The sequence below is a fragment of the Onychomys torridus genome, chromosome 4 (genome assembly GCF_903995425.1).
Source record: "Onychomys torridus chromosome 4, mOncTor1.1, whole genome shotgun sequence".
Taxonomy (NCBI): domain Eukaryota; kingdom Metazoa; phylum Chordata; class Mammalia; order Rodentia; family Cricetidae; genus Onychomys; species Onychomys torridus.
This window is the reverse complement of record NC_050446.1, coordinates 50,830,537-50,974,715: the sequence shown is the minus strand read 5'-3', so window position 1 is coordinate 50,974,715 and position 144,179 is coordinate 50,830,537. Positions and strand designations below refer to the sequence as shown.

At 38.7% G+C, this 144,179-nt stretch overlaps 2 protein-coding genes across 3 annotated transcripts; both read left to right on the top strand.

Moving 5' to 3' along the window:
• The first annotated feature begins 36,872 nt into the window (after window positions 1-36,872).
• Window positions 36,873-39,793, top strand: Atp5mc3 (ATP synthase membrane subunit c locus 3). 2 transcript variants are annotated; one of them, XM_036184869.1, is made up of 5 exons: window positions 36,873-36,960; window positions 37,146-37,251; window positions 38,294-38,371; window positions 38,841-39,034; window positions 39,536-39,793. In XM_036184869.1, exons 2-5 carry the CDS (start codon window positions 37,213-37,215, stop codon window positions 39,648-39,650), a joined length of 426 nt encoding a protein of 141 aa, XP_036040762.1. In that variant the 5' UTR covers window positions 36,873-36,960; window positions 37,146-37,212; the 3' UTR covers window positions 39,651-39,793. The 2 variants fall into 2 exon arrangements, with proteins under 2 accessions (XP_036040762.1, XP_036040761.1); XM_036184868.1 differs by having other exon boundaries at window positions 36,882-36,970.
• A 12,901-nt stretch (window positions 39,794-52,694) lies between these two features.
• On the top strand, window positions 52,695-143,749 carry Atf2 (activating transcription factor 2). The gene is given in 16 exon segments (XM_036184773.1): window positions 52,695-52,847; window positions 67,554-67,649; window positions 73,173-73,192; window positions 79,833-79,908; window positions 90,734-90,803; window positions 104,943-105,039; window positions 108,018-108,136; window positions 108,283-108,411; window positions 111,975-112,153; window positions 112,743-112,857; window positions 115,515-115,601; window positions 129,546-129,695; window positions 131,785-131,991; window positions 136,830-136,935; window positions 142,344-142,549; window positions 142,551-143,749. Coding segments are annotated over 12 exon segments (1,467 nt in total). The 5' UTR covers window positions 52,695-52,847; window positions 67,554-67,649; window positions 73,173-73,192; window positions 79,833-79,908; window positions 90,734-90,755; the 3' UTR covers window positions 142,575-143,749.
• The last annotated feature ends 430 nt before the right edge of the window (window positions 143,750-144,179 follow it).

Genomic DNA, 144,179 nt, shown 5'->3' with positions numbered 1-144,179 from the left:
GGTTGCGTCTGCATCTGTGTATGTTTCTGGTCGCCTCCCCTCCCCCACTTGGCTCTTTCACTTCTGCTTGTTTACTTCACCCTTCTGGTTTGTTGCTTTTTTTACTTTATCTTATTTTTTCACTATTGTTTTAGGTGCCTATTTGCATTCTAATGAGAGAGAAATAAAGGGTATGGATTTGGGTGGCTAGGAAGTTGGGGGAGGGGAAACAATAATCAGCATATATTGTATGAAAAAAATCTATTTTCAATTAAAAAAATAAACCTGTGTACCCTGCAAGCTTATATTTTATGAATAAGAATGCAGGGCTGGGGTGTGGTTCACTGACAGGGCACTTGCCTAGCATGCTCAGGGCCCTAGATTTGATTCCCAGTGCTGGAAAACAAATAGTGAGATACCTCACCAACAATAAAAATTACTCCAAAATGATTATCTGAGATTCGGGAAGAAATGGCGAGGAAATGAAGTGGAAACAGTGTCTGAAGTTGCTCTCTGCTTGGGCGGTAAGGACAGCAGTGCCTGATGTCTGATGTTAGGAACAGAAAGGACAAGACCTAAGACATTTGACAACCTCATGTAAGTCAGAGCAGAGAGGTAGGAGCCAACCTGAGGAATTCTTGCTTCATTCAAACAGGGATTAAAATACTGTCACTTACAGTATTTTTTTTTTTTTTGCTCAGTGAAATATGTATAGTAAAAATTCTTTAATAACCAGTAGGAGCACATATATAAATTCCAAACCAACAGAAGGGAAAAAATGGTGGGCAAAAGGAAATACACTGAAATATACATATACTGATAAAAAATAATTAAATTGAGGGCCTAGCTATTAGTTATATGGCTATTTGAATTTTTTTGGAGACAGTTTCCCATGTATCCCAGGCTAGCTGAAGATAGGCTTGATCTTCTGACCTTCCTGCCTCCACTTCTCCTGTGAGTACCACCTTGTCTTATGTGGTGCTGGGGATCTAACCCAAGGTCTTGGGTGTGGCAGGCAAGCACTCTACTGCCTGAGTTAAATGTCCAGCTCTGGTCACTCAATATTTTTTATAAGAGTGTCAAGATGATTCCATGGGAAGGAACTGGTTTGTTTTTTTTTTTTAACAATGCTGAAACAACTGGATAACTACATGTCAAAAAAAGTTCCATTTCCTCTGATGTGCACAAAAATTAACTTTAAATAAAAGCTGAAGCTACAAATTTCCTAGAAGAAAATATAGAATTAAATCTTTGTGACTTTGGCTATATAAAAGCAAAAGTAACAATGAGAAATGTAGAGAAACTAAACATGATCATATAAAAAACTTAATGCTTCAAGAGTGATCATGAAAAAAGTGAATGTAGGGGCTGGAGAGAAAGTCAGTGGTTAGGAGCATGGGCTGCTCTTCCAGAGTCCTGGGTTCAATTCCCAGCACCTACATGGCAGCTCATAACTATATTTCTAGGGGATCTGACACTCTCACAAGGACATGAATGCAGACAAAACACCAATGCACATAAAATAAAATAAAATTTTAAAAAGTGAATGTAACCTACAAATGGGAAGGAAGATTTCTCAATCATATATCATAAGTGACATATCTAGACTCTGTAAAGTATTATACAACTCAATAAAATAACAGAAAACTCGGTTTCCTATAAACCTAAAACTGTTCATTTATTTTAAAAAGACAAAACAAATTTTAAAAAGAACCAATGTTTGAGTGGACACCTTTCCAAACAAGACATACATATGGCCAGTTAGCACTGAAAAGATGGTTAGTAGCATTACCCGTTAAAGACATGCAAACCCAAACCACAATGAGGAGCCAGGCATAGCTGAATGTGCCTATAATCCCAGTTTGGGTAAAGCTGAGGCTAGTACAGGAGGCTAGCCTGTATTATACTGGGAGGCCCTGTCTAAAAACAAGAGAGAGAGACAGAGAGAGAGAGACAGAGAGAGACAGAGAGAGAGACAGAGAGAGAGAGAGAGAGAGAGAGAGAGAGAGAGAGAGAGAGAGAGAGAGAGAGAAACAGAGAGAGAGAGAGACAGAGAGAGAGACAGAGAGAGACAGAGAGAGACAGAGAGAGACAGAGAGAGAGAGACACAGAGAGAGACAGAGAGAGACAGAGAGAGAGAACAAGAACACAGAATAAAATAGCCATATTCACTAGGACAGTTTTTAAGTATTTGTTGGAGAAACATAATTGGTGGAAACATAAAATGATGTATTCACTTTGGAGAAGTTGGACAGTTCCTCAAATGTAAACATTGGCTTGTTCTACATGATCCAGAAATTCTACTACAAGGTCTCTCCAAGCAGTTCAAACATGACTGTACAAATGTTCACAACAGTACACTCAGAATAGCTCAAACCAATAAAATTGTCCTTCCTGATATAAAATTTTAACTCATAACAAAAATGAAGTACTGATATATGGCACAAAGTAGAAGAATTTTGAAAACATTATGCTAAGCAAAAGAAACCAAGTAACAAAAGACTGGATGGATGTAGCTGGGCATGAGGGAGCAAGCGTCTTTAATTCCAGCACTCAGGAAACAGAGGCAAGCAAATCTCTGTGAGTTCAAGGCCAGCCTTATCTATATAGTAAGTTCCAGGCCAGCCATGACTACAATGTGGTGATATTGTGTCCCCCAACATATTGTGCACCCTAATAAACTTATCTGGGGTCAGAGAACAGAACAACCACTAGACAGACATAGAAGCCAGAAAATGGTGGCACACATACCTTTATTCCTAGCATTCTGGAGGCAGAAATCCATCTGGATCTCTGTGAATTCAAAACTACACTGGAAACAGCCAGGCATGGTGACACAGGCCTTTAATCCCAGGAAGTGATGGCAAGAAGCAGAAAGGTGTATAAGGCATGAGGACCAGGAACTATAAAGTCTGGTTTTAGGCTTTTAGGCTTTTTAAGCTTTTAAACTTTCAGCAGCAGTTCAGCTGAGATTCATTCAGATGAGGACACAGAGGCCTCCAGTTTGAGGAAACAAGATCAGCTGAGGAACTGGCAAAGTGAGGTTGGCTGTGGCTTGTTCTGTTTCTCTGATCTTCTAGCATTCACTCCAATACCTGGATCCAGGTTTTGTTTGTTTTTTTAATAAGACCTTTTAAGATTCATCTTACACATAGTTAGACCTGTTTCAAAATAAAATAAGGACTGATTAGTATATGATCCCATTTATATTCAATGTCAAAGACAGGCAGATCTATATAGAGACAGAAAATAGATTCCCCTAGAACTGTTGAAGTTAGGAAGGGATGAGACTACTCGTTGATAGGAATTTCCTGTAGGATTGTAAAAATATTTTATTTACGTTGATGGCAACACTGAACTCAGCTCTAGCCTTCCCTAGGCTCCTTGGCTGTTGTGATTGCAATTTTATGGCTGGGGGGTTATTAGTTGTGAAGGCAGTTGGTCACCTTGCACCCACAACCAGGAACAAAGAGCAATGAACATGTGCTGGCTTTCTTATTTTCCTTTCTGCCTTTCTCATTTTTAAACAGCCCATGACCTAGCCCAGGGAATGGTGCCACCCACAGTGGCCCAATCTTCCCTCTCCAATGAAGGGAATCAAGACAGTCTTCCATAACATACCCAGAGGTACACCTCTCAGGTGGTTCTAGATTCTGTCAAGTTGACAATTAACACAGACCTTGCTAGTTGTGAAGGAGGGTGTCCATCCCCCATGGCCTTCAAGCCATGCAGTTAGCTACCTAGCATGGTTAACGTAATGAAAGATCCTTACTTGTGCTCTCTTCCTAAGTGAATTGCATATCCAGCAAAGCTGCAGAAAATAAAGAAAACAAAAAAGAAGATGTTTCTGCTTGTCTGCGGTGCCTGCTGAGGCTCGTTTCCAGTGAGTGGAGATGCGTTGCTAGCTGGTTTACAGACTCTAGCCAACGCATCCTTACTAGGAACGGGGCTTGTCTTCCCAGATCTAGTTTGAAGCATCCCATAAGAATGTCTCCAGCTGGCCCTACTGTAGACTTGCCTTCATCCTTCAAGCCTATCACAGAGGCCCAAAGCAGAAAGGATTATGATCTATCAAGTTTTGGGCAGGTGGGGTAGGCCAGGCTGTTACCAGAAGTCAAACAGATAACAAAGGATTGAAGGAAGAAAAGGAGAAGGGAGAGAAGAAAGAGGAAAAAGAAAGAAAAAGAAACTATCAAGCTGGGATGTACAGTTCACCACAGTCCCACTTCAAATAACTTATTTATAAACCACAGTCAAGAACCTTACTCAGAAGCCAGGTGGTGGTGGTAGTGGTGGTGGCACACACTTTTAATCCCAGCACTCCAGGAGGCAGAGGCAGGCAGCGCTCTGAATTCAAGGCCAGCCTGGTCTACAGAGTGAGTTCCAGGACAGCCAGGACTACACAGAGAAACCCTGTCTCAGAAAAATAAAAAACAAAAACAAACAAACAAACAAAAAAAGAACCTTAAAAACATTGTATCTGGTCAATGGAGACATCCAGTTCATGGATCAACCTGCAGAAGGCCATCTTTACTTGAGTCTGGCTAGCCACCTATTGAAGGGCTCTTAACAGGCCCAAGCATTGCAGACAGGTTTTGCTGCCCTTTCCCTCTCTTCCTCACTGCCCCTTTCCCTAAAGCTAGCCCCAAGAATTATTCCCTTATTTAGCCACTGACCCATTCCTGAGACAAAACACTAAGGTCCAGCAATCAAAATTCATTATTTGGCTAACATGTCCAATCAGGATTTACCAGCTCACCCTAACACAGATGCCCCCTTTTTCTCCTTAAAAACTCACTCTTTGAAGAAAAAAAAGGAAACAAAAACAAAAACAAAAACACTTGCTTTCTGCTGCTGCTTGCTGTCTTGCTGTCTGCTTCTGCCCATCGAGAGGTAGCCCCCACCCCAACCCCCTGCTTGCCCCTCCAGGGTAGTAAATCTCCTTTGTGCTGAGAATCTGGTGTCTGGATGCATCCTGTACTGACTGGAAGGGAATGCCCCTCCCTTACACCTATTATGCAAGCCTTTGTCTAAAGATCTATTCTAGTTGGATATTACACGGTACAAAAAGGTTACATAATTGAATGATTTTGTCTAACTTTATGATGACATTTATGTGATTGCTTTTTGGCAATGACCAAGGCCAGAGTCCCTCTGACGAATTAATTTCCTTTAATACCACGCTTAATCATTTTCCTCAGAGGCTCGTGTACTTTAGATTTTACTAATATTAATTCCCCTCAATAAAAAAAACAATTTTTTTTCCTTTCTTAGCTTCACATCTATTGTGCTTCCTTAAAGTCAATTTTATCAACAGAACTTCCGAAATTGCCAACGTACAAGGATGAATGTCAGAATGCCAAGGGTTTTCAGCTGAATTCTGACAAGACAGAAAAGGTCAAAGCAGATTTCTTCAACATGTTTAAAATGTGGTCCTGATTATAAAGATTTTTACAAGGAGTATTTGGGTTATTTCTTAAAATGACTGTGGTAGTCCACTCTACTTGATGGATTAAATTTTGCTTGGGAATGTTCTCTCTAGCGCTCCCACCTCCTGCCTGGTTTCCAGTTAGCCCCTCCTCATGTTGGTTTAGGTCATCTCTTCAAGTCTTTCCATGCAGGACATTGCCCCTTCAGATATCTTCTCTGTACTTAGAGTTTGCCTCTAAGGTAGTACACAATGCAGTGTGCTGTACTTACCTGCTATCCCATGTACCTCTTCCTCTAAATGATAAAACCAAGTGCCTGGCAGCGAAGTCTGAACGTCAGCTGGACTTCCCCGCCGAACAGTGACTACTGACAGTCAGCGGTCAGTGTTCGCTAATGAACATGGTTTGAGGAACATCATTCAAAACAAATGTTTTACATTCAAAAAAAAGTTCCATGGTCAACGACAGCCCAAGAAATTGTACCAATAAATGGTTATAAAGGAGTTTGAGAAGGCATGCCACCTATCCAATGTAGAATCCTGGAGCAGAAAAATAAAAAATAAATAAGTAAAACCTCAATGGGACAATTTAATTGGGTCAACTAGGTCAAATAATAATATTGTACAAATGTTAATTTTTGGCTGCATCAGATGTTAACATTTAGGGATCTAGGAGAAGGACAGAAGAGAAAATTTTTATCTTCATAGTTTTTAATCAACCTAAACTTATTCCAACATGAAAGGCTATTTCCTTTTAAAGAGAATCTGTTGACTTAATATAAAAAGGAGAGAAGTGATGGAGAGAGGCCCAGAAGAAGGCAAGGAGGGATGAAAGCTAGAAGCTTGCTAGCTTTGCAGAGTTGAACTAGACTAATAGACTTGAGAACTTTTCTAAACATGGTATCTGAAGGGCCATGATGTAACCTCATTCTCAGCACCTAATGGGGAAGTGCGCTCACTGTCACAAGCTCAGGTAACCCTCTGTTGCTTATTCCTGAGATTGGTTCCATGTGCTTTCAAATTGTTTGATTCCGTTTAGCAAGTACTTGCAGAGTGCTTACTGTGTGCCCGGAACTAGGGTGAACACTAGATGGATGCAAAGGTGGGAGGATTTGATCCTTGTCCTGGGTGGGGAGCAGGGCTCGGTCCGAAGGGGAGGCTGAAAGAAAAGAAAACAAAAAGTGTCCACACAGTGAGAAGCATGAGCTGTAGACTCGAGATCCAAGTAAAGAAACAACATGGGCGTTGGGGATTTAGCTCAGTGGTAGAGCGCTTGCCTAGCAAGCACAACGCCCTAGGTTTAGTACTCAGATAAAAAGAAAAGAAAAGAAAAATGGGTGCTTTTCTCAGGCGACAGAAGTCTCACAAAAGGGGTGATGTGCAAGCTGCATTTGGAAGATCAGTAAAAAATTTTTAGGTAGGGAAGTTGGAAAGAAACTTCCAGGCATATCGAGTATAAGACTTCAGTCATGGGAAACAGTAGAGTTTATTCAGCAGAACTAAAAAGAGAAGTAGATGTAAGAAAAATAACCCTTTTTTTTTCAGTAGCTTTATTGGGATATAATTCACCCATCATAGAGTCGACCTACTTGAAGTCCGTCCTCCAGTGCTTTCTTGGATATTCACAGGGTTGTGCAAGCATCACTACTACCTAATTTCAAAACATGTTCCTGGGGCTGGAGAGATAGCTGAGAGGTCAAGAACACGTGATGCTCTTCTTTCTAGAGAACCCAGGTTCAGTTCCCAGAACCCACATGGCAGTTAACAATCATCTATAACTCCAGTTCCAGAGCATCTGATGCCCTCTTCTGGCCTCCATGCACACCAAGCATGCAAGTGGTGCACAGACATACATGCAGGCAAAATACCCACACATATAAAACAAAACAAATAAACCTTTTTTTTTTTAAAAAAAATGATTTTCTGAGACTGGATAAATGGCTCAGCAGTTAAGAGCATGTAGTATTCATCCAGAGGACCTATGTTCAATTCCTAGCACCCATGTAATCTGCTCATAACCATCTGTAACTCCAGCTCCAGTCATATTAAATTATGACCCACCCTAATCTAGTATGACCTTATTTTGACTTGATTATGTCTGCAAAATCCCTATTTCCAAATAAGTTCATTGTCATGAATACAGAGGACTTCAACATATACACTAGAGAGACACAAATGAACGTATAACAAGAAGTAATTTTTACTTTTCTATAGTAACATTTAGAACATTTTTTTAAATTTTGATGAAATATAACATATAGTTTCTGTTACCTATATTTTGGTTGCTGTTTTGTGTTTATAATTTAAATTAATTTTGAGCTGATACATAATATCCTGGTTTTTATTCTCAACCTGAAGCAACCCAGAATCACCTGCCTCAACTGGCCTTTGGAAGTATCCAGAAGAAATTGTCTTGATTGACGGGTGATGTGGGAGGGTCCAGCCCACTGTGGGCAGCACCATCCCTAGATAGGTGGGCCTGAGCTGTATTAGAAAGCTAACTAATGAAGACACCACAAGCTTGAGGCATAGAACATGGAGAAATCAAGCTGGTACCAGCCTAAGATCTTCATCCCTCTAGCTAACTGTAGTAGTGCTATAAATGGGTCTATGCATGATACCAGGGAAGAAAAATAATTATCAGTCTTACCCAGCTGACACCCCTGATAATAACTGGCCTAATAAGACATGCCCACTGGTAGGATAGTGGCACAAATGTTATAGGAGTAACCAACCACCTTCGTCTTGGAGTTAAGCCCATTCCAGGAAACAGAACTCATGCTTGACACCATTAATAGGGACAAGACCCTTCCTTTCCTGTATCTGTTAAATCATCTACAGATGATTGTAGTACCTAACACAGTATGAGTGCTATGTAAATATTTGTTACACTGTATTGTTTAGGGAAAGAAGGACAAAGTGTCTGTACATGTTCAACAGAGGTGAATTTGGAATTTCTAATGATTTTTCGTCCACAGTGAATCCTCTGTGTAGACTCTACAGATAAAGACAGATTAACAACTGTTCCAAGGGAATGCTTCTCTAACTTATAGTGGGATGGAAATAGTCTGTGAACTGTATGCTACCCCAACTGGCAAGTCCATGACAAAAGAACCTGGAGCACAGCACTCTTCAGTCCTTTCCTAAGCATGGAACTCCTGCACAATGGTCCCCGACTCTTCAGTACGTTGTCTCCCAAGCTCTTTGCTCATTTCCAAACCATGTGTTCAGCTTTGGGGTCATAGCTTATGAAAGAGATTGCGTAATACTGCTCGAATCCATAGGCTGATCTCCCAAATCCCATTTTAGTAGAACCACAAATCCAAACTTGAGATAAAAAGAAATGAAAAAAATTAAGATACATCATTTTTACTAATAAAAATCTAAATACTTAAGGTTTATTTTTAAATTAACTACAAGCCTTGCTCTTCACAAAAAAGTATTTATACATAGAAGTTGGGGAGATGGTCAGTGGAGACATCTGTGGAAATTCTAAAGGAAACTTCCAGCCACTTTCAAGGGATTCAGAGGCTAACAAAGAATCTTGTCTGATTCTCTCTATATCCTTTCCAAATTCATTTTTAAATATAATTTTTCTCAAGCAGCCAAGTGAGGGTACTTTTAAAAAATGATTTTAAGTTAAAATTTATTTTTTGGCTTTATGCAGGCATTCCAGCAAGGGTACTCTTTCTAGGATTTGGAGTGTATAGTGCGTTAGACCTCTAATCCTCCTTCTAATCCACCTAACCCAGTGTAAATCCACCCTTTGCTAAGGAAGCAGCCTATCTCCTGGCTTTTCCATTCTGACTCTTCCTGCATTGATGTCATTCCAGCACTGTCCGTCCACTTTTTAAAAATTGTTTCTCTTTCAAATCTTATAATTCAATCGTTTCCTTCTTTTAAACAGTGGGGTGTGTTTATTGTATGCTTTGCTTTTGTTTATTTATTTGAATATGTGCAAAGGGCCAAGCATGGTTGGAGCACACCTTTAATCTCAGCACTCAGAAGGCAGAAGCAAATGGATCTCTGTGAATATGAGCCCAGCCTGGTCTACGGAGTGAGTTCCAGAATAGCCTGTGAGAGAGTCTCAAGAAAAAGATTAAAATGCACAAAGAATTTTTAAGCCTAAAAAAAATGAATGCTTTGATGTCAAAATAGACCAAGGATCTCATTTGCCAATGTAGATGATGAGATAGATAAAATAATATGTACACTTTGATTTAGAATCAATGTAATTGATTTGTAATAGAATTGGAATTCTGTAGCAGAAATCTGCCCCTGTGTCTTAACTGTATTTTAAAAGTAAACTCAGCCGGGCAGTAGTGGTGCACGCCTTTAATCCCAGCACTCGGGAGGCAGAGCCAGGTGGATCTCTGTGAGTTCGAGGCCAGCCTGGTCTACAGAGCTAGTCCAGGACAAGCACCTAAACTATTATACAAAGAAACCCTGTCTTGAAAAAAGTAAACTCAGACTTCCAGGTTCCAGTCTAGAATGTAAGGGGCTTTGAGTATTGCACATCTGTGTTGAGTGATATTGCATTTTTTGGTAAGCAAATGAGAAGAAATTCCATATCATATGTTCTCAGTAAAATGTAAGTTAAAACAATGAGGTAACCATTACACACCCAGCCCAAATTCAGACCACAGCAAATGCCAAGTCCTAGTGAAGGCAACACTAGTGAGGTTATGGGCAACACAACTCTCACCCATTGCTGGCAGGGTTGTGGAAAGCCACCACCATTTAGAATGACAGTTTTACAAAACTAAACAACCCAGCAATTGTGTCCCTTGGTATTTACTCAAAGCAGTTAGAAAATCATGTCCACGCAAACCCCATGTCCATTATTGCTAAGGCTTGGAACAACCAAAAGTCATTTAAGAGATGAATGAATATATAAGCTGTAATGCATTCTGATACAACCAAATAACCAAATGGCAGGATGTTATTTACCACTAAAAAGAAATAAACTGTCAAGCCATGAAAAGATGTGGAGGAGGGTGGGTGGTGGTGGTACACGCCTTTAATCCCAGCACTCAGGAGGCAGAGGCAGGTGGATCTCTGTGAGTTTGAGGCTAGCCTAATCTACAGAACAAGTTCCAGGGCAGCCAAGGCTACACAGAGAAACTCTGTCTGGAGCAGGGGGAGGGGGTGGGCAAGGAAGACGAAATGTGTGCTACCAAATGAAAGCCACCCCAAAATCTACCTGCTACGACTCAGTCATGCAGCACTGTGGAAAAGACGTAGTTCTGGAGACAGTAGGCTCCTGGCTGCAGGAGATTAGAAAGGAGAACTGAATGGACAAAGCAAGAGAGGGCCTGTGAAACTATTCTGCATGAGATAGTCAGGGTGAAGATATGTTATTATATATTTGTCTAAACTCATAGGCTCATGACAGCAAACGTACAGAATGTAAACTATGGGCTTTGAATGGTAAGGATTTGTCAATGTAGAGCCATGACAAATGTACCATAGCAGTGGGGAACGCTCACAGCACCCACGGGGGTGAGGGCATGTATGAGAAAACTCTGCACCTTCTCTTGGTTCAGAGGAACTAGAGCCGACCTAAAATTTTAAATCTATTCAAAACATATAAACCAATTTTGCGTAAGAACTCAAACTAGAGAAGGTTTTCAAGTACTAATCATAAAAGAGCAGGGGAGAAAAATCTAGAAAAGAACCAGAGTCAAAACTTAAATTAAAAAAAAAAAAAACAAAAAAAACAAAACAAAACAAAACAAACAAAAAAACAAAGAGCTAACAGCATCTTCAAAGGAGCAATGTGGCCGCTCAAGCCTCAGCTTTCTGGCATTCCCTGTGTGCAGGCCTTTAGTGTGCCTTCCAGCTCACTGAAGAGGGAGCGCTTCTCCACAGGCCAAATTACGGCACTGAGGCAGTTTGGGGGAGAGATATAATCAACCATTTGTTGATTATTTATTCTTTAATCATGTCCTCAAGCACCTACAGATGTAAGGAGGCATGTGGCCTCAGACTGGAGCTGTTTGCAAACAGCAGGATTGCCTGGCCCAAGGAATGGCACTCGCTGTGTGATGAAAGCCGCGCCTTCCAAACCGTGTTTGGTTAGCACCTATGCCCCGCTGAAGCTGGCAGAGCACGTCCTCTGTGGGCATGCTGCCAGCCTAACAGATGGGCCTGAGTGTAACCCTGCCAGAGAATCAGTGTGTGCAATGAGTTCACCACTGCGGTTAGATTCGTTTCCAAGGATGTTGCATCCACGTAGGCTGCCTAGCAAACAAGGGCAACTTCCGTGTCTTCAAATGGCATTAATAAATATGTAAATCATTCTTCATGGTGGTGGTTCTTAGAATGTGGCTCCCTGGAACAGCAGCAGCAGCAGCAGCAGCAGCAGCAGCAGCAGCAGCAGCAGCAAGGAAATTAGTAGAAATGTGAATTCTCGGGCTCTACCCTAACTTAATTAACCAGAAACTCTGGAAGAGACCCAGCCATATGTGGTATATGGAACCCACCAGGTAACTCTGATGCGGCTGGAATGTGAGCCACTGCTCTAAACCACTAAGCTTCCCAGTGCACAAAATACTAATGTGTGCCTGGAAAAATGTCTCAGTAGTTAAGAACACTTGCTGCTCTTGCAGAGGACTGGAGTTTGGTTCCCAGTGCCCACATTATGCAGTTCACAACTGCTTATAACTCCAGTACCAAGGGAGCCAAAGCCTCCTTCTAGACTCCATGAGCACTCACATACATGTGCACACACACATACATAAAATACAGTTTTCTAAAGAAAAGAAAAGCAGTTACTTAATATTGCCAAATGTCCTGAAATACACAAGATGGCTTTCATCAAAGTGATGGTCACACCATAGTGAGAGCAAAGTCAACACCAGACCAGACTCTTAGACACCACTAGAATATAAGGAAAGTTCCCAGAACAGCTGCTTGGGAACAAGAACCAAGGGCAACACAGAGGATTACCTGAGCCCCAAAGTATAACAGAGGCCTTTGATGTGACTTATTAAGGAGCAACCTTGAGACAGTCACCTGTAGAACAAAGTGGAAAAACCAAGTGGGAAGAGCTGGCCCAAGAGTGGTTCTCCAAAGCCATCTCAGATTGGGCGGAGATAGTAGGGCTAAGGTTAGGACTATGAAAGCCATGTGCCCTAGGGAGATCTGACCTGGAGCTAAGCTGTTCTACTTTATTAAACACTGACACAGCCATCAGGCGATGGTTGTCACCCCATAGGACTCCTAGCAGGTGAGTTGATGGGTCCTACATTTAAAAAGAAAGAGATCTTTGCATTGCATCACAGAAATTGACAAGGTATGTAGAACAACATAAAACCCTAGTGGTCATCGCTACAGCACTGTTTCCCGGGTCTGCTTTCACTATGAATGCCCTGATCAAAACAGAGTGCCTAGAGCCTGGCTGTTACCTCTCTCTAATGATGGAAAGCTACATCTTTTCAGGTTACTGCTCACTATTGTATGTGTGTGTGTGTGTGTTGTTGTTGTTGTTGTTTGCACATGTGTGATCATATGTGTGTGCACAGGCATATGTGTGCATGTAGAGGCCAGAGGACAGCCTCAAATGTCATTCCTCGGGAGCTATCTACATTATTTTTGGAGATAGCTATCTGGAATCCTGCTTTGACCTAAACCAAACTTATCACCCCCTGGGCATCACCAACATGGCCACTGCTCAGAGAAACTAACAGCAGCATTCCCAGCTCATCTTAACTTGAATTTTGTGATTTGGTTCAGATCCTTTGGCCACCAGTTAGGTCATTAGGGATTGATCCCCTGGACTTTCGTGCCATAAAGCTTCAGTTTGCTGTCATATCTTTTGTCTTAGTTAGGGTTTCTATCGCTGTGGTAAAATAGCATGATCAAAAGCACTGTGAGGAGGAAAGGGCTTATTTCAACTTACAGCTTGTAAGTCCATTACCGAGGAAAGCCAGGGCAGGAACTCAGGGAAGGAACCTGCAGGCAGGAGCGAGAGCAGGAGCCATGGAGGTGTGCTGGAGGTCAGAGGATGGCTTCATAGAATCAGTTCTCTATATTCATCTTTTCATGGATTCTGGAGGGTGAACTTGGGTTGCCAGGTTTGCAGCAATTGTCTATCCACTGAGACCATCTCACTGGCCCTATTGTCACATCCTCATTCATACATCTGCTGCTGAAGGCCCAGGAGAACCACTGCCAAATTATAAGTCATCTGTGACATATTAAAGGCTTTTATATCACTCTCTTTGCAAATTACTTCACTCATAAGAAGAAAGATACTGGCCAGGTGGTGGTGGTGCATGCCTTTAATCCCAGCACTCAGGAGGCAGAGGCATGCAGATCTCTGAGTTCGAGGCCAGCCTGGTCTACAAATTGAGTTCCAGGACAGCAAGGACTAAACAGAGAAATCCTGTCTTGAAGAAAAAAAAAACCACCACCACTCCAAAAAAGAGAAAAGATATTCACTGTGTTTCCCCAAGTCATTTCTTTCTAAGACTTGGGGTGAAAACTGGGATCTCAGGGTAGTCAGTGAGTGGGGACCAGAGCAAAACCAGAAACAGACCCTCAGGAGTGAGAGCTGAATCTTCTGCAAAGTGCTCCATCAGAAACCCAGCCCAGCCTCTTCCAGAGCCCCTCTTCACCCGCCTTGTTGGCATCCCCCTAAAACTAGATTGCTCCTTCTCAGCTGCTCTCTTCTCACAGCTGTCTTAATTAGCATCTTACTTTCTTCAGAACGCGGCTTCCTCATAACCTGGCTTTGCTCCTGGCGTCTCGTCTACATACAGTCTGTTTATATGTCCTTCCGTATTAATCCTGCTACTACTCACCACGAATTCTATTTCCCAAATCAGATTCTCATGAATGAGCAGATCATTGGTCCAACTGGCTCCTCTTTGAACAGTCTTTTGAGTCTCATTGGTTGCACTCTGATCTACATGTTGGCTGCCCTTACTCCAGGTAGTCATATGAAAGGCAGATTTATATGGCACCAAACGTAGTTCTCATCCAATGCCTCTTCAGTCGGGGTAGTGTACAACCACATCTAGTACAATCTCATTCTACATGCCTTCTCACTTTGTGCTCTAAGAATGAGAGCCCTTCCTAGGCAGAGTCACAGAAACCACATCTGAGCTGGGAGCATCCTAGGTATCTGTTCATCCCGGCAGATTTCAACTGCTGGTGGCGCTGACCACCAAACACTGGCCAGCAGATGACAGCTGCAGCAATGGCACCAAGAAGCATCCCTTGCTCTGGTGACCAGCAGGCTACATGCAGCCTTAGTGGAGAACCAATCAGGTGAGAAGTCAATGCTGGAGCGACTTAGAACACCTAGCTTGGAGGCTGGGGCTATAGTACGGTCAGTACAGTGCTTCCCAGCTGAGCTCAATCACTCTCCCTTCATTCTCCTCATAAGGCCCTCAGTGCCATCCCTGGAACCATATACACTGTGTGTGGTGGTGTAAGCCTGTCTCCCAGCACTCACTCATCCAAGTTACATAGCTAGATTGAGGCCAACCTGGGCTACATAAAACCTTATCTCAAAAAAAATTGTTAATAACATTATATAACATATATAAGCCATATGATATAATATAAGGGCATATATATATATATATATATATATATATATATATATATATATATGTATGTATATTTAGCTTGATATTTCTTACTCTTGCTGGTAAATTATTATGTTCTTAATTTTGGCATAACATAAATTTTAAAAATATTGCACAAATATATCTTTTTTATCGGCAAATTATTTTTAGTCTTTGGTCTTAAATCCTAACATTATATATAGCACATTTGGCTATGTTTTAAGCAGCACATAATGGTTTATGTGTGGGTAGCAAACTGTAATACTCCCTGGACTTGAAGAGAAAGGAAGTTGTTCTTAGAGACATCAGATCTGGCTATCTGAGTCTTCTAGAACAGACTGAGCTTGTCAGCTGGCTGCATTCCAGTTCTGCAGGGCTGGATGCTTCTAGGCAAGAGAACAGACAGAAAAACTGCATTGTGGGTGCCCCCAAGTGGGTACTCTCCGAGGTGCACACTGCAGAATCTCTGGCCAATTCCACTAGCATGAATTCATATGTGTAAAGCGCTTTCTTATACAAGGAGAAAGCTGAACATGTATGTGGTTTTTAGCATACATCTCTCACTGCCATACAATAAAAACTGAACCAATATTTAATATAATATTCCAGGTTATCACAGATGATTTCTTTCCTAAAAAATATCTTAAAGGAAGGTTTTCAAGTTATGTCTTATGAAAGCATGGAATAGAATAATGAGAGACTTTAGTACCAGATAAAACCTGACTTTGAAAATAATTTACTATGTGAACTTGGGCAACCACTTAACTTCATTTTTAAAATAATATTAGGAGTGCCTGAAAATAAATTTACTTCATAAAATTATATGTGGTATAAGACAATATAATATAATAGGACAGAACCCAGTACATTATAAGCGCTTAAGAAATATCATTAGTATTTTTATTAATACTGTTATTAACAATATTGTTATACTTAACATACACTGTAATAAAATATATGAATTGAGATATACTTATATACTGATGTTATAGGAGCTCCTAGATACCTGTTTAATAAACTCCTTTATTATTTTAGTCATTTAAAGGCAATTTCTATTGTTTATAACGAAGAATTGAACAAATGATATGATTATAGTAGTGAAAAAGGGTGAAGTTGACTTATATTCTTCAAATGGTAGATAGCATGAGAGATAATAAAAAGGAGAAAAAAAGTCAGGCAGTGGTGGCACACACCTTTAATCCCAGCACTCAGGAGACAGAGGCAAGTGGATCTCTGTGAGTTTGAGGCCAGCCTGGGCTACAGAGTGAGTTCCAGGTCAGCTAGGGCTACACATGAAATCCTGTCTCAGAAAAAAAAAAAGAATAAGAAAAGGTGAAAAAATGTTACAAATTTTAATAGAATAAATAGACACCACAGCTAAACATAATTTTGTAGTACACCTTGCCTTAGAGGTGAATAATTCTATAAGGAATTTGGTTAAGATAACTGAAATATGGATTGTAGAGTGGATAAAAGTTTTTTATCAATGGAATATTTCTTGAATTTGACACAATACTCTGATTATATGATAGAATCTTCTGGTTCTTAAGAAACATATGCAGAAATATCAATAGGCACAATGCTTACTTTCATATGGATTCAAAAAATAGTAAAATAAGAGATTCTTCTTATAGTTACAAAAAAAGTCTGTACATGCCAGTAAGTGGCCAAGAGGCAGAAGCAGAATAATCACCACAAGTCTGAGACCAGCCTGATCTACATTGTGTGTGTGTGTGTGTGTGTGTGTGTGTGTGTGTGAGAGAGAGAGAGAGAGAGAGAGAGGGAGAGACAGAGAGAGAGAGAGAGAGAGAGAGAGGCAGAGACAGAGACAGAGAAACAGGGACAGAGACAGAAAGACAGAGACATGTTGTGGAATAATTTTTTGTACACTGTGAAGATGTGTCACTCAGATTGGTTTAATTAAAAGCTGAACAGCCAATAGCTAGGCAGGATTTTGAGGCAGAGAGGACACTGGGAAGAAGAAGGGTGGAGTCACAAGGAGACATGGAGGAAGCATGACATGTAGAAAATGAGGTAAAAAGCCGTGAGCCAAATGACAGCGAGTAAATTCATAGAAATGGGTTTGCTTTTTTTTTTTTTTAAGTTATAAGAGCTAGTTAGAAACAAGCTTAAGCTATGGGCTGAGCTTTCATAATTAATAAGAAGTCTCACTGGGTGGTGGAGTCACATGTCTTTAATCCTAGCACTCAGGAGGCAGAGGCAGGCAGGTCTCTGTGAGTTTGAGGCCAGCCTGGTCTACAAATCTAGTTCCAGGACAGCTAGGGCTGTTGTACAGAGAAACCCTGTCTTGAAAAACCAAAAGAAAAAAAAAGTCTCCATGTGGTTATTTGGAAGCTGGCAGAAGGGACAGAGAAAGACTCACTATATATGGTGTCCAATAGCCAGGCATATATTTCCACATAGGACCTAAGAAAGCTTTAAAAAAAAAAAAAAAGGTTCTAACTACATAAAACGGAGCAAAATGTGTCTTCCTAGGCCCACAGTCTCTCATGCAGGCCACAGTACAGAGACATATCTCCCAGCCACAGCTGAGATTGAGGCTTGAGCTGCCAGTTCACCATGAGCTCTGCTGCAAGGTGGTTTAAGATTTTGTCTTGAAAAAACAACAACAACAACAAAAAAAAGATTTTGCTCATGCAGACAGAAAAGTTTACAGATATGCAGTTAAGCAGGTTCAGACAGAAAAAACTCCAAACAGGTTACAAATGTGTTTAACAATGTACATAGGCTTAAGGGGTGAAAAAAGGACATAGACAGTCATAAAAAAATAAGTAAGTGAACAGTTTTAAAATAATAAAGTCTTTAAAGAAAGAGTAAAGTAATAACAAAGAAGAAGAAGAAGAAGAAGAAGAAGAAGAAGAAGAAGAAGAAGAAGAAAAAGAAGAAGAAGAAGCAGCAGCCATGCAGAGATGGAAGTACACAGGAAGTCTGGATCCTGTATGTTATTGTGTTGCCTTTAAATTTTTTGATTGCTGATGAACAAACAGCAGCTGCTGAGAGACACTGGGCTATGAAAAATGCTAAATTAAACCAAACTACATATTTTTAAAATGTCTTAACTTCAAAATGGAAGTCAAAATATACATTGCATTGGAGAAGAGGTTATGCTTTTGTTTCCACAGAAAACGAAAGGCAATGGATTCAGTCAAGGTTAAAGAGGATCAGGTTTGATCAGGGGAGACCTCTTGAAAATCCTGGCTATAGACATAAGGAAATAAACCTAGAAAAATTACAAGACAGGTGACATATATTTTACCTGCTCAAATATAAAACAAAAAAAAAACCCTTTTTGGTTGGCTTGTGTACAACACACAGTCAATACTTGTGTTAATGCGGATATGTATGCTACCTTTGAAAGTTTATGTGTTTTCATAGCAAGGGACACCAATGAAAACAGATGACCCAGGTGATCCAGCCTCTCAGAGCACCTCTGTTGCAGTTCCTCAGTGTTCTGCATCCAGAACAGCTTCAAGGCTGCTGGCTGAGATAGTACAGCCTCACAGACTACTCCAGCCAGAACTTTAGATAAGCCTTGCATTTTCCCATTACAAAGTCACTGGACAACAAATGACACAGCCAGCCCTCCCAGGACTTGACCATTGTCCAATCTTCTCATGTTTCTCTAAAGATGCCAGCACCCCCAAACAACAGGAAGCAATCTAGAGAACACAACACCCACATTCCAAGAGGTAGAATGGGTGGGTTTTGGTTATTTGGTGGGCTATGGATGTTTGTCAGCACTTAGGTGGGTTGGGTACAAATTGTTATTGGTCATGGTCAGAAAAAAACACTGAACAAAAGAGATTAGATTCAGGGATCTCTTTCTGAAGAGAAAAAAGGGATAGATAGTATAAAAATGATGAGATAAAAGGATGGATAGTTAAGTCTACTTTTGAACAACCACTGGTCTCAAATATTTTACGTTGGTATGGATTTTTGTATACTGATACAAATTTATGGTTATTTTGTTAGAATATACCATACATATATTTTTACTCTTGTTTGAGGTATTGTATCTATGCAGCTCCTCTAACAATGTAACATAAATTTCTAGTCTTTGAAAGTTATTATTACAAGCTATTTAGGATAATAAAGAAATACATGTTAGTAGTTAGTCATCTATAACAATCAAACTTATAGTCATGTTAGGTGTGTTTTCAAGGTCAATCAGAGACATTTTAAATCAATAGATGGTTTTCAAATACTTCAGAGACCTATAGAATATGGCATTTTAATTTTTTTAATAACATAAGGCTTTTCATGACAATGAGACACATCTGCTCCTGGGAGAATCAATCTACTTCAGAGAAGATGATGGGCATTGAAGAACCTCCACATGGAGTTTGCTTTCTTTGTGGAAAAAGTTAGCCACTGGGCAACAAACTGCCCTTCCCTCATCTCTTGATAGTATGCTGTCCAAATTGGACAAGCAGGACACAAAAGAAAGCAACTGATTAACTTTGCCAAAATAAGATGGGACAAGCCTTCAAAATTCCTACTTCACAGAAAAGTATGTCAGATATTCTAGGCCTGTAGGCTGAAGATGGGTGCCCCAACATTACAGATGAACCCTGGGATGACTGTCCAGGCAGCCAGCTGTTTCTGTCATTTCTATAGTTTTAGAATTTGTTTGTTCTGCACTTCATTTTTACTCAAGTAATATTATATCCTTCTCAGGGCTCTGATGAAAATTGAAGACTAGATAGTTATAGTTTTACAGTTTTTCTTGTTACTAAATTCAGAAAATAAACTTACATAAGAGATGTAAAGTTTATTTTTTTAAATATTTATTTATTTATTATGTATACAGTATTCTATTTGCATGTGTCCTTGCAGGCCAGAAGAGGGCACCAGATATCATTACAGGTGGTTGTGAGCTACCATGTGGTTGCTAGGAATTGAATTCAGGACCTCTGGAAGAACAGCCAGTGCTCTTAACTGCTGAGCCATCTCTCCAGCCTGAGATGTAAAGTTTATAAGGCTAAAAAACATAAAAGCCTAAGTTGTTTACCTAAAAAGATGCTCTAAGGTCTAAAACGATATGTTTAGGATGGTAATATAAGTTATAATAAAAAATAGTTTAGGTATAAAACTTTGAATTCATTAATATAGGATAGATAATGGAGTATTTTTTCCAATATACCAAATGCAGAGGGACTGGACATTGTGAATGTGACTCTTATTTGATTATTGTTCTTATTGTATGTAGTTTCATTTGTTAGAGTTAATTCCTTTCCTTTCTATTTAGATAATACCTGATAATTTTTCTTGTTGTATATAGTTTTGCTAAGGTAGACTGCTGGGGGATGTCTTTCTGTATGCTGTGAGTATATGTTGTTCCCATTGGTTAATAAATAAGGTACTTTGACCTATGGCAAGGCAGCTTAGAGGCAGGTGGGAAATTCAAGGAGAGAGACAGAAAAGAGAAAAGCAGAGTGGACAGACACCAGACTACCATCCTAGGAACAACACATAATGGGAGGCAGGTAAAGCCATGAAACACGTGGCGATAGATAGATTAATAATTATGGGTTGAATTAAACTATAAGAGCTAGCTAGCAAGAGGCCTGCTATAGGCCATTCAGTTGATAATTAATATTAAGCCTCTGAATGATTATTTTATAAGCAGCTAAGGGACCACAGGGCTGGGCAGGACTAGAGGAATGCAGGACCATGGGGGTAGGGCAGGACTGGAGAAACCTTCCAGCTACATTACACTTAAAACCTTTCCTTTTTATTTAGACAAAAAGGGGGAAATGTTGTGGAATCATCTTTTTGTATACTCTGAAGATGTGTCACTCAGATTGGTTTAATAAAAAGCTAAACAGCCAATAGCTAGGCAGGATTTGGGGGCAAAGAGCACACTGGGAAAAAGAGTGAAGTTGCAAGGAGATGTGGGGGAAGCATGACATGTAGAAGATGAGATGACAAGTCCTGAGCCACATGGCAGCAAGTAAATTCATAGAAATGGGTTAATTCAAGTTATAAGAGCTAGTTAGAAACAAGCTTAATCTATGGGCTGAGCTTTCATAATTAATAAGAAGTCTCCATGTGATTATTTGGGAGCTGGCAGATGGGACAGAGAAAGATTCATGACAGAGAGAGAGAGAGAGATTAAGATAGTTCCATTGAGTTTAATTGACATTGCTTATATGGGCACAGAGAAGTTACTTATTAGAGCATGGACAACTAATCAGTGGCTACATCACCTTTTCATGGGTGATTCTTCAGAAAAAGGAGGGACCTCATGAGGTTCTCCTCCATCCATGATGGAACGGTGGTAGCCGAAGTCTTGTGACGGTCTTATGTAGGTAACCAACACTGATGTAATTTCAAAAGTGCAATGGACATGCCATGTCCAGGAAACAATACTCATTTCTACTGTCCAGTTCTTACATTCTTACCACCACCTCTTCTATGATTGATATAAATGGAAGCAGCCACTAACCACATGTGCTACCACCATACACTAACTAAGCAGTACTGGCAGCTGACATAACAATTTAAGATTTGTCTCATATGATCAGAGAACAATACAGATGCTCAGTAAAGACAGATACAGATGGAAGAAACGTTTAAATAGGTTACAGTGTGTGTAAAAATATACATAGGCTTGGGAGAGGGGGTTAAAAGGGTACATACAGTCATAGATTTAAAAATTAGTTTAAAAATAATAAAGTCCTTAAAAGGGGAGTAAAAATTAAAAATATACATAATAAGCCACATAAAGACGGGAAATATACAGAGAGTCTGGATCCTGTATGTTATTGTGTTGTCTTTAAATTTTTAAATGCTAATGAAAAGGGAACAACAGCTGCTAAGAAACATTTGATTCTAAAAGCTGCTAGAGTAAACCAAGCTATATATTTTAAAAAGTATCTTGACTTCAAAATGGAAAACAAAAGGTACGTTGCTTTGAAGGAGAGGTTATGCTTTTATTTCCACAGAAAATGACAGGCTGTAGACTCATTCCAGGTTTATATGTATCAGGCTTGATTGGGAAGACTCCCTGAAAATCTTGGCTACAGACTTAAAAATGAACCTAGAAAAACTACAAAACACACTCAAACATAAAACAAAAAATCATCTTTGGCTAACTTGTGTACAACACACAGTCTATACTTGTATTAATACAGACATACATGCTACCTATAAAGCTTATATATTTTCAGAGCAAGGGGATCAGGCACCAAGAAAAAACGATGGCCCAGGTGATCCAGTATCCAGAATAGCTTCAAGGCTGCTGGATGAGATGGTCTAGTCTCATAAAATACTCCTGCCAAGACATAGTTATACTGTTTTTTTTGTTGTTGTTGTTTTTTTAAGGTTTCCCCCAAAGATGCCAATGCCCCAAGATAACAGGAAGCAGTCTAGAAAAAGTAACACCCACATTCCCAAAAGATAGGTTATGGATGTTTGTTATCATTTAAGAGGCATTGGATACCATTGTTAATGGTTAGGAAAAAAGCTGGACAGAGGAGATTAGATTCAGGGATCTCATTCTGAAAAGAAAAAGGGAGAATATAGAATGATAGGATAAAAGGGTAGATTATTGAATCTACTTTTAAACTAAAACAGCAACTACTAGTCTTAAATATTTTACATTGGTATGGATTTTTGTATATTGATACAAATTTAAGGTTATTTTTGTTATACTGTATATATGTTTCTACTCTTGTTTAAGATATTTTTGAATATTGATACTAATTTAAGGGGGTTTTGTTATACTGTATATATGTTTCTACTCCTGTTTAAGATATTTTGTATGTTGATACAAATTTAAGGTTATTTTTGTTAGAACATACTGTACCTACATTTCTATTCTTGTTTAAGGTATTGTACATATGCAGCTCATTTAACAATGTAATGTAAATTTCTAGTCCTTGAAAGTTATTATTATAAACTATTTAGGATAATAAAGAAATGCAGGTTAGTAGTTAGTCACATATTACAATCAAATCTGTAGTCATGTCAGGTATATTTTCAAGGTCAAACAGATATATTTTAGAGAGACAGGTGGTCTTCAAACAGTTCAGAAATCTATATAATATGGCATTTTAGATGTTTTAATAACATAAGGCTCTTCATGACAATGAGACACATCTGCTCCTGGAAAAACCAATCTACTTCAGAGAAGATGATGGGCATCAAAGAACTTCCATATGGAGTTTGTTTCCTTAAAGCAAAAGTTAACCATTTGGGCAAAGAAACTGGCCTTGCCTCAATTGCTGACAGTATATTGTCCAAACTAGACCAGCAGGATGCAAAAAAAGTAAAAATAAAAATAAAAAATAAACAACTGCCTAACTTTGCAAAGACAAGGTAGGACAGTCCTTCAAAGTTCAAAATTCCCTTGCCGGGTGACTCACACCTTTAATCCCAGCACTCGGGAGGCAGAGGCAGACAGATCTCGGTGAGTTCAAGGCCCACCTGAGCTACAAAGAAACCCTTTCCTGGGTTCCAGGAAAGGTGCAAAGCTACAGAGAAACCCTGTTTTAGGAAAAAAAAATTCAAAATTCCCTGCTTCTCAAAAATGTTTGTAAATTATTCTAGGCCTGTAGGCCAAAGTTGGATCCCCCAAAGTTACAGAAGAACTTTGGATGACTGTCCAGACAGCCTGCTGTTTCTGTCATCTTTTAATTTTGGAAGTTGCTTGCTCTGCACTTTCTGTTTACTCACGTAATATTTTATCCTTCTCAGGTCTTTGATGGGGTTGAAGACTAGATAGTTACAGTTATAGTTCTCCCTAATCATAATAGAAAGTAAATTAGGTACAAAACTCTGGACTCTTCAGAAGAGGGCAGCTGATAGAGTATTTTCTCTATTTTGCCAAATATAAATGGACTGGATATTATAACTGTAATTCTTATGTGATAACTGCTTTTGTTGTATATAATTTTAGTATGTTAAAGTTAAAACCGTCCTTTTTAATTAGACAAAAAGGAGGAAATTACATGGAATAAACCTTCTGGACACTGTGAAGACATGTTGCTCTCATCATTAATAAAAAGCTGATTGGGCAATAGGTAGGCAGGATTTTCAGGGCAGAGAGAATGCTGGGAAGAAAAAGGGTAGAGATGCCATGAGAACAGAGTGAGCAGGATGGAAAATACGTACATGAAGGAAATGAGCCTCAGGACAGCACATAGCTTAATAAAAATGGGCTAATTTAAGTTGTAAGAGTTAGTAACAAGTCTAAGCTATTGATCTAGTGCTGTGGATATCACTCTGTACAAATAAAATGCTGTTTGGCCAGTGGCTAGGCAGGAAGTATAGGCGGGACAAGAGAGAAGAGGATTCTGGGAAGTAGAAGGTTGGAGAGAGACACCTCCAGCTGCTGCCATGAGAAGCGACATGTAAAGACACTGGTAAGCCACAAGCCATGTGGCAAAGTATAGACTAACAGAAATGGGTTAATTTAAGATAGAAGAAGTAGATAACAAGAAGCCTGCCACGGCCATACAGTTTGTAAACAATGTAAGTTTCTATGTGCTTTCTTGGTTGGGTCTGAGCGACTGTGGGACTGGCGGGTAAGAGAGATTTGTCCTGACTGGGCCAGGCAGGAAAACTCTAACTACAAATGGCGCCCAACGTGTTGTCAAGAATTTCCACCTAAAACCTGAGAAAAAAAGATTCTAAGACGGAGCTAAAAACAGCTTCCTAATTGTCTCTTTCAAGTTAGTGGCAGCCTGCCGGTTTCAGCTACTATGGCGGGTTCCTGGCGTGTGTGTCTGACCTGCAGTGTGGCGGGAATGAAGAATCTACAAGAGGCACTTTACTCTGCTGCATGGTGGATTTAGCCTTTGCTAGTTAAAAAAAAAAAAAAAAGAAAGAAAGAAAAAAAAAGGGTTTCTGGGCTATGTGCTGCTTTGATAGAACTGCTTCTGATAGTTGATAGTACACATGGCTCCAGACCCAGAGCTGGCTGTAAACTGCACCACCGCCATGTTGGGAAGCTGAGGTGGGCTGAGCTGGCAGCCACAGTGGCATTTCAGTCTTACAAAGATGGATATTACACAGAGAATCTGGTTTGTCTTGTCATTGGGATTTTTAACTGCAGAAAAAGATTTCATCATAAAAGCGGTTGAGTTAAACAAATATGTTAATTTTAAAGGTACCTTGACTTCGAAATTTGGATATAAGGATATGTTGCTTTGGAAAGGAGTCTCTGCTTTTGTTTCCACAGAAAGCCAGAGGCTGTGGATTTGTTCCAGATTAAGATACATCAGGTTTGATCAGCCAAGACCACCTGAAAGGTCTCCAATGACACCATGGCCCAGATGATCCGACATCCAGAATGGTTTCAAGACAACTGGCTCAGAGGTTCACCCTAATGGACTACTCCATAATCCTAAAATTTTCTTTGTGTCCCCATAAGATACAGCGCCCCCCTCCAGCAGGAAGTAGTAAGAAAAACTACGCCCACATTCCCAAAATTATCAAGCTGGCTTTGGAGATGGAATTGGCTCACTCCTTCTCTAAACCCAGACATATTGCTAAAAGAAAACGTTAAGAGCTTCTTGTATCCCAAATCAGAAGAGCCCTCTGGTGTGGGACAGAGAAAAACCACTATTTTATTTTAATTGGGTTGATTATAAATGAGATCTCTTTCTAAAGAAGAAAAGGGGATGGGATATAGATATAATAGGATGAAAGGGTAGATTAAGGAACTTACTTCTAAAGAGCAACAACTTGTTTAAAATGTTTTACATTGGTGTAGATTTTAGTCTATTGATACAAACTTAAAGTTAATTTTGTTATACTGTGTGTATATTTCTAATCGTGTTTAAGGTATTATGTTTGTATAGCTCATTTTAAATTGAAATGGATAATTAAAAATAGATTAATAGTCATCTATGATATCATACTCATAGCCATGTTAGTTAAGTCTTCTAGATATACATAGACATATTTCAGATAGATAGGTAATCTTCAAATACTTCAAAGACCTACAGAATATGGCATTTAAAATACTTTTAAAATTTAGACTTTCTGGACAGTGAGACATGTCTGCTCCTGGCAGCACCGATTTACTTCAGAGAGGAGGATGGGCATTGAAGACACTTCATATGGAGTTTATCTTCACCTTGGCAAAAATAGCCATCTTGGCAAGAAACTGTTCTTGCCTGGACTGCTTGATTGACTGTACGCACAGGACCCATAGAAAGGTGCCCACTGAACTTTGCTTGACAAAATGGTCCTTCAGGTTCCTGCTTCACAGAGGAAACTGCCAGACGTTCTACAGGACACTGAGAGAAGTGACCAAGAGACTCTAGCCCTGTGGGCTGAGGACAAATGCCCCAACTTTACAAAGGAACATTAGGTGACTGTCCAGGCTGCCAGCTGTCTCTGTCTACCCTGCAAGACTCCTGAAAAATGCTTACATCCTTCTCCCGGTTCTCAGGTAATATTATATCCTTCTGAGGTCTTTGATGTGGTTGAAGACTAGATAGTTATAATTTCCTCAGTTATGATAAAAGATAAGTTAGATATAAAACCTTAGACTCACAAATACAAGATAGATAGGATATCTTCTTTAATATTGTAACTGTAATTCTTGCTTGACAATTGTTTTGTTATATGTAATTTTACTATGTAAAAGTTAAAACCTTCCTTAAAAAAAAAAAAAAGAAAAGGGGAAGTGCTGTGGATATCACTCTGTACAAATAAAATGCTGTTTGGCCAGTGGCTAGGCAGGAAGTATAGGCGGGACAAGAGAGAAGAGGATTCTGGGAAGTAGAAGGTTGGAGAGAGACACCTCCAGCTGCTGCCATGAGAAGCGACATGTAAAGACACTGGTAAGCCACAAGCCATGTGGCAAAGTATAGACTAACAGAAATGGGTTAATTTAAGATAGAAAAAGTAGATAACAAGAAGCCTGCCACAGCCATACAGTTTGTAAACAATGTAAGTTTCTGTGTGCTTTCTTGGTTGGGTCTGAGCGACTGTGGGACTGGCGGGTAAGAGAGATTTGTCCTGACTGGGCCAGGCAGGAAAACTCTAACTACAATCTAGCATTTATTAATTAAATTAAGTCTCCATGTGGCTATTTGGGGAGTGGCTGTAAGGACAAAAAAGTCTGCCAACAGATCTGATGTCCAATTAGAGAGCTATTATTACTGGCAAGATATGCCTATCACTACTGCAGCCTTAAGGTTATTTTACCATGCTGGTCATTGTTGTGGTTCACAGGTGCCATAGCTGGGTAGGACTGTTGGTTACTTCCCTTCTTTGTAAGCTTGCATGGTGCCTTCTGGTACCATGGAAGTTAGTCCTCAGGAAGGAGGCCTTCAAGTCACTTCTACTTCAGGGGCCTATTGGGCCCTGTGTCCAAAGCGCATGGTATCTTCAGCAGTAAGGACTTACCTTCCACCTCTGGAGGCACCCGAAGACAATGACAAAAGGCCATAATGTTTCAGGAGTCTCTTGGATGACCCTGACCAACAACTCAAGAGAGGCCATCTCAAGACAAATGTCACATGATCTCGATATTCTGAGGCTCCTGGCTCAAAATCTTTTTATGAGTATATAACCTAAAGCAATTGCAGAAACCTGGAAAGTAAAAGGAGACCATTGCTGGGATGGAGGTGGGCAACAGAGAAGGAAATAGTGGGGTACAAATGATCTGAATGGACAAACAAAGTTCTAATTAGGAAAGCAGAGAGGCAAATACAGAAGAAGAAAAGAGGAGGGTAAAATAACAATAAAAATGTCTGAAAAGCCATAAGGAATCCTACTATAACTATCTACCAAAACGTTAACGCAGGTAGGTCTTGTGTGACTACATGGATGGATGGATAGATGGATGGATGGATGGATGGATGGACGGACAGACTGACAGAATTTAAATGAATTTTTCCCATTTGGGCTGGTAATGTTACCACCAAGAGCCAGAGACAATCAACAGGAACCCCAACATCAGGCATGAGTTACATATAATTTTTAAAAGATCATTTTACATCTTTTTAAAAAAAGAAGTTGGTCAGATATCAAAGCATGTGCCAACAAGGCCGAGAGTCAGTCTTTTGGCAGGCTTAAGATCCAAATTAAATAAAAATGCTGAGGCAAGAGATCTCTAGAAGGAATTAGAAAATCTCAGGGGTAATGCTGTTTGTCTAGATAACCTGGCAAGAGCAAAGAGGGCCGTGAGGGCATCTGGTCTGATTTGAACCTTTCTCTGCGGTCACCCACACACACACCCGAGTCCTGGTGCTTTGGGTTTTTACCCTCTATCTTCATTTTGTGTTGGGATTGTATCCACACCAGGTAACTGAAGACACTGTGTTCTATGTGAATTTAACCCAAGCAAAGCAGACACAGTTACAAAGTATCTCTCAAAACTCATAAGCCTGGTCTCACTGCCCCCTTGGAGTTCATGTCATAACTTGTCTACATATCTAGGGCACTGTACAAATGTAAGGCCCATAACAAATGGCCTATCTCACATGACAGCGGGTAACTCAACACATGAACTCCAAATCAAGGCCCCACCCCTACCCCTTGATTTGTGCTTTCATATTAATGCACCATACATGGGATCAGACAAGAGCTTGATATCTTTTTTAGTTTCAAAATGCTGCTGTAACAAATTGTCCCACTAGGTGACTTACAACAGCACACATTTGCTAGCTAGGTCTTGGAGTTCAGAGGTCTGACAGGGATCTCAGCACACTAAACTCCATGTGTTGGGAGCACTATGCTTCTAAAGACTGTACAGGAAAATCTATGCTGAGCCCTTTCTAGATCCTGGAAACTACCCACAATTCTTGGCTAGTGGCCACTTCCTGATTTTCCTTGTAATGATTGGTGGAGTCTTCCTCATGCTGTGTCTCTCTAACTCTGCATCCATCCCCGCATTCCGACTCCCCTCTGCATTGCTTATAAAAACTCTTGTGATCTCACTGTGCTCATCCAGATACAAAAGCATTTCTTCATCTCAGTATCTGTAACTTATTCTCCTCTGTGAAGACCCTTTAATCATGTGAAGTAACACAGTCACAGGCTCTGAGGATTAGGACATAAATATATTATGGAGGAGGTAGAACTGAAGCGACATTCTACCTACCAAAAGGACCCTCCATGCCAGCTGTGGTGGCTCTTCCTGTAATCCCAGTGTAGGGGAGATGGGGTAAGGGAATTGGGGGTTCAAAGTCAACCTTGACTACACAGTGAGCTCTAGGCCAGCCTCAAGAAATGAGATTATGTCTTTACAAAAGACCTTCCAAAAATTGATCTAAAGAAGTTGCAGAGAAAAAAAAAAAAAAGCCAGGGGTGGTGGCACACACCTTTTAACCCAGCAGTCAGGAGGCAGAGGCAAGTGGATCTTTGTGAGTTTGAGACCAGCCTGGTCTACAGATCAAGTTCTAAGACAGCCAGTGAAAGGACCAAGCAGATGCCATAACAGGTATTCAGTCTTCTCTCAGAGATCAGGCCTCAAGTTCAGTTTCCTTAGACTGAGCAAGCAGTTTCTGGGAGGGCCAGGAACAAAGGACAATTAATCACTGATGTCTCTGTTAGCAGGGACAGAAAGATAGGACACATCAAGCCTGGGCCACTGTGCCAGCCCCCACAGTCAGTTCATGCTAGGCCAGCCAGCCTCTACAGCAGCTCACGGACAAAGCCTGGGACTTGTCCAGGCCTGTCCCAAAATGAATTAACTTAGCCCTGACAAACCCCCAATTAACCCTAGCCAATTAAAAGTTACTAATAAGATCACCACTTCCATAAACCAATTTTGAGTCTGTTCCTATATAGTCTGTAGACCCCAAGACCCTCCCCTTGCTTTATCCCTTATAAAAACGCTGCCCCACTGCTACTCCGGGTCTTTCCTGCTCTGCTGCTGCGTCAGATGGACACAGAGGCCTGAGATAACTCAAAATAAAAAGACTCTGCTTTTGCATCTGATTTGGTCTCTTGGTGGTCTTTGGGAGCCAGGACTCTGGGCATAACAGCCAGGACTGTTATACAGTGAAACCTTGTCTCAGGAGGGGAAAAAACAGACAATAAATCCCTTTATCTACCCTAAGGCTACATCCTTATACTCTTGATGTTGGCAATGGTGGTGGAGAAGGTGAAGAAAGGTAAGGAAAGCATGATGTGCTTCTGGGTGAATAAAATGGGAAAGGACTTAAGTAATTGAATTAGTCACTTAATTTAGGGGTTGGAGAGATGGCTCACCAATTAAGAGCTGCTCTTATAGAGGACCTGACTTCTGCTCCCACCACCACATAGCAGTTTACAATAATCTGTAACTCCAGGGGATATGGTGCCCTCTTCTGGCCTCCTCAAGCACCAGGCATATATGCAAGGAAAAACACTCATACATGTAAAATAAAAACAAATAAATCTTTTTGAAAAACATTTAAATTAAATTAAAATGAGTCTAAAACAGCAGTTCTCAACCTGTGGGTCTCAACCCCTTTGGGATTCGAATGAACCTTTCATAGGGGTCACCTAAGACCATCCTGCATGTCAGGTATTTACATTATGAGTCATTACAGTTATGAAGTAGCAACGAGAATAATTTTATGGTCGAGGGTCACCACAACATGAGGGACTGTATTAAAAGGTGGAAGCATTAGAAAGGTTGAGAACCACTGGTCTAAAATATAAACATTGTCTGATTTTTTTTTTAATGACTTGAAGAAATTTTGTTATTGGAATTGTTTGGGGAGCAGGGTAGAGGGAGTTGTTTTGGTTAAGTTTGGTTCTTTTTTCTTTTTCTTTTTGGAGACAGGGTCTCATTATGCTGCCTAGGATGTTTTCAAGATGATGAACTCAGTTGATGCTCCTCTCTCCAGCTCTCAACAGCTGGGACTATAGATGCACAACACCGTACACCGTTTGAAGTTTCACTGACCCTTTCAGGATGCACTCCCATTGGGATATGTCTGTGTTCCTTTGCTGATAGGAGTTCTGGTCGATGAAGTTAAAAAGACTCCCTTAAATGGTCAAGAAAGATGAGACAGAATCTGGCCAAAGAACAATGGGGAACAACCAATAGAATTTGTAATTGTGTAACATGTGGTCACCATGATCCCACACACAGACACATGAACACCAGCCATTCTCTTGAAATGACTGATTTGCTTTGTAAGGAAACAGGACAAAAAGTGTTTTTCCCATGCAAATTGGAATGTCCTCACCTTGAGGAAGATCCAGACCTTCTCAGATCAAAGTCTTTACTTATTTAAACACTCGGCTGGCTGTATTTATTAATTGTATTTATTAATTAAGTGTTCATCCGACCAGTTTTCTACTTCAAGCTTTTTTTTCAAAACATTTAAAATGTGCATCTTGTGGCAGAGTGCTCGCCTAGGCTTGATCTCCAGTACTGGTAAAAGTTAAAAATCTTCATCTTGCCTATTTCAAATCAAGGAGGCAATTTAGGCAAAGCTCCAATGTAGCATATAAATGAATCTTGATGATTCCACTTACAGATCCTATTTTGTAGAATATATTTCCTTAATGCTTTGTTTATGAAAAATATACTTTGAAATTATATATGCATCACTACTTTAAGCTAAGTTACCTGAGCTAAAGATGTGCCATAAGAAACAAAGGTAATTATCAAAGTGCTTAGATTAGAAAGTCTTAGAGAGAAGAGGTGGGCAGTGTAAAGTGTGATATTATCTAAATAATGGATAACATTATTTAAATTAGTAATGGGAAAAGGTGCCAAGAAAAGCATGGTTAGTGCAGTGTAACCATGTTTTTCCTTCATAGGGCAAAAATGATCCAGAAGTATATTCAAAATGAACATTAATCAACATAAAGCATTTGCACAACATGGAAGCCCCAGAATTTCTTAATTGATAGAGCAGCTTCATAATCACATAACCTTAGAGCTAATGTAACCCACAAATACCTGCCTGGGACTAGTGTTGAGGAAAAAATGATAGAAAGAGCTCTCGTGGGAACTGCCCAGTGGTTAAGATTGTATTCTTCAAGAGGAATGGAATTCAGTTTGTAATGCCCATAACAGGCAGCTCCAGGGTGTGGTGGTATTATGTTCCCCAAAATACTGTGCACCCTAATAAACTTATCTGGGGTCAGAGAACAGAACAGCCACTAGATACAGAGGCCAGAAAATGGTGGCACTCACGCCTTTAATCCTAGCATTCCAGAGGCAGAAATCCCTCTGGATCTCTGTGAGTTCAAGGCCACATTGGAAACAGCCAGGCATGGTAACAAGAGCCTTTAATCCTAGGAAGTGATGGCAGAAAGCAGAAAGGTATATAAGTTGTGGAAACCAGGTACTAGGGGCTGGTTAAGCTTTTAGGCTTTTGAGCAGCAGTTCAGCTAAAATGCATTTGGATGAGAACTCAGAGGCTTCCAGTTTAAGGAAACAGGATCAACAGAGGAATAAAAAAGAAAAAAAAAAGAAAAAAAAAAAACCTGTGGCTTGTTCTGTTTCTCTGATCATTCAGCGTTCATCCCAATACCTGGCTCTGGGTTTGTTTTTATTAATAAGAAAGTTTAAGATTCGTGCTACACCAAGAGATCCCATCTTTTAGCCTACTTGGTCACCCACACTCACATGAGCCACTTGACATGCACACACACACACACACACACACACACACACACAATTAAAAAACATTTTAAACTAAAAAAAAAAAAAGAACACTCTCAGATATTTTGAGTGTTATAAAAATTTTCATCTCATGGGGCTGGAGAGATTGCCCAGGGGTTAGAGCACTGCCTGCTCTTCCAGAGAGACCGGGTTCCATTCCTAACACCATATGGCAGCTCACAACTGTTTGTAACTCCAAGATTTGATGCCTTCACACAGACACTCATGCAGGCAAAGCACCAATGCAAATAAAATAAAAAATAAATTATTAAAAATTTTTCATCTCTTAAACATATGTTAAATATTCAAGTCTTCTAAAAAAAATAGATGTTTTGATTTCTTGAGGGAGAATGGGGACTGACAATAACAGGTGATTTTTCAAAACAAAACAAACTCACTGAAATTCATATAAAACCTCCCTGTATAGAAAATAATTCTAGCCAACACAGAGATAAGAAACCATATGTACAGACACATGATATTTTCAAACAGGGATAGCATATCCCTACATATATTAAGAGTTTGAATGTAAGTTGAAGAATTTTGAATAGGGTTACTGCCTAAAGTATATCCAAGTCCATCACCAAGACCTGAAATTTAGTATTCATTTAGTCATGTTAACCTTTTTTTATTAATGGAAGCACAATAAAGTATTATGTTATTGATCACTGTGACTTATTAAAATATCCCTAATATACTGGTTTTTACATTTTTAAGTAACCCATTTTTACTATAGCATATCAAATAATAGATAGATGGAAATAAAAGATTAACAGTTTCTGTATTCTTTCTCAACTTGATTGCTCAATACTCTACTGACTGCCCAAATTAACTGAATGAATGACTAGTAAGCCAAGCATCTTCTAAACTGTGGAGGCGGCAATAAGCACAACAAAATCTCCGTCCTTGGGGACAAATATTCTTTGAGAACCAAAAGAGTAAGCAATAAATAAAAGATGAAGAAAAGGGGGTGCTGGAGAGATGGCTCAGGTTTAGAGTACTTCCTGCTCTTCCAGAAGACCAGAATCTGGTTCCCAGCACATGTCAAGTGGCTCATATAATTCCAGCTCCAGGGGATCCAATACCTGCCTATGGCCTCTGTGGGCACCCTCACACACATGGCAGAAATTCACCCAAGCATACACATGGACATATTAATAAAAAAAAAAAAAAAAAAAAGGAGGCTGGAGGGATGGCTCAGTGGTTAAGTAAGTGCATTTGTTGTTCTTGCAAAGGACCCAAGTTTGGTTCCCAGAACCTACATTATGGCTCACTATCATCTGTAACTCAAATTCCAGGGGATCTGATATCCTTCTCTGACCTCCTTTGCTACCAGGCATACACCACACACATATATCTAGGCAAAACATTTATACATATAAAAGAAAAGTAAGTATTTTAAAAATAAATAAAAATAATTTTTTTCAAAGATGAAAAGACAGCCAGGCAATAGTGGCACAGACCTTTAATCTCAGCACTCAGGAGGCAGAGGCAGGCAGATCTCTGAAATCAAGACCATCCTGGTCTACAGAATGATTTCCAGGACAGCAGGGCTACATAGAGAGACCCTGTCTTGGGGGGGGGGGGGGGCACATAAGTAAGGGATCCAGGAAGTCCTAAGAGGTAACATTTGAGCAAAGACCTGAATAAAGTGGGAAAAAGAGCTAAGCAGAAGAAAAGGTATTCCAAACATAAGAAACAACAACAAAAATTCAGAAGCCAGTATGATGCAACAAGCAAAGTGAACAAGGAGCCATCTTCTTATCTCTTTATTAGAACTCTGCATTTACCCTGTGTAGTTGATACAGTTAAATCCATTCATTCTACTTATTTTAGATTTCTAGGGATTTTCAAAGCATTAACTTTTGTAAGTGCTTTCCATGGTTCCAAATTCAAGAATGCAGAGCAGTATTCGAAAAGTCTTTTTTCTGGAGCTGGACATAGTGAGTTCCAAGATAGCCAGAGCTATGCAGAGAAACTGTCTCAACAACAAAGTTTGATTTCTGTTCTTGTTTCCTCCAACCTACTATTTCCTTCACAGATAACTATGAATCTCCTAGCAGTTCATGGTAATCCTTGGCTACACAGTAAGTTCAAGGCCAGGATACATGAGACCTTGTCAGGAAGGGAGGGAAGGAGGGAGGAAAAGAAAGAAGAGAGAGAGAATGAGAAGGGGAGGCAGACAGAGGAAGAAAGGGAGGGAGAGAGGAAAGCAGAAAAGAGGAGAGAAAGAGAGTGGGTGTGGTAAGAATGTGGAGAGACTGGAAACCTTGTAATTTACTGTAGAAATATAAAATGGTACAGCCACTGTGAAAAACAGTGTATCACTTTTAAGTACAATTATTATATGATTCAGCAGTATTTTGTGGTATTTGCCCAAAGGAATTCAAGGTGGAGACTCAAATGGGTAGTCATACATCTGTGATCACAGCAGCATTATTCACAATAGCCAAGAGGTAAAAGCTACCCAAATGTCCGCCACCAATGAATGGTAAACAAGTGTGATACATACATACATATATACATGGATATTATCTACCCTACAAAGGAAGACTATTCTTACATATGCCCCAACCTGGATGAACTGTAAAGACATCTGCTATGGGAAAGAAATCAGTTGTTAACCAGGTGCTGTGGTGCACACTTGTGATCCCAGCGCTCTCAAGGCTGAGGCAGGATACAAAGTTCTACGCCAGTATGAACTATATAACTAGATCCAGTCTCAAAAACACAAAACATGAACTTTAAAAAAAGAAGGGTATGCTGTGAGTCAAGCTGCTTGCTCACCTGTTTTTGTTGGGTTTTTGTTTGGTTGGTTGGTTTTGGTTTTGGTTTTATTTTTGGTTTTTCAAGACAGAGTTTCTCTGTGTAGCTTTGTGCCTTACCTGGATCTCGCTCTGTAGACCAGGCTGGCCTCGAACTCACAGAGATCCAGCTGGATCTGCCTCCCGAGTGCTGTGATTAAAGGCGTGTGCCACCACTGCCCGGCTTTTTTTTTTTTTTTTTTTTTAACTATTTTTGAGGGGCCTGCCACCCAGCTTCCAAATAAATTCACACACTAAGACTTATTATTATTTATGAATGCGCAGCCTTAACTTGGCTTAGTTTCTAGCCAGTTTTTCTTAATTCATCTCATCTACCTTTTGCCTCTGGGCTTTTCCCATTCTCTTACTTCTGTAAATGTTATTCTTATTTACTCTTACTTTTATTACTTAAATGTAATAAAAAATTAAAAGAAACAGCAGCTAGTTGCAAAAAAACAAATAGTGGATGACTTGTATGAAGGACCTAAAGTAGTCAAGTTCACAAAAACAGAAATAATAGTGATTGCCTGGGGCTGAAGAGAGGGCCACGGGAAACACCATGATTTATTAACCATCATTCAGACAGAGGAAATTATATTTTTATATTTAGGAATATATCATATACATACAAGAATTTGAAAAAGACAGAGTATGTAGGAGGGTTCAGGGGAAGGAAATGAGAGAGGAAAACTATGTAATTATAATCTCAAAAAATGTTTTTAAAAAATCTGTAACAGCCATTTATCTGAGACATTCATCTGACTTGTTCAAAGTTACCAAAAATAGGTGCTGAATAGATTTTTAAAAAATATTCAGACACTTTTTAGTCCAAAATTATGGTACATTATAATCTCTTAATTCTTCCAATTGTAAAGGTGGAAGAAAGCCAAGCGCAGTGGCAAATGCCTTTAATCCCAGCACTTGGAAGTCAGAGGCAGGAGATCTCTGGAGGAAGTTGGAGGCCAGCCTGGGCTACATAATTGCAAAGCACTTGAACGCTCATTTGGTTATCCCAGTACTTCCAATCAGGCCTTCTTTCTAAAGAAGGATTAACTGTCTTTAAACACCCTTTTCTGGTTCTTTTAAAGAACTAATCCCGCTGGACCTGGTGGCGCAGACCTGTGATCCCAGCCACTTGGAAGGCTGAAACAGGATCACAGGTTCAAGGCCTTCCTGGGCAACTCACCCTGTCTGTAATAAAAGCGAAAAAGAGGGTTGGCTTGTAGCTCAGAGGTCGAACCCCTGTCCGGCACGTTCAAAGTCCGCCATGGCGGAAAAAAAAATGAACAATTATCTTCACCGTTAGTGACACGGACAATGCCGGGGAGGGGGGGATCGTCTTCCGTGAGCTCTCTTTTCATTTCCCTGCCCGCCAGCCTGTGACCGACAGCGCCTGTCATTGTCCTCCGCTATTGGTTACCAATAAAGTTATTACAAAGTGACCTTGAGCGGCTTCCCCCGCCTTCTCCATCCGGGTGCTGCGGCGGGGATAAGAGCCGTACCGCGCCTGCGCGCCCAGCCCCACTGCTTCGACCTCTGCCGCCGCTGTCGCCGCCGCCGCCGCCGCCTCGGGAGGTAAGCGGAGGTAAGCGGAGGGCGCAGGGCCGGGGCGGAGCGGGCCGCTGGGCCCCATCCACCGGGCTTGCACCTCCCGGGCACGCGGCCACGCCGACGGCCTGCGCGGGGGCCCTCGGGGGCCCGGGGTGCGAAGGGCAGGCCCCTGGGGGACACTTGACCTTAAGCCTCTTTTCGCTCCGCAGAGAGGAAGCGGGAGAGGAGCCCAGGTCGCCTGTCACCCACATCCACGCCGCGCCGCCAGGAGGAAAGATGTTCGCCTGCGCCAAGCTCGCCCGCACCCCCGCTCTGGTGCGTAACCCAGGCCTCGGCCCCGCGGACACGCCGAGGGACCGGCTCTCCTTCACCCTTGCCCCGATGCCCTTCCTCTCCTCCCTCCCTGCCTCCCAACCCCGGGGCCCGCAGACCGGCCCCCGCCATGCGTCCCGTCCCCCCTCCCCGAGGCCGGTCGGGCCCGCTCGGCCTAGGTCACTGCCTCCTTCCTCCTGGAGCGCGCCCCTCCCCCACCTCGGGGTCCCTGGGGAGTTGGGGTCGACGCGGAGGTCGGGGTACTACTGGGAGTCGGGAGGGTGCCGCTGAGGCCTAGTGGCCTCTGCAGCGCTTCCCATGCGTGTCTGTCTGTCTGTAGGTCAAACTGGCCGCTGCAGAGGGAGGGACTTTGCTTCTTCCCTGTGTGGGCGGAGAAGGGCGGTGGTGGAGTCCCAGACGCTTTCTTCTTAGGGACTTTAAGTGAAAGTCTGTATCTAAAGGATTTGCCCTAGGGAACCAGGTCCTGGGTTCTGCAGGGATGTTCCGTGACCTTAAGTGTCTGTGGACACTCAAGGGCAGAGAAGCTAGAATGCAAGATGTCCTTAGAGTGAGAGCATTTCACCGATTGTTAAGCTGCCGTCGAACTGCTTAAAGTGTGTAGTAAATTTCTGATTAATGGGCATTTAGGAACACTTTGGAAATACTGGGGGCTCAATCAACTGCTGGACTATTTTAAATGACAGCATTCATAGTGGCACTCCAAATGTTGTTGTTGGCCCACATAAACTTATTTGACTTACTGCGTTACACTTACTGAAACTTCCACAGCACCACCTGGTCACTTTGTAGCTAATTGTTCTTAGGGTTTTAGTTCACAAATAGATTAGGTAGTAGGTTTTACAGTTCATGCCGGGGGATTGGCTTTGTGTATTCAAAAGGTCCAAACAGCCAAGATAATAATTGTGCAGATAAATAAAAATCTCTGCCCGTTTTCCCTTCTGCTTTTTCCTTTAGAATTTATGGTTGCAAAAAAACTCATCTGTGCTCTTTATACTTGAATTTTTCCCTTTCCTTCCATTAATAGATCCGAGCTGGATCCAGAGTTGCATATAGACCCATTTCTGCATCAGTGTTATCTCGACCCGAGACTAGGACTGGAGAGGTAAGTACTGATAATAGAAATTTACAAGTTTGTTAGAGTGAAGGGTGAATATAATGAATGAATGGCTCCAGGGATAGTCCCTTTCCACTTCTATCAAACAATATGTAGAATGTGAGCCACTGAGAGGAATTCTGGTGGCCAGGACAGCCTCCTGAATTAGCAAATAAATATTTTAGTCTGTATTTATATTTAAGATTAAAATAGTCATGACTACCAAAAAGAGCCTGCTCTGTTAAAAAATATACTCACATATTCTGTTTTATAATTGTTAACAACCCTAGAAGGTATAGATTGTTAGTTATCTTATACAAGGTAAGTATTATTTCAAGTTCTTGGTTTTCTTTTTCATTGTGCCATGCAATTATTCATTCATACCAAGCTACAATATAAAGACGTTACCATTTGGCAGTACAGTAGTTAAAGTAGATGTGATTACTGAATTGACCTTTGCCTTATTTCCTGTTCCCAGGGCTCTACGGTATTTAATGGGGCCCAGAATGGTATGTGTCAGCTGATCCGAAGGGAGTTTCAGACCAGTGTAATCAGCAGAGATATTGACACTGCTGCCAAATTCATTGGTGCTGGTGCTGCAACAGTAGGAGTTGCTGGTTCTGGTGCTGGGATTGGAACAGTCTTTGGCAGCCTTATCATTGGTTATGCCAGGTAATCACTTCTGCCCAGAGTAAGTTAAAGAAACCATGGGAAACTGTAATTGGAAATAGGGAAGTAGTGAAAGGCTAGTAACGCCTTTCAAGTGTCTGTCGTGTGTCTTGCGTTATATTTTGTGAGCACTGTGCAATAGTCACTTAAAGAGATGAGAAGGTTGGGGCACAAGCCTGTAACCCCAACCAGCCAAGAGAGGCAAAAGGATCACAGGTTTGAGGCCAGCCTCAAGAATCCAGGACCCTCAAAATAGGTGTAAACTAAGCATTTATATTTGCATGCAAAGATGGCTCCCTAACTTTATGCCTCATGATCGGGGGTGGGTTAAAAAAAAAAAAAGAATTTGAGAGACAGAAGCAAAGTAGTGGAGGGTGATGGCACTTCCATGGAACTTTGTAGTTTTCAAAGACCCTCATGCTGGTTATCTGATTCGTTACCATTTACCCAATGCCGATGTCAGTCTTGAGAGTAACGTCACCTGTGCTGTGTTGTCTCTTCCAGAAACCCTTCACTGAAGCAGCAGCTGTTCTCGTACGCCATCCTGGGGTTTGCCTTGTCTGAAGCTATGGGTCTCTTTTGTTTGATGGTTGCTTTCTTGATCTTGTTTGCCATGTAACAGAAATTACTGCCTGAAATGTTGGCATTCATAGTAATTACGGATGTAATTCTGTGCATCTGAGTGTGACTCCAAAAACAGTGCTGGTGTCATGGAAATGTACGTTATTTCCAGAGTCATTTCATTAAAGATGAAAACTTTAATGTTTGCTGTGATTTATCTCATTTTGGGTCATCATAAAGACGATACATTGAGGCAGATGGTTGTCCAGGTCAGAGGAAGGTAAAGCAGTTACCCTGGTTTTGAAAAAGCACTGCATATGATATTTATGGGAATTCTCGTATGCAGTGTTCTACAGAATGTAATTTATGGGTCTTTTGTTTCTTAATGTAAAGGAGAAATATTTTAGTTCTTTGAGTGCCTTTGAAATATGAGTAATACCGCATCTAAATAGTTTTGTGGGTTTTTTTGTTTGGGGGGGGGTTTCTTTTTTTTTTTTGTGGAGCTGAGGATCAAACCCAGGGCCTTACGCTTGCGAGGCAAGCATTCTACCACTGAGCTATATCCCCAACCCGAGTTTTGTGTTTTTAAAGGTAACCATGAATTAGAAGACACAGAAACAGAATCACCTTCCAGGTGGGTGTGGCCACCCATCCATTGCTGGATCTAAAAAGAAATCATGTCAGCTTGGAAGTGGTTACTGGGAAGGAATGTGACTTGTTTTTTTGTTTTTTTTTTTTTCCAACACCCCACATTGAGCAGTTCTGTGTCTATAATACATAAATACATGTCTTCTGAGAACGGACCCAATCATACTGGCAGCTAGTTTCTTATTTAAACAAGCTTTTTTGAAAAGTAGTCCCAAAGTCGCTGAAACATTCCTGCTGCATTATTGCAGAATTCTTAGAATGATGGTTGAGCAAGGTCTGCCCTAGTACTGCATGTTGCTTCTTGCTCAGACTTTTCCTAGTGAGAGGAAGAAGCAGATAAACTACCGTCAGATTGACATCCAAGTTTCTGGGTTGGGTAGAAGATAGTGGAATTTGAGAGGGTGAAAGGGGCAAACCAGAGTGGTTTGTAATGAAACCCACTAATTTGTATGTTAACTAAACAAAAACATTTTTTAAATAAATTTTAGGATTTTTTTGTTTGTTTTTGTTTTTTCAAGACAGGGTTTCTCTGTGTAGCTTTGCATCTTTCCTGGATCTCGCTCGGTAGCCCAGGCTGGCCTCGAACTCACAAAGATCCACCTGCCTCTGCCTCCCGAGTGCTGGGATTAAAGGCGTGCACCACCACTGCCTGGCTAGGATTTTTTTTAAATGTACAGAATTAGGACAAATGGACTCTTCATTTTAGTGCCCTCTGCCTAGGTTGGTTTCAGTTGAGAAAAAGAATTCCTGAAGCATAGTGGGAAGCTTTCCCTCAGCATCATGGAGGTGCTTGTTTAAATTAACCAGTAATCTCTGGCCCTGAGACCTAGCAGTCTGCACTAGGAAATCAGTTTCTTGGGTGGCTTTGTACATACTGTTGGAGAACCACTACTGAGACATTGCCTTGCTTATAAGAACAAACAAGTCCCAAAGAGCAGGAGTGGGACTGCTTTTAGTTCATTATTCATCGGGCCTATCACATTCAACACTTTTGGAAAACCATTTTTCCGATCACTAACGGGTGAAGGCAGCACTGGAGGTGACACCAGCAACCCTGGCGGGGGGAGCTGAGGCAGGATTGCCACGCGGCCAACATTGAAAAGAATGCTAAGTGAGCCAGGTGGCCATGGTCTCCATTAATCCCAGCACTCCGGGAGGCAGAGGCAGGCGAATCTCCCAAGTTTGAGGCCAGCCTGGGCTATAGAGCCAGTTACAGGACAGCCAGGGCTACACACACAAATCCTGTCTTGAAAAGCACCCCCCCAAAAAGAAAAATGCTAAATGAAGTAAGCCAGACACAGAAGACCACAGGTATATGATTCTGTTTTTATAAAGTAGGTAAGTTTGTAGAGACTGAGCTAATTAGAAGTTACTGGGAACTCGGGACAAGGGAAGGTGGGTGACTGCCTAATGGTTGTAGAGTTTCATTTTGGGTGAATGAAATGTTCTGGCACCATATGATTGAACAAGATTATAAATTACTAAGTCATCAAGTTGTACACTTTTTAATGGTTGACATGGTAAATTGACATTTATTTTATAATTAAGTTCCTTTACGATGTAACAAAATAGTAAAGTAACAAAATTTAAATCATAGGGAAATACTTAGAAGAATTAATCTGTTCCAAGTTCAATTTAAATAAAGTCAAGTCTTGGGCAACACTTATCCATGGTGGATGGTCAAAGAAGTGTGGAAACATTGACGCTGGAAGAAGAGTTGCCTCTGCTGGGGGATCTCAAGAATAAGAGATCCCTGCACAGTGAGTGCACAGTTGCAGTTGACTGAGCAAAAGGAGTTACGTCTTTACAAATGGACTAGATGGGAAAATACTACATCAAGTACTGAAGAAGTATTTATTGTGTACTATTTTACTGGTTTTTGAGACAAAGTCTCACTAGGTAACCAAAGCTCCTGCCTCAGCTTTCCAGGTGCTATGGTTACAGGTGTGTGCCACCACTGCAGGTAACCCTTTCGGGGTACTAGAGGTTCAACATTACATGCCAGGCAAGCATCTGAAAAAGCTACATTGTTAACTTTTGTAACAAGTACCACCTCTCTTAGTTTATGAGTTTTGAAATAAATACTGAAGGGAAATACTTTTTAATAACTTAATTTCAGAATGGAGGCTAATAGAGGTGTTACTTTAATACCAACCAAACATGAAATGAAGCATTTTCTTTGTTGAGAACACTAGGTTTATTTTGAAATTCCCAACAGGCAAGAGCACCCCAGAGCACTAGAATACCAGTTCAACTCAGAATGTTGTTTCTTGGTGTGTTGCAGACTTTTAATCTTGCTTTTTATGTGGTATTGTGTAATGTAATGTCTATTTCTTTTTATGTGGTATTGTGTAATGTAATGTCTATGTCTGTAATAGAGATATTTGGGGAGAAGAGTGAGTTCCAGAACTGGGAACCAAACCTGCGCCTTGTGCGTGTTAGGCAGGCACTCCGCTGAGTTGCACCATTGCCTTGAAATACAGTATTTTTAATGTTTTGTTGATTAACTCAATATTAGTTTGAGTATGAAATTAACTTTGAACTAATAGGAAACTTGTGTAACAGTAAACTCTAGATATGTATTTGATTAAAATTAAAACAGGTGACTCTCATGTAAGTGGCATAAGAGGTGAGACGTTTAGAAGGAATAGGAATCATTTTCTAATGGAGAGATCACTTGAAAAACACTGCTTGTCTATATCTGATGCTAAACCTTGAATACTATGAGAACAGTCCAGAAGAACAAAGTCTGTCTCCTAGTGAACAGCATAAGGGGGACAAAACTGCCAAACACTGATGAAAGAAAAAAGTTTCCTGGAAACTGTAAGCTAGAGCTAAAAGGTAGGCTGGGACCAAATTATGTAAACTGGCAGGCATGTGAGTTTTTATCATGTGATCACAAACAGCCATTCAAAATCTGGAGCTGTGTTTTAGTGTTGTTAAAAGGAGACCAGTGTGGAACAGCTTGAAGTCAGCACCAGTGATTACTAGTAGATCTCCTAGAGATAAATAGGATGTTGTGTGACAAGACTTTTCCCGGAGATGCACACACATCTACACCCCAGAGTGGGAGCCCGCTGCAGACCAAGGTATGGAGACCACCAAAACTCCAATTTGGTAAATCACTATGAGTTTTATTGGGACTACTTAGCGTTATATGACTTAGAGGAGCAGCAACGACTCACAAGACAGCCGCATCACCAAAGCCCACCCCAGCACCTGTGACAGCTCACGCTGCTGGGAACCTGGTGCACACTGCAGAGTTTTGAGTTGTTCACCTCCCTGTTTAAGGAGCTTCCCTGCAGGATGGATGTTTCAGTCTCCAGGGAAACTTAAGACAACAGAGGGCTTACTTAGTCTAGGATGGTGGTCATGATAATTTTAAAGAATCTTCAAATGACTCACGAGATGGCTTCGTGGTTGAGAGCATTTATTACAACAGTGAACTGTTGTAGAGGACCAGGGTTCTATTCCCAGCCCCTATGTGAACCCATGGGGGTTCACAACCATCTATAGCTCCAGTTCCAGGGCCATTTGAAGATCTCTTCTGACGTCTGTAGACACAAGGGACACACCAGTGCACATCCACACATAGGCAAAAAATTTATACATCTAAGGTCTTTTTTCTTTTTTTTAATTCTTAAAAATCTCCAAAATAGCACTAGGACTTGGCCTAGGTCTCTGGAGCCAGTCAGGGAAGGTGAGGATGTCCATTCTCCATCTGCTGAGTGCTACTCCTTATGAGAGAGCCTTCACATGTACACTGCCATCACATAGAACAAGCTACAAATAAAAACCAATTTCCCAAATTATATAGCTGTTGTTTAGTAGTACCGGGATCTGAACTCATACCTTCCTTGATTTCAGAGCCCATGCTTTAATTTGCAATGTGACTCTTTTAGGAATGCTAAGAAGAAACTGATTTGGAGAAATAATTTTGATTTTTGTATAATTTTAAATATAAGATAGAATCTAACAAGTGAACTTGGTCTTGTACAGAGAAGAATGATTTATAGTGTGCCTAAAAGCTGTGAATAAAAGTTCAGAGCAGAGCACAGGGTCTGAGTAATGGCTCAGTTAAGAATGCATTTCTCTTGCAGAGGACCCAAGTTCAATTCCCAATACCTGCAAGAGGCTGCACGCAACCTCCTCTAACCCCACCTTCAGAGGATCCAATGTCTTCTGGTCGTGATAGGTACTGGGCTCACATGTACAAACTCATACATACACACAATTTTTTTCTTTTTAGGACAGGGTCTCTTTTTATATAGGTCCTGGCAGGCCTGGAGTTCACTATGTAGACCAGGCCAGCCATGAACTCACAGAGAATCAGCTGCCTTCACCTCCTACGTGCTGGGTTTAAAGGCATGCCACTACTACACCTGGTATACTTTTTTTAAATGTGCAGGGCAGCAGAACCTACCCCAGGTAGGTAAGAAATTTGTAGCAAACCTAATTACCTTAGTTTTGTGAATTGCAACAGTGTTGGAATTTTCCTAGTTTTGTGAATTGCAACAGTGTTGGGAGTGGTGTTAACGGATATGAACAAGACAAAAACTCAAAGGAGAAGTAGACAGAAAATGAGCACACACATTATTTAACAAAAGGACCTGGCAGGGCAGTGGTGGTGCATGCCTTTAATCTCAGTGCTCAGGAGGCAGAGGCAGGTGGATCTCTGAGTTCAAGGCCACCTGGTCTATAAAGTGAGTTCCAGGACAGCCAGAGCTACATAGAGAAACCCTGTCTCAGAAAACAAACAAACGAAAGTCAGAATGACCTCTAAACGAACAGGTGAAGAGAATGAGAGGACAAACTGCAATAGCTCAAAAGCCCATGGCCTCAGCAAGACTGAACCATTTTAGCAAGAGCTACAAGCTAGCTGAGGAATTTAAAAGTTTCAAATCTTTTTTTTTTCTTTTTTAAGATTTCTTTATTTATTATGTATATAGCAGGCCAGAAGAGGGCGCCAGATCTCATTACAGATGGTTGTGAGCCACCATGTGGTTGCTGGGTATTGAACTCGGGACCTCTGGAAGAACAGCCAGTGCTCTTAACCTTTGAGCCATCTCTCCAACCCCCAAGTTCCAAATCTTAAGAGTTGACATAGATGTGATGAATGATCAACATTTGTGATTACAGGCTATGCAGATAGTTGAGTGGATAAAAGGCTTGCTGTGTGAGCATGAGGACCTGTCCTAGTCCACTGTCTACTGCTGTGATAAAAAAACCAGGACCAAAAGCAACCTTAGAGGAAAGGGTTTATTTCAGCTTACAATTGTGGTCCATCATAAATATACTGGGTATTTTAATCACACTTTAGGGTAGAGCCAGTGCCCAAGCCAACACAAAAATAACTCAGTGGTGTTTTCGCACACTGCCTCATACTACTTTTGGGGGCATTTTCAACTTTATTCATCTTTGACTTGTGTATTTAGGTTTCCACTTTTGTGTTTTTGTGTGGGCTTTTGGTGTGTGTTTGTTTCTTGTTTTGTTTGTTTGTTAAAGAAAGGGTATGTAGTTGAGTGGATGGGGATGTAGGCAGAATCCAGGGCTTCTGGCAGGAACCTGGATACAGGAACTGAAGCAGAGGCAGTGGGAGAATGATGCTTACTGGCTTGCTCTTCACAGCTTGTCCAGCTTGTTTTTTGATATAACCCAGGCCCACCTGCCCAGGACTGATATAACCACAGTGAGACATACCCTCCCACATCAGTCTAGCATCAAGAAAATGCCCTATAGACATGCTGTCAGGCCAATCTGAGGGAGGCAATGCCTTAACTAACATTCTGTCTTCCTAGATGAGTAGCATGTATAAAGTTGACACAAACACATAAACACACAAAAAAACCAAACCAAACCAAAAAAATTTAAAAATTAACTAAACAAACAACAAACAAAAAAAAAAACCTAATCAGCACAGGACCGGAATTCAGACCTCAAGCATCCACAGAAAAAGCCTGGCATGGTCAACAGAGGAAGTGGGGACATGGACGCAGGAAGACGCCCAGGGCTTCCTGGTCACCCAGTTAGCTATAACAGTGAACTCCCAAGTTCACTGAGAGATCCTGTCTCAAAAAAGAATAAGATGGAGAATGATAGAGAAAAACACCCAACACCAACCTCTGAACAAACACACACACACACACACACACACACACACACACACACACACACATTCTGGTGAGTGCACACACAGGTGCATAGACTAGGCATACATCACACACAGACACACATGAAAAAAGTACCTCCAAAATCTGTAGTCAAGTTGTTGAGTGGTTAAATTAGGTTATAAATACATGTCATTGAAGTTAATTTTAAGGAATGATCGTAAATATACAGAAAATAACACTTGAGAAGGAACTCATGCTTTTGCTGAGTTTTACATGTTAAATATGATTTGGTTTAGGTCTTAGTTTGATAGAGAAAACAATGTTGTTATGCTATTAGTATTTACAAAGCCTTTAAAATGTAATTTCTATATAAGAAATTATAAATGACATTGAATCTCTGACATAATGAGCACATCAGCTTAGTAATATATTATTATTCTACTGATTATACTGTGGTCTTAAGACCAACCACATGGCCCTCTGCCTAATCAAACATGGTGGTTGGATTCATGTTTGCCAACAGCAACATTATGCTCTGGCTTTCTTTGATGTAGAAATAGTTACAAAAGCCCTAACTTGCTATAGTATGGGATTTTTAAAATATATCATTTTCATGAACTTTTCAAGCGCCAACAGCATGAATCTATTTGTACTCTTGTCTCACTCAACCCTCCCCATGTCCCAGGGTTACCTGTGCATACCATGATAGCCCTTCTGCTGATGTGTTTTTCATAATCTACTGGACTTTGCTAGCTAAGGTGTGATGCAGGAATGAGGAGCATCAACATCCCTATAACCAGAGGCTTTTCTCTGTCCCACCCTGCCCCACAGCCGCTTGTAATGATCATGCAGAGGCTTAATATTACTTATAAGTGCTTGGCTGATGGTTCAGGCTTATTACCAGCTAGTTCTTACATTTCAATGAACCCATTTCTATTAATCTAAGTATTGCCATGTGGCTGTGGTGTGACCACACATGGCATGTGTGACATACTGGCATGTTGTTCCTTGGGTGGCTGGCATCTCCCAGATCCCGCCCTTCTTCTCCTGTATCTCTGCTTGGATTTCCTGCCTGGCTCCATCCTGCCTTGCCATAGGACAAAGCAGCTTTATTTATCTACCAATGAGAGCAACGCATATTCACAGTGTACAGAAAGACATCCCACAGCACATCCCCCAAATGCTTGCTAGAAATGCCAGTTTTCAAACCTCACTCCAGATCAGCTGAATCAGAATTGCATTTAAACAAGGAACACAGAGGAGTTTTAGACATGCTCAACTTCAAGTAGCCCTACACTGCGGTATTGCAGTTCATCCCATGCCATGACTCAGACCATAGCTTTCAACACTGTTAGCTCATTACTGAAGATTTTTTCTCCATGCATTGAAATTATTCCTAACTCAGTTGATGCTCAGAGTGTGGTCTGATCTGATGACATCTGGGGCTCAAAAGCCTTTCAGAAGTTCCAATCCATGAGGTATATCCCTTTCACCTACCCTGTGAGACCAAGTTTTCATTATATACTTCAAAATATGTCACAACTGACATCATAAAAGCAGATGTAAGAATCCAACTGACTCTTATTAAGCATGGCATAATAACTTTCAAACATGAAAATGTGCCAGGTGTGGTGACCCATGGGCAGGCAGAACTCTATGAGTTCCAGGCCAGTTTGGTCTACTACAGAGTTCTAGGCCAGCCTTGAATATATAGTGAAACCATCTCAAACAGGACAGAGAAGTTGGGGGTGGGATTTAATTCCATTTTTGTTTCTGGAAAATATAGGGCTTTTCAGAACTGTTATTTATGGTGTGTATTATTAGATGTTCAAAGACCCCAAACCAGAAACCCAGAGAACCACTGACTTAATGTCAGTGAGAAAGAGATTCTACTGTTTCACTTTCAACTTTATGGACATTCCATTTCCATCTCACTCAGAACTCTGGAGAGGTTGGCTGGAGAACCTTACAGGCTGGACAACTCATTTTTGTAAATGTTGTAACTCTGTCTTTCCACGTCACAGTCTTTCAACTATCAATCTGTTTATACTCCCTAACATTTGGCCCTACTGCCTGGCAGGAATTTATATAATTTTTTTCCAAACGAGTGTCATAAGTGATGTATCTCTTCTAGGATACTTAGTAACTTAAGATTTTCTTTTCTCTCTCCAGAGGGTTTCAATATTGAAAAGAAGAATTGGCCTAAGATCAAGAGGGACCCATAACCTAAAGGCTCTTGGTTATTCTTCCTGTTAGCATGAGGTAGCATTCTGCTGATGTTGGCAGAGACTCCCAAGGGAACCTATGGGTCCTTGGCAACAGCTGATTTTTAATGGTAGCATTTAGTCAGCACTTTCCAGCCATGGTGATTCCATTTCTTACATTTAAGTCCCAAGAATTGCTTCCTCCAACAGCTACACAAGATTGGCTGGGTCTCTTGGCTTCTGGACAACTCAATATGATTCCCTCAAGTCTTGTATTTAGCAGAGAATTGGCAGATTTTCCCATCTCTCAAGAGATACCTAAAGATCTGCTACTCTCAAGCTTTCTGAAATTGTATAAAAATAGCATTTGTAACATTGTATGTTTTCACATCTCTCCTCTATTTGCACCAGAAAGGATAATAACTCCATAACTCCATTTAAGTTACTGGGGAAAAGAATCTTACTTAAAATGGGCCTGGTGGTGCATGCCTTTAATCCCAGCACTTGGGAGGCAGAGGCAGGAAGATCTCTTAAGTTTGCGGCTAGCCTGGTATACATAGTGAGTTCCAGAACAGCCAGTACTATTTTTTGACCTTGTCTCAAAAACATAAAGCAAAACAACAGAACTTATTTAGCATACCTCCACACCAGAGTCTTATTAAGGAAGTTTCAGCCAGGAGCAGTGTCTGGAATGTTCATGCTTGACAAGTGAAGACATAGAGCATTTGGTTGACAGTTGACCTAACAGGTTGAGTCCAGAGTAAGAAGGCCCCTGGGACAAACAGTGTATTAGTCAAAGGATCTAGATGGTTCAGTATGGACAGAGACACCTCCCTCAGTTTCTGGCATAAGAAACCCATGGCTTTGGTATTTCATGGGCCTTAGATTAACAGACAGACTTGTCGGGGAACCAAACATGAAGGGTAAGTAATGGAATTGTTTCCTCAAACAGCTACACAAGGTTGGCTGAGTCTCTTAGTTGGTGGACAACTCATTATTCTTCTTCAGTATTTAAACTTCCCAGAGACAAAATATCTAAGTTACTAAGTATCTCAGGGGAGATACATTATGTCATTCAGAACAAAATAAACATTCTTGCCAGGAAGCAGGGCCAGATTTTAGAGAGAAAAAACTATGCTGGAAATAGTTCCATATGCTTTTATTGGTAACTACAATACAATGGCAATCCCTCCATCTAGCAAGTCAGATTGGAGAAAAGAGGAAACACTGGTTATCAGGGATGGAAACGAAGCCCTGAAAATCCATTTTCCCCTGAGCTCATCTCATAAGCCAACTGGTACAATTTGAAGATGAAGCATAACCTTTAATTTCCCCACGCTGTCACACAGCACTAGTTACCGTTCTTTTGAGACACCAAGGATTTGGTTTCACTTAGACAACTGTGTTCTTAAAATGTTCTGAATAGAAACTGCCATGGTGAGGGCAGGTGCCAAGAGGTAATAATAATATAAAAAAAAAAAACATTTCAGCAACATGCAGGAACCCCCTGGGCTGCTAGAGGATGGGAAAGAGAACCTGCTATGATATGGAAGAGACTGGAATATCTGAGGCATGCTGTCTTTTTGCCATTGGACATCGGCCTAGCAGTCACGCTCCACTTTCTCTACACCTTTTCCACGTGACCCCACTGGCAAAGTCCACGCACATCCACTCCATGAGGATGTATGCTGATACCATGAAAATATGGAAACTTTTTCCAGGGGCTTGAATAGTTGTGTAAGACAGACACAAGAGCCCCTAGAGTACTGGGGCCTGGGTTCGATCCTCAGCTCAAAAAAAAAAAAAAAATTAGCTAACATTGAAATTTCAAATCAAAACAAAAACCACATTCCTTGCTTATATAAAATAATCTGAAAAAATTTTCTTTAAAATAACATGTTCCTCTAGTACAGTGTATAGATAATTAACTACTTGAAAGCAGAGAATTTAATACCAAAACTACTGACACTTGAAATTATCAATCTGGAGACAAGAATTTAAATTTTTTAGTATACATGGTGGAAAAGCAATTTAAAAACTCAATTCTAATTGACTTAAGTACTTTTGAAATGCTTTAACATTTTAAGGTTTTCTTCCTCCTTCACATTAGACATTTTTATCAGATTGAGGAAAACACCATTTTAGTGAAAGTTTCCCAGGTCTAGCTAGCAATTTATGATCTGGCAGTCCTACATTTTTGTCTATCATCATTTCAACCAGTAATCTGAGCAAGTGAGCTTTCACTGATACAATTAGTGTTAAAGTGCACTAACATTACTGCAGTGTCACTAACATTTCAGCTTAAGAACCAGTGCTGTCAATAATTTGATTTCTTTCAGGTCTCTTGAGTAATTAAAATAGTTTTAAAGGAAGATTGAGTTGGCTCACATACATGTATACAGGCCAGGAACCTATTAAAAGGTCCAGTAACATTACAATTTCACTTTCATGCTGGGCATCATCATTCGGCTGCAGGTTCACTAACCCTCAAACACTATTCCAACAAACTTATAATTTTAGTTCTACTTGGTGTGGAGAAGCTGCGTATATTTTATATAAATACTTAAGTTGTATTCATAAATCTAGATTGAAATAAGCATTTAATAAATGGAAAAATGTGACATCAAAAAAGCTTGCTTTTAAAATAATTAATGCAAAACTTCTCAGGACTCTTAATCACATTTTTCAATTTATGCACATTTGCTGGACAACCACCATCCCTAAAACTAGCATCCAGATCTTCAGTTTGTACAGAGAATAATAAAACATTAGGAATAAGTATTTTTGCACCTTACTTTATTTTTAGGTGTGTACCTGAACAAGCTCTAGAGATGTTAAAGTCTGTCTCTTTCGTCCTCGTTAAACTATTCAAATAATCTTTCTTCATGCCTTCAGTTTGAAGGACTTATTACTTTACGTGTATGAGTGTTTGCTTGCATAAACCCATGTGCACCACATGTTCACCTAGGCCGGTAGAGGTTGTCAGATCGTGGTGTTTGTGAGCAGCCACGTGGATGCTGGGAAACTGAACCTGGGTCCTCTGCCTGAGTAGCAAGAGCTCCTAAACCATCGTACCATCTCTCCAGGTTTTTACCACTCGTTTTTTTAGAAGCTACTTCCAAACATTAACAGGCATTTCTTTGGCAAAAGAAAGGTATTGTGGGAAGAGTGCCACTTCTATGTTCTGCTCCCACTGGTGTCTTCCAGTCCTCTTTATACGTTAGTATCAATTTCATGAGCTTCAAAATATTGAAGCGATCCTACTGAAATTAATATTTTTTTACCTGTAACCAAGTAAAGAAAATGTAATGAAAGAGAATACACCATAATTTCCAAGGGCATTTCTCCAGGGAAAAGATCGTTGCATTGTTTTAAAGTATGGTGACATGGTAGTATTTCCTTTTGATTATTCCTTTGAACATATTCACATGTAATATACAATGTACTTGATGCGGGGTAGGGGCCAAGAATCAGCTCCAGTTCTAGCTTAGTAAAATCTGAACAAAGACCTATCTGAGAAAAGGCTTCTTTTTTCTACGCCGGGCTGACTTATTTTGCTCCTGACTGTCAAACCTCGACTCTCCCAAACCTCAAGCGCAGTTCCCCAGCTCCAGCTTCCGGGTAACCGGTGGGTGGTCCAGGAGCCAATCTCCCTTCGTGTTCCCACATCCCTAGCGAGGCCGGAAACGGACACGTCGGAGACGTCCAGGGATCTGGGCTGGGCTCCCTTAGCCTCTCCTTAGACCTCACCTTTCTTCTCTCTCACCGCCCACGCCCTCCCCGCTTCCTCCACCGGCACCTGCGCGCGCGCCCCAGATCGCGTGCCCGCCTCCCGCTGGCTGCCAATCACAGCGTTCCGCAGTTCCCTGGTTACCGAAACAACGGTCCTTGGGCTTTGGTCACGCCCCTTGGAACCGCTTCCCGCCTTTCGTGCTGTTTGTCCAATCAATAGCGTCCGAGTGTGCTTTGGTTCCCGCCTCCTCGTCCCCGCCCTCCCGAAGGCCCGCCCTTTTTCTTAAGTACGACGGCGTCACCTGACCTGCTCCCTTGATAGAAAGCAGGAAGGGGCGTGTGCGCGAAGGGGCGGGGCGCGAGAAGAAAGCGGCGGGGATGCCGGGAGCGGGGCGGGGAGAAGGCTTGTCAGTCGGGTCTCGCGAGAGAGGACGGAAGCCTGTGGGAGCCCGTGGCCTTTAAAGTGCGATTCAGCCCTTTCCTCCGGGGCTAGTTTGTAAACACGGCTGGGCTCCGGGCTCCCTGGTGCTTGAAAGGACCATGAATTAGAGACCTGGAAAGGTGAGTAGTGGTGGAAAGGGCCGCAGGCTTGCAGGCAGTTAGGGATGCAGAGGAAGAAGGCGCTAACATGGCGACGTCGCTGCCTCTAGTCCCCACCCCCCGCCTCCCACCCCCCTGGCGCCCCTGCTGTGGACCCCAGCCCTCCGGACCGCTGTGGCCGCGCCGCCGCCTCTGGCCTGGTGGACCGACCGGACCGTTAGGTAACGCGGCTGCAGCGTCGGCCCCTCCCTCGCGCGCTTTCCCAAGCCTGAGCGAAAAGGAATAACGGCGCCTCTCAGACCCCTCCCTCCGATTTACCATCCTCTCGTGCGGTCACTGGAGAGGTCCCCGGGGCGCTCTTCGGATCCGCCCAGCTGACGGGGAGACCCCCGCCTCAAGCCCTTGATCGGGCCGCAAGAGGGCCCACGCTGGGCTCCCCACCCAGGACTCGGGCAATCGAGGACCGCTGCGTTTGGGATGGTGCGGTGGAGAAGGATGGGAAAGGGTGGCTAAAAAAACCCAGCGGGGTCCCTGGCTTCGGTGGAACGTGGTGGAGCCAATGGTATGGAGAACCTGGAAGCTGGAGGTCTCGGCCTTTTCTGTCCTTTCTGACACCCTCACTCCCGCCCGCCACCCCCCACTTTTTCCAGGTGGGGCGGGGCTGAGGTGTGGGTGCACTGATAATGCTATTCCCCCCCCCATATATATATATATACACACATACACACATATATATGTATGTATACATATGTGTATATATCTATTTTTCACCTCGATGGGTGTTGTGCAGAGCTTCTGTAGGGAAATAATCTGTTCCTTTTATCGGTACCCTAGGGACAAGGGAGAGAGAATAGTGTGTTGTGGGGGTTTTATGTATGTTTGTGTGTGCGTGTCTGTCAGTCTATCTGCCTGTGCCTGACTCTATTTGTGTTTCTACATAGTGCTGGTTCATTGAGCCAGACCTAGGAGGAGCTGGGGACTGTTTTTATACGTCTATGTATTATACAATTGTCTGTTCTTAATGGGGAATCTTAAAACTGAGGAGGTCGAGTCAATATAATGGAGTAAAAGGGAATACTCATAATAGACCTTTAGGCCTGTTGACTGATACCTTGTGGAAGTCACAGTTTCTTAGGGATTATACATTATGGAAACGTTCACACCTCATGCATGTAATGCTACATTTGAAATCAGACCAAACACCGACTGTGCTCTGAGCCCTCTTTTTCCTATTTGAAGAAATTCGTAGACTCTGGAATTGCCATTGTCAGTAACAACCATTTCAGGAATACTCCTTCGGAACCAAATGGCCTTGGTCTGTTGCACCAAAATTGGAAAGTAAGACTTTATAAAAGCCTGTTTTAAAACAAGTAAGTCCAGATAATTTCCTGAAATAGAGACACAGTAGGAATCTTGTATTTATATTTGCTAAACCTACTTGAAGAATCCCCTGCAATAAACTTTTCCCAAACTTATAGGAATATTTTGTAGAGTATGGTAGAAATGTATCCTGTATAAGTCAAGAAAACAAATTCATGGATTCCCCCCCCCCCCAAACACACTTTTTTTTTTTTTTTTTTTAACTTTTCAAGACAGGGTTTCTCTGTGTGTTGTCTTGGTTGTCCTGGAACTCCCTCTGTAGACCAGGCTGGCCTGGAACTCACCTGCCTGCCTCTGGAGTGCTGGGATTAAAGGTGTGCGCTTCCACAGCCCAGCAAGTTTGTGGATCTTCAAGGCCATCAACAGTTGAGTTATAATTAAGTTGCTATATCTTAAAAATAATTTTAAAAAATCTTTTATGTGTGTATGCTGCTCTCCTAATCTGTTTTTCAGTCTCACTTTTAACTCACCATTAAGTTTTGAAAAACTCTTTAAAATGTAATATTGTGCTCATTTAGAACTTTGTCGGGGAGAAGAGATGGGGTGGTTAGCCCTTGGCTGTCCTGGAATTCACTTTGTAGACCAGAACTCTGAAGTCTTCCTGCCTCTGCCTCCTAAATGCTGGGATTAAATTTATGCTCTGCCACACCCGGCAGTTCTTTGCTATCTATAATTTCTGAGAGGTGCTTTCAGGGGCCTTGTCTTTTATTTTTGATATAAGGTACTAAAAACTTCCTTTGATTACCTAGAAATCCCTTTAACATTACTAGGCTCTTTAATTTGTAGCTGGAGCACTATATTATCAAATGTGTTACCTAGAAATTCCTACATTTATTTTTTATTTGGAAAAGCACTGTTAAACTAAGGTAGTGGTAGAACTGGTTATCATGTCATCTCTTTAACAAATAATTGGAGGGGTGCTTTGATGGGTATTTAAATTTTTAAAGCTGTATTGTTTTGAAATTAGATCATCCATTAAATATCTCATGAGTAACATTAAATCAAGACATCTAGGTTTTTTTTTTTCCCCACTTTTAAAATGTCTTGAAGACTTGAGTTCTAATTATTTATCTGTACTCTCCTAATCAATTATCTGGCTAAATCTGGTAAACAGCTCTATTATACATGCTGTTTCCACTCATTTGGGCTCTTTTTTCCTATATGATATGTGTGTCTGGGAACTGGTATTACTTTCTTTTGTTACTCTTGTTAAAATGCCCTTAGAAAGGTAATTAAGTCTTTCATAAAGTTTTACTTATTTTTATTTTGTGTTTTGCTTGCATGTATGTGTGTGCACCATTTGTGTGCAGTGCCCTTAGAGGACATCTGAAATCCTGCATCCCTGAAACTAGAGTTACAGATTGTTGGGAGCAATCATGTGGGTGCTGGGAACCTGTCCCAGGTCCTCTGCAAGAACAGCAGGTACTCCCAACTGCTGAGCCACCTCTCAGCCCTTGGTTTGCTTTTCTACCCTTGCTAGGAAAGCTCTTTGCTATTGAGCTGTACATCCCCAACCCCTCTGTATGTAATTTGTTTTTATTTTTACATTTATGTAGTGTGTGTGTCTGTCTGCCTGTCTGCCTTCCTGTCTGTGTGGGTGATGACATATGTATGGAGGTCAAAGGACAACTTTGAGGAGTAAGTGTTCTCTTTCTACCTGATGGGTTCTGAGGATGGAGACCTGATCATCTCATTAGCCCTATCTGTAACTCTAATGTTAAAGCAGTAGTGATCATCATCGCTATTTCTGTCTGTGGGGGAAAATCCTAGAAAAACACTTCCTTTGTTCTGTTTCTCAAAGATAAAATAAGGTATCATTTCATAGAAAATGGAGGAGTGTCATGAGACTTTAAGACCATGGTAATTGTAAATTTGTGTTTTATATTACATAACTGAAATACACAAGTTATAAATATTTGTGTGATGTCTTCTCATTGACTTTTGTTGACAAACCTAAAACTGGTATATTTTCAATTTAAGATAGATTCTAGGATGCTTACTTTGTTCTTTTTGTTAATCATTGTAAAGAGTTTTAAATTTTCATTTTATTTATTATTGGGTATATGTATAATGTGTTTATATTGGTGTGTACGTGCCATGACTTGAGTGTGGCAATCAGAACAACTTTATGGAGGCAGTTCTTTCTTTCCACATTAGATGAGTTATAGGTATTGAACTCAGGTTATCAGGTTTGTACAGCAAGTGCTTTGCTGGGTGAACCAACTCAGTCCCCCTAAAATAATTATTATTTCTATTTCTTCTCTTCCTCCTTCTGCTCCTTTTGGGGATGGGGCAAAAGGGTTGTGAATATGTTTTGGGGGTATAGGCGACTTACTGAAATCTGAAGCGCAATCCTAATTAGTCTTAACAATAAAAATCCATAGTCAGATATTGAGGGTGAAAGCTGAAAGATCAGAGAAGCAGAGATTTCTTTCCTCTATGAAATCTCAGACTGGATGGGACAGGATCCTGTCCCTGTGAATCCTCAGTCTGAATGGTAGTGGGGGCCCAGGTCTTGTCTCCATCTGCATTATATTTCTGTCTCCATCTCCCAAGTACTGGGATCAATGAGCCACTACAGCCTGGCTCTGTTTCTCTTTTAGACTGGTTCAATCTCATGTAGCATAGGGGCCCTTGAACTCCTTATCTTCCTGCTTACTCCTTCCAAGTACTGCCTGGCCTCTATGGTTAACTAGTTGCTAGCTCTACCCTCTGATCTCCAGGCAAGGTTTATTTGTCAGAACATAAATAATCATACAAAACAGGTCCATATCTTAACCAGTAATTCTCAACCGTTCCCCCATTCATATCCAAGAAATAAAAAAACTGGAGTATAGTAGTGAATGACTTGTTACTGTGAGATTCTTGACAAGGTTCTTAGAGAAACACAATAATTGTACTTGGCAAATGGACAGACAGACTTGACTTATTTTAGTGGTTCACCTGTACCATTTATTTATTTATTTTTTTTATTTTTTTTTATTTTTGGTGGAGCTGAGGATTGAACCCAGGGATTCGCGCTTGCTAGGCACTGAGCTAAATCCCCAACCCTTTTTTTTTTTTTTTTTTTTTGAGACAGTTTCTTAGTGTAACCCTGGTTGTCCTGGAACTCACTCTGTAGACCAGGCTGGCCTCAGACTCAGATCTGCCTGCCTCGGCCTCCTGAGTGCTGGGACTTAAGGCATGGGCCACCTTCAGTTTTTAAGTATGTTCTCTAAAATGTTTTCATTTTTGTAGTTGGTTCTAAACTTTTGCATTCCAGTTTTCTACCTTTACCCATTTAGTTTTATCTTTCCTAACATTGTAGTTTTCTATTACATAGATTTTCTGATGTTTGATGATTATGTGCAGTTAACATGTCACTTAAGCCACTTGTAAATTTCTTGATATTAAATGTCTGAATGGAAAAAAAATGCTTTTTATATTTTTTATTTATTTGAGATAGGATGTCACTCTGTATAGTCTAGGCTGACCTGGAACTCATGATGGCCTCAGACCCATGACAGTCCTCCTGCATCAGCCTCCTAAGTCCTGGGATTACAGGCATCAGCCACCTTGCCCAGCCAATTTATCTATCTATCTATTTATTCATTTTTTAAAGTTTTCTCAAGACAGGGTTTCTCTGTATAGTCCTGACTGTACTGTAATTGCTTTGTAGACCAGGCTTACCTTGAACTCAGAGATCTGCCTGCCTCTGCCTCTTGAGTGCTGGGATTAAAGGTGTACACCACCACCACCTAGCAGTCCATCTAATTTTTAATAAGTTTGTTTATTTAATTTTGAAGACAGGGTCTCACTGTGTAGCACTAACTGTCCTGGAACTTGCTGTTTAAACTGGGCTGGATTCTGACTCAGAGAGATCTGCTTGCCTCTGCCTCATGGGTGTTGCTGAAGGTGGCTATGCTCTGCTGCTTTTTTTTCCTTCCCTGATTTTAACATTGAATTAATGAGCATATTTTTCTGTTGTATAGTATAAACTTCGTAGTATTTGATACCTTTTTCTTCCTTTGAGTAGGTTCCGTAAGATAATAAACTCAGTGGAATTACTTAACAGAGGATATAAGTATTTCCCAGAAAAGAGTTAAGCAGGCTCACACTGGCATTTTAGTGTGAATGTACTAGCTTTACCATCATTTTGCTAACTTTGTGGTTATAATGGTTAAATATGATGTGGTTACATGATTGGGAGTTATTAATGGAAATAAGTTGTATTGTTTAGTAGTTTCAAAGTCATATAGTTGACCATAATTTTATAGATACTGAACAGTGACTTATGTACTGGAACAAGTATCTATTTACAAATATCTATTTAATATTTTCAGCCACTTCCTTGTTTGTTTCTTTTAAAGTTTACTGAAACTTATGACAGCCTAATAACATCAGTGCTTAGATTTTGTGCACTTTTCACATTGATTAGCTTTAATTTATGAGCTACTTTCTGAATTATGATTTCAAGGAATTACTTAATTTTCTTTCATATATTCTTCTGCACAGTGAATATAGTTTTAGAGTGGTTATTAGGACTCAAATTGTCATGAATCTACTTGTGAGCCATGATTTGCTTAGGCAGATTATTTATTTTCTGTAAGGAGAACAACACTTAGCCTTATAAGCATTTGAAGAGTAACAGCACTCTGTGTCAGGGACTTTCGAGTACTCAATGCATGGTAAAGTGATTACTGTTGAAGTTCATTCACAAATTCTCATCTACAGTCCTTTCAGGCATGCTTATGATATGACTTGCAGAAAATACAATAGGCATTTCTTTGGTAGCTTTGGCAACAAGTTTAGATTTTCCCTAGGAATTTATAATTTGTGGTAGAAATTGCCACCTTAGAATTTCCATCAGCCTATTTCAGAGAACTTCATTTTGGTGCATACGCACCCTTTTCTCTAAGTCAGACTCTCCTTTCATGTAGTGGTGTAGCATATACATATTTTGAGATTATAAAAGTTGATGGTAAAATTTTCACTAGTCCCACCATCAACATTCTAGTGAGACCTTTTGTATCATTTTCTGATGAAATTAAAATACCACAGGTATTTGCCAGGTGGTGGTGGCACGCCTTTAATCCCAGCACTCAGGCAGCAGAGGTAGATGGCTCTCTGAATTCTAGACCAGCCTGGTCTACCTAGTGAGTTCCAGGACAGCCAGAGCTACACAAAGAAACCCTGTCTTGAAAAAAACAAACAAACAAACAAACAAAAGACACAGTTCTAATTATTTGTTCTTTTGAAGTTTTTATCAAGAATTCAGCTAACATAGTTATACCATCTATTCTCAGTTACCATGTTGCAAGTTGCTGGTGTCTTTGTGCCATTTGTCAGGTATGTTTTAATGGTGAAATACAGATACTGGGCTGGGGATTTTCCTTTCACTTTTTTAAACTTCAACATACTTTGAGAAGAAGAGAGAGAAGTAAACTTACTGTTATTATAATAGGAATTATATGTAACCTGTATTTTTCCTCTTTGTAATGAAAAGTTATTAGTGAGTTCTTAATACTGATGATGATTGACTAAGTATAATTTTTAAAAATGTGTGTGATGTACCTGCACACCCATGAGGGTGTGTGCGTGTCTGTATGGTTGTACATTCACATGTGTGGCAGCCTGGCAAAATTTTGAGTGTTTGCCTGAATTAGTCTCTACCTTGTTTTCTAAAGTTTTCAGTTGTTGTTATTTGTATGTGCTTGTGCTTATGCTTGTGCATGTGCATGATGTGTATTTGTGGGCGTACATGGGTGTAGAGATTGAAGGACAGTTCTGTGGAATCAGTTCTCTCTCTCCACCTTTGCATGGGTTCCAAGGTTCACACTCAGGTTGTCATGCTTGGACAGCAAATACCTTTACCCATTTAGTTATCCACATTCGTTTTTGAAGTGGAGTCTCACTAAACCTGGAGCTCATGCATTCAGCAAGGCTAGCTGGCGAATGGATTCTAGAGATCCACCTGACTCCTCTATCCCAGCACTGTGGTTACAAATTCACATCTCTCTCCTTGGCCTAGCTTGTATGTGGGAACTAGGGATCAAACTCGGGTCCTCATGCTTGTGTATCAAGTACTATGCTGACAGCCATTTCTCTAGCTCATAAATAATTCTAATTTTCTTTTCTTTTTGGTGTGTTTGCACGTATGTGGTATATGTTTGTGTGCATGGGTACATATCAGGATACTTCCTTCAACCTTTCTCTACCTTATTTTTGATGCAAGGTCTCTTTCTGAACTTGAAGTTCACTCTTTTCACTAGAATGGTTGTTTATGAGCTCCCAGGATCCACTGTCTCTACCTCAGGTGCTAGGGTCATGATGAGTGCTGCCACTCCTGGCTTTTTCCATGAGTGTTGGGGATTTGAACTCAGGTCTGCATGCTTGCACAGCAAATACTTTCCCCACTGAGCTATCTTCCCAGCTTCCAAATCATAATTCTTGAATTGTGAATTTCTAGTTCTCGTACATAAAGGTCAAGGTTTAATCTCTGACACTGCATAAACCAGACATTGTAGCACAGGTATGTAATCTCAGTAGTGGGAAAGTAGAGGCAGGAAGAGCTAAAGTTTAAGGTCATTCTTGGCTATATACTAGCCTAGGTCATGAGATTCTATCTTGAAAAGCAAAAAGCAGCCTTAGCTGGTCTACAACTCACTAGAAAGAGCCTTTTCTCTGCCTCCCAAGTGCTAAGATTAAAGGTGTGTGTCACCACTCCTGGCCCCTAAACATTTTATGTTAAAAAACTAAAAGTTTAGTGAAAGGAAGGCAGCAAGTATATTTTATTCATATGTTTTGAGCAAAAGTAATATTGTAAACATTATATCATATAACTTACTCCGTTGCCAAATCTTTCAATCTACTACTTTGTATATTTGTCACTTTTCAGCATAGTACTTGATACACAAGCATCATATTTGGTCTGTGAGTTCTGAGAAACATCAGCTTGCCTACTTTACCTCGGCATCAGTGGTCTGGGAATAATTTAAAATAAAATGTAACTTTAAAAGTAAATTAATTTGCCAGGTGGTAGTGGTGTAAGCCTTTAATCTCAGCACTTGGGAGGCAGAGGCAGGGCTGGTCCAAAGAGTAAGTTCCAGGATAGCCAGAGCTACACAGAGAAACTCTGTCTTGAAAAACAAAAACAAACAAAGCCCAAAAGAGTAAACTATTTTGTTTTTTGATTTTTTTTCTTTTGAGATATGTAGCTCTGGCTAGCCTGGAATTCATTATGTAGGCCAGGCTGGCTTTGCTTTCCTAGAGATCTCCCTTTCTCTGCCTACTGATTGTTGGAATTAAAGGCATTGTGTCCAATATTACTTTTTTTTAAATCAAAGAATATTTTTGTATTATTTACATAACTCATTTATTGTGTGCTTTATGCATCTCATCATCTTAGAGATCAAAGCTTCAGCACGCTATTGATAATGATATTCCTGGAAAATGTGTTGTATGCTATGAGTAGAGAAAAAATTAAAAACTACTTCTTCCCTTGCTGAGGTTGGGAATACATTTCTAACTTTTGAAGAGTTTCATTTCCCTCCATTGATGAACTAAGCATTCTATAGTCAGTATACACAAGGATGATTTCAGATCCACAGACTAAAGATCAGTTTTAAGTCTCAGAAGATTTTGGCATTAAATGTGTAGTGTTCAGTTTCTAGACATAAACATAAAGTATGATTTAGTATTTAATGTTAAGTATTTAGTATTAGTATCCAGTATGATTTAGTATTAGCATTAGGAAAATGCATTTAAAGTCAAAGTAAAATGCAGTGTAAACTTAAGACTGGTTGAGTTCATGCTCTAGTCTGTATTTCACACATTATTTTCTTAATTCTTTTTGGTATCCATCAAGTACATGAGAAGGATTGTAGTGAAATCATAGTATATAAAAGAACTCAAAGATACTTTATGTTTTCAGACTCATGGATTTAGGTTTGTTATGAACATACTGCTGTTTCCATAGTTCTAAGATCATCTTGTACTTTGTAGTACTTGTGAAGTTATAAGGATATTGTGCCACAGAAAACTCCCTGCCTATATATGCTTCTGCTGTCTTTGAATGACCTTGTGTTAGAACACAAGTCCATGCTCCTGGTACCCTAACATTTTTGTTCACTATAAAGGTTTTCCATTACTGACTAACAAGTTACCATACACTTAGCATCTTAAGACAATAAAAATTATTTTTGTAGGTCAGGAAGTCTAGATTGGCTCATCTGGGTCCTCTGGGATCCCCCCACTGTAACTAAATCATAAAAATATAACAAGTCTATTTAATAATAAAAATGATACTTCAATATATGTATAGATTATGTAGTGTTTTAAAATAGGTTGAAAATTTCTTCTCTGTCATCTCTCATTTCTGTATGGTGAAACATTCAAAATCTAGCTTTTGTAGAGCAATAATACATAATTGTTATCTGTAAGAGCGTCTTGCTTCTCTCCACATGTAGCTTAGAACCCAGTGATCAGCCTTTCTTCACCTTCCTACTGTTTGCAGGCTGGTAATCACCATTGCATTTACTGTTTTTTCTCTGTGTGTGTATGTGAGAGGGGGGGGGGGAGAAAGAGTGTTAGTTTTGTAAAATTTGTATTTTGTTGTTTATACATGGATAATAGAATGTAGTGCTTATCTTTCTTTGTTGGCTTATTTCACTTAACATAAACTTAAGAATCTCTAATTCTATTCATGTTGTTACAAGTGACCAGATAGCATTGTATGCTTGGGGCCCTAAAGCCAAAACCAATGTGTTGACACTGTTATGTGCAGTTTGGAGTCTCTGGGGAAGAATCTACTTACAAAATCACTCAAGTTGTTGACTGTACAGTTGTAGAACAGCCCTCCTTCTTCCCTTGCTTCCCCTTGCCCAGGGCTGCTCTTAGCTTGAGGAGGCTGAAATGCTTCCCTTGTGGCCATCTCTGGCAGTGGCAGATCAGGTCCTCTATTTTTAACCAATCTGACTTCCTTTTCTGGCTAAATCTTATACTCCAGATGGGAAAAGGTCTCTGTTCTAGAGCTCACCAGGATGGATACAGGGTATTCTGGTTTTGGTATCTGTAATCTCTGTATACTTGCAGTGTTTCCTTTTCTTTTAATATTACCTAGTCACAAATTCCAGGGATTAGAGCATAGACTTTTTTTTAAATACATACATTGTTTCATTGTGAAAACTTGTCTGATTTATATTTTTTTAATTTTATGTGTGTTTTGCCTACATGCATGTTGGTGTGAGGGTGTTAAATCCCCTGGAGCTGGAGTTACAGGCAGTTGTGAGCTGCCATGTAGGTGCTGGAATTGAACTGGGGTCTTGAAGAGCAGCCAGTGCTTTTAACTGCTGAGCCATCTCTCCAGCTCCTTTGAGCATGGACATTTTTGTGGGACCATTCTATTTAGTGTAAAATTGACTCCTTAATATTTCTTATCATAATTTTAAATCACTGAAAAATATAGTTTCCGGGTTTTTTAGATATGGTCAGCACTCTTGAAAGTATCTAATAACATACTTAATACTATTACTGGTTTTAAAATCAAGCTAAGCTTAGTAGTTGAATTTTTCATTCTTCCTTTTTACTAAACTCTTGTTTCCTTTTCATTCCTTCGACATAGTTTTATTTGGATCCAGTATATCTTAGTGTTTAAGACTACTTTATTGATCATTTTCTCCTTTGTAATAACTATAAACCTAACTTCTCAATTTTCATATTTATTTCTTCTTTTCTTCATTCTCATGGAACTCCCTCCCAGGACAGCATACTTTCAGATAGTATTTAAAAAATGAAAGAAGTAGTCATTAAATGAAAATTGTTTTTATTATCAACTATAGAGCATGTGGAGAATTCAGAGCATTATTGAACACAGGACACGATAAAATTGATGAAACCAAGATACAATTGATAGAACCATGCTTTGAGTTTAGCAGAAATACAGTATAGGAAAAGAGGATTTAATTATACCTTTATTAATGGATGGTTTGTGATGGTCTTATTTAAAATTATCCATATTTTAAGCTGCAAAGCCAGAGCAGTGTGTCCAAATAAGATTTGGGATAAATGAGGAGTACAGGGGCATTTCTATTTTTGAAAGCATGAAAATGAGGACTTGGGGAAAAAGACAAGTTGAAGACTTAGAAACCAAGTATCATTTAGGAAGCTTTCATGTGACATCATTAATAAAGAACCCTTAAGGTTGTGACTTTGTAAATTTGTCCCACACCTGCTTACATACAGTCTTATTACATACCACCCAGGACTTCTCTGGGACATATTAGACTCTTGAGTTTGTGACCAAGAAAAGATTGGCTTCTCTTTAACACTGATGTCTATCCCCTGGGCTCTGTGTTGTTAGTGTTTGGCTCTCTATTAAGTGTTTACCGTTCGCAGTCCTGGTACCTTTGTGTGGAGACACTGCTTCTTGCCCACAGGTTAATTATGTCCAAATGTACAGAAAGTGGGTAGGATGATACTGGTGAAGGAGAGAGTCCTGACATCTGTGCCTTTGGAGGTTCAAGTGTTACTTTTAATGTTTACCAAGTCTAGATGATTATGGGTAAGTCAAGCTGGTAGGACAGGTATGGCTAGTTAGTTTAACCTTGTTGCCTTTTGATTGAAGGGATGATAATTGCCTTGCTGTGTTTCATGATGCTAGTTTCAGATCTTTCATGAACAACTGCTGAAATAAGAACATAAACATCTGTGTGCAGATAGGCAAACCTAAAGCCACACTTGTAAAAATAGACATTCTCTGAAAAAAAACAAAATAGTTTGCAGGAACTTATCTCTACCAGAAATATGTGAGCATTTTTTCATTGTCATCACACAGAGCAATATCCAAGGCCAATCTGCAGGTGGTGAGGAAGAAGGGATGATCATGCATACCAGAACGGCAATGTAAGAGCACAGAAAAAAAAAAGAACTGTACTTGGGGAGATTAAACTCATACAGGTCGTCCACAAAACTGCCCTTTGAGTTGCCCCATTTATAGCTGAGTTTTGCATTTGTGTTGCTAAATAATTTTCTTTGAGTCCTTTCTCCATAAGGAACAGTTTGGATTTAAAACAGATTTGGGGAGGGGGGCCTAGCTTTGAAATAAGACATTACCTGGTTTCTGATTTTCCACTTTAAGATATTAAACATATTAAGGAACCTTCATGAATACTAAAGGAAAGTGTTGCCCTTCTTTCTAGTAGTCTGCAATAGGAAAATCTCCCAAATTCTTACATGGCCTGATAATGGGGCTCATTCACAATGTACTGGTAAGGAGCTTCTGTTTCCTTTTGAACATCATGCTTTGGAAATCAATGTAGTTGGTTTCTTTCCTTAACATAGTTGATAGCTGAACCATCCACCAAATTCTTACCCATCTCACCTTGTTCAGTACTTACATAATAGATCTATGCAATCATTTGTAAGTTTTGTGTATTGCCTGTAAGAGCTTACTCTCAGCCCTGCTGTGGTGGTACACACCTTTAATCCCAGTATTTTGAGGCAGAGATAGGCAGAGCTCTGAATTTGAGGGCAGCCTAGTCTACATAGTGAGTTCCAGGACAGCCAGAGAGAGAGAGAATTTACTCTCCTGTATTATAATGATTTAGATTTTTCTTTGCTCTTACATTGCCATTCTAATATTCATGATTGTCCCTTCTTCTATTACCTACAGATTGGCCTTGCATGTTGAGAGAAACCTTTATGAATGTTGGCCATTCTCTGCCAGTGGCAAGACCTTTTTTTTAAAAGATGTATTATGCATCTTTATATATGTATACAGTGCTCTGTCTGCATGTATGCCTGCACACCAGAAGAGGATACCAGATGATTGTGAGCAACCATGTGGTTGCTGGGAATTGAACTCAGGTCCTCTGGAAGAACAACCACTGCTCTTAACTGCTGAGCAATCTCTCCAGCCCAGTGGCAAGACCTTTTTATGAGATACCTAGCCATCTCACATTTTAGAAAGAAATGAGTAGGATGGCAGCTAATTATCTAACAACATGCATACCCTTTTTCCTCATTGGTAGATATTTCAATTTTTTTTTTAAGATTTATTTGTTTATTATGTATACAGTATTCTGTTTGCATATATCCCTGCAGGCCAGAAGAGGGAGCCAGATCCATTACAGATGGTTGTGAGCCACCATATGGGTGCTGGGAATTAACTCAGGACCTCTGGAAGAACAACCAGTGTTCTTAACCTCTGAGCCACCTCTCCAGCCCAGATATTTAAATTTTTAATTAGGTAGATGATGGTTGGTCTCTTAAATATTAATGATGGACAGATCACTGATAATGGGGGCTCATTCCTGAGGTAATGGTACAGAAGCAAGCATCTATTTCCTTATGAACATCATGCTTTGGAAGTTAGTTCCCTTTCCTAACATAGTTGATAGCTAAACCATCCAACAACTTCTTGCCCATCTCACCTTATTCAGTACTTACATAACAGATCTGTGTAATCATTTGTAAGTTTTGTGGGTTGTCTATAAAAGCTGACTCTAAGCCAGGCAGCTTCCCTGACATTTTGGCCAATTGTGACTAAGTTCTGCTCCATAGAATGTGAGTAGAAATTTCCTCTGGGGTTTCTGACAAGTTTGCTTAACAGGAAGTCATTATTTACTTCTCTTTCCTTTGTGGTCTGCTCTGCAGCTGTGATGGCTAGAGCTTCAGCAGTTGTTAGAAACCTTGAAGGGAGAGGACTTATGAGGATATCAGGGCAGCAAATGGCCCTGAGCACTTTATGATCGTGGTTCTGATATGCCGTGTTTATGATAATTAAACTTCTTTTTTTTTTTTTTTTTTTTTTTTTTTGAGCTGAGGATCAAACCCAGGTCCTTGCACTTGCTAGGCAAGCGCTCTACCACTGAGCTAAATCCCCAACCCGATAATTAAACTTCTGAACAATGCCAGATTGCATTTAATTGATAAATCTTATTCTAGCATGCATGCCTGAAACATCAAGCTATTTCCATGTAAGATATACATAAACTAGGGCCCATAGATTTTTGTTGTATAGCAACAATGTAAGAAAAATACTAATTTTCACTCTGAACATCATGATGTTTGAATTCAGCTCTGACATTTCACCTATCACTTTACTTTCAGGTATATGCAGCTAAAAACCATCTATCTTTCTTTCACTATGGTTCTATTGCCTTACCACCATCCTTAAAATTGTTTTATATCTAGTAGTTAGAAATGTGTTGGCAATTGGAAGCCTGTATGGTGAACATCTTTCTGAAACATTTGATATTTTGGAAGAAACTTTATAATTTTATATAATAAGATAAATAGTAGGCAAGATTTAAATATAAAATGTATGTTAAACAGAGTAACAAGTGTATCTTCTCTCCTTTTCTCTAGAGATACTAGATGGCAACTTGGGAAGTGCTGCTTGCTTAGCAAAAGCTTAAGGATTCTTGTCAACAGAGTAAAGCTCATGGCCCACCAGCTACAAAGGTAAGGGAATTTGAGCTTCTCCCCCGTCGTGTGTGTGTGTGTGTGTGTGTGTGTGTGTGTGTGTGTGTGTGTGTGTACTTGTACATACATGCATATTCACATCATGAGTGCATGCACATGTCAGTGTCAAGTGTCTTCCCATTTGTTTCCACCCTAGATTTTGAGACAAGATCTTTCTCTGAACCTGGAACTCACTGATTCAGTTAGACTGACTGAATTGGCAAGCAAGCCCCAGGGTTCCTCCTATCTCCACCTTTTCAGTGCTAGCCTTTTTTCTTCTTTTTTTCTTACAAGTTCTAGAGATCTCTTCAGGTTTGTGCAGAAAGCACTTCACCAACTGTGCCATCCCCCTGCTCCAAAGTCAAGTTTTGAATGTAAAATTCTTCTTTTCATATTGTAATGGTTGGTCTCTTAAATATTATGAAAATAACAGCTGTATCTTTTCAGTCCTCAAACACTAGTATCCTATATTGATAATATTCAGTGTAAGGGGTCGGGGAGGAGATCTGGAGGGTTAGCAAATTTAGAAATGGCCTTTTGGAAATCTGGTATTATTAGCATATGAGAACACACTGAAGACTTACTTCTTTCTCAATCCGAAAGTTCTTAAACTTAGCTTTTTAGGAGAGTCAAAAAATTAAAGTCCTAATTCACCTAAAAAACTTTAATTGTAGTAACAGAAGTTAATCTATGAAGTGTTTTGTGGGTTACAGAATCATTTGAGGCAAAAAGTTTACCTGTTTTATGGCCGTGTAAATTTATATTGCTTGTGGAAGTTTATTGCCATGATTGTTGCCAGCCAACCCAGAAACATCAAGTTGAAGTTACATAGTTTGTCCCTCATACCTTTTTGAAAATGTACATGCCAACCACAAGGATGTTAGAGATACGAGGTATGGTGATTTTTGTGTGCAAACCATTTACTGTTTATATAGTTCCTAAAAATATTAAGATTAGCTGGGCAGTGGTGGCGCACGCCTTTAATCCCAGCACTGGGAAGGCAGAGCCAGGCGGATCTCTGTGAGTTCCAGGCCAGCCTGGGCTACCAAGTGAGTTCCAGGAAAGGTGCAAAGCTACACAGAGAAACCATGTCTCAAAAACACCAAAAAAAAAAAAATAAAAAAAATAAGATTAATCCACATGAGTCTATTAAATGGGTAACAGAATTTATTAAGGTATAAATTGAGGAAGTACACCCATGAATACAGAAGAGAGTAGACAGATGAAGTCGTCCTCTGATCTGACCAGGAGCAAATCCACCTCTCAGGCAGAAGCGGGGAGAAGAGGCATATGACCTTTCTTCCTTCCCTTATAAGAGGTCACATACAATTGCAGGAAGCACCACCTCCTTCAGGCCCTATAGCCCAAGATCATGGGCAGAGCAAATACCACTACATTTCCTCTTTTTGTCTAAATAAGAAGGTCCTAAACTTAATGCAAACTATATATAATAAGAATGGTTATCAAGTATTGTCCAGGAAAAAGAAAAGGTAATAACATAAATAAAAATGGAACTATAACCAACAAGAATAACATCAAACAAGAAAAACATGCTAAATGTCCAGAAATGTCCAGATCATAGGTAAATGCCAAATTACTGAGATTACTCCAATAGCTGACCTATCTTGAAGATTGTAACTCTAATAATATGTTTTAGCTAAGATAAGAGAAGATTGTAACTGTAACTATCTAGTCTTCAACTCCATCAAAGACCTGAGAAGGAACATAATAATACTTGAGAAAACAGAAAATGCTAGCAAGCAATTTTCTAAACTCTTGCAAGAATAGACAGAGACAGCTGGCAGCCTGGACAGTCACCTAATGTTTCTCAGCATCCTTGGGGCATCCAATTTGGCTACAAGCCTAGAATATCTGACAGACCATTTTCAGAAGCAGGAAATTTTGAAAGACCATCTTACCCTGTCGTGGCAGAGTTCATTAGTCGCCTTTCCTTGTGTCCTGTTCCTCTGGAAAGGACAGCATTCATACTTTCAGCAGTTGAAGCAAGGGCAGTTTTTTGCCCAGGAGGCCATTTTATGCCAAGAAGACGCCAAGAATGCCCAACATTCTCTCGGGATCAGATTGGTGCTGCCAGGAGCAATTGTGTCTCATATCAACAGAATTCTAAGTTATCAAAACATTTAAATGTCATAGTCTCTAGGTCTATGAAGTGTTTGAAGATTACCTGTCCATCTTTTTTATGTTTCTGTAAATCTGGACAACCTAACTAACAAAACTATAGAAATGACAAGCATGGGTGACTATAAATCTGTAAGTCTTTTCTACTTAAATAACCTAAGAACTAAGACCTCACTTAACAAGCTAAACAGTCTGTAAGCACATGTACCATGTAAAGACAATAACCTCAAAATTGTGATAGTACACAAAATATCTTAAACAGGTAGAAATGTATAGTGTAGTATGCCATATGACAACAATATCCTTAATATGTATCAATATACAAAGTATCCTAAACAGAGGTAGAACATACATATAGTATGATAAATATAATATTTCATTTATATCAATATACAAAAATCTTTCACACAGGAGTAGGAATATGTGTACAATACAACAAATACAGTTTTGTATTTGTATCAATATACAAATTACTTTAATTAGGAATATAAGAATAGTTTACATTTGTATCAAATATACAAGAATTCATATCAGTGCAAATTATCCAAGACTGATAGTTTGCTAAATCAGTTTACTAGTACATACAATAATCTATCTTAATATACTATACCTATCCATTCCCCTTTTCTTTACTAAAGGAGAATATTGAGTCTAAATTTTATTGTTCCACCCCCAACCCTATAAGCATACATCCATAACCCTGAGAAAAATGAAACCTTTGGGAGAGGAGCGTCATTTTCTTAGAACTGTTTCCTGCTGTTTAGGAGACAACCATATCTTTGTGGGGTCATATAAGAAAGCTTAGTTAGGTCTCAATGGGGCTATCTGCAGCCAGTCTCAGAGTAATGGATAAGATTGTCTGAGATTCTGGCTAGAAGTGTGGTATGACCATCTGATCTTAGAACTGTCCTTAAGAATTTTCAGTCCAAAGCTGATCATTACATCTTAGGTGTAATGTCATCATTCTGGACCGAGTAGAGTCATTGTTCTGGGGTCCCATCTTCCTTTTGGAGACTTCAGAGATTGTTATTGGGAAGACTTATTTTCACTGTGGAAGACTTGAACATTATTGATATCAAAATGGAAAGTTTGGATTTAAAGATGTAAAAAAGGATTCCAAGAAATCAAGAATAAGCATGGAGAGAAACAGAATCTTGATAACAGTGGTCCTTAGATTATTGGTTTTCTTCTATCTCACACCAGTTGGCTTTTCCGATACAAGACAGAATTTCTTAATTTTTTTCTTTTAATAACATGCTTGGGTTTAGAGAAGGAGAGAGCCACATTCCAACTGCAAAGCCAGCTTGATTTATAATTGAACCAGGACCACAACTATTCTAGAGTTAAGGAGATAGTGATGTTAGGCAGTGAGATTATTACCCTGTAGAGTATATTGGTACCAATAGGCCCTTCCTTTATGCGGTAGATGTCTAGGTGTCCAAGGCCTTATGATTTCTTGAAGATAGTTATTTCTGTTATCTTGTAAAGACAAAAAAGAGACCCTTGCCCCAACCCTTGTTTGTTGAGTTTTTCTTACAACTTGTAGAGTTGTCACATTGGTAGATGAGCTAGTACTTCTCCTCATCAAGGGGTTTTTCCTGTTCATAGTGAATTTTTATTAATTTTGTTGATATCCAAAGCTTTTCTTCTGCAGAAACAAAAACAAAACCCCTTCCCCAATGTAGGACATATCCTGACTTCTATTCTGAAGTCAACACATCTTTGAAATAAACCAGTTGGTTTAGCTCAGGAGTCTTTTCTGTTGTCCAATGTCTCTCTGCAGCTGTTGTTCCTTTCTCATTAGCATTGAGAAAATTCAAAGTTAATAAAGCATTATGTAATCTATTTCTAGGAGTCATTATTACCTGTTTCTGTTTATTTAGCATATTCTTTAAAGTTTGATTGGATCTTTCTATGATTGCTTGGCCTGTAGGATTGTGTAACATGCTTTATATTGTAATAAGCAAAATCTGTCTCATTTTATTTGAGTCACATGCTGGAGCATTGTCAGTTTTAATTTGTACAGGAATTCCCATGATGGCCATAACTTCAATAGGTGTATAATCACAGAGTCAGCCTTTTCAGAACTCATAGGAGTTGCCCATTGAAATCCTGAATAGGTGTCAATGGTATGGCATACATATTTTAATCTTCTAAATTCTCCAAAATGAAACACATCCATCTGCCAAATTTTATTTCTTTGTGTATCTTTAGGATTACTTCCTTTGGGTAATGGAGTTTGGTTATAGAAGGAATAAGTAGGACTTTTTTTTTTCCTTTTTCTTTTTTACAATTTCCTTGGCTTGTTGCCAAGTGCTGGAAAAGTCCTTTTTCAAACCTTTGCTATTCACATAGTATTTCTTATGAAATTCTGACGCTTCTAGCACATTACCTATTAGTAACTGATCAATCTCATCATTATCTTGTACTTGAGGACTTGGCAGACCCATATGGGATCTGATGTGTGTTACATTTATAGGATGTTCCCTATTTCTGATGATTTCCTGTAATTGTATAAATAATAAGGTTAGTTCTGTGTTGTGTATAAGTTCAGCAGTTTCAATATGTAAAATAACTCTCTCTGCATATTGAGAGTCAATAACTATATTGAGAGGTTCTGTGAAGTCCATTAGTAACATAATAATAGCATATAGTTCTGCCTTTTGTACAGAATTTGAACCACTTTACTTAAGTCTCCTGATTTATATCCTGCCTTTCCTGATTTATTTGCAAAAGTATAGAATGTGGAGGACTCCAGAGATTGGTTTTTGCCATACAATGTGAAGAAGGACCCATTCAGTTCTCTTTATGAATTCTATTCTCTTGCTTTTGGTTGTTAATCTCTCCCAAAAAGTTACTGAAGACTCTTGGCTAAAGAGGAAATTTCCTCATTAGTTAAAGGTATCACAGTTTCTGCTGGGTTCATTCCTGTCAACTGACGAAGTCTTAATTTTCCTTTAAGAATCAATTTAGAGATATTTTCTGCATGGGTGGTATCCATTCCATTCCAATACAATATCTTCTTCCTTCTGCATCAAATTCCCTGTGGGAGAGTGTCTGGAGGAAAGTATGACCAGAATACAGTTAAGTTCTGGATTCACACGATCCACATCTTGCGTCTTGTATTTTCTTTTCTACTAGAGCCAATTCCTTCTCAGCCTCAGCTGATAACTCTCTTGGACTGTTTAAGTCAAATTTACTAGTTCATCTTTAGGTATTCCAGTGATGGTCTGTAAGTTGGAAATGCTTTGTAACAATTTTTGAAAATTATTAAGAGTACACAATCTATCTCTCCTGAGTTGTACCTTTTGGGGTCTAATTTTTTTGTAGATCTATCTTATATCCTAAGTAATTAATAGAATCTTGTCTTTGTATTTTTTTCAGGAACAATTTGTAATTTCCAGGTGAGGCAAAACTTTATTTCTTCAAACATGTTTTTTAAGGTACCTAACTTTGGATCAGCTAACAAGATATCATCCATATAATGGGAGATTATAGATTGTGGAAATTTTGCACAAATTATTTCCAACGGTTTTTGCACAAGGTAGGGCTATTTAACATTTCCTACGGGGGACCTTCCATTGATATCTCTTGACCAGCTGGGAATTATTCTAACTAGTTACTGTGAAGGCAAATTTTTCTCTGTCCTTTTCTTGTAGTGGTATGGGGAAAAAGAAACAAGTCTTTTAAGTCAATAACTATAATAGGCCATTCTTTGAATAACAGAGAGGGCAAGGGTATCTCTTTCTATAAGGAGCCCATAGACTGAATTGCTTTATTTATGGCTCTTAAATCTGTCAGCATTCTCCATTTACCAGATTTCTTTTTAATAACAAATGCAGGAGAATTCCAAGAGCTGGTAGATTCTTCAGTGTGTTGAGCATTTAACTGCTCCTGAACCAGCTGTTCTAAAGCTCATAGTTTCTCTTGCATCATAGGCCATTGTCCAACCCAGACAGGTTTATCCATTAGCCATTTTAAAGGTAGGGCCGTTGGTACTTCTGAGAGTTCAGTAGCGGTTGTGCTCTGTTTATGTTCAGCCTGAAAGGTTGGTGGCTGTTTTTATAGTATCTTATCACATTATTCCCAGAAACATGAATTGGTCTATACTCCACTCCTGAGAGTGGAGGAATTTTAATCTAGTGTTTCATTGCTGTAACAGATCTCACCCCAAAGATTCACTGCTACATTTGCCACATACAGCTTCAGCCTTCTTCTTTGTCCTTCTGGCCCTATACATTCAACCCATCTCAAACTTTGTTTTACCTGAGATACAGCTCCAATCCCTAGAAAGTGGACACCTACCTCTTGAAGAGGCCAATTTGGATGCCATGATTTTAGTGTAATTATAGTCACATCTGCACCTGTGTACACTAATCCTTCAAGGACAATGTTATTAATTCACACTTTAAGCTTTGGTCTTTGTTCATTTATGGAAGTCTGACAAAATATTCCTTTTATGGTGTTCCTTGGAATTTTTTGATCCATCTATCAAAGTTGTTCTTTCATCCAGTGCAATATTGGTCTTTACATTAGGCACTGGATTATTCAGTTGTCCTGGGAAGGAATTTCCTCTACAGTGATTGGAAATGTTTGGAACACATTTGATTTGGAGGCCTCTGGCCCCCTGAGGCGTTTCCCACTGGTAAAGGGTTGCTTTGTATGTCTCTTGTTGATCTGCATTCTCTGGTCCAATGTTAGCCTTTGCCATACCTTCCACATAATCCAGAAGGTTGCCATCTCCTGTTTGGGTTATTTCTAGAAGAAGCATTGCTATATACAATTTCTTCTTATATGACCTGATGTACCACAGTCCAAAACATTTGTTACCTTGATAACCTCCTTCCACTTTTGGAAATCACCTCTCCTATCCAAGCCTCATTACCATAGTTAAGAAACTCAACACCATTTGTATGTTGAATCCATTCTTCTGAAGGTGCTGACCAGACCTTTAAAGGTGTAAGTATTCTTTTACATTCTGTATTAGCATTATTAAAAGCCAAAGATTGAGTTAATACTTCTCTTAATTGTGAGTCCGATATTGCCTTGTTTACAGCCATTGTCAGCCTTTGTAAAAAATCAGTAAACGGTTCTTTTGACTCTTAAAAAATCTTCAAATATAGCTCAGCTGGTTTCCCTGGTTCTGCAATTTTTCCCCAAGCATTTAAAGCTGCTGTATGGCGTAGGGGTAATGTATGCTCATCTATGGTAGTTTGTACATTTAAATCAGTGAAATGGCCCTCACCAAGAAATTGATCTTTGGAGATCTCAAAACTTCTGATTTTGCCTTGCTGTTCAAGGGCCTTAGCCTCTTCTCTAAACCAGCTTTTCCATTGTAACTGCTGGCCATATTCTAACACAGTTGAGATTAATTCATTCCAGTCATCTGGTATAATTCTATTTCTGTCTTTTTTTTTTTTTGAGCTGAGGATCAAAACCAGGGCCTTGTGCTTGCTAGGCAAGCGCTCTACCATTGAGCTGAATCCCCAACCCATTATTCTATTTCTATAAGACCATGTATTTAATGTCTGTTTTACATATGTTAAATGTATTCCATAGGTGACTACCACTTCCTTAATATCTTTTAAATCTCTCATATGAATAGGTTGCCAGATATATGCCATATATTCTTTAGGCTGTGTATAATCTGCTGGCTTCTCACAGATGGTGACAGGATAAACCATTTTATAAGAGCCACCTGGTGATATTATGACTTGTATGGCTCTGCCCTTCTGTTTATTAGCTCTTTTATTATCCTTACTGAAAGACTCCTCCAGAGCTTGAAATCAACTAAACTACTGCCTGTTGCAGTATTTGAACCTCCTCTGTTGTAAAGGATTCTAGAGATTTCATGGAATCATACAGTTTTTTATATTCACTAGAAACATATGATTCCACAGACTTTATTCTGTCAGTTAGCAATGATGATCTTTCCTCCTTAGAAATTATCTGAATGGCATTAAGATTGCTGTGAAGACTTGTTTTATTCATTAAGTATTCATATTTATAATCAATAGAATTAAATCTAGTTGTTCAGTTATTATTAACAGACTGGAGTTCTTGTGGTAAATAAGCCGATTCCAAAGAAAGAATCCTTCTATTTAAGTCCTGTATCAGTCCCATTAATGTCTCACTTTTGCTGTTATTATTAATCCAATTTTTCAATGATATGAGATGAGTCACTATGCTTATTGCTAGTATGGTGAACATTATATATGTCCTAGGAAGGTCATATATGTCCTGTAATATTTCATTCATAGTACAAACAGAAAGGTTTTTAAATCCCTGAGTAGTGAAATTGTCTGCCAATTTTTGAGAAATATTCAAAATTTGTAAAAAAAAATTTTTATTAATTTATTTATTAATCAGTTTAAAGTTTAAAATTATTAAGTAATTTACCTCAGATAAAATCCTTGAAAGATTGTCCTGTAGCCCAATGTCATGGGCGGAACAAATACCACTACATAAAGATGGAAGGAAAATAGCAATTTAATAAAGGCAGTCTGGTTTGTAAATTATCTCCAAACATTGTGAACTAATGATAGACATTGTCTGCTATATGATGATGCATAAATTGATATATGTGTTTTTTCTTGAATCTTGGGGTTCAGTTCAAATCAGAGAAATTGCATGAATGGACAGTTTCTCTGATTTTGACCCCCTAAATTCGGGAGAAACTAAAATGTACATTTATTTTAAAAGTAAAACAGCCAGGTAGTGGTGGTGCACACCTTTAATCTCGCACTCAGGAGGCAGAGGCAGATGGAGCTCTGTGAGTTCTGGAACCAGGGCTACACAGATAAACCCTGTCTGTAAAAACAAAACAAAACAAAAAAATAGTAACCATTTTAAAGCATGTATGAAGAAGAAAGAGATAACAGTAATTTTTTTACACACTTACTTGCATTTTGAGCTATTTGATGTACAAATTAATGATCTGATTAAAAGCATTCTCCATTAAATTTATTCCCTCAGGACAAGGGACTGTCTGAATCATTGTCCTCTAGAGCCTAGCATAGTTAGCACTTGTGGCCTATGAACTAGTGTTTACTGACTACATACTGAAGCAAATAAGATCTGAATTTCAGGATAGAGGGAGAGTAGATGAGGGAGATCATAGTGATTCATGTCAGCTGAAAAGGGATGAATGAGAGTGAGCCATGAGGTTGTTCTAGGATGAGGAAGGGAGCTATAAAGCTATAAAACTTGATGTGATTTTTGAATTACATATGTCCATTTATTGATAAGACAGAAATATGTACTGCTATGAACTATTAACAGCAGTTGTCTCTGAATGGTGATACTCTAGGTGTCTCCTGACCCTCTCCCCCCCGCCCTTTTTGTATGCACTAGTGGGAATAAATTTAAATTTTCTTACTAAGTTTAACAGGTGCAATTTAGTGTGTATTTTCAGAAGGAACATGTGATCTTCCGAATCCCAATTAAGACATGAACTTTAAGTGTTTGTTTGTTTTGCTGTTTTTGAATGATATAATATTGGTATATGCAGGATACCTAATTCTCAATTTTTTTTTTTAAATTCTCAAAGGAGTTTATGTTATTTAAGTTTCCACAATCTGGTAAGGTACTTTAATTTTAGCTTAGATTTATGGGTAGTTAGCTTTAATCAAGTCTTAGACGGTTGTCCAGGTTAACCTAGAACGTACTCTAAGCCCAAGTTGACTTCACACTCAAGACATTCTTCCTGCATAACCCACAGTACCCAGCTCTATAACCAGTTTCGACATCACTCAAATACGAATAAAGTGATGTTGGTCATGTTTTACAATAGACTAGCTTGGAAATTTATCAGTGGAAAAATTAATGAGTGCTTAATATGGAGTTATTACCCAGTATTTATAAAATCTGTTCATTAGAAATTATATTGTGGGGTTAGGGACTTAGCTCAGTGGTAGAGTGTTTGCCTAGCAAGCACAAGGCCCTGGGTTCAGTCCTCAGCTCTGGCAATCAATCAATCAATCAATAAATCAATAAATAAATAGATAAAATTTTAAAAAAAGAAAAAAATTATATTGCTATATATTTTCAGTAGCTATGAATTTATTTAAAATACTCCTAAGTTATTGCCAGTGTGGAGAATTAGAGTCTCTGTAATAAAAATGAGGGGTCCGGAGCCTGGGGCAAATCACTTTATCATCAGAGCCATCTCTACTACTTCTTGCTCTTGTTTTAAAGGGGAAAAAAAAAAAACCCAGTGACTTCCATCTGAGTGCTTATGATAAACAAATTATTGAGCTTATTTTTTATTTTGCTCTCAAAAGTATATCCCCTTTTAAAAGCATACAGTGATTGAGTTAAAGCTTAGGCTCTAAAAACAGTGTATTCATTCTTGGGTGTAGGATCTGTAGGACTAATGTCTTCTCACCTCACATAATAGCACTTGCTTAACATTAAAGGTCCTTCAACTTGGTTCTCTGCTACTTGCTGTGCTTAATCTCTGACCTACACCACATTTTTACTGGGAATTTTTTTTAGGAATGGGAAGGCCGTAGTTTAGATTCTTCATGATTTTTGAACTTCAAGTCATGCATTTCATAAGCCATTTATAAGCATCCTTGGCAGCTTCTGTTATATAAAGATATTTTCAAACTTGCTGTGAAAACATGATGAACTGTGATAAAAAGGTTTGAGATTTAGTTAGATCATCAGAGAGATAACACTTGGAGTCTCTTCGAGGAATCGTTAGCATTTCTGTCTAGATTCTTGAACTGTTTGTATTTATAGCTGTCTCCACTGGGTAGTACATAGTTGTGATAAGAGAATGGGTATTGTGTCATTGGCTAGGAAAGTGGCTGTGTAGGTAAGGCACTTGTTTTGGAGGAGAACAGTGACACTGGAGGTACCAAGGGTCAGCTCCTTAAGAAGGTTCTTTTAACTATCAATTTCTCTTTCTCTCTCTCTCTCTCTCTCTCTCTCTCTCTCTCTCTCTCTCTCTTTCTCTCTCTCTGTGTGTGTGTGTGTGTATAGTTAATATTTACATGTTTATGTTTCTGAGTGATGTTGCCTTCGGCAGCTAACTCACAGATAACTAGCTACCTTGCCCTGCTTACATTTTGTTGGTAGTTACAGAAGCATGATGGATTTTTTGGATTATCCTAGTATTCTCTTCATAGGCAGTATTGTACAGTGGGATGTGAGTAGAGAAATGATCTATTTGACCTGGGGTACAGAAGACAGTGTCTTCTTCCCACCTCCTAAACTAGGACAGCCTTTGCTCCAGGACTCACTGCTATAGCCACTTGTGCATTTCTGTGTGGGAATTAGCCACTTGTGCATTTCTGTGTGGGAATTAGCCACTTTTTCTGAGTAAGACATTGAACACACATAAGCAAAATTAAAAAATAAGGTGAAAGACAAGCAAAGTGTACCTCTGTTGACATTTGTGTATATCTGCATGCACATGTTACATACACATAACCAAGTACACAGTACACATACCATATACACAAGCACCAAAATAATTATAAAGAATTGGCAGATTTTTTTAAAGTGGTCCATTTACCTTGTTAGTTTCAATATGATTTCCATGTATATGTATATATTTAATTTGCTTATGTTTGAGCTAACATTAAGTAAGTTGCAAAGTTATGGAAGAGTGTGTGTGTGTGTGTGTGTGTGTGTGTGTGTGTGTGTGTGTAAGTTTTGTTTTGTAACAAGGTATCTCAGGCTGGCTATAATCCTTCTGCCTCAGCCTCCCAGTGGGGATATTAGACATTACCACCAAGCTGGTCTGGTTTTTCTTTTCAGACTTCAAATGTAAGGGAAAAAAAAGGCTGTTTTAATGGCTGCTGGCCACCTATGCCCTAAGGACTAAATTAAATACTTCTTTCTTTACCCTTTCATGGATCATGATAGATTAATACCTCTAATTAATGCATTTGTGTAAGTTTTTGTATTTCAGAAGTAATATATTGTTGCTGAAATAGTGTTGAGAGTGATCAAGGACTTTCGTGTTCAAGTTCAGTGTATTTCAAGAAGTGCCTCAGTGCTATTTGTAACAGTGTGAAACCATTTTGTTTTCAGTATCTTTGCCATGAAACAGAGGACATGATAAGCTGTTTAACTTAATGAAATCCAAGTTACATGTGAATTCTGCCAGGTAAGTACATGATACAGTAGTTAATATTTTGAGCCATGTTTCATATTATAAGTTATAAAACTTATTTTTCATAAGTTATAGCTACTAGATGCATATTTCAATGCTCTTTCCCTAGTTGCCTTTTTTTTTTTAACCCAGAGCTGAGGACCGAACCCAGGGCCTTGTGCTTGCTAGGCAAGCACTCTACCACTGAGCTAAATCCCCAACCTTCAATGCTCTTTCCCTAAATCTGAAGCATCTTATTAGTATGTTTTTCAGTTGGTACTCATTTCTGAATTATTGAGTTAAGAGCATTAAAATAGCTGTTGTAGTAGCACAGGTCTATAATCTCATTACAGAGACAGGACCCACCCCAAGATCAAGGCCTGTGCTACGGTAGTGACATTGTATCTCAAACAAAGTAAACCAATGAAAAAGATTATCCAAATGCATGTTTTATGGTTTTAATGTCCTCTAAAATGAGTTCTTGTTGATATGTTAGGAAAGTGTTGAAATATCAAATAACAGTTACAAAATGTCATATTCTCAAGTCCTCTTGGTTCAGTTTACCAGGTACTAGGATCATGAGGTCAACCAACCAGTGCCCTGCTTTTAAAAAGCAAGCTATAAGTTGTTTGCAGAAGGAAAGTAATCTTGACCCAGAAATATCTTTTTATAGTTTTTTAATCACGATCAAGATTGTTGGGTATCTATTAGATGTTCATTTAAGCTTAAAAAGTTCCCCCCTCTACTCTTCCTCTTTCCCCATGAATTTTACTTGTTGAAAAGACTGGATTAGTATCTTTTTATATATATATAATTTTTTATTAATATAAAAAATATACACATCAGCCATGGGTTCCCCTGTCCTCCCCCCTCCCGCCCCCGCCCCTACCTTTCCCCCATCCCCTCCCCTCCATTCCCATCTCCTCCAGGGCCAAGACTCCCCTGGGGATTCATTTAAACCTGGTGGATTCAGTACAGGCAGGTCCAGTCCCCTCCTTTCAGGCTGAGCAAAGTGTCCCTGTGTAAGCCCAAGGTTCCAAACAGCAAGCTCATGCACTAAGGACAGGTCCCGGTCCCACAGCCTGGGTGCCTCCCAAACAGTTCAAGCTATTCAACTGTCTCACTTATCCAGAGGGCCTGATCCAGCTGGGGGCTCCACAGCCTTTGGTTCATAATTCATGTGCTTCCATTCATTTGGCTATTTGTCCCTGTGCTTTTCCGATCTTGGTCTCAACAATTCACGCTCTTACAGTCCCTCCTCTTTCTGGACAATTGGACTCTTCCTCTTTCCCCATGAATTTTACTTGTTGAAAAGACTGGATTAGTATCTTAATAAATGTTAACATGTATTGGCTTGCTGGGTTGGGCTGATTGCTAGATAGAAATTGTTTCATATGTTCTGTGGGTTTTTTTGTTTGTTTGTTTTGTTTTGTGGTTTTTTTTTTTTTTTTTTTTTTTTTTTGGTACTTGGGATAAAGAAGTCTTACTAGATTCAGCTCTAACATCTCTTTATCCTCTGCAGTTATTTTATTTCAATTCTGTTGTTCAACCAATATGTGTTGTCAGCTTGATCTAAATGCTGTAAAGGTGACATCCACTTTCTCCTAATGTTGTGGTCGTGCTGTTGTTTTGGGGCAGGGTCTCACTATGTAGTTCTGGCTAGTTTTCTTTGAATTCTCTGTCTCTCTTAACTGATTTTTTTAAATAAATAATTCTTTGATGGTATGAAACCATCTCAGATTTAGAAGGTTTTTTTCTGGAACACACGTGTATGGATGAAGGTACCTATATATTTTTTGTCTTATTTCTTAGGTGTACTATTTTGGTTTTGCTTGATATGGAAGTATAAAAAGACCAAAATATACTTTGTAGAGTTTTGTTTTGTCAATCTTTTTCTTTCTGAATATTGCTTTTTGGGTTCTTTTAAAGAAACTTTTAGGGCTACAAAGTTGGATCCGCACTTAAAAGTACTTGTTCTTCTGAAGAATCCAGGTTTTGTTCCCAACACCCAGATGGCTGCTCACAGCTGTCTGTAACTCCAGGGGATCTGGTGCTCTCTTTCAATGTCTGCGTGCACCACACACACACCTTGCACATACATGTAGGCAAGACACTCACAAATGTAAAGTAAAAATAGAGAGAAACTTGCCTATATCAAAATCATGAAGATCATTATCATATTCAAACTCATCTCTTTGAGTTGATTTGTGTAATGTGAGATGGCAAAAGGTTGAATCCATGGGTTTTGGTTGTTTTTTTTTTTCTTGATTTAACATAGCATTAAAGAATCTCAAAGGATTTAGAAAAATGAAACCCATATAAAACATTTCCTAAATTTATTTGGATATAGATATTTTCTATAACTACTAATATCCTTGTAGAGTATGCTTTTGGAAACATTTAGCTAAAAGATTAATTACCCAGAGTTGTAAAGGATATAACCTAAGCTACTAGTTAGTCAAATACTATTGATAGAAAATTTGTAGAACCAAATTTGGATAAGGTAATTTCTTCTCCCACTGAAATTAGTCAAGATTGAAACCTTTGTACAAATCAGGTGCTTATGTGTGGGTCTATTTGTGGACTCAATTCTTTGCCATTGCTTTATATTTTACAATTTGACTGATAACTACTCTGTCTTAATTATTGCTGTATTATAGTAGATCTTGATATAATATCTGATTTTTCTAAATTCTGTAGCTTGATTATATGTCTTCAGGATTACCTTTGCCCTTTATAAATCTTAAAATCAGAGTTTTTCCTCTGTCCCTCTTTCCCTCCCTCTCTCCCTCCCTTCCTCTTTGTCTCCCCCCAACCTGCTGAGATTTTGGTTAGGACTGACCTTGATCTGAAAGAGATTACTTGGAGCAGAACTACCATTTCACAGGCTCTTACAGTGCATGAACATGGCATAGCTTCCATTTATCTAGACTGTCTTAAGTACTTGTGAAAAATATAGTTTGTTCTGGGGTTTGGGTTTTTTGTTTTCAGATGTGCAGTTTACTTTTTATTTTTATATATTCGACTTAGTATAACAATGGAATTGGGTAAATAGACAACAGGGACATAATGGAGTAAATGGATATAGCCAAAAATTTAAAGTAAAGAAGTAATTAACCTCTTAGGAAAATGTATTAAAGAAAACAAAAAAGCTAGCAATATTATTAATTTAAAAGGATATCACCATGCATCTAATGGATATGGAAAAAGGTGAGAGAATGTTATTAATAGTTAGATGGATGTATTTGAAAGCATAGATGGGAAATTTCTCGAAAATAAACCTAATATAAGTGTTTTAGATTGTATCTATTTAAAGATACTGAATTTATGAATTAAAACCTCCCCAGTAGAAATCCCCAGGCCCAGATAGCTTCACTGGTGAATTATTTCAAATATACACCTTTTTTCTAAATATTTATTATTTTATGTGTATAAGTGTTGTTTTATCTGCATGTATATATGTATGTGCATCACATGCATGCCTGATGTGCCTACAGAAGCCAGACAAGGGCATCAGATTCCCTTGGACTGCACTTATAGATGGTTTGAGCTGCCATGTGGGTGCTGGGAATTGAACCTGGGTCCTCTGGGAGAACAGCAGGTGCCAACTCTTCAGCTCTAATACAAGTTTTTATATAGATTATTTTAGAAAGTTAAAAAGAATTAACATGTCCCAATTCTAATTATAAAACCATCACAAAATAACACGTAATAAGATTATTTCTGATGAACAAAAATGCAAAACAAAATATTAGCAAATAAAATCGGGAGATTTATATCTCCAAAATAGGATTTCTCCAAACATTCTAGTTGGTTTATCAACTGAGGATCATTCAGTGTGATTGACCACATTAAAAAAATAAAAAATTGAAGGAGTGAACAGGAGGAATTGGAGGGGAAGAAGGGAGGGGGTGATGTAAATATAATATTTGCTTTGAATTCTCAAAAAAAAATAAAAATCAAATTAAAAATAAACATAATGGTCAGGTGTGGTGTCACATACCTTTAATCCCAATACTTGGGAGGTAGGCAGATTTCTTGAGTTCTAGGCCAGCCTGGTCTACATAGTGTCTCCCCTCCACACACACCTTCCCTGGCAATAAAAAAGGGAAGAAACAAGATCATATACTTAAACAAAATAATTTGTTAGCATTGGGTACTTAACTAGCTTTCCTAGTCTACATGAAACTTTGTTTCAAAAACAAAACAAATAAAACTTCCTAGAACAGTAGATACTGAGGGAAACTTTCTTATTCTAACAATGTGTATGTTAAAATTCTGCCAAATCTGCTTCTTTCTGAGAGTGAAATTGTTTTAAATTGATTGTATTGTCAATTCCTATAAAGTTGTTCAAGCACCTGTATGGGTCCTAAATGTTCTTTCTAGAGTCTGCAGTAAGAGCCATTGACATAATAATACTAATTTGTTAATTGTGGTTTTTTTTTTTTTTTGGCTTTCATTCTTTAAAAATGTACAGGTAGGAGTTTCTCCATAAGCTGCCTGAGTATAAATCATAACAAGCTGAACATAAGAAGTAAATAGGATGTGAGTTCGAGGCCAGCCTGGTTTCCAAAGTGAGTTCCAGGAAAGGCGCAAAGCTACACAGAGAAACCCTGTCTCGAAAAACCAAAAAAAAAAAGTAAATAGGAGAATCCAACCATCTTATTCTGTTGAGCCAGACATTAGATTTCTGAAAAACAAAACAAACTAAAATCACCTTTTTGCCTTATTGTAGCTCTTCAGTCCTGCTTTGTAAAAATTTTAAGAAGCTCTAAAAGGATGTGTTATACAGAAATGTTCTAAACCTAGTTGAAAAAAAAAACAAAAAATACTCACAGATTGAGTAGGCCAAGCAGTTGACATGGTGCAGTAAGCTGACTTGCCTCTGTTTCTTGATGACTAAACCTCCAGATGGGAGACTTGAATGGTTTCTTCTATCATGATGTTAGGATGCTGACCTAGAGTGACCTGAGCAGTAGCGTTTGAAGAACAAGCAAGCTCTAGATGACTAAGGCAGAGAGTGTAAGACGTGTAACCTAGCCTTTTGTCATTTCTATGACACTGTTAGATGAAGTAATTATAAACTCACCTAGAATCAAGGGAGGAAACACAAACTCTTGATATGAGGAGAGCTGCAAAGAATTTGCTGTCATATTTTATCAACTGTTACAAGAAGATGTTTGATGAACTAAAATCCTATTGTATAATTGAATCATTCACTTTGTAAACCCTAATTATAAAAATAGTACTTGTTTGGTCAGTCAACATTTTGTCTTGTAACCTCTTTATTACTAAGGAGAAAGTCTTTTCAGGACTAGGGGGAAATCATTTAATGACGGTTGCTATATGACCCTCACTTCATGCTCCCTTTGGGATTTATATATCATAAACAGGTTACGTATATGCTTTAGGATTTGTTTTGTGGGGCACTGTAGTAAAAGGTACAGATTGGGGAAAAATGAATATTGTTTGTTAAGACCCTTTTATGTACCAAATCCTTCTAAGAAAATATATTTATTCTTACTGTAAAGACACACACACACACACACACACACACACACACACACACATATTTGGAAAGGGTGAAACATACAAAATATTCTGTAGACTATCAATATTTGCCCTTTTTTTCAATTTTTGATCTGCCTTCAAGGTATTTTTTCTTTCTTTACCCCACCCCCACCCCCTTGAGACAGGATTTCTCTGTGTAGCTCTGGCTGTCCTGGAACTAGCTCTGTAGACCAGGCTGGCCTCAAGCTCAGAGATCCACCTGCCTCTGCTTCCTACGTGCTGGGATTAAATACCAGCACCAACACACCTGGCAAGATATTTTTTTTTCTTAGCTTAATTTTCTTGCATTTTGAATATAATATGCTGGGTCTTAATTTTTGCTGCTGCTTCTCTGAGTTTCTAGAGTCTGTGGTGTTGTATCTTGATTAAAAAAAAAAAAACAGCTATTATTAACTAAAACATGTCTTATTTGTTTGTTTATTTAGTTAATGAAACAAGTTCTCCAAGTTCTCACTCATAGTCTAGCCAGACCTAAACTTAGGTAGCCCAGGCAAGCCTTGAAGATAAGGCAAGGAGAACCCTGCCCTAGCCTTCCAGGTGCTAAGATTGCAGCTGGGAGCCACTGTGCCTGGCTTTTGCTACTTATTCCCCACAGTTCTTGCATGGTCTATTCTTGGTTGGGATTTTTCTCTAGATTTCAGTTCTGAATTATGTATTGGCCTGTCCTCAGTCAAGCTCACTGGTTCCTTCCTTAGTCCTGTCTAGTCTCTTGATAAGCCTACTAAGGACATTGTTTTAAATTTATACCTCAGTTGGTAGCCCTTTTCTCAGTAAGAACCATGTCTTCTTGCATGTTGTCTATTTTTCCACTGGAGTTTTTCTAATATTATCTATTGTTCTTAGCTTTGTTTTTCAGACCATGTTTCACTATGTAGCCCTGGCTGGCATTGAATCTCTGAGAGATCCTCCTGCCTTCTGCCCACCCCTCTGCCTAGCACTGAGGTTATGGTTACATGCCAACATACCAGGTTGATGTATACGGTGAACACTAGTCAGTAGGGGTGAAGCACACCACTTTCTTGTTAGACACCAGCTTGACTTCTCCATGTTTGATGACATGTGTAAATGTTGTCTACAGGAATAGGCTCTTACCATCAGGTTGTAGAGAGCAACCAATAGCTGTGTAAATAGCCTGTGATGTTGAGGGGTTTCCATGGGGCTCCTTTGGGCTATGACTAAACAAGATGTAACCCTTTCCTGGCAGTGGAAGTTTTACTTAGTGCCATACGATGTCTAGATGGGGCACTGTCTCCCCTGTTATTTGGTGACTCCATTTAGATTCCTTTCAGTGTGTATTTTAGGACACTTCTGCATTAATAGGTTTCCATATGGGTTTTCAAATGGCCTTTAGTATTAGCTGTACCTCCCCATATTTCCGACCCTTCTCTCCCACCCTCCCTACTTAGTCTTCCTATTTTACTTTCCCCTTTGTCTTTCATAACATTATATTCTATTTCCCCTTCCTTGGAAAGACCACCTCCCTTTACTAGGTACCTACCCTCTGTGGCTATTTAGATTGTAGCACACATTTTGAAAGCTTAAGTGCTAATATCAATATAGAATAGAAAACATACATGCAGTATTTATCTTTTGGGATTACTTCACTCAGGATGGTTTTTTCCTAGCTCCATTCATTTACTTGAAATTTTCATAATTTCTCTTTTCTTAACAGCTGATTAATATTCTGCTGTGTATTCTGTTACATTTTCATTATATATTCATCAGTTGATAGACATCTAGGCTGTTTCTAATTTCTGGCCATTATGAATAGAACTGTAAAGAATATGGATGAGCAAGTCCTCTGTAATAGGGTATATGTCCTAGAGTAATATAGCTAGATTTTGAGGTAGATTGATTCCTAGCTTCCTGAGGAACTACCACATTGATTTTCATAGTGACTGTCCAAGTTTGCATTTCCACCAGCAATGTAGGAGTGTTCCCCTTACCCCGCATCTTCATCAGCATGAGCTGTCATTTGTTTTATTGGTCCTAGCCATTTTGGCTAGGGTAAGATGAAATCTAAAAGAATGTTGAACATTTCTTTAAGTGTTTCTCAATCATTCATGTTTCATCTTCTGAGACCTCTGCTTAATTCTGTACCTCAGTTTTTACTTGGATTGTTTTTTTGGTGTTCATTTTTTCAGTTCTTTATATATTTTAGATACTTATTAACCCTGTATGAGATATATAATTGATAAAGATTTTTTCCCATTCTGTAGGCTGTTGCTTTGTTCAAATGAGGTGTCTTTTTCATCTTCATGAGGTCCTGTTTATTATTAATTGTTGGTCTTAGTGCCTGTGCTATTGATGTCCTATTCAGAAAGTCCTTTCCAATGCCAGTAAGTTCAAGCCTATTCTCAAGTTTTCTATCGGATTCAGGATACCTGGTCTTATGTGGAGGCCCTTGATCCATTTGGAGTCGAGTTTTATGCAGATAGCTATGGATCTATTTTCAGTCTTCTACACGCATCCATCCAGTTTGACCAGCACCATTTATTGAAGATAAATGTATTTTTGACTTTTTTTTTCTTTTGTCAAAAATCAGGTGTGTTCATAGGTGTGTGGATTTATGTCTGGGTCTTCAATTACATTAGTCAACCAGTCTGTTTTTATGTCAATAACATTCTGTTGTTGTTTTTTTAATTTTATTACAGTAGCTCTATAATACAACTTGAAGTCAGAGATTGTGATACTTCTAGCACTTTTATTATTCAGGATTAATGTAGTTATCCTGGGTCTTTTGTGTTTCCATAGGATTTGAAGATTTGGGGTTTTTTTTTCAGCTTCTGTGAAGAATTGTGTTGGAATTTTTATGGGGATTGTACTGAATCTGTACAATTTTGGTTGCTTTTGGTAGGAGGTTATTATCACAATATTAATCCTAGCAATCTATGGCATGAGAGATCTTGCCATCATCTAGTATCTTCAGTTTCTTTTAAGTTTTTATTATACAGGTCTTTCACTTACTTGGTTAGAGTTATCCCAAGATACTTTATTTTTTGAGGCTGTTTTTCAAGGTGCTGTTTCCCTGATTTCTTTCTCAGTCTGTCATTTGTATATAAGAAAGCTACTGATTTTTGTTTTTATTTTGTTTCTTGCTGTTTTGCTGAAAGTACTTTTCAGCTGTAAGTTTTCCTCGTGGGAGTTTTTAGAGTCTCTTATATATAAAATTATATAATCTGCAAAGAAAGGTAATTTGACTTCTTTTCCTATTTGTATCCCCTTGATCTCTCATTGCTCTAGCTTAGACTTAAGAGCCATATTGAATAGGTATGGAGAGAGTGGGCGTCCTTGTCTTGTTCCTGAGTTTATTGGATATATTTTATGTTTTCATCTGTTTAGATTGATAATGACTAAGAGTTTTCTGTCAGTTGCTTTTATTATGTTGAGGCATGTCCCTTGTATCTCTAGTCTCTCCAGGACTTTCATTATGAAGTGATATTGGAGTTTGTCAAAGGCCTTTTCTGCATTTAATGAGATGATCATGTGTTTTTTGTCTTTCAGTGTGTTTATATAGTGCATTATGTTTATCAGTGTACATATGTTGAAACATCCCTGCATCTCTGGGATGGAGCCAACTTGATCATGGTAGATAATATTTTTGATGTGTTCTTGGATTTGGTTTGCAAGTCCTTTTATTGAAAATTTTTGTATCCATATTCCTAATGGATATGGGTGTGTAGTTTTCTTTTTTTGTGATATATTTGTGTGGTTTTGGTATTATATGGGTGTGTAGTTTTCTTTTTTTGTGATATATTTGTATGGTTTTGGTATTAGTGTAACAGTGGCCTTACAAAAAGAATTAGGAAATGTTCTTTTAGGTTCTGTTTTGTGGAATAATTTGAGGAATGTTGACATCACTTCTTTGAAGATCTGGTAAAATTCTTTGTGAATCCATCTGGCCCTAGACTTTTTTTGTTTTATTTTTTGCTTGTTGGTTCGTTTTGGTTATTAGACTTTAGTTGTTGCTTCTATTTTACTAGGGGTAATGGATTTATTTAAATTGCTTTTTAAAATCATGGTTTAACTTTGGCAGGTCATAATATACATCAAGAAATTCATCTATTTCTTTTAGGCTTTCCAGATTGGTGGACTGCAAATTTTTTTTTTTTTAAGTATGTACTTAGGATTCTCTGAATTTCCTTGGTATCTGTTGTGATATCCCCTTTTCATTTGTAATTTTACTAACTTATATATTCCCTCTCTGTCTTTTAGTTAATTTGACTACAGATGGACTTTCAATGTATGCAAGTGTTATACCATTATATATTAAGGACTGGAGCATTTTCATTTTTTCTGTCTGCAAGAGGTCCTGGAAAATACCCTCACACCATGTTATCTTAGCTATTCTGGGAGAAGAGGTGCCTAGAGGTCAAAATGTAGTTTTTTATATCATGTTTCCCTTTGAGAGTTTGCCATAGTACTTTGCACACATGAAAAAGTAACATTAGGAAGGGAATTAAGAATTAATTGATGTTTTAGAAGGTCATCCAGACAAACCATATTTAGCCAATAAATAAAAAAATACTTGACAAGAATTTTAGTATAGAGATAAATATCTTGCTGCATGACTTCTGCAGTGTGATCCTTGGAAAGCTGCCTAGTGTGTGGAATTTGTTCTTTTTGAATGTCTTTTGCACTGTTGTGCAGAAAAGACCTGATGGCAGTGCTCTGACCCCTTTCTGTAGCATAGGTTCTGCATGTTGCATGTTTCTACTCTCACAGTAAAGGTAGAAAATTGTCAACCTGTTCTGGGGCCAGTGCAGCTAAGACTGAAGATTTAAGGGTACTCCAAAACCTGTGTAGCAAACCAGGGGGACCCCTGCACTTGCAAACAAAGCACCTCTCGTTTTTTATTATTAAAGCAAGCAAAGCATGAGGTGATGTTTACAGTTGCTTAAGCAAAAACAAGTACAGAGAGAATACACCTGGTGTCATGACCTATCTTTGGTCATGCCAGGACATTTCCTTCACTTCCATGCTTTCAAGTCCATTCACTTACCATAGTTTATGCAATTCTTTCTAGAAAGACACCCTGTGGGAAGAATATTCTGCACTCTGCCCCATACAAGTTCACAGTAAGTTAACAGCTTTCTTACCTGGGCTCCCACAGAAGACAGGGTTAAAAATGTTGCAGAAGTGTGTTATTTTGCATTCAAATAGAAAAGTTAGCAAGTTTGGTGAAAATCAGATCTTGAGATTTATATTTGAAATTCTTCTTTATTCAGAAACATCCCCAAAACACCTCACTCTCTGTGCTTTGTTACAGGTAATACAAGGACCTGTGGAATATGAGTGATGACAAACCCTTTCTATGCACTGCCCCTGGGTGTGGCCAGGTAATACATCCGTCATTTACATTGATCTTGTATGCTTCTTTTCATTCAATCATTTCTAGAATATATTGTTATTAAGGCTTTACTACAGTGATTTTATAAGGTTAGAATTAGGCTAAAAACAAAACAAAAACATTGAAAAATTCTTTCTTTAATAATCAATCCTAGTTCTAGAAGAGACAGTGTGGTACAGTAGAAGTAGTTTATCTTACAGTAAAGATCAGAACCATAGACAGAAACTCCAGACTTCAAGAATATTATTTGATTTATAGTCATTGAAAAATCATTGCTAAATTACCTAATTGGAAATTAAAAGTATATTGCTGTATTTAGAAATTGTTTCACTTATTTGAACTTTTATAAAACTAGCTGATACCTACCTCAGACAGTATTACTAATCTATTAATGTTCTGAAGTCTAACATCTTTAATTCAAAGCATGTGTGGAAGCATTTTGAGATGATATTTTAATTTTTAATAGGACATTAAATTATTAATTACTATTACCATTATCCTAATCTTTTAACTACAGACACTAAAGAAGAATCGATTTTTAATATGTAGTAAACTTAGAGTATTTACATAGAGTTAAGTCATAGACATTAAAGTAATTTATTGATTTTTATTTATTTTTAGTTGCTACTTTAAGTTGAAATGTAATAGACAAACAATAAACTTCATAGTTCACAGTTTGATGCTTTGGCTTTTTTTTTTTTAAATACAATTATTGATTTTGTTGATGTGTGCATGATGTGTGTGTTTGTGGACATTTGCTCTGGGCACATACATGCCACATATGGCATGTGGAAGTCAGAGAACAGCTTGTAGGTGTCATTTCCCTCCTTTCGTACCTGATGGGTTTGTGGGGATCAAACGCGGGTCCTCAGGTTGGAAGTAAACCCTTTTACTTGCTAAGGGGTACCTACCACCTTACGAGTGCTATGATTTGTCATATGGAAATATGTTCAGAGAACTGTTAACCACAGTCATGATAGTGAACAGACTCATTACCCCCAAATTTCCTTGTACCCATTTCTAAGTTCTCTCATTTTTTATCAACTACTGATCTGCCTTTTCTTGTTGCAAACTTGACTGTACTCTCCAGACTGTGTACAAGCAGATTCATGGAGTATGTAACATTCTTCTGGATTCTTTCATAACAAAATAGGAGTTTTCAGTTTTCTGTCTACTTTCTATAACTATTAACTAATACTGCAGATTAGGTACTTGGAAATTTATAAAGAAAATAGTTAGTCACATAACAGGAACGCTAAGATTTGGTTGTACACCCAGAAATTCATGTATTGGAAACTTAACCCCTGAAGTCGTTATGTTAACATACTTGGAGGTGGGACTTTTGTGAAGTGTTTAAGATCATACTACTTTAGACTTCCCAAGCTCTAGAGCAGTTAGCTAAATAAGCATCTTTTCTTTATTTGGATAATTTTATTCCAAAGTTTGTCTAGCAGTTGTCTTATTTCCAAATTTAGTTCCCAAAGATAAAATGAGTAAAATTTGCATACAAGTCTTTATGTGTACAAATGCTGTGGTTTCTGTTGGATTGCCAACCAGAAGTGTAATGGTGGAATCATGTAATAGAACCTTGCTTATCATTTTAGGAAATTACAGATTGCTTTCTAAAACATATGGGCCACTTTATGTTCCCATCAGTAATTCATTAGATGTCTAATTATGCCATATTCATTTGATGTTTTCATTCTTTTCAATTTGACTCATCTTCTTGTGCATAGATTAGTATCTCATTGTGTGTCTCATTTCTTTGATGACTATTGAAAAGATAGCCACTTTTCTTCGATCTATTTATCAGCCATTTGTATACCTTTATTGTTCTGTGAAGTTGTTTTACCAACTCTTTTATCTGTTTTCAAAAATTGAGTTGTCTGAGGGTTGGTAATATAGCTCAGTGGTAGACCATTTACCTAGCGTGAAGTTCATTTAGTCCCTAGTAAGAAAGAGGGGTGTAGTGCTGGATTCTATTTTTATAATTATGTGATTTTTATGTCTATGGATGCTTAGTCTGCATGTCTGCACCACGTTCATACCTGGTACTTGCAGAGGCAAGAAGAGAGTGTCAGATCACCCAGCAACTGGAGTTAGAGATGGTTAGTCGCCATGTGGATGCTAGGAGCAGAACCTGGATTGTTTGGAAGAGCAGCAAGTGTTATGAATCTCTGAGATATTTCTCTAGCCCCTTATTTTCCTTTTTATTTATCATTATTGTGGGAGGTACGTGTATTATATGCATGTGTGGAAGTCAGGACATAAAGACTTGGTTGTCTCTCCCTGTATGTGCTTTCTGGGGATGGAGTTCAGGTCACCAGGCTTGCACAGCAAATGCCTTTACACACTGAGCTCTCTATCTCCCCTGCCCAGATGCTATTCAAGTAGATTGGTGAAGTAATGTGTTAACAGTGAGGTGACAATTGGATCAGATTGGACAAGCGGACAAATGAAGAAAATATGGACGAAACTGCATGTTTCTATTATGGCTGAAGTGCATTGTAACCAATGAGGAGCTTGGCAAGAGATCAGGGAAATGGGGAAAATCTTACCTGTAGAGCTCTGAGGACATGAGATATGTGGGTTTACTCACAGCAGTGTGAAGCAAAAAATTAGAGGACAATAATGGTCAAGGTGGAAGATAGACTAGGTTGATAGAAACAGTGGACACAAGGAGAAAGAGACTTTTAATATCCAATTTAGAGCTAGCATTTACCTGCATTTTTATAAAGTTAAGTAAGAGTAAAAGGTATAATCTTAAAAATTCTTTGAAACTAAGAGTTTGATTTTAGTTTCCACTGACTAGATTTACACCCTGATAACTCAGACTTAGTTTTACTTTTTGGATTTGTTACCAATTTAAGTAAAGAAGAGAGCTGGGAATTAATTATTTTATGTATGTGTCTATGTGTAGGCACCTGTGTGTTCATAGTATACATGTGGAGGTCAGAGGACAGGGTGGAAGAGTCAATCTCTCCTTCTACCATGTGGGGCCACAGTATAGAACTCAAGCTGTCAGGCTTAGCAACAAAGACTTTTCCCTGGTAACTCAGAATGTTCAAGGTTTTACTCCATGGTCAGTTAACCAAGTTGATTGGGGCCTGTAACAAGGCAATATATCAGGGGAAGGCAGAAGCAAAGCTAACTACTCCCATCACAAGCCAACGACTGAAGAAGCACCCAGACCCATTCAAGGTCACAGCTGAAATGGCTACAGAACCTCTCCAAGGCCCACATATGACTCAGGTTCCACCACTCCCAATGCTCTCACTCTAGGAAGAAGAAGCCTTTGGATCTTTGAGGGACATTGGAGCTCTAAACCATAACAGCCAATACATTGCTTCTAAAAGCAGACTTTGGAAAGTAACCCATTTTGCCATGTTGTTCTAGAAGTCGTTCTTGGAAACTTGGCCTCAAATAAAGCCTAACCTTTTCTGCTTAAAATAGAATGGTTGCCATTATTTTGTGTGATTCCTTATAAATATACACTTTAAAAAAAAATGAAATGTATTACTTTAATTATGGGGGTGTGTGTGTTAGTGCAGTGCCCATGAAAGCCAAAAGAGTCCAGTGGATTCCCTGGAGCTGGAGTTACAGGCAGTCCAATCCATCCAGCATGCTAGAACCTGAACTCCGACCCTTCCTAAGGACATTAAGCACTTTTAAACACTAAGCCATCTCCACCCTCCACCTAGACTTTAGACAAGATCTTACTATATATAGCCTTGCCTGATCCTGGGACTCACTAAAATAGACTAGCTGGGCCTCAGAGTTACAGAGATCGACCTCTGCCTCCCAAGTGCTGGGATTAAAGGCTTAGGCCGCCACACCTAGCACTCATACATGCTTTTTTTGGGGGGGGGGGGTGTTCAAGACAGCGTTTCTCTGTAGCTTTGGAGCCCGTCCTGTCCTGGACTAGCTCTGTAGACCAGTCTGGCCTCTAACTCACAGAAATCCGCCTGCTTCTGCCTCCTGAGTGCTGGGATTACAGGCGTGCACCACCACCGCCCGGTATACATGCTTTATTATTATTATTATTATTATTATTATTATTATTATTATTATATTTGTGTTTTAATTTTATATATCAGCCATGGGTTCCCCTGTCCTCCCCCCTCTCACCCCTGCCCCCACCTTTCCCCCAGCCCCTCCCCTCCATTCCCATCTCCTCCAGGGCCAAGACTCCCCTGGGGATTCATTTAAACCTGGTGGATTCAGTACAGGCAGGTCCAGTCCCCTCCTTTCAGGCTGAGCAAAGTGTCCCTATGTAAGCCCAAGGTTCCAAACAGCCAGCTCATGCACTAAGGACAGGTCCCGGTCCCACTGCCTGGATGCCTCCCAAACAGTTCAAGCTCTTCAATGGTCTCACTTATCCAGAGGGCCTGATCCAGCTGGGGGCTCCACAAGATTTGGTTCATAATTCATGTGTTCCATTAGTTTGTCTATTTGTCCTTGTGCTTGTCCAATCTTGGTCTCAACAATTCACTCTTACAGTCCTTGCTCTTTCTTGACTCCTGGAGCTCCACCTGGGGCCTGGCCGAGGATCTCTGCATCCACTTCCATCAGTTATTGGATGAGAGTTCCAGCACGACCTTTAGGGTGTTTTGCCATCTGATCACCAGACTAGGTCAGATCAGGCTTTCTCTCCACCATTGCCAGTAGTCTACAGTGGGTGTATCATTGTGGATTTCTGGGGACCTCTCTAGCACTTTGCTTCTTCCTGTTCTCATGTGGTCATCATTTATCATGGTCTGTTATTCCTTGTTCTCCCTTTCTGTTCTTAATCCAGCTGGGATCTCCTGCTCTCCTAAGCTCTCTTTCCCTCGAACCTTGCCCTTCATTACCCCCACTCACGTCCAGGTTGTTCATGTAGATCTCATCCATTTCTCTGTCATTGGGCGATCCCTGTGTTTCTGTTAGGGTCCTGTTTTCTAGGTAGCCTCCCTAGAGTTGTGAGTAGCAGTCTAGTCTGTAGATATGAGGTAGATCACTGAATCTACTCTGAAAAAAAAGATGAAGAAATAATAGGATAAATGGGTAGATCACTGAATCTACTCTAAAAAGAAAAAGAAGATATAAAAATGACAAAAAGGTAGATTACTGAATCTGTATGAAAAGAAAAATACTTTTAAAAAGGAACTACTTGTTTTAAACAGGATAAGTAATGAAAATTTTTGTCTGAGTTTATCAAATGTTACTGGACTGGACATTGTTATATATAATGGAGTTTTTCACCTGAATCTGTCAAATGTTAATGGACTAGACATCATTAATGTAATCTTGACTGTGTATATTGTATATACTTATTGGATATGATTTTTCTTGTATTAGTTATAACCTTTTTTTTTAATTTTAGACAAAAACAGGGGAAATGTGGTGGGTATTGTGTTCCCTGAAATATTGTGTGTTCCCCGAAATAAACATATCTGGGGTCAGAGAACAGACAGCCACTAGAACAGAGCCAGAAATGGTGGCTAGAAAATGGGAAGAGTAAGCCATAACAGAAGTTGGGCGGTGGTGGTATACACTTTTAATCCCAGCACTTGGGAGGCAGAGCTAGCCAGATCTCTGAGTTCAAGGCCACTTTAGAAACAGCTAAGCATGGTGACCATGCCTTTAATCCCAGGGAGTGGGGGCAGAAAGAAAAAGGTATATAAGGCGTGAGGACCAGGAACTAAAGAGGAAAAAGCATTTAGTTAGTTAAGCATTTGGCTGGAGAAGTATTCGGTCTTTGGAGCAACACAGTTCAGCTGAGATTCATGTGGAGAAGGACTCAGAAGCTTCCAGCCTGAGGAAATAAGACCAGCTGAGGAACTGGTGAGGTGAGAAAACTGTGGCTTGTTCTGCTTCTCTGATCTTCCAGCAATCACCCCAATAACTGGCCTCGGGTTTGGTTTCATTAATAAGAACTTTTAAGATTCCTACTATACTAGTCATCTTTGTTTTACATCTAAATAAGTATATACAATATATACAATCAAGGGTTACATTAATGATGTCTAGTCCATTAACATTTGACAGATTCAGATGAAAAAATCCATTAATATATAACAATGTCCAGTCCTGTAATATTTGATAAACTCAGGCAAAAAAAATTTCAGTACTTATCCTATTTAAAACATGTAGTTCCTTTTTAAGAGTATTTTTTCTTTTCATAATAGATTCAGTAATCTACCTTTTTTCATTTTTACATCTTCTCCTTTTTCTTTTCACAGTAGATTCAGTGATCTACCCATTTATCCTATTATTTCTTCATCTTTTTTCTGAGTAGATTCATTGATCTACCTCATGTCTATATTCTTTTTTTTTCTTTTTTTTTTTTTTAAACAAAACCTCTGAATCTAATCTCCATGTTCAGCTCTTTTCCTGACCATTAACAATTAACAACTTGTAACCAACCATCATAAACAATGACAATATCCAAAACAATGACCAAAAACCTCCCATCCCACCTCTTGGGAAAGTGGGCATCATTTTCTTAAAGTTACTTCCATCTTTAGGGGATCCTGAAAAGAACATTTTTGGGTTAATTGTCAAGTCTTGTATCATTTGTCCAGCTGCTGCATAATGAGAAAGTGCAGGGCTTGTTTCAAGTCCTTTTTCAAGTAGTCTGTCAGGCTGGATCATCTCAACTAGCCATCTCAAAATTGTCCTAAGCAGTTTGTAGTCCAAAGTTGCTCTTTCCATGCTGTTAATCAGCTTAATGGCTTTACCATAGTCTATGTGGAATCACCGTTGCGGGATCCTGCCATCTTTTTGAAGATTTCAAAGTTGCTGTTAGGCATGGTCATGGTTCCCTGCAGACTTCTTTTCTCTCTCTCTCTCTCTGGTTTGAAGCAATTACAGTCTGATAAATGTCTGTCTCTCAGAACCATGAACTTTCTTCCCTAGAAGAGAAAATCTTAACAGCAATTTCTCCCCACCATTTGTCTTGCCAAACTTTTCCAAACTGACCTTTGCTTTCTTGTAACACCATGGTCCTGGCAATTCTCTGAACAAGCAGCGGTAAACCTTCGTCCCAGGTAGCAGCATCACCAACACGATGAGAAGAAGCTGGCAACTTGGAGCAGTAGTCGCTGCCTCCATGGTCCCACTGCCACCATTTGTGTCTGGGCTCTGGCCAAAGCTCCTTAGAAAACCTCCTAGGCCGCCGGCCTCAACTCGGGATCCTCCTGCCTCAGCCTTCTTCAGTAAATCCTACCAGCGTGCGCCACCACAACCGGCGGAATGTAGCTCGGGCCTGAACTGGGGCCCGCAAGGCCACAGGCAAGCTGCTTTTTCGTGAATTCGTACCACAAACGTTGGGCGCCAGATGTAGATGTAACTGTCTTGTTAAATAAGAAACACAGAGCCAATTGCAGAGTTAAAAGCCAAGAGGTCAGAGCAACAGCTGAGAGCTGAAAACCTTACCCTTCACTGCTGCTCTGTCTTTCCTTTCTAGAAGAGACCTACTTCTGTGTCCTGTCTTTTATAGAGACTTTTTGTTCTGCGTTCTCATTGGTTGTAAACCCAGCCACATGACCTCCTCGTCACTGCCTGTCTGTACAGACCTCCAGGTCTTCTATGGTTGGTATTGAGATTAAAGGCGTGTGTCACCATGCTGGCTGTATCCTTGAACACACAGAGATCCTGCCTAGCTCTGCCTCCCAAGTGCTGGGATTAAAGGCGTGCACCACCACTGCCCAGCTTCTGCTATGGCTTGCTCTGACCCCAAGGCATCTTTATTAATATACAAATAAAATCACATTTCAGTACAAATAAAATATCACTATAATTATCAGTTTGGCTTTCCTGCCTAACTTTATCCTGTTTAGCTATTGGCCAAGCAGTGTGTTTATTAAACCATCCACAGCAACATATATTCACACAGTGTAAAGGAATATTCCACAGCATTTCCCCCTTTTTGTCTAAGTAAAAAGGAAGGTTTTAACTTTAACATAGTAAGATTATATACAATAAAAACAAGTAAGAATTACAGTTATATTAAGTTTATTTGTATTTGGCAAAACTAATAGAATATTTTCTCTAATTTTCTCTATTTTCTTTGTGACTCTAAAGTTTTACATCTAATTTACCTTTTTATCATAATTAAGGAAAACTATAGTTATAACTATTTAGACTTCAATTCCATCAAAGACCTCAGAAGGGTGAAAAATATTACCTAATGACAGGAACATCATGCTGTCTGGACAGTCACCCAAAGTTCTTCTGTAATGTTGGGGCATCCAACTTTAGCCTACAGGCCTAGCATATCTGACAGACTTTGCTATAAAGCAGGGAATTTCGAAGGCTTGTCCTACCTTGTCTTGTAAAGCTTGGCAATCACCTTTCTTGCATCCTGCTGGTCCAGTTTGGACAGTATCTATCAACAATTGAGGCAAGGGCAGGCTTTTTTTTTTTTTTTTGCCATAAAGAAAACAAATTCCATATAGAGTTTGTTCGATATCCATCATCCTCTTTGGCATAATTGATGCTTCCAGGAACAGACATGTCTCACTGTCAAGAAAAGTCTTAAGTTTTTAAAACATTTTAAAGGCCATATTCTGTGGGTCTTTGAAGTGTTTAAAGATTGCCTTCTGAAATATATCTCTGTATTACTTTGAAATCCTAACTAACATGACTATAAGTTTGCTATTATAGATGACTATTAATCTGTATTTCTTAATTATATATTATATTTTTAAATGAGCTGCATAAACATAATAGCCTAAACAAGAATAGAAATCTACACACCATATAACAAAATTAACTTTAAATTTGTATCAATAAACCAAAATCCATACTAATGTAAAATATGTAAAATTAATAGTTGTTTTTTGGACTAAAGTAGATTTAGTAATCTTCCTTCTTATTTCATCATCTCTATGTTATCTCCCCCTTTTTTCCGTTAGAAAGAGATCTTTGAATTTAACTTCTTTGTTTAGCTTTTTTTCTGACCTTGACCAATCACAACTAACCTCTAAACAAGGACAAACATTAATAATTTAGTTTTGGAAATATGGGCATAGTTCTCTAGACTACTTCCTGTTGATTGGGGATGCTGGTAATCTTTGGGGGACCCTGAGAAAATTCAGGGTTATGGTCAAGTCCTGACTGGAGTATTTTGTGAGGCCAGATCATCTCAACCAACAGCCTTGAAACTGTTCTGGATCCAGAGTTCAGAGGAAACTGAAGCAGAGGCACTCTGCCCATTGGAGATTTTTTTGGGGGGTGGAGGGTTGTCTTCCTTGATAAAACCTGATTTTTCTGAAGTCTGTCATTTCCTGTAGAAATAAAAGCAGAACCTCTTTCCCAAGGTAACATATCTTTTGACTAAATTTTGAAGTCAGGATATTTTTAAAATACAGAGGTTGGTTTAATTTAGAAGCTTTCATAATCAATGTCTCTTAGCAGTTATCATGTGTTCATTAATAGTCACAAAGTTTAAAGACAGCACAATAACATACAGTGTCCAGACTCTGTATTTTCCATCCTTACATGGCTTATTGTATTTTTTATTATTGTTTCTTTTTTAAGGACTTTATTATTTTAAAAGTATATTTTTTTAATCTAAGACTGTATATATTCTTTTTCTTCTCTCTCCCTAGCCTATGCACATTTTTTAAGCATACTTTGACCTGTTTAGAGGCTTTTTGTGTGAATCTGTCCTTATTGTGCATCTGTAACCTTTTCTATCTGAATGAGAAAAAAACTGTTGTGTAACTTAGATCATGGTGTGCTGGTGCTGGCTCCTCCCTCAGTTCTCTCAGAGCCTGGTCTCATGGCAGAAGAGGTAAGTTTACTGCTAGCTCTGGGAGACATTTTTACCCCCTAAAAAGCCAGCACTGGGTAGTATGCCACCAGCTGCTCATAAACACCATATAACTGTTTGGTAACAGGGCCCCTTAAAAGAGCCTCCCATTTTTTGCTATTATCACCGAGCCATAAAGCCTTAAAGCCATCTCTTAAAGGAATCATACCTCTGCTCACTGTAAGCAAACAGGCCACCAGAGAAAAGGCAGCTACCAAGAAGCCATGCTTGACTCTGTTCATTTGTGTCTAAAATCCTTTTTTAAGCTTTGTGGGTTAGGTTTTATGTGGAAATTTCGGCCACACATTAGAACACCATATGTAAACAGATGTTTCCTGTCCTAACCAACTCAGAGGCTGAATATGATTTACAAATGCTTGGCTGATAGCCCTGTCTTGTTACTAGCTAACTCTTACATTTCATATATTAGCCCGTTTCTATTAATCTTTGCATTGCCATGTGGCTCGTGGCTTTACCTGTCCTCTAGCATGTCTTCCTGGGCTGCTCACTGGCATCCCCTCTGACTCTACTCTCCTTCCCATCATTCTCAGTTTGGCTTTCCCACCTAACTTCCTCCCCAGCCACTGGCCTGTCAGCTTTTTATTAACCAATGAGAGTGATACATATTCATAGTGTAGAAAAGGATTGTTCCATAGCATCAGTGGAGGTATATGTGTGTTAATCAGTAACTTCTTGCTATTGAATAGAGTTGCTCTTTTGGTTTTATCGGAGACAGGGTTTCTCTGTGTAGCTTTGGTGCCTTTCCTATATCTTGCTCTGTAGACGAGGCTGGCCTTGAACTCACAGAGAGCTGCCTGGCTCTGCCTCCTGAGTGCTGGGATTAAAGGAGTGCACCACCACTGCCTGGCTGAGTTCCTTTTCAACTAAGGAAAGAGTTAGCAAAGAACTGTTACCCTGATGACATCAAAACTTATTTCTACCTATTTAACAAAGTTAAATAGTAGTAATAATAATATAGCATGAAAATAACTATAAAACCACAGAATGGCCGACTCTTAGGAAGTTAATTCTGGTAAAAGATGGCTTAGCATATAAAAGCACATGTCACAGAAGCCTGGCAACCTTAGTTCAATCCCTGGAACCCCTATGTAAAGATAGAAAGGAGAGAACCAACAACACATAGTCCTCTGACCCCTGCATAGGTATTGTAGTCTGTGTAACACTTCACCCCACCCCAATAATAAAATCTGAAAAGACATGGCCAAGCCCTGGAAATTTCTCAGCTATTAGAACCTACATTAGGGGTTGGGGATTTAGCTCAGTGGTAGAGTGCTTGCCTAGCAAGCACAAGGCCCTGGGTTTGATCCTCAGCTCCATTAAAAAAAAAAGAAAAAAAGAAAAAGAAAGAAAGAACCTACATTAATTTACTATGGACTCTACACCAATCGCCCTTCTCCAATCTGGCCATTACCCTTTTTCTAACTTTCTAAGGTCCTATCCAAAAAACTTTTTTTTTTACTTCCTTCCAACCTTGTTCATTGAGATATTATGCTCAAGCACTTGTTTTTATTGAGAGAAATACTTGGGTTTTGTATATGTCTGTTGTATTGTGCATTGGAGTTGGACTTTGTCTAGAAGAAATTGTATTAATTCAATATGATAAAATTGCCAGTAATATTATTATCATTATTCTTCAAAGTTTGTTCTTAAAAAACTTTTTGTCTAAAAAATAAATCACATAAATTATAAATTTTATCTCATCATATAATAGTTACTATATTAAGTATTTATTGAAAAAGAACCCATTTCCTTCATATATAAACATTTTTTCTCATTTTAATCAGATTGATTTTTCACTCTGACTCTCTAAGTTTCTTGTTAAATACACATTCCTCAGATGATTTCCCAAGGTCAGATTCACCTGTATTAGATACCAATATGAGTGTTCCTTCACATTAAAAAATGTAGCTGTGTATGTATATAAAGAATACCTATAATCCCTTTGTAACTAATAGTTCATTTGATCTTTGGATCTTGTAGGAGGGTTTATGAATATATAACACTTATGTTTTTGTCCAGTCACTCCTTTTTAACTTAAGACAGTTTGCTTTCATTTTCTCATTACACAGCCGACAGTGTTATTCTGTAGTATATTTGGTTAGTTGGTTAGGGTTTTTTGTGGTTTTGGGTTATTATTGCTGCTGCTGAGCAACAGACCTAAGGCCTTGTACATAGCACTTTACCACTAGACTACACCTTCAGCTCCAATTGCTCCTTGATATTTGTGGCCAAACTAATCCAAGCAGAGGACATTAGTGAATAAAAACTCTAGGTTAAATTTCCTGAGTTTTTACCTCTTAATTTTGATAACTTCATGGTTTCTTAAATGTGCCACTTATACCAAGATGAGTTTACAAGTAAATGCTTTAATGATTCCCTTCTATAGAAAAATCACATGGAGAGGTTCTGTGGAACCTAAGATGAATCTTATATGCAGGTACTTTTAATGTGGAATGTAAAGCATAGCACTGAGAATTTTAATCCAAGGATAAAAAGCAACAAACAATGTCAATAAGCTCTGCAAAGTGTTCGTTGTCTTAAGAGCTTTGTTTCTGGTGTGCTTGTTAAAAGAACCACTACTAATTTCTCAGGATTTGGGGAGGGCTCTCAAAAGGATAAAGTAATAAGAAGATAGCCTGAGTGGGAAAGAGTTGGATTGCCCCTGTGTCCACTGGTGAATGGATAGTTAATGAATGAGTAAAGCAAAGGACAGAAGCAATGGACAATTCTTTCAATATGGAGATAAGACAGGTTCTGAAAAAGTAGTAATGATTTCATACAATAGTGGTTAATTTTCTATTGGCCTTTATAAGTAAAGTACAGTGATTTTCTTTAATGTAGCTTAGTAGTTTTTTCCCCTGATTTTAAGAATCAACTTATTTTAAGGAGTTCCTTTTTTCAGTTAGCAGAAGGGTAGACATGAAGATAAGTCTATATAGTGATTGGCCAAATAATGAAATAATAATACTGAAATAATTTTATTGCATAATAAATAATAGTAATAAAAAATAATGGAAGTTCAAAGCATAATGGGCTTTGGTGAAGGGCTTCTAACTTGAAGCTGGAGGGTAGGAGAGAGGACTCAGCAATTAAGAGTGAGAGTTATTCTTTCAGAGGCCCTGGAGTTTGATTCCCAGCACCCATATCAGGTGACTCATAATTTTGTGGACTCCAGTATCTTCTTGCTTTTACAGACATCTATAGACACATACATTGAACATAAATAAAAATAAAATAAGCCTTTTTAAAAAATTGAAGTTAGGGGTTTGTGTGCAGGACTTAGGATGCTAATAGGTACTAACTAGGTGCCAGATTTCTTAAGTTAGACTAAAATTTCAACATTCCCATTTGTAAAATGATAGAAAAGAGTGGGGCTTGGTTTAACTTTTGAACCAGGAAATGGGCAAAATAAATGACTGGTTCTTATTTTGGGAAACAGTAGTGCTTGATAAGGAGCTCTTGGAAAGGTTGATTTCCAGACACATAGGTGTTTAAACATGAATGTGCTGTGTCACTGTTGGCATGTGGTACTGACCCGGTAGAAGGTGAGGACAGCTTTAAACATGCATACATTTTAATATGAGCTATGATGTTAAAAATCACTTTTGTAGATTAAAACAATTTGAAGTAAATTGATGTATCGTTTTGTGGTTGCTGTTTCTTTGCTAAAGAACACAGGAATTCTTTAGAATATAAAGCCAAATTTTTTCCTTTTTTTTAAATTTTCTTTTTTCTTTTTCTTTTCTTTTAATTGAGACAGGATCTTACTATGTAACCCTGGCTGACCTGGAACTCTCTATGTAGACCCGGGCTAGCCTAAACTGACAAAGATCTTCCTCCCTAGTGCTGGGATTAAAGGTGTACACCACCATGCCTGGCCTCAGATTTATTTTTTAATTTGCACAAGAGTCACATTTAGAATATTCTCAGTTAAAAAGTGGTAAGTAACCTTATATCTAAGTAAAAACAGTATTTTTGTAAAGTCTTTGAACTGTGGATTTCGTATTTCTCTGACATAATAAAAGATGAGTAATGGTCCATTTTATTAATTTTTTTGCCTCAGGTTTTATTTTCAATCTTTCAAATGAGTCATATACTATCATTTCTTATTCTTCAATAGTGGGTTTCTCTGATTATTTGAATCTAGTATGTATGTCTTTGTGTGCTAACAGTAGATCAATTATCTTATAGTTTTTAAGCTGGTATTTCACTGTTAGTGGTGGTTGTACATGTTGTGGAAATTGATATCCTTTTCAGTTTTCTTTGATCAAATTGAAAATCTTAACTGTATTTTAAAACTTTTTGCCACAGCGTTTTACCAACGAGGATCATTTGGCTGTCCATAAACATAAACATGAGATGACACTGAAATTTGGTCCAGCACGTAATGACAGTGTCATTGTGGCTGGTTAGTATATGCTTTTATTAATGGCTTATATACTATTTCACCCAGAATGTGCACAATTTTTGTGTATTTCTGTAAATACTATAGTTGGTGATACTCCAATTACTTCATTTATACTAAATGTTGGCAACATGTATTTACCCATTACGTTTCCATATGTTCTTTTGATCATTCATTTCACTTTTATGTGTGCTTTTCAAATAACCACTTGAAGTCAGTTTTATGGAAGTTAGTTAGAACCCTTGGAATATTTGTGCCTTCTACAGAGTGGACATTTACCTGATAATTAACTCGTAGATATTTAGTGTTCTTTTAGCTGTCACACATCTGGTTTTTAAAACTTTCCAAGATAGTAAATGATCAAGCACTTCCTGTGGAGCAGAAATATTTAGCAAACTTGGACATTATAATTTTGTTTAAAAAATGTTTTAAGGGTTGGAGATTTAGCTCAGTGGTAGAGTGCTTGCTTAGCAAGTGCAAGGCCCTGGGTTCGGTCCTCAGCTCCAGGAAAAAAAAAAAAAAAGAAATGTTTTATTAATAATACTCTGAAGCTGGCATGTAGATCAGTAGTATAGTGCTCATGCACAAGGCACTGGTTTTAATCCTCAGCACTGAAAATTAAATAAAATACTCTTCATACAGGAGACCTAAGTTCAGTTAGTGTTTGTATGTGTGTATGTGTGTCAACCCTGTAACCATGTGGTATCACCCTGAGCAGATCATTATTTTTCATATGTGAAAAGAGAAACCCCAATTCATGCATTAGCTTATCATCACTCTATCCCATATTAGCTGTTTTTGATGTTTCATATGTATCCACATTTCTATGTTTTTGTATAATACATAATTTCAGTATATTTGTTTCTTTTCTAAATAAATATTGGGGTAAGTTCTGTGTCATTTTACATATAATGTAGCTCTTTTTTCTATCTTAACTACAGATATGTATATCATGACTGTAACTAAAATTCTTTGTTTTGTGAAGCTCAGCTTATCCTATCTGTAGTTCCAGCATTAACTTGAATACTGAATAGTATTACTATTTTAAATTATTACTTGCTCTAGAGATCAAAACACCATATGCAGTGCTTTGGGAAGATAAGATATTGAGCCAATATCAGATGGCTCCTCCTGTGTGTACCATAATTTTTTTAATAAATAAATGAGAGGAAGCAAAAAGTTAGTGATTTGTTAAAAAACAACTTATTGAGGAGAACTTTTGACATATCCTCAGGACTGTTAGTAAAAGGACACAGAACAGTGAAGTGTGCACTTCTTTGGAATATGTAAATAAGTAGGATCACAACAAAAATTAAAGGACAGTAGGTAAACAAAATTACAAATACCTAGAAAGTGTTTTCTTGGATAAAAAAAGTCCTTGTTTCCTTGAGATTTACTGTGTTAGACATTCTCTCTGTAAACTTTTATCTCAAGAATGTTTTCAATTTGATTTCTAGAAATTACTTTTCTGATTACATTTAGTACAGTATAAAAATAGAACATATACAGTCATAGCATTTTTACTAACCTTGAGATAAAGAGTTTAACATAAAGTATAGATAGAATGCATGATAATCAAGAGCCCTAAGCAATCTGCATGTTAACCAATTGTGCGTGTGATGGCGTTTCTCAAGTCTGACGGTGCCAGCAATGCCAATGAAAATGATTCCGGCTTGCGCATTCCCAGACTCCTGCCTCTCCGTCTTGGAGGTTGTCTCCATCCCAGTCAGCGTAGACAAACTCTTTAGGATTGGACAATAGTCACTTATATTTGACTGATCTGAACTAAAATAGACTTAAGCCGATACATACCTACAAAACCTTTATTAAAATATTATTTTGGAGGTCTTTGGGGCAAAAAAATAGGGTATAGGTTAAAGATTAAATAATGGGTAAGATTATGTTGTAAGGACCCCTACAATAATTCTGGTATTGTTTACACTAAGACAAGCCGGCCTTATGTGTAACATGTATGATAAGAGAATTATTTTTGTTAAAGACCTATACACAGTCCATGTTAGGGGTGAAGATAAAATTGTAATACTCCCTATAGGAACTCAGTAATTAGCAAATATCTGACCTTCAGCTAAACAGATTTTTATCTTAAACCAGTGCTGTACTAATTAGACTAGATTCCATGTATGATCTCTAAAATTGCTGCCCTAAAATGCATAAAATGTGAATCAATTTTTAATGTACTACCAACTCTAATGTAAACAAATATCCCTCAAAATTATGACTAAATTGGAAGACTTGTAAATTTTGTTTTTTATTCATTTGTTCTACAAACAGTACATTAATAATCAGTTTATATGTTAACATACATATCAATGAGTACATATTCAAGTATAGTTGAAATAGCTCAGGCTGTAAAAAAGTTGAGTTCACATTCTTATTAATTACACTAGAACATTTCTTTTGGCATGTGACTTTTCTATATATACCCTCTCATCAGTTTTTATAATATGCTTTACTGCATAGTAGTAATAAGGGTTTTGTTTTTTGGGGGGAACTTTAACTTTTTTTTTCTTTCAGTAATTTGATGTAAAATTGTATATCAAAGTTCGTAATACATTATGAACAGCTAATTCAACATGCCAAGATAAAACATGCATGTGCGCTCATTAACTTTCTCTAAATTGTATGCATTTAACAGTCATAATTTTTGATGGTGTAACTTTAAAAAATTCTTATCACTGGGTTAAATAATAGTAATTTCTCCAGACTATGCTTTATGTCACTCTACTCAGAGTAGTACATTAAGCATAAAAGAACTTTTATGGTTCATGAAGTTGGGAAAATACCTTGATATAAAATAAAGCTAAACCAGATTTTGTTTGTTTTAAAGAAAGACATCTCTTCAAAGAGAGAAATAGCATGTGACTGAGTCAATGCAACTAATTTGTTAATTTGCTAGCAACATTTTAGAATCTTAGCATGATCTTTTCTATTTGTGTACTCACTTTTGACATTTATTTCAGATCAGACACCAACACCAACAAGATTCCTAAAAAACTGTGAAGAAGTGGGTTTGTTTAATGAGTTGGCAAGTCCGTTTGAGAATGAATTCAAGAAGGCTTCAGAGGATGACATTAAAAAAGTATGTTGTTAACCATGATGTTAAAGAAAAATACTTCTAATGGAAAAGAAATGATGGTTTTCACTTCCTGGTTTCTCAATAAATTGAAACATTTTGATTGGCCACATTTTAACCTTTTACAAAATTGTCTTTATTGTTTGCATTAGATGCCTCTAGATTTGTCCCCTCTGGCAACTCCCATCATAAGAAGCAAAATTGAGGAACCTTCTGTTGTAGAAACAACTCACCAGGATAGCCCTTTACCTCACCCAGAGTCTACTACCAGTGATGAAAAGGTTAGAACTGTGGAAAAGACTACCTTTCATAAAATTTAATTTTTGTACATGCCTTTATTTATTGTTTATATTCGTGGGTGTGCATGGCATGTGGAGGTCAGAGGACAATTTGTAGGAATCAGTTTTCTTCTTACACTATGTAGGCCCCAGACTAAAATGCAGACTAGGGAGATGGTTCAGTGAGTAAAACTTGTTCCCTAGGCCTGAAAGCCTGAAGTTTGATCCCCAGAACCCACACAAGAACCAGATGTAGTAGCACTAGTACCTGTAATTCCTTTGTGCCCTTAGCGGGAGGTGGGAGGCAGAGATGGGAAAAATCTCCAGAAACATATAGGCCTGCTACCCAGCTTACACAGTGCCCAGGAACTGTCACTCATACCCAAAGGTTGTCCTTTGGCCTCTATGTGTGCATGCCTGCACCCCCACACAACTGTGTACACATCCCCATATATTCATATGTTTCAGACATACACACACACCAAAGAAGAAACCAAGCAACCACCAGTTTAAAAAGTATAAATGGAACACTAATATAGGGCCCTTACAGGGAGTAGAGCTTACAGATTGGAATTTACACTGCAAGACTTAAGGGAGGGAGTCTCAAGTGAATATGAAGGCCTAGGACATTACTTGATACCACTGTAAATTTGACAAACCTTGTATGTAGACTATGCTAAGTGTACCTTTTAATTCTTTAAGTAAGAAATTCACCTGGCTTACTGTAACTTATAAAGTTCCTCATTTTTTTAAAACTTTTTGACTAATAACATTTATCTTGAATCACAAACAGATGGTTTATTTAAATACTTTAATACTATAATACTATAATACTTTATTTAAATCCTTACTTTGTACTGCTACTCCCCTAGTATTGAATTGAACTCATACTGGGCGGGTACCCTGCCACTGAGCTGCATACCCAGCCCCAACCTCAGAAATCTTAAAACTAAGTACATATTCCCTTTTATTAGAGATTTCCCCAAATCATAACTTTTTTTTTTTTTTTTTTTTTTTTTTTTGGAGACAGGGTTTCTCTGTGTAGCTTTGCGCCTTTCCTGGAACCTGCTTTGGAGACCAGGCTAGCCTCGAACTCAGAGATCCACCTACCTCTGCCTCCCAAGTGCTGGGATTACAGGCGTGCGCCACCACCGCCTGGCCCCCAAATCGTAACTTTTAATGATATATTAATTATCCTCATCTTTCTAAACATATGGTCATTTCCACATTTATTACAGTTACTATAGATCCTGAGAACAGTTTTATTTCCCCGCAGAGCATTCCTTCCCCTTTACGTTTACTAATTTTCATTCATTGTGGCTACTTTATCATCTTCTAGGGGTGCTCCTTCTGCATTCCGTTCCTTTAGGTAGTACATAGTCAGGCTAAGTTGTGTAAAATCAGTACTGGACCTCCTTCTCTGTTTTAATTTTCTTTTAGGTAATCCCAAATTTATACCAGCCCAGGTATCCCTCCTGATTGTCAGACTTGTATCTAGCTCTGTGTTGGCATCTCCTTTGCTATGTCTAGGGAACATCTTATTATGTCTGAAACAAAAGCCCTTAATTCTTTCCTCAATTTTCTCTTCTGAGAACATTTTCTCCGGCCAGGCATGGTGGCATATTCTTGTAATTCCTGCACTAGCAAAGTAGTGTCAGTATTGCAAGTTCAAGGCTAGCCTGTACTACTAAACAAATTTTAACGATCCTACTCCCCTCCCTGTGCAAGACCACTCCTGCCATCCCACCCCCTAAAAAGAAAGAAAAGTCTGTATCTATCTACTTACTAAGCCAAACATTTAGGGGTCACCTTCAATTCTTTGTTTTCTAACTTGACCTTGAAAGCAAGAACAAATCTTAGGAGATTGATTTACAGAATCAGCTTTGACTCTTCCCCTGGTGTGTTCAGTGTCCTTGTCTCAGCTCTCAGCTATGTCACTGACACCCTGCTTCTCTCCCTCCCTACCTCCACTGCTGAGAGGGAATCCAGGCCAAGGGAGTTCTTCTCTAGACTGCTCAACAGTACTGATCCCTTTCTTTGTCTTGCAAAACACAGAGTCTCTTTCTGTTGCCCAAGCTGGTTTCATATTAATGGTCCTGCTTCAGCTTCCCAAGTTGCTGGGACTGCATGTAGGTAGGTGCATGGCACCATGCCAGGCTAAAACTTGTTTCTAACCTGCTTCTGTATCTAATCTGTTTTCCTTAGGTCTGCATGAGGGAACTTAAAAGTTCATTGAGTTGTTCTTTGCCTACCTTGAAGTCCTTAAAGATTTGCAATTTAAGAAAATTTATATTCGTTCCTCTGATTTCGATTGAAAGGCCTCTGAGTTTTGACTCATCTCTCCATCCATCCTCACTTCCTGCTATTCTCATCAAATAGCCCATGGATTTTCCACCTAAAATTGTTTCCTTCACCTTAGCATGTTCTCCTCTTGATTCTTTCAATATCAGATCAGATTTTTTTTTCCAAGTTTTTCTTCCCACACTATTACATTATCCAGCTCTACCTTATCCTCTGCTAAATCCTTCCATTTACCATATTATTGTTGAACATTTAACTTCTACTGTGTTGGGGAGTTTCCTTGACTGTTTTACTCATTTATTATCACTCTGCTTACAAGTTCTTGAGTTTTAAGTTTCAGATGTACTGAAAAGCTGTAGTTAAGAATGTTACCAATTTCTCCTTCCAAGTATCTTAATAAGACTTTAGGTAGCAGCATAAAGGCTGGTTCAAAAGAATACACTAGTTAAGGAGTGCTGGGTAAGGCCCTCATCTCTCTTTTGTAATCTGTAAAACTATGGGGAAATAATTTAAGAATCATCCTGGCTGATTCATACATTCTATTTTCCTTCAGTTTGGGAAGCTCTCAGCAATAGTTACTAATTGTGTATAATGTACAATGCCAGCATTACTTGGTCTTTTGATACTATCTGAAACTAGAAAACATTTTTAGTAATTTAAAAATGTCTTAAAAACTTGTTGTTGTTTTTCAAGACAGGATTTCCCTGTGTAACTCTGGCTGTCCTGGAACTCACTGTGTAGATCAGGCTGATCTCTAACTCAGAGTTAGGACTGCCTCTACCTCCCAAGTGCTGGGATTAAAGGTGTGTACTACCACTGCCTGGCATCTTAAAACATTTCTAAACACCAAATTTGTTTAAGTCATAATCCTACTTTGCTGGATCATTTTCTTGTTTATGCATTATAATAAGCAAATTGGATAGGGCAATCCCTTCTGGGTTTTGTTTTTTGATTTCTGACAGTGGATTGTGTTTGTATTTCTCACAGAATCATTGCTAAGTAGCCTAGCCTAATTTATTTTAAGCTGATAGGAAGACACTTTGAACCAAAAATGCAGGCTCATTTTTTAAATTTTGAGGATTGCATTTGAACTTTACAACTGTATCTGAGATATTTTAATTAGCTTTAGATATTAATTTCTTTGGAGAGTCATTAAGTATTATCTAGTGGTTGCTTTCAGAAATGTGTTACATTCTGTTCACTGAGGTACATAAATTAACTTGCATTTTTAAATACCACCCTTTATTTATCTTAAAATTAAATAGGAAGTACCATTGGCACAAACTGCACAGCCCACATCAGCTATCGTTCGTCCAGCATCATTACAGGTTCCTAATGTGCTGCTCACAAGTTCTGACTCAAGTGTAATTATTCAACAAGCAGTACCTTCACCAACCTCAAGTACTGTAATCACCCAGGCACCATCCTCTAACAGGCCAATTGTGTAAGTGCTTCCAGCCAGTTGCTGACTGTGTGTGAGTTGTTAGGGTCTTCTTACTATGATTTTTCCTAGGATATTTAATTTCTTGAGTTTGTGTGTGTGTGTGTGTGTGTGTGTGTGTGTGTGTGTGTGTGTGTGTACACACATGCGTGAATGAGTGATCTGTCTTGGTTTTTGGAAACTTTTAATATTTTTTTTAAATAATATCTAACATTGGAAAGTAAATATCTAAATTTTAGCTAAAAATAGACTAAGTTTAAGATGGTCTTATTTTTATGCTATTTGACACAAAACAAAAGCTGTTCAATTACAAGATGACATCTGTCTCAGTTCTTAAAGTAACTCCCAAGACTTTTTTGATGAGAATTTTTTTCATTTTGCAAATTGGAAATTGAGGATTTTCCCCAGGATTTTTTTTTACATTCCTACATGGATTATGCATTTAAGATGCAATTAAAAATAACTAAGTTTTGGAATTTGCCTTTTGGATGTTAGAAAACTTATTTTTAAGTAATAAGAGGAAAGAGACTGTTATTGTCCAGAGGTGGTTGGTATAGATCTTTACACCTTTCCCTTGTTTTGTTTTTCTTAGTCCTGTACCAGGCCCATTTCCTCTTCTATTACATCTTCCTAATGGACAAACCATGCCCGTTGCTATTCCTGCATCAATTACAAGTTCTAATGCGCATGTTCCAGCTGCAGTTCCAGTAAGTTGGAAAGTTAGACCATTTAAGTCTTTGTCTCGAAACTGGTCTTGGTAAAATAACCAGAAAATATAGTTGAACTGCCTGATTGGCTTACTATATAGAATTTATCAAAATGCTTATTAATGGGTAATATTTATTCATTGATACTTATACTGTCCTAGACAAACATAATTGGATTGAAAGCATTTTTCTGTACCCCACACACACGTTTTCTATATTTTTGGGGTACTGTTTCTTGATTCAGCTTTTTTCAGTTAGACTAGATTTATGGAATTAAAATATTTCCAATTTCTTATTTTAAGATATTCATGTTGGAATGCTGTCACATATCTGTGGTGTTTATAGTTCTTCAAAAAACACTCTTGTCCTTTATGATTACATGAAGTTTACAGAATTCCTTTGATGGCCCATGCATGTAAAGGTCTAAATATTTCTATCTAGCCTGGTTGCACATTATTAATCCCAACACTCAATAGCAGAGATGGGAGGGCCAGAACTTCAGAGCTAGCTTCAGCTAAGTAATAAATACCAGGCCAGCCTGGGGTACTTTGTTACGAAAAAATCCGAAAGAAGTTTTATGAGGGACACATTAAATATACAAATTTTAGAAAATGGAGAAAAGGTAATTAACTATTGAGTTGTCTAGTGAACATTCAAAAAGACATTGGTGGAGATGATGTGGTTAAGAGCTTGTACTGTTCTTGAAAAGGACCTAAGTTCAGTTCCCAGTATACACTTTGGGTGGCTCACAACTGTCTATAGCTCCAGCTCTAGAGGATCCCACGACTTTGGCCTCCATGGGCACCTGCACACAGTGCACATACCCACACACAGATAGATACACATACACATAAATGAAAAAAATTAAATCTTTATAAAGCACAGATTTGGAGTGATGAAAAATTAGAAATAGTATTTTTCTTATCCTCATACTTCACAAAATAGTTTTATTCATACTTTTCAAATTAGTCTTCAACATTTCACTTTTCATCCTGAAGAGCACTGTTAGACATCTAGCAAAGTTGTCCAGAACATATTATTTTCATTTTTCCTAAATTATTTATGATACAGCATGTTTTGAATCTCTCATAATAATTTCCTGTAAAGAATACTTCATGTCGTAATCACTCATATAATGTTATGTTTTTCTGGGGCCAGTGAGATGGCCCAGTGGATAGACTTTGCTACTGAGTTTGACAACCTGTGTTCCAATCCCCGGGTCCCACCTGGTGGAAGGAGAGAACCAACTCCAACAAACTGTCCTCTGACCTCCATATGTGTGCCATGGCATGCATGTGGGAACATATATACAAAATAAATAAATGTAAAAAACATTTTTAAGTTTTATTCTGTTATTTACATGGATATATAGTGTTGATTCATAAGTAATAATCCTTAACTATGTAGCTTTTTGAGGTTATTTTTAAAAGCCTACTTATAGCAGCATTCTAAAATTTACAGTTTAGATAAGCTCCTTAGCAATATTAGTGGCATACTAAGTATTAACTTTATTTTAAAACTCTTCCTTCCTTCTTCCCTCCCTCCCTCCGTCCCTCCCTCCCTCTCTTCCTTCCTTCCTTCCTTCCTAACTCTGTAGACCAAACTGGCCTTGAACTCACAGAGATGCACCTGCCTCTGCCACCTGAGTGCTGGGATTTTCTTTTAAGTGATCTAAATATCCAAATTAATATTGATTGAGATAATTCCAAAACATTTTGTCTTCTTAAATAGAACCTTGTTACTCAGAATGCATTATTTAAAAGACTTAGTGAAGACTCAGCTATAAGATTTGCTTTCTCTCTTTTTTAAAGATATTTTTGAAGCAAGAAATATTCTTGCATTGCATTTGAGATAAAATGGTTATCCTTTCAAATGTGCATATATTGAAAGCAACTTGCAATGAAAGAAGAGATCAACCCTATTCATGTAACAACTGCTAAAGTGAAAAGCAGAAATGGCAAAACTTGCTTTGTTTTTGTCAGGGGCCACTAGCGTCTTTGTTATTACACAGTATATTAATATGTCAAAGTGCATACATTTTAGAATAGTCATATGTTTATTAAATCAAAGTTCATTTTGAAATTATTTTTAATTCTTATTGTCACCCTTTTGATACCCTTTTAAATACAAAATTAGAATGTAAGAGATAATGTACAAATTTTTGCACCAGTCACTTTGAATATTATAAGTTTATAAGAAGGAACTGTTAAAACCAGGCCAACTGACAGGCCTGTGTCATTTAGGAGGCTGAAACAAAAATATGCAAGTTCAAAGCTAACCTGAACTACAGAGTGAGTTCAAAGTCATCCAAAATAACCTTATGAAATCCTGTCTCAAGAAACAAAAGTAAAATGATGGCTAGTGATACAGCTTTGTAATAGAGCACTTAGCTCACATGCACAAGGCCTTGGGCCCAATCCTTGCAGGGTAGGGTGGGAAACCCTGGAAATTAGTGTTTCAGAGAAATTGACAGATTGTGAAAGATAAGTCAGTTATATACAGTTCATCAGAGTTCAGTGCAAATATATAATCAGCTGCAGCTAAAGTTTTGAATTTTCTAAATTCAAAGGTACAAATTATAATTGTGTGCAGTAAAACAATGTACATATTGTTTGGTAAATACAGAGTCAAAGTTATTTTCATTATTTGTTAAACAGCTTGTTCGACCAGTCTCCATGGTGCCTAGTGTTCCAGGAATTCCAGGCCCTTCCTCCCCTCAGCCAGTCCAATCAGAGGCAAAAATGGTAAGCAAGGGGTTCTTGTTTGTTTATTGTTTTTGTCTTGAACATTTATTAAGGCTCTCAGCCTCTGCCTCCTTCTCCCTCGTCTGTCTCCATTAAGGCCAGCATTTTATAAAGTTGTGGGCTGTATTACATTATGGAAGAACTAGGAATTTTGGAAAAGGAAAGCTTCCATTAGTGTAGTGATTGACTAAGGATGCTTTAAATATAAAGGGTGAGCTGGGAACAAAATTCTAGTTTTTGTCACTTTTCACCTGGTTTGGGCTATGGCTTTTAAACTCCCCCTGGTGGAAGCTCTGAGTATTACAGCTAAAATTAAGTAGAAACTCTGAAAGCAGTGCTGAACATAACTTCTCCAAATAGTTTGCAGTTAGGAAACATTTCATGTGATTGAAAGGAATTCTTTTTCTTTTGTGATTTCAACATTAAAAGTTCACATTATTTAAAAAGATAAGCTATATATTAGGAATCCGGAGATAAGTTTTTATTTTAGTTCTCCATCCTTTGGGTCTTTTCCCTCATATAGGCTAGGCAAGCACTTTGCTACTGAGCTACATTTTAACACCCTATCTTTTGTTTTATTTTGCAACAGGGTCTCACTAAGTTTCCCAGACTAGCTTTGACCTCACTTTGTTCCTCTACAGGCGTAGAACTTGGGATCCTCTTGCCTCAGCTTCCCTAGTGCTAGGGTTAGGTTCTGTACTGCTAGGCCCAACTTGACTTTCATTATCTGAAATTCAATTTTCTTATCTGTAAAGTAGGAGGAGTAAGCTTTTATTCCTGGAGTTTTTTTTTTAAGATTTATTTATTTATTATCTATACAATGCTCTGCCTGTATGTATGTCTGCACACTAGAAGAGGGCACCAGATCTCACTCTAGATGGTTGTGAGCCACCATGTGGTTGCTGGGAGTTGAACTCAGGACCTCTGGAAGAACAGCCAGTGCTCTTAACCTCTGAGCCATCTCTCCAGCTCCTATTCCTGGAGTTTTTCTTAACTCAAATCCCATTAAACTGTCTTAACTTTGACAGAGGCTTTGAAGTTTCTCATATTTACCAAAATCAGTGTATTAGACTCTCTGTGGTCTATTAATGATACAGTGATAATTTTTCTTATTATCAAATAATACATCTTAGAAAATAATAGATAAGCACTGCTAGATTCTTTCTTTATTTGCTTCAATTCTTTGTTGGGCACTATGGCAATACAAATTTGCACATCTAAGAATACAACTTGTTATAAGGTTTAGTTTTGTTTTTGTTTTTTTTACTGCTGTATTCATTCAAATAATCAATCTGAAACTTGCACATGATAACTGTATAGAACTTGCATATCACTTGGATAAAGGATGATTGAGGTTCATAAATGATCTGGTTCCTAATTGTGGGGAGAGAAGGATGCAGATGCCAAGGGAGGCAAGCTTCCACATTGTTAACCCTGTGAGAACAAGAGTTGAATCTTCTTTATTTAATGACAGAAACCTTCACTAGGGAGTTCTGTTATATATTTTCTATTTAAATATGGTGTGTAAATGGCAAAATTGGGTTTAATTTGCCATATGTGCAGAGAATAAAGGCTGCGTAGAGTAGGAATGAGAGGAAGGGCCTATTGAGGTACATGTGCTTGGATGTGCTTTCACATAATCAGTATAACTTTTATCCTACAAAGGGGCTCAAGAGGAACAGACACTAAGGAAATTCATTTGACTGTAAGAACCATAATTTTAGCATCTCTTTGAAGTTAACAGTAAATCTTTGATTGAAAACCTAAAAATATAAGGGGGAGTCAAAATGACCCACTTAAATTTAACAATCCAATTAAATTTCTTACTAGAGTTTAGCTAATGTAAAGTAGCCATATTTTCATGATTGCTTTTTTTAGTTGGAGTAAATATGTTTTTTCTCAATTTTGATTTAAGTAAAAAACAAAATTACTTTTTAAATTTTGTGTTTGCTCACATGTAAGTGAATATGTGCATCCGTGCATGCATATGTGGAGGGCAAAGAGGACGTCTTGTGGCCCTTCACCTCACTTTTTTAGACAGGACCTCTCACTGAATCAGGAGTTCAGTGTTTGAGCTGGAGTGGCTAGCCAGCAAGCTCCTGGGATCCACCTGTCTCCACAACCCCCAGCACTGGAGTTCCAGGCACATGGAAGCACTTCACCCACTTAGCCATCTCCCTAGAGTCTTCTCCCACTACCCCTACTTTAATATTTATCTTGAGATTGTGGGTGTGTATTTATGGATATGTGCTCATAAATGCAGGTGCCCACAGGGGTCAGAGGCCCCAGATCTCCTGGAGCTGGAGTTACAGATGGTTGTGAGCCACTTGATATGGGTGCTGTTAATCAAATTTGGGTCTTTTGGGAATGCAGTACGTGTTTTTAACTGCTGAGCCACATCTACAGCCCGTTTTTATTTTTCAGTGGCAGAAATTTTTTATGTATGCAAGATATATAAAAATGAATAGGATAATATAATAATAGACTACCATGTACTGATCACTCAGCTTCATTTGTTAGTAATTAATATACTGTCATTTAGGTTTTACCTATATCTAACCTCCATTTAATAGTTTCATAGATTTTAATGTAAATTTTGTATATATTGAAATGAGTCACTTTTAATAGCAAAGTTCTGGAACATATGTACATTTCATGTAATATAAGCTGTTATTATCATATAGACCATTTATATATACCCAGAAAGTTTTTCTAATTGGTCATCTCTTGTGGTGATCTATTGTGTATCAAATAAAGTTTGCCTGAGGATCAGAGGACAGATCTAGCCACTAGATTAAACATAGAGGCCAGACAGTGCTGCCACACACTTCTAACTGTAGCACTCAGGAAGAGATTGATCTAGTCTAGGAGAGAAACAGAGCCAGGCAGTGGTGGCACACACTTTAATCCCAGCACTCGAGATCTCAAGCCTTTGCTACCAGTATTTGGGAAGCACATATGCCATTAATCCCAGCACTAGGAAGGAAGTGATATGGCTGGGCAGAGAAAGCTATAAAAGGCCTGAGAAGACAGGAACAAGAGCCCTTTTGGCTGAGGACTCAGAATCTTTCAGTCAGAGGATTTGTGGAAATAGGACCTCGCCTTCCATTTGGCCTGAGGATTTGGTAGCGGTGAGAAGTTTCTCTAGTGGCTTGTTCCTTTGTTTCTCTGATCTTTCAGCATTTACCCCAACATCTGGCTCTGGGTTTTTATTATAAGATCTATTAGATATCATGCAACAATCTCTGTTTTGTGGTTTGGCACCATAACTTCTAGTTAGTATATATAGACTCATACACTATTTTGTGTGCAGCTTAGCATATGTCTCTGAGATTTATTCATGTCGTTAAATATATCATAACCTACTTCATTTTATTGTAGAGTGGTATTTCATTATGTGAGTGTACCACAATTTTTTGGTCCCATTTTCTCAGTGATGGAAACAGTTTCCAGAGTGAGCTATTGTGAGTAAAGCCACCATGTACATTTTGTTGTTTTCTTGTCCTGTAATGTCTCTGCACTTAGATATAGAGACCGAATCCAGGGCCTCATAAATGCGCAGCGAGATCACTGCCGCTAATCTGCACTCGGTGCCACATTTTTAGTGTGTGTCTCTGTGGACATGATTGTTTGTATTTTCTTGAACAAATACCCTAGGCAGACACACCTTGAACCTTTTCTTTTTTCATGAAACCCAGGCAGACCTCAAACTTAGTAGGTAGTTAAGGATGACCTTGAATTCCTAACCCTTCTGCTTCTACCACCTAAGTGCTAGAATTACAGGTATGTGCTTTATATGGGGCCAGGAATCAAACCCAGAACTCTGTGCATGTAAGGCCAGCACTCTCCCAACTGAGCTACAGCCCATCTGTTTATAAAAAGTTTTTCTCTTAATCTACAGCTTGATTTCTCGAGACAAGTTCTCACCCTGTAACCTAGCATGGCCTAAAACTGAAGTTGACTCAAACTTGAAGCCGTCTTTCTACCTCAGCCTTCCAAATACTGGGATTACCTATCTTCCCCCTCCCTCCCTCCCTCCCTTCCTCCCACCCACCCTCCCTCCTTTCTCCTCCCCTCCCTCCTTTATCCATCCCTCCCTCCCTCCCTTTCTTTCTTCATTTTTGTTGTTTTTTGAGACAGGGTTTCTCTGTGTAACATTCCTGGCTGTCCCGGAACTTGCTCTGTAGACCAGGCTGGCCTTGAACTCACAGAGATCCACCTGGCTCTGCCTCCCAGGTGCTGGGATTAAAGGCGTGCGCCACCACCGCCCAGTTCACTTTTACTTTTCTTAAGGCTATATTTGTAGTCTTAATTTTTAAAATGTTCTTTTTCCTAATCTTTTAGCTTCTTACAGTAGAAGCCTATGTCATTTATTGAAAACCTTTTTACTTTCTATTGTAGGCATTTTATAGCTGTCAGTTTTCTTGTATTTACCAGTTTTGATATACTACATTTTCATCATGATGAATCTTCTAATTTTCCATATGATTTCTTTGGCAGGTGGGTTATTTAGAAATGCATTACATAATTTTCACATATTTGGGGACCTTTCCACTTACTTATTTCTTACTGATTTCTGTTTTAATCGTGTGAGAAGTTGCCATCTCTGGTGATCTTCAAGCATTTGATTTACAGCTATTACATTCCCTTACTATTTATTTAACAAATATTTCATGGGTACTAAGACATTGTCCAAGCAAGATGCACAATAGAGAGTTTTCTTGGATACATTTCTAATGATCATGAGATAGTCTAGAGTTTTATCATCTGGAATGGAATTATTGAATTATTTTCAACACCCAGAACATTAGGATTGTATCCTACAAATGAGATATTTGGGTTTTGTTGTTTTGTTATATTGATGCCATTCATGATGGCTTTTGTGCACAAACATTGTAATTCAGAGACAACTTTTAAAAACAATTTCCACTGAAACACAGTTTACATGTATTAAAATTACAGATTTGAAAACAGCATTCTATGTAGTAAACTTGTGACAGTTGAAAGGAATTAACCAATAGTTTTAGCATTCCATCTGAAGAAGGTTGCCATTGAGTTCCTATCCTTGCATACAGGACTGTCTTAATTATCAAATAAATGATTTCCTGCATCAGAGGTAGAACATCACAACTTGCTTTCCAGATGTATGAGTTCCCATTCACACCCCTAGATCTATGTAGTATTTCAAACAATTGTCACTCTACCTGTCTGTAGCTCCCACTTCAGTTTCCCTTTTACTATGCTTAGTTGGATTTTGCTTTGTTGTTTTGGTAGTGGTGATGGTTTGCAGTTATCTGAACACCACACTTTTTTTTTTCCCCCAGAGACGGCTTTCTCTGTGTAGCTTTGCGCCTTTCCTGGACCTCACTCTGTAGCCCAGGCTGGCGTTGACCTCACAGAAATTTGCCTGGCTCTGCCTCCCGAGTGCTGGGATTATTTATATTTTATGGGTAGAAGTGTTTTTTGCCTGCGTGTATGTTTATGCACCATATGTGTGCAGTGCCCAAAGAGGCCAGAAGAGGACATGGATCCTCTGTAATTGGAGTTACAGACCGTTGTGAGCCTCCATGTGGGTGCTGGGAACTGAATTCTGGTCCTCTAGAAGACCAGCCAGTGCTTTTAGCTGCTGAGCCATCTCTCCAGCCCCATGTCTGAACATTTTAAAGCATTCTGTTTGAGTTATCGATCTCTCAAGAACTTACTTTACTGCATTGGTTTTAATCTGTCCGTATCAGACAACAGGGGCTCTAACTCCCTAATTTCAGATACCCACTGCCTACACTTAGTATATGTTTGTGTCTACTACAGATACACCATTTTTATATTTTGTTTTTCTGCTGAAATGTGCAGCTCATGCTTTAAAAACATTTTTAAAAACTTTCAAGTCTTTGGGAAATGAAGAATGTAATACAGAAATAAATAGAAACTCATAATTTTTATCTGGCACTTTTTAACACTATAGAACAACTCCAGGCTTTGTGAATTTCTATAAAATTACACTAGATCTCATGAAATTTAGGCTTAAGGGATTTGTCATTAATCACATAAACCATAGACTTTACTTACTTTGGTTGCTTTGAGACAGGGTTTCTATGTATAGTCCTAGCTGTCCTAGAACTCACTCTGTAGACCAAGCTGGCCTTGAACTCATTAGAGCTCCACCTGCCTCTGCCTCCCAAGTGCTGGGATTGAAGGTGTTTACCACCACCACCCAGCTAGATATTTATTTTTTATATTACTCTTTTAATAATGCAACTTGTTTGAATGTTCAGGTGGAGCTCCAGGGGGTGTTGCACGAGCGAGAATTATTGAGACCAAGATTGGATAAAGCACAGGGACAAATAGCCAAACTAACTGTTGTGGAAACACATGAACTATGAACCAATAGCTGAGGAGCCCCCAACTGGATCAGGCCCTCTGGATAAGTGAGACAGTTGATTAGCTTGAACTGTTTGGGAGGCCCCCAGGCAGTGGGACCTGGACCTGTCCTAAGTGCATGAGCTGGCTGTTTGGAACCTGGGGCTTATGCGGGGACACTTCACTCAGCCTGGGAGGAGGGGACTGGACTTGAAGCTACCAGGTTGAGCTGAATCCCTAGGGGAGTCCTTGCCCTGGAGGAGATGAGAATGGGGGGTGAGCTGGGGGTAAGGCGGGGGTGGGAGGTGGGGGAGAGGACAGGGCAATCTGTGGCTGATACGTAAAATAAATTAAATTATAAAATTTTTAAGAAGTTGGGAAAAAAAAAGATGTGAATCACCTTTAAGTCCTGTTTCAGGTTTAATAAAGTGAGTTTCTCCAGTGTGGCTTCTTTAAGACCTGTGTGACAAACCAAGAAATATCTTTGCACACAGTGGGTAGCCAGTAGTTTTTCTGCAGGGGGTTTCTACTAAAAGCTGACAGAGGGCATCTTGGCAACTGTTCAGAAACCTACATTAACTTAGCTGGGCCCTGCATGGAACCTCATGTTCAGCAGAATTCTTCTGACCTGTCTCTGCATGCCGAGTTAATCAGCAAACACCTAATGAGCCCACACCAAAGAAACAGACCCTCTCCCAACCAACTTCATTTTCATATGTTCTCTAGGGGTGGAAAGACAAGACTTCATGAGGACTGATGATACTGCAAAGCCACAATAATGATAATTAACTTGCTGAATTTAGAAGATTATGCTGTTAATTAGTTGCAAAATAAAGATAAGTACTAGAGCAGCAGATGGTAGGATAACACCCAAGAGAAGGAGGGTTATCACTCTGATGAGCTGCTGCAGCACGTGTGAAATATGGATCTGACTTGTTCATAAATTGCTCCTAGAGCACATTAGCTTTTTCTTTGAACTATGATGGAGTAGTTTATTCCTACCAAGTTCTGACAGCTGTGATAAACATTTATTTTCAGGTGTTGCATAAACATAGAACATAAATAACAATTGTTTTAAGCAAACACCTCTGAAGAATGAGTGTATCAGATGGGTCAGCACAACAAACTATTCTTCCTTTAACTGGCATGATCTGTCTCTAAGAAAAATTCAGTATAGCAGTTGAAATTACCAATTTTTTAAAATTAACTCTAAATGCAAACATGTTTGTCTGCTTCTTAGAAAATATGTTTTATTCTTTCAAACAGTGGATGGATACCTTTTCCTTAAAATTAACACTATGCCCTGGCTTTATTGCACATGTGGGAGATCATAGACCCTTATTTAAAGTGTTCAGCCTTTATTTCTCTAGATACTCAGCTTTTATTTACTTAATATTAAACTTCTCTTTTGAGAGCAATAATGATCTTAGTATGGACTTAACAAATATATGACACTTAATTGATTGCAAATGTACTTAGAATACTTACTACTAGGCTAAAACTCTTATTTTTGCAAAGCTCTTGTTTAAAATCCTGAGTTGCCAGTCAACAGTCTCCTTTTTTTCTCTATTGTAATTCAGTCTGTGATTTTGAGAAGAAATTTCAGTCCCCAGGGAGTTTCTTCACTTGTAACATGGTGATTGATTTCTGTATCTCTGACAGTTCCAAAGGTCAGTTTATTTTTTGTTTGGTTTTGTTTGTTTGGTTTTTTTTTTTTTTTTTTTTTTTTTTGGTTTTTGGTTTTTCAAGACAGGGTTTCACTGTGTAGCCTTGGCTGTCCTGGAACTCGCTCTGTAGACCAGGCTGGCCTCAAACTCACAGAGATCCACCTGGCTCTGCCTTCTGAGTGCTGGGATTAAAGGCGTGTGCCACCACTGCCAGGCCCAAAGGTAAATTTGTGAAACAAATGTCCATTTATATTTAGATTTGCATTAATTGTTTTAGCAAAGATTATTTTAAAATATCGTAAAAATGAATATGAGTGAATTGTAGATATCTTTATATCTACAATTGTTTATAAGTTTACTGACTACTTTCATCACCTTGCTTAATCTGTTTTTTTAGCTTACATATACTTTTGTTGTAATTTTAAAAACTGGCAATTCAGAGCAATGTCAATTAACCCTTAAAATCTCTTTCTTAGAGTTTGTCCCCAATGGCACACTTCGTCAGACCCATTGTAATCAGTGTAACAGCATGGAGCAAACATTAGTGCTTCCTCACTGGATGGGTCCTGGGTACCCTAGGGCAGTCAAGGGAGGGTAATGAATGAACACTGATAGTGCTGCAAGGGTTGAGATGGTAGTAACTTGCCCTGCTAAAGATTATTCAAGAGAGTGATGTTTATGTGCTTCAGACTCCCCTATGTGTACTTACTGTAGTTCATGAATTCTGAGCTAAGCTCTTGACTGTAAAACGTTAAATGCTTTTTAATTCTAGGATGTTTTCTACCTAAGGACTTAAACACGTTTTGCCTTCACAAAATTGACTAAGCTCAACCTCTAAATACATTATACATTTTTTATCCAGAAATGAAGCCCCAGCACAGATTAGGTATTATTCTTTGTATTTTGACGTCTAACATTCTGATGATGAAAGGCATAAATCTGAGGGTTTGCCACCTCCCCAGACTCTCCTCCTGTTCTGTTTAGGTGACCTACAATGCTGTTTTCCAGCTTGTGTCTTTCTGCCGTCAGTTCTTGAAGAGTTTCCTAAATAATCCTGATTTTAGTCAGTTACTGATTTGATTAGTCACCTCATTTGTTATAATCCATCCATTCAGCATTATCTGTTATTAGTCTTAGTTTTGTGTATTTGTTACTAACATTGTTATTTTTTAAAGATTTATTTATTTATTATGTATACAGAAGAGGGCTGGGTGGGGGTGGTGCACACATGTAATCTCAGCACTCGGGAGGTAGAGGCAGGAGGATCTCTGTGAGTTTGAGGCCAGCCTGGTCTACAAAGCGAGATCCAGGACAGGCAACAAAACTACACAGAGGAAAACCCTGTCTCGAAAAACAAAAACAAAACAAAACAAAAACAGAAGAGGGCGCCAGATCTCATTACAGATGGTTGTGAGCCACCATGTGGTGCTGGGAATTGAACTCAGGACCTCTGGAAGAACAGTCAGTGCTCTTGAGAGTAACCTCTGAGCCATCTCCCCAGCCCAACAGTGTTATTTCTAATTGTTTAAAAGGAAGGAAGGGAGGGAGGGAGGGAGAGAGAAGAAAGGAAGAAAGGAAGGAAGGAAGGAAGGAAGGAAGGAAGGAAGGAAGGAAGGAAGGAAGGAAGGAGAGAAAGAAAGAAGAGGAAAAGAAACCAGTGAATACATCTGGATTCTGTGGTCTTGCACATCACTTATATATAGAATGTTGGGCCACAGCAATACTTCAGATGATCCCCAAGGACATTTGGAAAGTAAAAATTGTTTAAATTAAAGTCTTCCAATTTTTGCCCCTATGCTGAGAACCTACAGGCTTCTGTAGCTCTTTTGAAGAAATAAGGAAGCCTGCTGATGAGATAGCTCAGTGGATACAGGCACCTGATACTAAGCCTGACCACCTGAGTTTGATTCCAAGAACCTACCTGCTGGAGGGAGAGAACCAATGCCCACAAGTTGTCCTCTGGCCTCTGCCTGTGCTCCCGTGTGTGCACGTGCATACACACAGGACGTATATATTGGTTTAATGGAAAAGAAATAAGGAAACAATATTTGAGAAATCCCTTTATAGGTCAGATAGTTTTGCGTGTTATGTTTAATTTTCACTTCAGTTCCTACAAGCAAATTATCATTAATTTGCTAAATGAAGACACTAAGACTTGAAGATTGATGATGTGTTCAGTTGTAGTTTGAGAAAGTTAAGTCTACATTTGTGTCTTAGTTGTCTAAGGCTTAACGATAAGTGCTGACCAATGAAGTTGCTAGAACCTTGTAAACATTGTGCCTTTGTTATCATAAAATCAGCCAAAAAGAAAAAGAAACACCCCCATCTGGGTGACGTGGTTTAGCAGTTGGCAGTGTGAACTCTAGTTCCAATGGTTTTTATTTGAATAATTAAATCATGTAGTCTCTGATGATCTTTCCTGTTCTGTGTTTTTAGTAATACTAAGGACAGTATATACAACAGGGTATCCTGGAAAAGTATGTACTTTAGAATAAGATCTGTTCAGATGTAGTATTTGAACTAGTTTATTTGCTGTATGACCTTAAGTAAAATGATGGTTGGTTATCTAATTATAAAGTGGGACTAGTCTCCAGTTAAAAACACATTGGGAACTACTGGTCATAAAATAGTACAGATGAACCTCAGGTGTGTTTCACAGAGGCAAGAAGCAGATGTAAGTGGTTATGCACTGGGTGCAGCTTTTTGCTGTGATAGTTTTTATAACATAGCCCAGCATCAAAAAGCAGAGTAGCATTTCCTAGGGGCAGGGATGGAGGTGCTGTGGCAAGAGGCAACAGGGTATTGTGTTGGCAGAGCGAACTGTGGTGGTATTGTGTTCCCCAAAATATTGTGCACCCTAATAAATTTATCTGGGGTCAGAGAACAGAGAGCCATTAGATACAGAGCCAAAAAATGGTGGCTAGAAAATGGGTCAGAGCAAGCCATAGCAGAAGCTGGGCAGTGGTGTGCATGCCTTTAATCCCAGCACTTGGGAGGCAGAGCTAGGCGGGTCTCTATGTATTCAAGGATACAGCTAGCATGGCGACACACGCCTTTAATCCCAGGGAGTGATGGCAGAAAGAGAAAGACATATAAGGCGTGAAGACCAGAAACTAGTAGCATTTGGCTGGTTAAGCTTTTACGCTTTGAGCAGCACAGTTCAGCTGAGATTCATTTGAATGAGGACTCAGAAGCTTGCAGTCTGAGGAAACAAGACCAGCTGAGGAACTATCGAGGTGAGAAAGCTGTGGCTTGTTCTGCTTCTCTGATCTTCCAGTAACTAGCCTCAGGTTTGTTCTTATTATTAAGACCTGTTAAGATTCCTGCTACAGCGAACTGTTGCAGAATACATGCAATTTGAAACTCTCAAAACTGTAAAATACAATGAGTAAATAACTGCACATAACATACACCTCAGTGAAACTTAACTAATGACTTCATTTTAAAATCATATCCCTAATCTAAAAAGATTGACAGAAAGAGGAACTACCCACTAATCCATAGCTATAATCATGATCACAGGTGAATTCTGGTGACATTTTTATGTCTCGGTTTTTATGGAATATGGGTCCTCTATAATGAATAAATTGCTAAAGTTTGGATATTTGTAGAATTTTATGAATTGTTTTAGTTGGAATAAATGAAAGCAATTCTAGAATTACTTAGGAACCCTTGCAGAAGCTCTTCTTGAACACCTGTGCTTGGATACTCAGAGAAAGCAGATCGTAATGATTGGCAGTCATTACTGTTTAACATTCAACGTCCCATATTTACATCTAGCACGTCTGGAAAGCACTCAGTCAACTACAGCATCACACACACACACATACACAGATCTACACATGTATAGATAACTCTTTCCTCCAGATATACACCTAAGTCTCAAGAAAATGCAGAGGCTCAGTGGTAGAATAGTTGCAGAGTATCCACAAGGCCCTGAATTCAGTTTTTCCTTACTGGGAGGGAGGGAGGGTGGGATAAAAATATCTCTGACTCAGCTATTTGGGGCTTAAGCGTTACATCTCAGTTACTAAGAACAGTGTCAGCAATAATGGCTCCAGGTCTCTTAGGTCACTGAAGTCCCTTCATTAATCATGTTTCTATTAATCAGTTAACTATTTGCTAAAACAGGATACAGAAAAGTATACCAGATAATCTCTGCTCTAGAAGAGCTTGTCATCTTGTTAGTAGATAAAATAATTGAATGTAACTAATTATAGAATAAGCTTCATTCGAGTTTCATTCTGTGTGTGTGTGTGTGTGTGTGTGTGTGTGTGTGTGTGTGTCTGTGTGTCTGTCTCAAGTGCGTGGGCGTTTGTGAAACGGTCTTACTATGTAAGCCTAGCTGACCTGGAACTTGATGCATAAAACAGGCTGGCTTGAACTTGGGGATTTAACTGCCTGTCCCCAGTGCTAGGTTTAAAGGCACCAAGCCCAGCTGAAGTTGTATCTTTATAAAGAAATGCATCAGTTAAGTCTAAGGCAGCAGTCTAACACTGTTCATGAGGTCTGATTGAGTTCCTGGCAAAATATAAAGTAAAACAGATAGATCTTCAGGGCTGGGGAGATGGCTTAGTGGTTTTAAAAGCACCTTCTTCTCTTGCAGAGGACCTGGATTGTGTCCATCACCCACATGGTGGCTGTCACCTGTAACTCTGTTCCAGGGCATCCAGGCTCACAACACAGTGCCCCTACATACCTGCAGGCACTCACACATACACATAAAGTAAATCTTAAAGGGGGAAGGAGCGGTCTTCATACTAGGAGGGGAGGACCATAGATTTAAATTTTAAATTCTTCAGTATGACAGATCCTCATAGTGGCCTAAAAACTGCAACATCATATTACTGATATGGCTCATCAGGTAAAAGTATTTTCTTCTCTGGAATCCATGATAGAAGGAGAGAATCTGCTCCCAAAAGGTTGTCCTCTGTGTGTGACAGGTGTAAACACACACAGAAGTAAAATACATTTAAAATGCAACATCTGGCCATCATCTTAGTAAATACTAAAAACCTGAAAGCAGAGATCAAATAGACCTGTCGAGACAAGAAGAGAATTAAATCTTAGAATCTGGGCAAAGGGATGTGGGCATAGGATGGGGAAGGCAGCGGGAAACCTACAAATAATCAATTAACCTTTTTTTTTTTAAGCTGAGCAAGGCTGGATACAATATTTTCATTTTTAGGTCTTCTCGTAGTGAAGGACAAAGTGTAAGACCCTGTAGTTGTGCTAGACAAAGAGAGAAGCTTTGCAAAGCCCTAGTTTGTCATACTGGTGTTTAATACAACCAGTGAAGTGAAATAAATGAACACAATTTTTTAAAAAGCCAGATGTCTTTATATGCTCCTTGACGAACACTGTCTTTGTACTTTTTAGTTAAAGTGTATGTTGAGAGTTAGATTTGCATGTAACACAGGTGTTGGTAATTGGTCTTGTCTTTTTGGGGTGGGGGGGGGGCTGCCACCTGGATTCCATATAAATCACACACAGAGGTTTATTCTTAATTATAAATGCCCAGCCTTAGCTTGGCTTAGTTTCTAGCCAGCTTTCCTTAACCCATCTAGCTTTTACCTCTGGGCTTTTCCCGTTCTCTTACTTCCGTATCTTATTCCATGGCTTGCTGTGTGAGTAGCTGGGTGGCTGGCCCCTCCTGCCCTCCTCCTCCTGCTTCATCTTAACTCTCCAATCCCTCCTCCCAGATCTCTCCTTCTGTGTGTTCTCTCTGCCTGCCAGCCCCACCTATCCTTTCTCCTGCCTTGCTATTGGCCAGTTCTTTATTAGACCATCAGGTGTTTTACACAGGCACAGTAACACAGCTCCACAGAGTTAAACAAATGCAACATAAAAGTAACACACCTTAAAATAATATTCTACTACACACAGGAACCATTTTTTTAAAATAGTGTTTGCATTTCAGAGATTAAAAGCTGCTTTAACCCAGCAACACCCTCCAGTTACCAATGGTGATACTGTAAAAGGCCGTGGCAGTGGGTTGGGTAGAACTCAGTCTGAAGAATCTCGTCAGCAGTCCCTACAGCAGCCGGCCACATCCACGACAGAGACTCCGGTATGTGTGGTGGTGTGATTCACCACTCTGGTCATCCTTAAAAAGAAAAACAGTGCAGCTTATGTGACTTCTTTACATATTTATAGTCTCTCAGCATATGGATATAATATAAATATAACCATCTTAATTTGCTGTTAGTTTTGTGCTGATAGATTGAACCCAGCATTTCAAACATACTAAATAAATAAGCTCACTTCTAAGCCATATCTCACCAACCCTAAGTAAATTTTTAGTATTAGTTATTTGAACAAAAGGTTAAGTGGTTATTTTATATCTTAAGGGTATATAGAGTAAGAAATAGTTTGGTGATTTGCCTGCCCAGCCCATCTTGAGTTTATTATGTTCATAAATAACATTTTATTTGATCATGCTATTTTAAAATATGCTTAATAATAGGTAATTTTTTAAGTTTCTCCATTGGATCACACACTAGTAGTTCAAAGTTCTCTTTCCTCAGCATCATTTCCAAGAGTTTGTTTCCTGTCTCCCACACTGCTATATTTTGTGGCGCAGTTTGAGCTTTGTAAGACTATAAGGGTCCCTAACATTGGATGGTCCTATGTACTACATAGTGTGATTAATGACTGAAGATATATGTCCTGGGCTAATCAAAGATACCAAGCTGACCATTAATGAAAGTCAAGGCCCTGTGGCTTATCCTTACCTGGAAAATAAGTATTATAAAAACTATTTTAGGAAAACTGGCATATTTAATAAACTTTATTTTAAATAGAATTGAAAAAGTGAGTAGCTTTCAAAGGGTTGAGTGGATACAAAACCAGTCAAAAAGAACATTTTATAAAATAGTTTGTCAAAATACACACGAATTTTTTTTCTTTTATTGAAAATAGCTTTATATATATATAATATATGTTGATTTTCCCTCACATTTGGATCCACACCCTTTCTTTCTCTCATTAGAAAACAAACAGGCAGCTTGGCTGTGGTGTCGCACACCTTTAATCCCAGCACTTGGGTGGCAGAGCCAGGTGGATCTCTGTGAGTTCAAGGCCAGCCTGGTCTGCAGAGGGAGATCCAGAACAAGCACCAAAACTACAGAGAAACATTGTCTCAAAAAAAACTTAGAGAGAGAGAGGGGGGGGGGGAGAGGGAGGGAAGAGAAGAGAGAAAGAAAGAAAAGGAAGGAAGGAAGGAAGGAAGGAAGGAAGGAAGGAAAGAGGTGGTTTTAAAGACCAGCCTGATCTACAGAGCAAGTTCCAGGATAGAGCTACACAGAGAAACCTTATCTTGAAGAAACAAAAAAAAAGAGGAAGGAAGAAAACAGGCATCTAAGGAATAACAATAAGATAAATAAAAAACAAATCAGAATAGGACCAAGAAACACATGTAGACACAGAAACACATACAGGAATCCCATAAAAACCCAAAACCAGAAGCCATAATATACACAAAGGAACTATAAGGTAAAAATAAAATGAATTCCCTGACTTAACGTTATGAGATAATGATCCTCCAAAGATGCCATTGAGTTGGATTTGTTGACCATCAACTGCTTGGCACACAGTCTACCCTTAAGAGTGGTTTGTTTTCCCAGTGAGACTCCCATGGGGAACACTAATTTTTCATTTGCAAGTGACTATCAATTGAAGATAGCTTCTGGTTAGGGATGGAGGTATATGTCTACTTCTCTTTTCATTTCTAAGACCCCATCTGGTGCAGACCCAGCAAGCCCTGTGCATGCCTATTGTCAGGCTGTGGGTCTCTGTATTTTTTCCCATCTACTGCAGGAGGAAGCTTCCCTGATGGTGGCTGAACAAGGCACAATCTATGAATATAGCAGAATGTTCTTAGTCATTTTATTGCTTTGTTCCTTCAGCAAGACAGTCAGAAATACACACACTTTAAAGAAGGCAGTCACTGTACATCACATTGAGTATTTTGCTACCCTGTAGCTTAGTTATGTAAAAGGAATTCAGCCCCAGGGTGATTTTCCTGTTGTTCCAAAGTACTGATGTCATCAAGTTTCAGAGTATCAGGTTAAGCAGCACTCTCCTTTAATGCCATGTCTTGTCCGTGTTAATTTACTCCCTACACAATAGTGATACACTTTCTCTCCATGTTGTCCCAGGCTTCTCCGGCTCACACAACTCCGCAGACCCAAAATACAAGTGGCCGTCGAAGAAGAGCAGCTAATGAAGATCCTGATGAGAAAAGGAGAAAGTTTCTAGAACGAAATAGAGCAGCAGCTTCAAGATGCCGACAAAAAAGGAAAGTCTGGGTTCAGTCCTTAGAGAAGAAAGCAGAAGACTTGAGTTCACTAAATGGCCAGCTGCAGGTATGGGGCATAAATGCACAGTTTTTCTTGTGTTTATTAGTTAGGAACATAGTTTTTCCATTTCTCACTAGATGATCCTCCAAACACTTTATTATTTAGGACATGATGTATATTGCATATTTATGGACTCTGTAGTAGTAAGCCATGGTTTCCTAAACCTTTGTGAATAATGACATGAAGTAATACTAAACTTCAACATTGGCACAGTGAAGAAATTTTATGTGTAACTGTTTATTTGTGTGGTACACAAATACCCTAATTACTTTGCTTGAACTTTATAAAGTTCTCAAAAACTTTAAAAATATTACTGGGGTTTTTTGTTGTTGTTTTATTTTGTTTGTTTGTTTTTGGTTTATATTAACCTAAAGTAGTTTCAGTGGCAGTTTTTACATTCTTTCTTTTAATTACAATTTTATTTTGTTTCTTTTTTAATTTTAAGTAAATATAGTGATTGTGAAAGGTGCCAGATTGACAGCTTAGGAAACTGAAGGATTCTAATTATCCACAAAACGGGTATAATTTGGCCAGTGGCAGAACAGATGATTTCATACTGCCCTGCCGATGTGCCTCACATACATTTCTTAGGACCTCTTGTGTTATACAGATTTTAAGGCATCTTCCCCATTCAAGTCTTTGGTAAGATTTCCACTAAAAGTATCAGGTAGCACCAAATGTGTTGATCTTCTCTTCTCCCTCCTTCCTTCTTTGTCCTTCCTCCTTTCTCCTGTTTTCATCATTTTGCTTTTGACTTATGATTATTCTCCAGTAGGAGCTTTTGAACTACCAATTAACTGGAAAGTAACGGTAATGAACTGTAGCTTGGACAACACTACTAGAAAGTGAAGTCAGAGCTTCCCCCTCTGCCAATAGTGCCTCCTTTATTACTTAGGAGTTTCAGCCTAGACAACTAAATTGCCCAAACTTGCTTCAAACCCAAGACCTTCCTGCCTCAGCTACCAAGTAGCTGGTGTTGTGAGCGTGTGTCTAGATCAACCTTTTGAATTCTCCATTTCCAGTTTTCAGTGAATCTTCCTATATAAACATAACTAATAGGAATAGGGACACTTGCTTAAATCTGTCTGCAAAGTACTATAAATTTAATTGTTTAAATGCTTAGAAAACTGTTTTAACCATCCTGAATAGCTAGCACTTAACCCAAACTGTTTTGTTTTGTTTTGTTTTGTTTTGTGCCTGTCCTGGATCTCGTTCTACAGACCAGGCTGGCCTTGAACTCACAGAGATCCGCCTGGCTTTATCACAAGATTTTGTTACTTGTGTGAGACAGACATCCTTAAAAGCCTTTGTTGCATTTTGCATATTGATTTGGTTATTTTAGAATAAGTAGTCATTTACAAAACTTATTTTTAACCATCTAATTTTAATAATTTGAAAAACAGATTAATCATAACTTACTAAACAACATAAACTTCAAACATGTACTAGGATTTAGTAATTATCATCATTATCTTGGCAAATGAATTTTACTCAAAAACTTCCAGTTTTTTAGAATAAAATTAATTTTTTCTTTTAAATAAAATGAAACAGATTATACATTCTAATTTCTACATAGACCACAAAAACTATTCTTTGCCAAACCTGTTAAAATATTACTGTTGCTTACATTTTCAGATATTCATGTTAATAAAGTGATTTAAATATATCTGTTTTGTTCTTAAAACCTTTAAATTTTTTTTTTTACATTTCTCTCTCACCTTTACTCCCTGCAAAACCACAATATACCCCTCCCCACTCTCCTTCAAATTCATGGCCTTTTTTTTTGCAACTAATTGTTACTGCATATATAGAGTGTGTGTGTGTGTGTGTGTGTGTTCGTGTTCCTAAATGTACCTTAATGGTACCTGTATGTGTGTTTTGAGGAGGAGTCTGATACTGGACAAACAATTGGCATGTCCTTTTCTTAGGAGCACCACCTCTCCATTCCCAGCTCTCCTCAGTTGCCTAGAGTTCTTTGTGTAGAGTTGAGGCCTTGGGGCTTTTCTCCATTCAGTTGGCATGTTCGTTGGTGGTGTTCCTTGTTCAGCTCACAAAAGTCAGTTGTGTTGGTGAGACTTTGTGGGTGAGAGGGGATTAGGAGGCACAAGAGATCTGCTCAGGGAAAAGGGAGGGGCTATTTAGGGAGAGGCAGGAAGGTAAATCCAGAAGAGGTAGGGTGGGTAAGGAGGATAAAGGGGACTAGCAACATACAAGTGGTCTGATACGAAATGGGAAAGGGAGGGAGGCTGGTCAATACAAAAGGAGACAGGTGTTAAAATAACAATAGGACATCTGGAAAAGCCACAAGGAGCGAAACTATTAACTATTCCCACAACATAACCCAAAAAACTATAATACTCTGTGTATGAATATACATTCGTAGTTTTAATGAGCCTTTCTTATCTGGATGGACAAAACTTCTTCCAAAAGCCCAAGACCACGTAGCAAAATCGCCAGAACCAGACATGATCTACCCTCTTGTTAGTTGTTGGCCAGGGCTGTCCAACAGACTCAGAAAACATACAGGCTAGTGCTGTTGCCCTTGGTTGCCCTCTCCCTGCCACCCCCACCCAGAGGTGGAAGGTAAGTCCTTAGTGTTAAGACACCACACACTTTGGAAATAGGGCCCAGAGGCCCCTGAGCTGGAACTAACCTAAATGCTGCTTCCCTGACTAGCTTACATGCCTCCCAAAGGAGGGAGGCCATCAACAATCTTAACCCAGCTATGACACCTATAAACCATATCAATGATCAGCATAGCACAACAACACTATTGGTGCAGTGGCATGCATAACTCGGTGGTGACCAACACCTTCTAATTGGACTTAAGACCCATTTAACAAGAGGGAGACCATGTCTGGTACTGGAAACGTAGCTAGCTACTCAGTGCTAGTGAAGTCATGTTTGTTGAAGAGGAATCTACAACCACCTATTTTTCTTTTACAGCATCTATGTCTGTGTGAGGGTGCTGGATCCCCTGGAACTATAGTTACAGATAGTTGTCAGCTGCCACGCAGGTGCTGGGGATTGTCTGTAAGAGCAGCCAGTGCTCTTAATACTGGGCCATATCTCCAGCCCCACTATCTCTAATTCTTCAATACAATATTCCAAATAGATTTTCACCTCTTACTAATTAGGGTTATACTAGCACCAAGTTCGTTCTGTGCGTCAGTACATTGTTGCCAGTGTTGTTGGGGTGTGGAAAACTTCGCACACACTCACTTTTCAGATTGCTTGACTTGTTCTCATGACAGTGTTTCTGTCGTCGGTCACTTAGGAGGACTAATAACACTAATCTGCTAAAGTTTTCCACATCCAGCATTCTGGTTGAAGAGGTAAAGTGCAGGCTGGAGCAAGCCCAGCACTTCGGCCTAGGGCAGGAGAACTGCTGTGGTTTAGAGGCCAGCCTGGGATGCATGATATTCTGTCTAAAAAGGTGTTTGTGCATTATGTGCCTGCAACTTCATGTCTCCCAGTGTGCTAAATATTCTCATGTGTTAATACTTTGGGGTTCATGGGTGAAACCCAGATGGTTAGAGTTCATGTAAATCCAGACGAGAAGAAACATTTATAATGAGTTTTTTAATGCTACTAATTTATTAAGTTCATAATATTTCTAACTCATAAGTGTTGATAAATGATCACTTATTTCTGCTTTTAATATTTATTTACTTAGTTGGGGATTTAGCTCAGTGGTAAGTCCTGGGTTCAATCCTCAGCTCAAAAAAAAAAAAAATTATTTATTCATTATGTATACAGAAGAGGGCACCAGATCTTATAGATGGTTGTGAGCCACCATGTGGTTGCTGGGAATTGAACTCAGAACCTCTGGAAGAGCAGTCGGTGCTCTTAACCTCTGAGCCATCTCTCCAGCCCCTATATCTGCTTTTTTTTTTTTTTTTTAATATTTATTTATTTATTATGTATACAGTATTCTATTTGCATGTGTCCTTGCAGGCCAGAAGAGGGCACCAGATCTCATTATAGGTGGTTGTGAGCCACCATGTGACTGCTGGGAATTGAACTCAGGACCTCTGGAAGAACAGCCAGTGCTCTTAACCACTGAGCCGTCTCTCCAGCCTGACTCTCTGATCTTCTGGGCTTCTCAAAAGGGCTTGGATTTCATCTCCAGCTCCGCCCTCTTCTTAAGGGTCATTCTGCTTTTAATATATGGTGGTGATCCAAAGGAATTAGATGGACTTATTCAGTTGGAAACTTTGATGTAGAACTTGGGAAATGAATACATCCTAAACAAAGACTAAAGTACTCACTCTGTTGTAAGGAATGAAACAGATCACCATGAACATAACATTTAAATTTAGATGTATATATCACAGGCAGCAAATACATTTAACAGTGCATCCACTTTCATTGGTTCTGGTGCTCAGACGGTGCTCAGCAATTAAGTTTAAAGATCCATGATTCTTGAATAAATGTAATTTCTTTGTTTCTAAACTTTAAATTTGCTTAATTGCATTTCCAAGATGAACTTTTCATTTTTAAAAAGTGAATGGAATCATTGACAATCCATCCTAATTATTGACATTTTCAAGTTTACAAGTAATCAGAAGAGCATATAATGTATGTAAAATAAAGACCTTTAGTGAGAAACCTGTAGTGCATAAGGGTTCCCATGGCAATGGTGAGCTAGGATGCAGTTATGGTGTTTATATTATTTCAGTTTTTTAAACTAAGAACTTTAGTATAAATGCTAAAACACAAAACTGATGTATATTGATGATGCCAAAAAGATCCAGTTTTCATACCCTAAGCCTCATTTTCTTTAAATAATCAAGTGTGTTTTATCTAACTCTGATAAGGCATATGAGTTGTTTCTTCTCCAGAGCGAAGTCACCCTGCTGAGAAACGAAGTGGCACAGCTGAAACAGCTGCTTCTGGCTCATAAAGATTGCCCTGTAACCGCCATGCAGAAGAAGTCTGGCTATCATGGTGAGTAATGGTGCATCACCTACAGCTGTGGGCCTCAGCGGTGACGACTGCCAGAGTGAGCAGAGGTACCAGGGGAAAGTGCAGGCTGCCGTCCTGCTACTTAAGAGTAAATACCAGGATTTCTGCAAGATTACTCTAGTCTGGAGTGGAAGCCAAGTTTTCCTAGGCATTATTATGGATCAGAAGTTGGCTAGCTAAACAGTCGTAAGTGCCCTGTTGACTGTCAGAGATCATTTGTTGTCACAGTTAGCACTTTGTCTGGAATTGACAGAACCAGTGTTTTCTTTGCTGTCCCCATTTAGTAATGATGAGAATTTTTTAATCCACTGTCTTCATTCAACCACACACTCTCCATTTATAGTATCATATCTTATTGTTCTTTTTTAGATGTCACTGTTGGACAGTAGTTGTGTGGTTATGAGCTTTTATGTGGCACTATCACATTCGTCATAAAAATGCTAAAACAAATCAGTATTGAAATTATTGTCTTATAAATTTCCTTCATGCCCTCCACCAATGAGATTGTTCTGTCTCCAGCTTTGTTGAGGTTAACTGTGCTTTTTCCTTTCTCTAATGTCCTTCTTCTTGACAAGATGCACAGTGTTGGAACCAGCTGTTACTCCTAAGTAAATAGCCAATTTTGTCCGTCACATATAAATTCGTAACAAATAACAGAGCTGGGGATGCATTAGGCAACATTTATAATACATAACCCACGGCCTTCCATTTTTATGATTTAGTGATATTTCAGGATATTTGTAAATGTGGAGATTGTTTCAACCATATGTATCCACTTCATTTTAATTTGCCAGTGTCAGTAATTCAAAGGAAGGAAACATTTTGTGTTGGATGCAAACAGTTCCTCAGGTACTTACAATAAAACTTAATGGCTACCATCTTTACTTGTAGTCAATTGTAAGCAGTTTTATCAAAATAAGCAATATTTTTTAATTTAAAAGATTCAGTAGATGTAGCTACTCTCAATTGTCATATATATTTAGAATACTGATTTTTGTCTGTTTTGAGCATAGAAATCTCTATTTGATATCTAGTCATTTTGACAGGACAGTGAAACATATTGTCGAGTAAATTGGAACCATATAGAACTATGTTTGGGATTTGTATTAACAGTGATTGCTGTAGGGATGAGGCCATTACAGTTCCCATCTGACTTAACAACATAATTTCCCATAGATGTTACTGAATTCAACATTATGCATACATGATTTTCTTCAACAAGAAAGCCTCCTTGTATTTTGATGGTTTAAAAGGAAATATATGAATGATTTTGTAAAATTAGAAGGAAATTAACTCTTACATTGTATTTAATTGAAAATAATCTACAGTTTTAAAATCTTTTTATTACTGATTGGATAATCTCAACTATTTAATTATTATGCAGGCAATATATGCTCAATAAATGCAAACCAATGTTTATGGGGGTTCTTTTGTTTTGTTTTTTTGTGGGGAGAGGGTTTCGAGATAGTTTCTCTTGTACCCTGGCTGTCCTGGAACTCATGCTATAGACCAGGCTGGCCCTGAACTCCCAGAGATCCACCTCCCTCTGCCTCCCGAGTGCTGAGATTAAAGGCGTGTACCACCACTGCCCAGTGCAAACCAGTGATTTTTTTTTAAAAGATTTATTTATTTATTATGTATATAGTGTTCTGGCACATGCCAGAAGAGGGCACAAAACATCATTATAGATGGTTGTGAGCCACCATGTGTTTGCTGGGAATTGAACTCAAGATCTCTGGAAGAGCAGCCAGTGCTTTTAGCTTCTTAGCCATCTCTCCAGTCCACAAACCAATGATTTCATTTTAAGCATACAGAAGTGTCAATGTATCTATTGTTAAGTAAAATGACTGAAAACCTTTATTTATAAACTCCTACTAATTCATAAACTCTTAGATAATCAAATTAGTAGAAAATTTAAAATTATACTTTATTTATGTATTTATTTATTTGGGGTGGGAGTTGAGACGGGGTGTCTTTGTGTACCACTGGCTGTCCTAGAACTCATTGTGTAGACCAGGCTGGCCTCGAACTCAGAGATCCGTCTGCCTCTGCCTCACAAATGCTAGGACTAAAGGCATATGCCACCCTGCCTGATTTAAAATTCTATTTTAAATTTGTATATAAATCTGATTTCGGTCAGTAGTCAAGGTAACAAAGATTAGGCAAATAGATGTTGAAGAAATAAATTCCACACTCTGTATATAGCCCATACAGTCAGTGGTAATGAGCTTCAGTGCCAGCTAAATCTTTTAAATATCTGTGAAAGAAAAATAGGTGTAATGAAGCTCAAAGTTATAGATCTTTTAGGTCCGAGTGGCAGTACTAGCAGTCATAAGGTCTCAGTTGAAACATTGTCTAACCGAAATTCAGTACTGAAAGTTCTGTACCACATCCTAAGAAACCCTTCAGTTATGGGAAAACTGAGTGATGAGCACCCTAGTTGTTAAATAATAGGAATCCTGATTGAAAAAATCACAGTGCACTTTTGGTACTTATTTTCATGATCTTATTGGTATGAATTCATATTCTCTATATATGAGCATATATAATTTAAATTGTATTATTGTCTGTATAATTATAAATGAAAGGAAGCTTCTTGAGCCTAATTGAATATCAATAAATTTTATTATTGAATATATGTATGAACATAGGTAGAGAGCTTAGGTAAAGAATTGGATTGCCAAGCTTATGGCTGAGCAGGCAAAGCATGTGCTGTACAAACCTAACAACCTTAGTTCTGTCCCTGGAACCATATTAAAAAGCCAGATGTGATTGTTAAGCATCTATGGAGAAAGAGACAGGAGAACTATGTGGACGCTGACAAGCCAGCAGGTCTGTAGAACACATACCAAGCACAAAAGGATGCCCTGTCTTCACAAGTGGAAGGAAAGAACCAACTTCCACAAAATATCCTCTGGCTTCCACACACTGAAACACATAACAGAGTGAGAGAGGTTGAATTTTCAAGCATCTGATTTAAGCTAGTGGTTCTCTGAGGGCAGCATATGTGTCTTTCCAGTATTTATAATTATTCTGGTCATTTTCTCCCCTCAGCTACTAAAACTAGACATAAGTACAGACGTAATACACTGCAAAGGTATTTTATAACACATTATAATTACCTAATTTATAATTGGTAATTCTTTGTACTGCTTAAAGATGTGCTTTAAGCAATTCTGTGAGTCTCTGGATAAGCACTCCTCTAACTGTTTCATTTTGAGTCATTTTTTCCTCTGTATTTTTATATGTTCTTATAAAGACAGCTTCCCTGTCTTTGAGAGCTGTTGTTTTTCTAGAACCTAACATTCAGACGAAGGGTTAGCTTGTTGTTTTGATGAAGAATAATAGTGAAATAACAGCCTTTTAATATTCTCCATTTGAATTGTTATTGCCAGTGTTTTCTTTAAATACGTGATTCTTACATTGGTGGAAGAATAGAATTAGAAGTATGTTACAATATTCATCATTGCCCAAAGTATTTTTTCTGATTCATATATTTTTAATATTTCTGATTGAGATTTTTTTTAATTTTTGTTTGAGGTCAGATTTGATTCAGGGAAACATTTTTGCACTTAGAGCACATAGAAAAGATAAGATCTCATTTCACTAATATATCTTAAAATCTGCTTTTCAAAAAGACATGGATTTGATGCATATGTATAAATTCTATAAGAACTATATTTCAGAAAGTTCTTAAAATGAGGACTTTTATTTATGCTCATTATACTTGCCAATTATTTCTCCCTCTACAAGATACCCACTGTCCACCCTCTATATAACAAATCATGGGGTAATTGTTCCATAAGGTCCATTATCAGTAGGCATCTGGCCCATCAGTAAGTAGGCTGGTCTACATTCTCAGTTGCTAGAAAGCCTGAGTACTTTCTAAACACTTAACTGAAACTTACTTTTAATGCCAGGTGAAACAAGTCACATGGAAAAGAAAACAATCAAGTTGGGCATGTCAGCACACACCTGTAATCCCAGCACCTAGAAGGCTGAGGCAAGAGGATTGGCCATGAGGTTAAGGCCCTCCTTGGCCACACAGTAAGACCCTGTTTCAAAACCCTAAGAGAGGGAAGGGAAGATGAGACCGCGTCCAGTAGGATGGTGTTTTATGTTGTAGAGCAGCAAACAAAACTAAGCTGTATCATTAGGAATAAGATGCCACTGTGATAAGAAACACAAGGAGCAGAGTAAATAAATCCAAAGCGGGACTGCATGTGAAAAAGGAAAGGACAGCGTTCATGACAGTGTCCTCAATGACCAAAGGATGAGACCACCTGTGTGTGCCATCATTGTATCTAGAACTTGCCGAGTTGAAAATAGTTGTCTGTTGAATATCAAAATACTCTACTAGTCTACTAAAATAAAGATGTAAGAGATTAGTTGCTCAGGTCTAAATATTGTAAATTTTTTTCCACAAATATTTAGATGCTCTTTCCTGAATGTTTCTTCAGTTTCAATATCTTAGGTTGTATATGGATATGTATTTGAATCTCAATTAATTTGTATAGCTCTAACAGCTGGTGACATTTACTCTTTGAATATTACTTATTCTCATGTGTATGCATCATTAGACATAGGTGTAATCATTCATGACTGCAGTGGATGGAAATTCAGTCACAAAAAATACAGTTCTGGTAAATGCAAAGGGAATAATTGTAAATATAATTTTGTATGTAAGATTCATTTTGTTTATTCGTATGGTTATAGTTTTTTTATCTTTTAATAAGGGTGACAGGTAAGCAAATAGACTAGTTTTGTTAAATGTGTTGCTCAGTACATGCTGATTATATCTATAAGCAGCTATATTTCAGCCACTTACCTTACTTTGTTGTATTAAAGACCAGGGCTTGCTGTGTAGCTAGATGCTGGCCTAGAACTCTGTAGCCCAGGTTGTCCTCAAACTAGCAATCCTTCTGTCTCTGTCTCTGAAGAGTCCTGGAATTACAGATGTATGGAAAAAGATGCCTCTTTTTGTTGTTATTTTTGTTTGTTTGTTTTGTGATAGGGTATCATTATATAACCCAGATTGGCCTTGATCTCAGAGATTGTCTGCTTCTACCTCCTGTGTGCTGGGGATTAAATTCAAGCACCACCTACCTGGCCCTACCTTGTTTTCTTTGACCCTATTTAACAAGTCTGTACACCCCTACTTAGCAAGTATGATGACCCTGTGATACACAGGTGTGCCTTCATTTGGCCTGTTGCACACACAGTTGCCTACTTTCTGATTGGAGCCACTATCCAGTTTATTTCAGTTGTGCAGCTTGTCCTGAGTAACTGGTACTGTAAAACACCTTCCAGCTTTGTGTGTGGATTCGACTCATTAATGCTCTTTTGTTAATACTTCTGAGAAAATGAATGATTTTTCTCTTTACACTCAGCTGCTGATAAAGATGACAGTTCAGAAGACCTCTCCGTGCCAAGCAGCCCACATACAGAAGCAATCCAGCACAGCTCTGTCAGCACATCCAATGGAGTCAGCTCAACGTCAAAGGCAGAAGCTGTGGCTACTTCAGTCCTCACCCAGATGGCGGACCAGAGCACGGAGCCTGCGCTTTCCCAGATGGTCATGGCTCCTTCCTCCCAGCCACAGCCCTCAGGAAGTTGATTAAAAACCTTCAGTGCGGCAGCTTTAGATACTGATTAGTGACTTCAAAGGGAAATCAAGGAAAGACCAGTTTGCATTTATGCGAAATCTGTGGTTGTAAATTTTTTTTCTTTCTTTTTTTTTTTTTTCTTTTTTTACTTGAAGTTATATTTGGCTCTAGAGTTGGTGTAGTAACAGATGATCAGACTGAACAAGCTTTTAGTCTCTGGAAGACTGATCTTGCTTTTTTTATAAATATTGTTAGATTTATTAATTTTTCTGTGCTCAATGTGTAAATTGTATCATAATTCATTGTGGGTTGTTTGACTTCTGTTTAGTGGTGTTTTAATAAATGGGGGTGTCGACTGAATCACTCTTTCCACCCCCATTTCTTTGCCCACCCCTTCACCCTGAGCTGTGATGGTAGTCTTGTTATCATTTATACCAAAGTTCTGCAGAGTCCCTATTGACTTTGTAATATGAACGTAAGGCACTAGGGAAGAAAAGACAGAAAGTTCCTTTTAATCTGTTTGCCTTTTATTTTGCACATTATGCAAAAGGAAGAATATTAGAAACACTTTTTTTTAAGTGAGTAAAAGTAGTAGAACATTAGTGCTTTGTGCACATTCATAGACTAATCAAAGTCGTTCACTACCCTGCAATGTTTTTAAGATTAAGTAGACAAAAATTTTGGAATCTTGAGCATTTCAAAAAATTGACTTGATTTTTTAAGTCTTAAATTCAGTATTTTAAACCTGTGTTCTTGAGGCTGAAAACTATGAAATTATATAATGTATGATACAGGGTTGTCAGATGTCTAGTAATTTTAAACATTTGCTCTTGTCATTTTGGGGTTTGTTTTCTTTTGGTTTCTATTGTTCAGTGTGGTTTGTTTTGTTTTGGTTTGCAGATTTCAGGTAACAAAGTGAGAAGTTTATGCATAATGAAGTATGGTGTGGTTGCCAGAAAAGCCTAAAATTATGACTTAGAAATTTAAGACTGTCCCCTCATTGTTGTACTTGTACTTGCGAGCTAACTTGTACTTACTCTTGTGAAAGCACTGTCATCTTTTAGTAGCCAATTTTGATAATGTTTCTCGTGGAAAAAAATCAGTATCTATCTTTAGAACAATGTAATTATAATGTGGGAATGTGAGTGAATGAGTGAGAGAATGAGTGTGTGCGTGTGCGTGCGTGCGTGCGTGTGTGTGTGTGTGTGTGTGTGTGTGTGTGCACGCGTGTGTGCATCTTTCAGTAGTTTATGCCAGCGATCTTTGCTTGAATGTTTAACGATGCCTTCAGTGTGATGCTGGCAGTAGATGACTGCAGTTTCAGATGCCATTACTGTGCAGGCTTGGAGAACTAACATTCCATGAAGTAGCTTGTTCTGATGAGATGATTGTAGTTCAACTTTGCTCATTACCCAGTCATCTGTGGAATACTGAGTTTTCTAATGTGCCATTATCTATTTTTATTCTGCAGTTATGTTCAAAATACAGTACAATATTTTAAATAGACTAAATTGTTAAACATTAAAAATAAAAAAGTAGTAGATGTGTGTAAGAAAACTTGTAAAATAGTCCTACCCAGTAGCAACTTCTGGCGTTCAAGCAGGATTCCATTCTGTAAAT

Bases quoted from the DNA above. Each gene is read 5' to 3' on its own strand.
- Atp5mc3 (XM_036184869.1), top strand. From the start codon at position 37,213: ATGTTCGCCTGCGCCAAGCTCGCCCGCACCCCCGCTCTG. The intron at 37,252-38,293 runs GTGCGTAACCCA...TTCCATTAATAG, and splicing joins TCGCCCGCACCCCCGCTCTG to ATCCGAGCTGGATCCAGAGT. The intron at 38,372-38,840 runs GTAAGTACTGAT...TCCTGTTCCCAG, and splicing joins CCGAGACTAGGACTGGAGAG to GGCTCTACGGTATTTAATGG.